Source organism: Cavia porcellus, unplaced genomic scaffold, assembly GCF_034190915.1.
Source record: "Cavia porcellus strain 051 isolate PalLab524CR breed Dunkin Hartley unplaced genomic scaffold, mCavPor4.1 scaffold_7, whole genome shotgun sequence".
NCBI lineage: Eukaryota > Metazoa > Chordata > Mammalia > Rodentia > Caviidae > Cavia > Cavia porcellus.
The window spans coordinates 46,263,288-46,407,466 of NW_026947490.1; the positions used below are offsets into that span (position 1 = coordinate 46,263,288).

The following is a 144,179-nucleotide window of genomic DNA, read 5'->3' on the forward strand; positions in this document are numbered from 1 at the left end:
ACCAATTTCTCAGACACAACTCTGGTCAAGTCTGAAAGATAAATTTTATCTTCTCATCTTTGTTTATACTATAATACTCCGAGTACTCAAGCCTGATGGGTGTTATTGTCTAGTGCAGGACCTTAGGATAATCAGTAATAACATTCCCCCAATTCACCCAGTGGTACCAAACCCTTATACCATGCTCTCTCCTATTCCTCCCTCCACCACTCACTTTACAATCATAGATCTTTAAAATGTCTTTTTTATTCCTTTGTATTTATGCAGACTGACCGAGACACTCTGAGGTCTCAACAACTTACACCTGTTATCTCTTTAGTAAAACCTCTCCTCAGGGACACACAGCACCTCCTTCCTTTCCTATTCATCAATTTCAAGGACATAACCCTGGTCAGGCCTGGCAGGTAGATTTTATATACATGCCCTGCCTCAAATCTCTCAAATATCTTCTCATCTTTGTTTGTACTTTTTCAGGATAGATAAGAGCCTTTTCCACAACCAGGGAGACTGCTAATATACTTATTAAGGTCCTGTTACAGGAAATCATCCCAAGGACTACAACCAAGGTGGAGCGGCCCCGACCTGGGCTTCTTGGAAACCCAAAGAGTAGTCAAAGAGTGGTCTGCCATCCTGGTTTCACATCACTCAAGCCAAGTGCTGCCCTCCCAACCCTGAATCTAACCATCCTGAGTGATCATCTCATCTTCTATCACCCCACCTATCTCCATCCCACCAAGGCCTCACAGCCACAACTCTCAGGATAAGTCATGTTTTGTTATCCAGTTTGGTTCCTAATTCCTTACATTCTATTAATTATCTTTTTTTTAAACCAGGACTCTTAACAGTCCTTCCTAAAGACTCCCACATCATGTGTAAGATCATCTTCATATTGTTCTATGTGACAACTGTCTTAGTTCTCTTTATCCTCAGCTGTTTAGTCAAACATGAGAACCCTAAAGGCCTAGACTGTTATCTACCTTACAGTGACATAGTCAAAGACCTCTCCACTCCTTTTTCTTCCCAGCTCAACTCCTGGACCAGAGTCCAGTCCTACATACCTACATGTTTAACTTTTACCCTTTAAGATGGGGAAATAATCACCTCTCATAACTTTACTCCTCCTAACCCACACTTATTTTTCAGAATTCTACCTCACCATGGTAATGATTCTACTTCACCGTGGTCCTGATAAAATGGCATATTTAAATCAAAGGCAACTTTCCTTCTATTTCACTTGGGTCCTTAAATATGATAGTGACCCTTATCCTCATAACACCTTGTCTCTTTGTTTTTCCAGGCTTATGTGTGGGCATTCACCAATGATGAAGTTGTCCTGGGTAAAACACCTGGCACCAGCTTCTACATGAACATCAACCATCATCCCATCAACCTTCCTAAACCCCAATATGGTGCCTCCTTTCAGTAGGAAATAATAAGAGAGAGAGTTCACCCTTTTCCTAACAATAAAAAGATGAGAATAAAAGGATTTTGCGCTAGATATGATATTACAGCAGTAGAAGGAAGGACCAAGGGATATTTACCTTGAGGTCACTTTCTCTTTCTCCTATGACAACTTCCTTTTTTCCTTTAACCAGTGGTGCGAAAAAAGTCCCAATCAGCATGCTCATGCATCACAGGCCAAATCAGGCCTGCCCTAAGTGTAACCCCCAGTCAGAGGTTATATATGTCCCCATACCTCACATTCTGAACAGAAGAGGCCTGGCTGTCTTTGGTGGTGGGGTGCTTCTCCGTGTCCTTGGAATAAAGGCTACTGTTTCTTTATATATATATTTTTTCTCTTTCCTCACACCAAAATCCCTATCAGTTCTTTTTTCCTTTTGCCAGTAAAGTTAAGTTTTTGGACTAATTTCACTATGATTACAACCTGATTTGCAAAAGACATTTATGCATTTTTCTGCTATTGTAGGTTTCATGAGAAATTGGACGTATAATTGTTGTTATGTTTTTGATGGTGCCACTTATTGGGGACCTCTGCAGTGAGTCCTCAGTCTCCAGCCAACAGTTATGTGTAAGGTAGGAAAAAAGAGATCAAGAGACAAAATAGGGGTGCGAGAAGGGATCTAGTATAACTAGTTTTTCTCAGGGCATAAAAGGCTGCCAGACACCCAGAACCTAGATATTTATTATCTTTGAGTCCAAGAAAATGAATACATGGCAGGGGTTGTTTTTTGGAATAATAATATGGTGACTATAGTGGGGTGGTGACAAGAACAAAGTGTTCTTACAAGGACCAGATGAGACAGAGGAGTAATGAGGAAACTGCTTTTCCCAGATGCCTAATGCTCTCCAGCAGGTCTTCTATCACCCTGTGAGTACATAACAGTCATTAGCCCTAGGGAGTTCAGCTGTGATCTGACAAGAGCAGAGTGTTTCCACATTCTAGTCTGGATCAAGAGCAGGACACGCATTCTAGTCTAGCTCAAGAGCAGGAGAAAATCAAATATGGACATCTATATTCACATTATAATTCATGGTCCCTAATAAATTATATTTAAGTATAAATGATATGTATATGTAATCACAAGTATCTGTTGGCTGTTGTGGAATGGCACAAGAGCATGAGATGATGGTGTGAAGTACAGAACCAATTCTGGAAAGGAAAGTATAGTTGAAGAGGGTGACCAGGCAAGCCTTGGAAATTCCCTGGCAGGCCACACTGGCCTCAGAAATGAGGAATTTTTTTTCTTGGTCCTGGGGATTGAACTCATGACCTTATATTCCTTAGACGGGTGCTTATGCAGCTGAGCCAAATTCCCACTCCCTGAAATATGGATTCTGTACAGGTAACACTGCTCACAGAACTTGCGTCACTCCCTTGTACATGCTCATACATTGTGACAATCATGGCCACATGTTTCTGCTTCAGGTTAAAAAAAAAGAAAAAGAAACAGAGGATATGTGTTGTAGTAAAAACATTAAGTGACCTGGATTCTAGGCTCCATTCCCAGCCTAATTCTTAGTTACTTGGTAACATTTCAAGTTATTTTCTATTAACTTGAATTCTTCTTCTGGAAAGATAGTTAATGTTTGCCACATGATGTGTTCAGCATTGCTTAAGTCTAAAGTCCAGTGATGCATTGTTTTCTTTTTGGAATTTTCCTCTCTGAAAATTAAGTTTGTTTAAAATAAATCTTCAGATTTGGTTTACAGCCTGAAAGTAGAAACTAGCCTTTTCTTATCACAGAGTAAAAATGGCTATTAATTGCAAAAGAAATGAATCACAGTTTTAATTCTTTCTTTTTTTTTTTTTTTTTTTTGCACTGGGAATCAAACTCACAACCTCATGTTTGCCAGACAGGCAATTATGCCGCTGAGCTAAACCCCTGGTCACAGGTATAATTCTTAATCTTATTGTTATCTCCCTTCAAAATGATTAATATTATGGAGTCTAGCAATATTAAATTTAATTTCTTTTTACTTAGGATACATTGAATGTCTAAAAGGAGCATGTAGTTCAGATCCTAGTCTTAAAAGAGACAATTTACATAATAATATATTATCATTTAAAAACCTAAAATTGGATAATTTTTCACATTCATTACTTGGACTTTTAAAAATATTTGTGATTTCCTTCAGTATTGCTAAATTAAGGAGACCCCAAATAATACATGTCACCCTACATAGATTGCATTCACACATTCTCTTTAGCATCAGTTAACAACAAACACCACATCATTAAAAGCACTATAAAACCATTCTAAAAAATAAGAAACACAAAAAACAGTTACGCTATCACTTTAAAATTTTAAAAGGTTGTCTCAAGGGCTTCAATCTCAAAGAAAAAGTCATTTAGTTTGTAGTAGAAATGTCGTCCTGTTTTTTGAGGGAGAGTCCTATAGATCCATGGCTGGTCTGAAGAGACCCTGTAGAGAAGTACCTGACACACTCTAATGTATTTAGACTCCAGGTAAGGTTTGAAGTTTTGAGAAATTATCAGTCAGTTCCTGTTGAGATACACGTCTGCTTTTCTTGTTGGCTTTTGTTCATCTTTCCATTCTTTCCAATTTTTCATGATCTCTTTCCACTCAGATACAAGCAGAAAATTCAAAAGTCTGTTTCTTGGTGTTAGAAAATATGTTTCAGGTGTTGCTTGTTGTTTGCTGTAGGAGGAGAATAAGTGAGGAGAATGATTGAGAGACTTACATTCCCAAGGAAAAATTAAGTGTCTTGAAAACAGAAACTGTGCTTAATTTTTGTATCTTGTTTTGATTACCAGATGAGTTTTACACACCAATGACTCCATCCATGATGGTGGACTGATTACATCAAATTTGAAGTGCAGAAAGAGTTTCTATAGTTCAGTTTAGGCAATCAGTTCACTAAGCATTTCATCTCCCATCTCTTGCTCTTGTCTGTAAGTAAATTCTCCACTCCAGCTACAGGTCTCTTTACTGCAGGATACCTTTTGGAAACTCAGCTTTTCATGGTTAAGAGTCCACCTGTCATAGACCATCGGTCCTCACTTGAACATGTATTCAAATATTCCTTGAAATTTCCCTTTAGATATCTCATTTACTACCTGTGTGATGTTTCTCCAAGAATTCTTCTTGATCGAATGCCGTGGTCAGTGATGTTTCCCCAAATTCTTTCAATATCAGTGAACCACTTCCAAGTCTTCAGTCTGCATAAACATTTGTACATCATTCTATTTTTTGTGTGTTGTTATTTCTTAAATTATATATTCTGTTTCCCATATTAGTAAGGTTCAGGTATGACACATGCATTCCCTGTATTTTACTCAATTTCTCCTAATCTACACATCAGTCCATTTTTCCATATGATATGATTGGTTGTGATTTTTTTAAACAATGGTATACTACATTGACCAACTGAAGAGACAATATTAACACACAATCTCAAGGTTTTCTAAGCATACTTCTAATCCTTTTGGGGGTCCTTTTAACAGCCTCTTTGACCTCCCTGTTGCGAAGGGTATAGATAATAGGGTTGAGAAAAGGAGTAAGAAAAGTGTACACCAAGGATAAAAGCTTGTCTCTGCCCTCAGCACGCACCACAGGTGGCCCCACATACACAATGAAAGCAGAACCAAAGAATAATATTACTACAGTTATATGGGAGGAACATGTAGAGAAGGCCTTAGCACGACTGGTAGCTGATGGCATCTTCAGTATAGATTTCAAGATACCTCCATAGAATCCTAAAATAATAGCAAGGTTGCAACTGTTAATCAAGCCAATCACCACAATATAGATCTGAGCTTGCCAGCCTGTATCTACACAAGCCAACTGCATTAGAGGGGCCAAGTCACAGAAGTAATGGGCTACGTTACAAAGGCAATAGGGCAGAGTGGCAGTGAGAGTGGCTGGCACAAGTGCAGATGAGAATCCAGCCAACCAAGTGGCCCCTGCTAACCATTGCTGTACCTGTGTGCTCATGAGGGCATGGTAGTGGAGTGGGCGACAGATGGCAAGGTAGCGATCCAATGCCATCACACACAACAGAAAACACTCAGCCATGCCCAAAGAATGGAAAACATACAGCTGTGTGAAGCACATGGCTGGAGAGATGGGTGCACTCCCATGGAGTAAGTTCTGTAGTAAAGTGGGAACTGTGGTGCTGATGTACCAGATCTCCAGGAAGGACAGGATGCTAATAAAGAAGTACATGGGTGTGGAGAGTCCAGGATCTGTCTTAACCAAGACAATGATGAACAAGTTTCCTGCAAGGGTGAGGAGGTAAACACACAGGATCCCCAAGAAGGCAAGAGGTCGTAGGGCCTCAGACGTAGTGAAACCTACAAGGATGAAAGTCTGGATCCAGGTGTGATTGGCATAATCCATGATTTTTTTCTGTACTCTTTCCTTCAACTTCCTCTTCTTTAAAATGAAAAGTTTAAGTGTGTGCTTTTAAAGCGCCTTATAATAATGTTAGTTTATGATTCTTTAAATTCTTTTGAAGTCATTTTTCAAGCTAGCCCTGATGTTCTACATCAACTTAGTGACTTTTTTAAATCTGAATCCTAATCTGCCGAACTCAAGAAGGTTCCAGGCCATGTCCTAGTTTTCTTCTCTTCTTTATCACTTCTGCTGATTCTGAATGCAGTAAGTCATTGCAACATCCATGGAATCTCTTCTCCAAGATGCTTGTCTAGCTATATTTCATGTCTCTAGAAATGTGGGTTTTCTCTGGGGCCCCTTTATACATGTTCCCTGGAGTTGTTATGACTTACTGTGAGTATGGGGCCCCTTGGGGCAGGAAGTTGGGGAAAGGGAAATGAAACACATAATGTTCTTTGCATACAATTGTGTTCAGTTTTACAAACCTCACTTTGAGATCTTGATTCTAATAATAGGGATATTGTCTCCTCTGTACTACTAGAAATTTTGCAGTTATCAGGGTCACTTTTTAAAGTGATCTATGATGCACGCATTTAATTCCAGCACCATCAAGACTGAGAAAGCATCATAAGTTTCAGTCCACTCAGTCCAACTCACTGAGACCCTCTCTTAAAATAAGAGACACAGAAGTAGTTATAGATGAAGCTCAGGGATAGACTGACCCTGGTTTCTAAGACAAAAAAGACAATGTAATTTGCATATTCCTCAGCATGCATGTGGAGAATAACACACTGGACATTCCAGAACTAAAGATCATCTTCTTAAACATTCTCTTTTCATGATTTCTCTTTGATTGTTGCTAACTTCGTTGACCACTGAACACCATGCACAAGAGTGCCATCTTTATTCTTCTGCTGACCATTCCTATCTTACATTCCTAGTACCACCCATTTTTATGGTACCCACTGTTGTATTCATTGTTCCAATTTTTCCTAACCAGGCTATATTGCAGTCTACTATGTAAATACTTTAGTGTCAGAGTGGGCAAACTTTTCTGAAAGGAAAAAAAAAACAGTAAACATTTTACACTTTGTGAACCCTATAGTTTCTTTCATAACTACTCAGATGTGCCTTTGTAGAACAAGTGTAGCCACTAATAATAGGTAAGGAAATGGATGTGGCTGCATTCTTATAGAAATATATTTACAAAAATAGAAGACAGATACTTTATGTTTTCATATTTTTATTTAAATTAAGCATATTTTAACCAGCACAATAAGATAAAATCTGTGCACATTAGCAGTTACATATGTAATAAATATACATACATAATGTGTTACACTTTGTATACTATACACATATAGGTATATAGATACCATATTCATGTATAATAACCCATCAGACCCAGACTGCTAATTCTATTTGATTCATGAGCTGTAGTTGGATCCTGAACTGTAGTTTAGCAGCCCTATTGCATGCTTACAAACACAGTTTGAGAAAATTTCTTTCATCTCCATCTTACTGTTTGAGAATCATTCTTTTCAACATGAGCCCTGAAAAGATTTCTCTGTGCCATAAAATGTTAATCCATACAAAACTCCTAAGTGCATAAAGAGAAAATATATATTCTTGTTCAAATCTTCTTTTCTTTGGTTTTCAAGGTACTTGATAAATGAGTGCTTTTAGAGCCCTTTATTGTGATCACCTTGGCAAAATAAAGTATAATTGAAAGAATAGCTTAAAGTACACTTAATTTTTTCAAAAGATTTTGCACTTTTCTTGGTCACTGCTACTAGAAGAAGCATATGATGTACTAGTATAAGACAATTTAAACTGGACAGTTATGCACACTGACCATATTGAAATGAAGGTATTAGATAAGTCTAATGCTGCCTCTGCTTGGCAGTCTGTCCTGCCCACAGAATTCATCCATTTTGTTTCCATGTATTAAAGGTAAAATATTCAGGACAATCTTGCTCTTAATTTTATATGAATATCAAATGAAAACTGTGATGCTTATCCTAGGGTGTAAAATGTCATTTAATACACTTTAGACTGTCATAAAGCATGCTCATTATGAAAGATTAAGAATGGTTCAAAATTGCATTTGTGGTTAATCATTTCAGAGGTATCAAAAAATAGCTGTCTTTGTTGAAATGATACATTTTTGAAACAGATTTTATTTTCTAAATTGAGATTTACATCTTAGTTTTCTCCCTTCTTGATAAAGTTTCTAACAGTCTTGAAAGAAATAATAATGCTTTTGTATTTTTTTAAACAGAACTTACTATTGAACCTTTTATAAACCATAGGAGTTTACTCAGGAATTGTATCTTTAAGTTTTTATATGTATCTGACAGCCTCACACATGGCTCATTTTGGTCTGTTTCTGAAAGACCATTAAAAATGGTTCACAATCCAAATAATGTTTTGCCATACTAACAAAGTTCAGTTCAAAATATCTTCAAATGCTGTCACCTATACAGGTCACTAATTATAAATAAAATTATCTTATAAGTTTGGTCATCACCACCATATGCCACATTTTTTTTTCTTCTTGAATATAAAGAATATGTTGTACTTAAGAAAAAAAGTAGTCAAATTTACATTAATACCACTCTTGAATTTTCTATCAGGCTTTATTTCATCAATAAATTCATTTAGAGAAATGAGATTATTTTCTGATATTTGTTTTTCCATGTGTTAGTATCTATTCCATGTCTAACTAACCATTTATAAATTTTATATAATATTAAACAGAAATTTATAAGAATTTCCAAGAAAGTCTTAAACATAGGTTGTTAAGTCACATAGATACATAATTAGACAGTTAATAGATAATAAACACTATCACTTTAATTACTTTTTCTGATTGTGACTACTGCAAAATTATACAGTTAAGTTTGTTATTTTTTGAGTTGCTTCATTTCATCTATGTTGATTCCAATAATTTATTTGTAGTTATTTATACTTCAACATAGATACGATCATCTGTACATGATTGAGATTTTTCTCTTTTCAATATTTATATTTTTAAATTGTGCACTCTTTTAACTGATTTGCTACGCTAGCAGTGTTTCTGTGCAATATTTTATAGATGTTATCCTTGCCACTAATTTTATGATGTTCTTGATCTTAAAGAAAACATTTTCGTGCTTCTCTCTGACATTTAAGGATTAAAGATGTGATTTATCAGAATAAGGAAGTTTATTTTTATTTGTAATTTAATTTTCTTACTTTGAAGTTATGAATCATTATTGAATGTCTTCTTGTTCCCACATTGAATTAAGTATGTACACTTTTTAATGTTAGCATGATAAAATGTATTGCTTTTTAAATATTTGAATCTGTCTTATATTCTTGATAAATCAAATTCAGTCACAATCATTTCATAGAAGTTTCAAAGAAACTACTGCATTAGGGTTAAAGTTGCAATATATGGTGGGAAAATTTTGTATATTTCTTAAAGAATGTGGTTACACATTAATTCCTTTTTCATATGACTAGCTTGCTTTAGACTCAGTTTTAGGCTAGTTTCCTAAAATGAATGTTAGTCTCTATTTCCAGTGTTTGTATTCCTCAAAGAATTTTTGGGATCTAGGAACTATTTTCTTCAATATTGGGTAGAACTCACTTTTGTAAACAATATAGGCCTGACACTACCTAGTAACATAATTAGCTTCTAATTCTATATTATTAAGATTTTGTGTTTTTCTCATTAATATTACTAATTGACAACTGTCAATTTCTCTGTAAATGAGTCTTGTCAATTTAAAGTTTGAATCCATTAGCATTCTATGATAATAAAATAACTTTTAAATTTCAAACTTTACTTTGCCTGTGGTTATAAAAATCCTTTATCCATACTCTTTAAATACATTTCATTCCACTCTCCATTCTATTTTTATTAGTCTTGCTAGGAATTTGTTTTAGTTTTTTCCTAAAAAATCAAGATTTGAAAACACTGAATAGACAGACATGTTAAATTTGCAGTTTACTTATTCAGTACATAAAAGATTGTTACTTTTTGAAGCACCAATGTATGTAAGATTAATAATTCTCTTCATTTTGTTGATATTTGCTTTATGGTCCAGTACTTAATTCAACTTGTGCTTGAAAATGACGTATATTCTATGTAACTTCCAGTAGGTGGGTCTTGTTAATTATTGTTCTCAAATCTTTCTTAGGTTTACTTATGATTTGTGTCCCTGGTAGTTTATTTACTCTGTGGAGGTATTTCAAGCATCTTACTCTGAGAGCAGGCACATTTATTACTCAGCTTTCATTTGTTGGGAAAAATGTTTAACATACTCAACACAATGGAAGAAAGATTTATTTTTTTGTTTTCTGAGTTTCAGTTTATTTTTACTGTTTTCAAGTAGAATCGTCATAGCAGAGGAAGATAGAAGCTTCCCACTTTATGGCATTCAACATGCAGAGACCAAGCGAAGAGTGTCCAAAATCAAGTACTTGGAAGTACATATGCCCTTCCAAGACACGTTCTCCAATGTGGAGCCACCATGTGATGTATCACTGTATTAATGAACGCATCAGGGGAATAATGCACTTCAATTTAAACCAGAACATTCCACTCTTGCTTCCAGAGTCTCATGTTCACCTTGAAATGCCAAATGCATTACGTCAATTTCCCAGTGTCCCCAAACTCAAACACTTCTAGTATTGCTCAAGTACTCAATCTCAAAGTCTTGATGGAGATTTAAGACAAAATTTTGGGTATGAACCACTCCAAAAACAAAGACAGCTTACATAATACATAGACAAAATGCCAGAGGGTAAAGATTCCCATCCCGCCCCCCAAAAAAAAGAGGAGTAGGGAAACAGAAAGGAATCAGGCAAAAGCAAGACTGAAATTTTCCAGGGCAAACTCAACTCAATGCCCAGCATCCAGGATACCCACTGGCATAATGTGAGGTTCTAAGGGTTTGGACAGCCCTATCTACATAGACTTATCAGTTATAGCCATTTGTCCTTTCTACTGGACTGAGTCTGATCAATGCAGCTTTCATTGGAATACCCATGGCTTCTCTAACTTCCTAGAGTTTCCACTGTATCTTGAACTTCCCTCTCCACAGTTCCTCACATGCCCTGTCAGAGATTCCCAGCAAAGTATTTAGCTCATGACATATTTCCAGGTCTTTCTCTGAAATCTGGGTGAAAGGCTCTAAGAACTAGTAATTCATGCTTTCTGGGTGTCTACTAACCCAGCATCATTTCTCTGAAATGAAAGATTCTTGTGTCTGCATCTCATCATTTTCTGCATCTTCCTTGGGGCACCTTTCTTCTCATTCCAATGCAAAATCTTGGTTTCTTTTTACATGCCACTAATCTCTTCAGCATCTTTACCAAGTTGTAGTCTCAGCTGTAAACCCTTGTTTTGTTTACTGCCCAGACTGCAAGCTTTTAATAGCTTTCTGTTTGGTTTTTAGTTTTTGGTTGGTTTTTAGTTTTCTGTCTTTAAACCTGACAAAATGCAGCCAGTATAACCTATGCTGCACACTGAATGTTGTGCTGCTTTGAAATTACCTCCATCTGATTAATTAGTCCATCATCGTTACATTCAATCTCTTTCAAAATCTTAAGATATGGGCAAAGTTTAGGCAAGTTTTTGCCAGAATATGACATCAGTGGTCTCTCACCTAATTCCCAATAGAGTCCTGCTTTCCATCTGAAACCTTATGTGCACTGTATTTGCTGTGCCAATTCTGAGTAATGTTCTGATCTGAATGCATTCCAGACTTTCCTCTTAATATCTACTTACATCATCCTCGACTCTCACTAGCATAATTTTTCAGACTTTTCCAAACTCTCCCTGAGTATTTTCTGTACTACATGGTCAAGCATATTCACAGAAAACAAACAAAGAAAAATTTACACTTTTCTTGTACTAATCTTCTCAGATAGCTTTCCAACTCTGGAACAAATTCTTGATACAGAGAACTCAAAGGAAGAAGGATTTAGTTTGGTTATGAATTTAGAGGTTTTAGTCTTTGGTTTGCTGACTCAAGGCAGAAACATTATTTAAGATGGGAGTGTCAGAGAAACGCTGCTGCTTTCATGACATTCAGAAAGCAGAGAACAAGAAGAGAGACAGAGACAAAAGATAGCGTGGGGCTGGAACAGGATAAGTCCATCAAAGGCAAAACTCAGAGCTTTGCTTCCTCCAGTTCTCTCTAAAAGCTCATCATGCTGGTAGGGTAACCTAATTGTGACTTTAGTGCCCTCAGCACACAAACCATTGGGACATACTACGTATTGAAACTGTAAGAGTGCCCTGTAGAGCCGAGGACAGAGCTGGGTTCTCTAAATCCTCCTTAAGCAACCGGCCAGTTAGGTCATTAGTTCTGTTTTCAATTTGTATCCAGATCATTTGGAGGCCTATTGCAACACTGATTACTGAATCCAGCCTTAGTATTGTCTCATTTAACTGATCTAGGTTACACATTCTCACTGAATGATAATATTTATTTATGATTAAGATATACGTAACAGGATACATGTGATATATTTATTTCACAACAAATCAAGGTCCCTATGTTTACAAGAAACTTAAAAGGATTTTTCAACTTTCTTAAAAAGTGAGTCAAAGAATTATATCACTGGTCTATAAAACAGTGGCTCTATTTTTAGATTCTTGTGACTGTAGATAAGAAATTACTCTGCAGCTCAGTAAGTCACAATTAAAAAGATTTCTTCTTGCTAGCCTGAATTAAGTGAAACATGTGACCTAACTCTTGCATTCATATATGTTTTAAAAACTCCACTAATGGCAGCAATTCTAGGGAGAGTAAGAGTTCTCAGCTTGATCAAACCCTCTGGATTTTAAAGATGACGCCCTTCTTTCTTCTTTCTCAGTAGAGTTAAATATTTTGGATTGGGGTCAGTTTATTTACTAGCTAATTTGAGAAATATATTTTTCCAGCTTTCTTCTATGAAAGATTTAATAAGATAATGGATTCACATAAAATATTCTGAAGAAGATCTTATAGTTCTATGCCTGTGGTCTGAAAATGCTCTTCAGAAAATTACTAAACAGCTGAGAATGCAAGTTCATAGGCTCCAGTGATTTTTTCAGGATAGTATCATAGCTTCTGTGAGACTTACTTCTGTTTTTCTGTTCCCTTTCTTTCAATCCGCAGATTCATCCTCCCTTATCATCATATATTCTTATTTTAGATATACATGCAAATTTTAAAAAGCCTTTTCCTTAGTGTTAGACAGGAGTGTTTCAGGTGTTACTTGTTTTTTTGAAGTAGAAGAAAAGAATAAGGAAGAAAATGAGAGGTTGAGGAAATTTAACTGCCCCTCCAAATCCTTTAAACTTCTTGAAAATAGAAAAATATACTATTTTACATATCTTGTCTTTGTTACAAAAGATAATTTTACACAACAAAGACTCCAGTGACAGGTGAATAACTGATTGCTTCAAATTTAAAATGGAAGATTTGTTTCAATGAATCTTGACCATCAGTTCATTGAGTGCTTTTGCCTCTGATCATCTGATCTTCCCTGTTAGAACGCATTCCACCTGAAAATAGCCTTCTATTGAAGAATCACTCATGGATATTCAGATGCTTTCTCTTATTTATTTTCTTTGCATGGATGGCTAGTGCACACTGGAACATTACCTAAAGTGTACTTGCAGCTTTTTTTAGGTATCTTGTTAACACTTTGTGCACCTTTTTCCAAGTATCCAGTCTTAATCACAACACCATATCACTCTCATCTCTTTAAGTTCTCTCAACAAAATTCAATCATCATTCATTTTAAATCTATAGAAAAATTACCATTTCAATTTGTTTATTTTATTTCTTATGTTATAAATTCCTTTTCTGGTATTAGTCTGTTCCTGGTTCTGTATTTCTTTCTATTACATTTCCCAGATTATGCTAATCCAAGAATCTATCCATTGTATACTATAGTTCTGACAAGATATGACTTATCAATAAGTTAATTAGTTGATTTTCCTGACTAACAAAATGAATTCTACAGTAACCAAGTAGATGAATCATGATCCCTATAGAGCCTCAAGTTTAAGCAAACCCTTAATCCTTCTGGAAATCCTTTTAAAACCCCCTTCACTTCCTTGTTATGAAAGGTATAATTAATAGGATTGGGAAAAGGAGTAGAGAAAGAATCCACCAAATAGATAACTTGTCTTTGCCTTCAGCATGTACCGCAGGTGGCCCCACATACAAAATCCAGGCAGAACCAAATAATAATGTGGCTATGATTAAATGACAGGAGCAGGTATATGACATGACTGGCAGCCAAAGGCAGCTTCAGCAAGGCTTTTAAAATACTTCCATAGAATCCTAAAATGATAACTAGAATGCATGTGTTGACCAAATCAACCACCATATTAAAGACTGGAACACACCAGTCTGTGTCCACAAAAGACAAATGCATTAGAGGGACCAGGTCACGGAAGTACTGGGCTACTTGTCTCAAGCAGTATGGCAGAGTGGCAGTGAGGGTGGGTGACATAACTGCAGCTGAGAAGCCAGCAACCAAGTGGCCCCTATTAACCATTTCTGTACCTGTCTGCTCATGAGTACATGGTAGTGGAGTGGGAAATAAATGGCTAGATAGAGGTCCTGTGCCAGATACACAAGAAGATGCGCTCAGTTGTACCCAATAAATAGAATACATACAGCTATGTGAAGCACATGGCTGAAGAGACTGGTGAACTCCCATGGAGTAAGGTGTGCAGCAGTATGGGCACAATGATGCTGATGTACCAGAGCTCCAGGAAGGACAGGACACTGATAAAGAAGTACATGGGTATGGAGAGTCCAGAATCTGCCTTAACCAGGGCAATGATGAACATGTTTGTTTCTGAATTTCTTCAGAACCAAAGAATTCAAAAGCAAATTTTTAGATTATAAAATAAAATCTCCTCACAATTTTTTTTATTTTTAAAAATGCAAAACAGCAAAAAATTAGAATTAAAAAAAAACAGTAGGAAATCGACACTACTTAATATATTTCATATACATATCTTATAAGCAGTTGTTCAGTTTACAAGACCTAGGCATAAAAAAATGATCAATCAATGACAACACAAGCTATTCTTTTTGATGAACTCACAGAGAATTAGTAGTATAGCTATCTGTCTTTCACACATATACATACATACAGTTATATGTGTATACCTGCATACACATAATGTTTTCCTTTCTTCCATTTCTCATTTCCCCTACCCCAGTTGTTCTTTCTTTTTGAGTAATGGGAAAATGATAGAAATCTTGAATGAACAATTTAGGAAAGAATGCAATGCATGAAACAAATTCAAAGACATATCCAGGAAAGGAAAAAATCCATTGAAAGCTGATGAAACCATTTGAATGAAGCGGAAGACAGACTTCAGACCTCAAAGACAAGATTGCAGCTAGTGATCATGAAAGGAAATAACTTAAAAATAACAAGGGAGCATGAAATAACTCAACAGCTTCAAGACAATGCAAGGAGAAGCAATGTAAGACTAACAGACTTCACATTTTAAAAGGACTAAATACTGAAAAAGAAATGATTTTCCTCATAATGTTCTGTTGCTGACAAAGCAGGAGGAGGGTGGAGATTTTACCTTACAGACCAGCACTTGTCTTACTGCTTAGCAGCAGTCTTGGTCCCAGAATTTTCTTTCATACTTTCTTCCAAGAAAAAAAGAGACTCGCTGAAGCCCATGTTGTGTGGATAACAAAGTGCTATAATATATTAAAGAAAATATTAGTTAGTAATTGAGTTTGCAAAATATTTTACAAGTAATACACAATGAACGTTAAATCTATATCTCTCCTCTTTACCTAATTGAGTACCTTCTTACCTAAAATGTAGAACTTTAATTGAACTTTTACAAAATACCATGTAATTCTCTCTGTGAAATTCTAAAGTAATTGAAAGATATTTATCAGATTACTGTGAAGATGATTGGTCTACATTGGTGATTCTAGAGTTTTACTTCCATGGCCTAATAGACCACAGTCAGGAAGTTTAGATGCCATCTCTACTTCTTTGCTTCATTCATTCTCATCACTTCTGCATTGCCCCTACCCATTACATGAGTGATAATAATAGAACTTGTTGGAGTCTCCATGGCCTCCTTTGTTCCCCAAACACTTCTGTAGTTATGTTTCATGTTCCAGAACTATGGGTCTCTCAGGGCTCCATGCTCCCTGGAGTTGTAAAAACCACTTCTCAGTATGAGTCCTTTTGGGGCAGAAAGATGGCACAGAAAAGTAAATTGGATATCTTACTTTGCAAATCACTTTTCTTGACTCTGTAAACCTCATTTTTGAATTCCAGAATTTAATCCCAGGAAAATTGCCTCCTCTGGACCATGATAAACTTTGCAATTGTCATAGGGCTTTCCATTAAAAAGACAAACCACCTTGTATATCTACATGCATGCATACAAAATAAACTCTTAGGCACACAAGAAATGAACATCTTTCAAAAAATGCTCTTTGCATGGAGATTTCTCATCCATCAATACTAACCTTGTTGGTCATGAGCACATTTCATAAGGGTAGCATTATTATTTTTCTACTGATCATCATTCATTTGCCTACCACTACTGTCTCTATAATATCCTCTGTTATTTATTTATTATTTGTTCCAATCATTGGTTATTATATATCTAAAGCCTGGTTCTCTGCACAGTGTTCCAATTTTTCATAAGAAAGATTCTTATCGGGGCTGGGGATTTAGCTCAGCGGCATAAGCACCTGCATTACAAGCAGGTAGTCGTGAGTTCAATCCCCGGTACCGATAAAAATGAAAAAAAAAAAGACAAAAAAAAAAAAAAAAAGAAAGATTCTTATCAATTGCCATCAGTGTGATTTTTATGACACACATCCTCACGAGAGTATCTTTTTAATGATCACATTTATTTAGATCAAAACCATCAATATTTTAATGAACGTTCTGATGTTTGTGTCTGAGCTTCATCTCAGCTCCATATTGTCTCTGAGTATGCACTTGGGTGACTACGGAATCCAGAGAAACCAAACAATGAGAGCATTCATCTACTGGGAGTAAAGTATTTTAATCATTCCTAGGTTCAAATGTACCTTTATTTTCAGAGACAGAAACAGGAATATGGAGGACAAGGAGATAACTATAAAATTTTAACAAGCAGATCATTTTATGTGAAAAGAATACATTGAAGATTCTGAGTTTAAATTGGAAAGTCTGTGATAAGTGAAAATTTTTGAGCCAGAAGAAAATAAAGTGATGATGTAAGTTTGGATTGGGAAGTCTGGAGTATTTGGAAAACCTGAAAGTCTTATTCAGTCTTACCTAACATTTAACCAACACCTTACTTCCTTCAGAAACCTGCCTATTCTCTGATACACGTATTTGTAAATGCCCTTCCTTCTATCACAACAACTCTCACATTCCCAAACACCGTGACACTCCTTGTTTTCATCTTTATTTTAGGATCTTCATAGATCTGAACGTCTACATTCCTTTTTTCCCCCTTTGTGTCCTATTTATTTCACTCAGCATTATATTTTCCAAATGAATCCATTTTTGTACCTCAAATTTATTCTTTTTTATAATCATTATGTATAGATACCATATTTTCTTTATCCATTCATTTCTTTTTTGGCTTCCTCATTGTATGATTCTGCTTCATGTCATTTTAATTTTTTCTGCATGTTTTTTGGTGTCAGACTTCAAAATAGACTTTCAGCAATATTTGTGTCTCAGTGGCATACTATTAACTGTGTTGCTTATAATGCCCATGTACTGTCTCCCTCAGCAGTCTGCTAGTCTGACATAAATTCCTGAGCACAGTATCTTGGACATCTTCTAGAATCAGTTGATGCAGAACAATTACTAAGGAATTTAGACTTTGAAGTAAGATGTGAGTATTGTCCAGAGAACCCTCTCTTCCTTCTTGTGTCACTGCCTCTTGAGAGGAGAATATTTACTTAGCATTTACTACTTGAGGATGGAATAAGAAAAAAAAAAAAAAAACACGTTCAGAAAAATTCTGCCAGTAGCAAGTAAATAATGATTTGGAAAAAAAAGATTACATCTAAAATTACCTATGTTTGGGAGCCTACCTCAGTGGCACAGCACCTACTTGGCAAGTGCAAGGTCCTGAGTTTGATTCTGAGTTCCATAAATAAATATATAAATAATTACCCATTTTGAAAATTTTAGAGAATGAAAAGAAGGATTCAGGGGCTGGGGATTTAGCTCAGGGGCATAAGCGCCTGCCTGACAAGCATGAGGTCATGAGTTCAATTCTCGGTACTAAAAAACAAAACAAAAATGAAAAACCAAAGAAGGATTCAGCATATTAAAAAATTCACAGTATTGTCACTAAGATTTGAGACAATAGCATGTGTTGTTTAGAAAATGGAAATAAATAGGTGAATAACTTTTACAGTTGTGAGATTAAAAGTAATGTTAAACTTTTAGTCTTGTAAACATTCCTAATTGTGCTGTATGTATATGTAAAGTATTACTTTTGAAAAAGTAAAATGCCCACTACTTCCCTTGCTGCTTGCAGAACTCAAGCTTTATTTAATTTTTAAAAATTTAATTTATTTTTTTATTTTGTTGGTACATTTTAGATGCATATAATGATAACATTAATCATAGGAAATTTATGCCTGTATATGATGTATCTTATTTTTGTCACATTTCTTTCTTCTCCATTCAATCCTTCTTTCCTTCATTTACAAAATTTTGTTTCCATTTTTCCTTTTATTCTCTACTTTTCCTTGTCCCTGCTTTTCTTTCCCTTCTCCCTGCCTTAGTTCCGCTTCCCATTTGAACATATTCTTCCCATTTCCCAATGTCTATTATGCATTTTATCCTCATTTACACTTTTGATTTTTCACACCAGAGGAACAATGAGGTGTTCAAATACACAGTTCAATTTGTTTCGCTTAGGAATATGCTCTTAGGATGCATCCATTTAGCCAGAAATGTCTCAGGCTTATCCATGTTTACAACAGAGTAGGAACCCATTATATGCAAAAATCATACCTTCAAAAAGAAAAAAAAAATAAAGAAGTAAAAAAAAAACACACATCTTTATCAATTCATTGATGGGTATTTGTGTTGTCTGCAAGACTTAGCTATTATAAACTGTGCCATTCTAAATATGAGTGTGTATATATAGCTGTGGTATGGTGCTTTTAATTTACTTGGGAAGACAACAGACTGAATTGAATGGAACCACTAGTTGTAGGTTTTGAGGAATCTCCACACTGATTTCCACAGTGGTTGCACCACATCAACAGTAGAGGGTTCCTTTTTCCCCACAGCCCTGCTAGCATTTGCTATTGGTTGATTTAATTATTTATTTATTTTTCATTTTTATGTTTTTGGAGACAGGGTCTTGTTTTATAGTCGAAATTGGGCTTGATCCATTATGGAGCCCAGGTTGGCCTTGAACTCACAGCAAACCTCCTACCTCACCCTTCTGAGTGCTAGGGTTACAGATATAAACCACTGCACCTGGATATTGGATGATTTCTTACTAATAGCCATTCTTTCTGGAGTGAGATGGAATCTCAGTGTTGTTTTAATTTACAGCATTTGAATGACCAGTGACACTGATCATTTTTTCATATATTTATTTGCAATTTCTACTCCCCATCTGAGGAGTGTCTAATCATTTTGGATGTCCATTTTTTGACTGGGTCTTTAAATTTAGGGATCTTATTTTTTCTTAATTCTTTATATATTCTAGATATTAAATATTAGTTGTTTGTCTAGCGAACAGCTGGTAATTTTTTTCCTACATTGCAGGTGGTCTCTTTACTCTGTTGGTGGTGTCTTTTGCCATGCAAAAGCTTTCTAATAAGACGAGATCACAGTTGTTGATTCTTTGTGATATTTCCCAAGCAATAAGGGTTTATTCACTAATCATCTCTGATATTAATTTTGAGAATGTTCTGTGACCTAAGGACAAGATGCCCCATTTATAAACTGTAGATAGCAATAATACCTCCCTATAAGATTAGAGACTGCAAGAGACTTCGCTATGATCCCTAATAAGTATATTTGAAGAAGCATAATTTTGAAGAAGTAATTGAAAAACAAAAAGAGTCAACTGGAGTTTGTTGTAAACTTTTATAAAAACAAAAGTAGTTTGGAATATTAACCAGAATTTCAGCTCTTTCATAGAAAACATATAAAATTCAAGTCACACATAAATAAAAGACTTAAAGTCAGCAAGTATGGACTTCATACTTTTTGCCTAAAGTGAATGCACATATTTCTACATGCATACCTTTGGTAATATAATCTCCTTGTCAGAGAGCAAAGCAAGGGCTATTGGTAGCACAGTCAGAAGCCATCTATCCATTACTGGACCTGAGGAGGTAGCACTGCAGTCTCCTTCAGCATGGGTGAATAGTTATTCAAACCTCAATGTGTGCAGATGTAATTGCACCAAATCTAAGCCACTTCCTAAGCCTTTCCTCAAGAATCCAATGGTTCTTAAGCTTTGAAACTTGTTACCTACTATGTGTACATAGTAGTGATGTGAACTTCCATAAATAAGACAACACATAATGCCACTAAATCAGTGGGGGAAAAGGCAAACAAAACACCAAGCATTTCCAATAGTACCAATGTCCAGTGTTTTTTTTGTTGTTGTTGTTGTTGTTGTTGTTGTTGTTGTTTTTCCCTACATTTAGCATTAGCTTACGATGGTAGTAATGGGGTTATGACCATACTTAAAAAAAAAAAAAAAAAAAAAGAGGACACATTCCTTGCAACTTTAACTGGGAAAGGAGGATATGTATTAATTTTCTAGAACATTCCATATCAAAATACAACAGATTTAATGGCTTAAACAATAGAAATTTATTTGCTCACAGTTCTAGAGAGGTCCAAATTCAAGGTTATACCTGAGGCCCCTTTGCTGGGCTTTCTCATTACAGCCTTCTGTGGTCTTTTCTCCCTACACTTAAGCCCATGTCCTATACATTTTTAAGAATTAAATTTATTGCTACATTTTAGTTATACAAAACGATCATATTCATCATAGGGAATTTGTATTCATACATGACAGTAAAACACTATTTTAAAATGTGATTTAATGGTTAGAAAAAATAAAGCCATCTATAATTAAAATACTATGAATTAAAAATAAAGCCATCTATAATTAAAATACTACAGTTTTATAATAGTTATTTATTCATTTACTTAATACAAGTTCTAAATGTCTATTTTTCTCCATACCTTATTGTAGATAGTTGGATGAAATGGATAAAATACTGATTTTTTCTTTAAGATATTTACTCTGCAAAGGGAGAGGGGAGATTCACAAATGCAAATAATATAAAATATATGCTTATTTCAATTTAAAGGAAAATTTTACCTCAAATATAATAAGATAGATTTGAATTATAAAATTAGAGGAATAATTAATGTCTCAGATTTCACATTTACAAATATTTAAGAGTTTATGAAAAACTATTGAAGTTGTTGTAAAGAAATATATTTTCATTCCTTGTTGGTGGGAGAGTTAAATAATATAATTACTTCTGAAGAAAACTCAGGAATATTTACTAAAGTCATGTGTACTATGACCCAGGATTCTCACTTGCAGAAATTTGTATGTAATATTCAGAAAAGGATGCATATACATGGTTATTCATTGCAATGATAGTTTAACAATTAAAACCTAGAAACAATGGGTTCCTTTCACAGAATACTGGTGAAATTAAAGATGCCTGGAATACTACAGAGCTATTATTTTAAAATGAGTGCATATTCTCCATAAAAACATGGATCTTTAACACTTATTATTAGGAAAAGGAAACAGAGGACAGAATAAAGTAAATGGTATGGGACCTTATGCATAAGAATGGGAGGTAAAAATATTGGTCTTTTCTGAATTTTACAAAGCAAACATATTCATACAAGAAGACAATTGAAGGTCATCAGAGGTTGGTAAGTAATACACAGGATCTTATAGGTCAGAGTTAGAGAAAGACTTTTTTATAAATTATTTTGCACTGCATTAAGTTTTGGGCCCTTAAGGGAAATTATTCATTCACAAAAATAAAATTATATTTTATATAAAAAATCTAAGTGCAGTGGTATGTTGTGATCATTAAGTCATTATTTAAGTTTGCCCTATTCCACTAACACCACAGGTGGGTGTTTTGTTTGTTTTTTGTTTTTAAACAGCACCTCCTCTGGCTTTCTTACTTAATTGTGTTTGGGATAAAAATTAAACGTGCCGCATGATAGAATGTTAGCCTTAACGCTCATGCAAAGTAAGTGGTGTGATTGTGTGGCCCTTTAGCCCTTGATTCTTATTATCTGTGTCCAGATGTAAATCAGTGTCCAGATGTAAATATGAGAGTTACCTTGGCTTTTCACCCCAACATTTCACACACTAAGTACTACTCACCTAGTCATAGCACTTACAAGAACTGTTGATATTTATAGGGCACAGTGAGGTGAACAGAAAGGGTGCTTTCTGCCAGAGACCTTCCTAGGACTGGACTCTAGTGAACTTTAGCTGGCCATTCATATGGTAAGTCTTCCACCACAAGAACTCCGGAACTCCGCATACATGCTAGTTGTATATGCTGAGAAGCTCTGTGCTAAGGATGACATAAACTAAATTGTAAATGGAGAAATAAGCAGATTTTAAAAGAGAAAAATTATAGAATGAAATGAGAGGATAGCTTGGAGTTATGAGTGGATGGGTGAAAATAGTTTTCTTTGGTGGAGTTACAGGAGAATTTAATATCTACAATACTCATTTGACTCTTAAGAATTTGTTCATTTATTCAAGTATACATGAATACCAGCTGTTGTGCCAGGAATCAATGGTGCAGTCCATAGCGCTTTGAGTTGGTATCCTGCTATTTATGTCTTTACAACCAGAGTAAATGTCTGAACCTACAGAGTATAGTCCCAAAAGAATTCATTAATAGAGCTACTAATTAATGTGATACAAATCTTTTTCCTGGGGAGGGTGCAGATATCAGAAATCAAACTCAGGGTCTCACATTTGTCAGACAGACACTGCACCAATGAACTAAATCCCTCATCCACAAACCTTTAAAGATAAGCTGTTTCCTGACATGCATTAAGGCTGCTACCAGAGGAAACCACAGAGTTCCTGTCATGCCCTACAAAACATGGGTGGTCTGAGTGAAATGAAGTGGAAAGGAAAACTTAAAGCAGTTAGAAAGCAATAGAAGGCCAGCAGAATGAAGGATTACACCCAGCATTCAGCAAAATACCATAGACTTCATAACAGCACAGATACTCCTCAGTTTACGGGAAGAGGACTTGGTCACTTAGCTCCTAAAGAGATGGATGTTAGTAAGTTTACTAACTATGTGCATATTGCAATGTGAGAAAGTTATAAAAGCATGCATTCTCAAGGAAATAAATCCTCGCTTCAGAAATGTATGTAGAAGAAAACATAATTTTGAAGCAAAAATCTTTGACTTTTCCATAACATTTAAAGCCCTCTTTGTTGCTCATTTTACAGATCTGAAAAACTGAGACACAGAGACATTATGTGTATTGCATAAGGCCAAGTAGAAATTAAACAATAGAATTCATGTTTGGACTCAAGCAGGACAAATGCAATGTATCTTCTCTAGCCATGGCACTCCCTGTCTATGAGAAATTATATTTGTTTGGGGACACTTTGTGTGTTTAAGGTCATATAAATTTTGAATTTTTTGTTGTAGGTCTATTTGTTCTTGGTACTGGAGATCAAACTCATGACCGTGAGCTTGTCAAGGAGGCATTTGTGCTGCTGAGCTAAACCCCCAGCCCTGTTGTAGATCTTTTTAAGGAGACCAAAATAGAAGACAGAAGGAAGGTACAATTTTTTTACTGAAGTTCATATAGACAAAAAAAAAAAAAAAGACATCATTCTCAACCAACATTTTTCTAATTGTAATAAATACTCAAATATGGAAAGCTGAAGGAGATGTGTTCTAGGGTATGTTTAGAAAATACAGTTCTATCTCTGCTTTGAGTTTCAGTCTCTTTTCTACTCTATATGTACGAACCCTATACACAAAATTTTTAAGCTTTGTGTTTATTTGCTGGTTTCCGTGAAATACGGCTTCAAATTCTGTTTCTAGTTGGCTTACATGTTACAGAAAAAAAAAAGAACTCAGACAATATTTTCATCTCCAATACCATACTCTTGTCCAATAAGATGATAAGTTCTCATCTCTAGTTTCTACCTACCTGCCCAGAGAATTCTGTCCTCTACTAAGCTGCCTTTGGTCACATAATTATGCAGCATCGGAGGACTCCAACTTGAAAGTTCTCTCTCCTTTCTCACTACTCTGAAATGTCACACTGTCTATAATTTTAGTCTGGCTTGATTTTGAAACCAATCTTGTTATACCCTCTTTTTAAACTTCCTCTAAAATTCTTTCTTAACTAACATACCAGCTACTAGCCTTAGTTACTCTTCTTTCTTTCACAGTTGCACTTCCTCTTCCAAATCAACTGAAATACTTCCTGTGATCTTGTTTCTTCTACCTTGTAACATTTTGTTCCCAGTACTTTGGGGATATAACTCTTCAACCTACATGTTTCATTTGAATGTTTGCAACATATTTAACTAATAATCTGATAGATTATTTTATGGATTCTTACTTTGATTCTGACCAGATGAATGCCCAAAGAGCTGATTCTTGCAGTTACTCAGAATATGAATTACACCAAAAGAGATTCTAAGAGTCCCACCCAAAGTGTCCTAATTCTGTCAGTGGCCCTCCTCACAGCCTCCTTCACTTCCTTGTTGCGTAGAGTATAGATGATAGGATTGAGAAATGGAGTAAGGAGGGCATACACTAAAGCAATAAGCTTGTCAGTGCCCTCAGGTCGGCTCCCTGGTGAACTCACATATACAGTGAAGGCAGAACCATAGAAGAGTGCCACTACAGTCATGTGGGAAGAGCAGGTGGAAAAGGCCTTAGCACGACTGGTAGCGGAGGGCAGTTTTAGCACTGTTCTCAGGATGCCTCCATAGAGTCCCAGAATAAGCACAAAGTTACATCCAGTAGCCACCCCAATCACTGCCCCATGGACTTGAGCGAGCCAGCCTGGGTCCTCACAGGCCAACTGCATTAGGGGTGCCAGGTCACAGAAATAATGAGCTACTTCCTTCAAGCAATAGGGCAGAATGGCAGTGAGAGTGGCTGGCACAACTGCACCTGAGAAGCCAGCCACCCAAGTAGCCCCTGCTAACCATTGCTGTACCTGTGTGCTCATGAGGGCATGGTAGTGGAGTGGGCGACAGATGGCAAGGTAGCGATCCAACGCCATCACACACAGCAGGTAGCATTCAGTCATGCCCAAAGAGTGGAAAACATACAGCTGTGTGAAGCATATGGCTGAAGAGATGGGTACACTCCCATGGAGTAAGGTGTGCAGCAGGGTGGGCACCGTGGTGCTGACGCACCAGAGCTCCAGGAAGGACAGGACACTGATAAAGAAGTACATGGGTGTGGAGAGTCCGGCATCTGTCTTAATCAGGACAATGATGAACAAGTTTCCTGCAAGGGTGAGGAGGTAAACACACAGGATCCCCAAGAATGCAAGAGGTCGTAGGGCCTCAGAGGTATTAAAACCTGCAAGGATGAAAGTCTGGATCCAGGTGTGGTTGACATGAGCCATAATTCCTAGCAAGGAGAGGAAAAGGCAAAAACAGTGATTTCAGGATTCTTTATTTAGAAAATTTTATCAGTGCCATTGGCCCCAAATGTGAGCACTGAAAAAACTTAAACATCGTCTAATAAACTCATCTGCTTACAATGGAGGAAATACAGCCCCAAAGCAAAAAAAAAAAAAAAAAAAAATTGGTTGTCTCACATTACAGTGTCTGTGAGTGACTGGTTCAGACCTAGAAAGGAGAGTTCCTCATCCCAGTTTATCCTTTTTATAATACTCAGCTTTAGAAATTCAAGCAGCTTCATTTCCTTCCTACGTCACTATCATAAAAGGAGAGAGGGAAAATTTCTATACCTCTCCCTCATATATTTCCCAGCAAATCTGTCTATGCTAAAGAAAAAAAAAAGTCACCTAAATGCCATCACTGAGGCCTCTCTCAGGAAGCCTATTTCTGAGTGTACAGATTATATTGGTAAGAATTAGAAAATGAAGATACAGAAAATGAAAGTATAAGAGCTTTGAGAGTGAACCCTAAATTCTTAGGTTCATAATACTTGATCATTACCCAACAGCCACACAGTGTGTTCTAAAATAATGGACCAATGATTCTCAAAGGGAAAATTGTGGATTAGAATTCTTGGGCACTTTTTTTTTTTCAAAATCAAGGGTGAGCCTTGTGATCTTGCTCTGAAACTAATAAGCAATCTACACTGGACTGAGCAACTTCTCACTTACCCTCAGCTTCCTCTTTCCTCACATAAAAAATGATTGCAGCAGTTGTTTTTCAAAACTCTTGCAGCACCAATAAGCTCTAGTTCCCCCAAAGTAATTAAAAGTGATTATGGGTTTTGGAGGAACATCAACACAAACGTCTTCTGAGTTCCCCTGTGATTCCCTAGGAGAACTCATCAGTAAAGGTCAAAGCTTCTCCTAGTTTTCTTCTTCAGGTATTCTCAGCTCTTCTGCACCATCTTTGCCCATGACCTGAGCACATGATCACACCAGAACTTTAACATCTTTCTTTGTATAGCTTTTACCCCTGCTTATTTATATCCAGCATTCCTGAAAATGCTAGTCTCCTTGAGCCTCCTTATTGTATACCCTAGATCTGTTGAGTGTGACTCGCTCTCAGTATGGGTCCCTCTGGGGCAGGGGCACAGGCAAGTGAAATAAACTGGCTCAGTTTCTCACATGACTGCACCACCCTACAAACATGGGCTGATGGCTCCATCCTGAAGTGCATGTTTTGGAAATAAGACAGTAAAGAATGATACAAATATAAGTAAATAAAGCAGGACTTCAAAAATTCCATTGCTAATATTGAACGAGGCTGTGTTATTGGAAAGAAAGAGATGAATAATTGTTTTAAAATAATGGTTTACATGCTGAAACTTTTTATCTAATATCCTATATTATGGACATATTTAGTTGCAACATCATTGCCTAGGAAAAAATGAGTTAAAATTTAGAAAAGGTGATATAAAATGCAACTAAAATAGTGTGAAAAGAAACATCACAGCGATTCTGTAACTTACTAATTATATCTATGGAACACTCTTTTTCCCAGACGGTATATCAGAGAATGTATAAAGTACAGAAAACATAGCCCCTTTCTTAAAGATACTTAATTTTAAAAGAAAGAGATAGACCCCAAAATAGGATAGGCATTTATTAAACAATAAAGGCCTGTAAAAATGTGAAAATATATTGGAAGAGGTGGAGAAATGAAGAGAAAAAAGAGAAAGGGTATGACAAAAGGAATTAAGATGCACCAACTTCACACAAGGGATATAAACATTATATATTGCAAACATGCACAAAAAAGGAGTTAAAATATGTTGTGTATATGTGCCAGTTCTCCACAAGAAATACAAATATTATGTACTACAAACATGCACTAATAAACAAAAGATATTCAACCTAACTCAAAATAAGGTACACACAATTGTGAAACTTTTATTTTTCATATTGACACAGAAACAGAAATTTTATAACATACTTGAGTAAAGAATCTGCAAAGAAACATTTTCACTAATTGCTTATAAGAATACACAATAACATGCTTAGGGTGAAAAGATAGCAATAGTCATGCATATTGCACTTTAATTTGGAGTTAGCACTGTAATTTTATTCATAATACCAAAAGAATGGAAGCAACTCAGGAACTCCACAATAGGAGACTGATTAAACAAGCAATGGAATATTAGAGAACTTGTTTTCAAACTGAGGAGACACATTCTGTGATGATAAGAAAAATATTCAAGAGGGCACATGAAACTATTCATTTGCTTTTATATAAAGATACACTGAAGAGCTGTTGGAAACGCTAAGGAAGACTGGGATTGCAAGAGATGGGAATGGACAAATGAGAACTGGAAAAACACTATTTCATACAAATTATTTTGATTTTTTAATAATGTAAGTGTAAAAAATAATAACCCAAGTATAAGTGGCAGTTGTGGACTGGAAGCGGAAGCAAGAATTCAACCGGTGCCACCCTGTTAGCAAGAAGCAGCCATGCTGGCCAGAGAATAAGAAAGCCAAGCAGCTCCCTCCTGTGAGCCAACCCGCACAAGGACCGGGAGACCAGAGGAGTCCCCAACCCGAAAGTAACTGGCTGAGTCCGAGGAGCACAGGCTGACATGAAAGGAAGTGAAGTAAAACACAGCTTAATGCTTGAACTTTTTGATTGACTTTGCAGGCCTGGTGAGTAGTCTGAGCATCTATTTAGAGGATAGCAATATGTAATATAGCAACTGTGGGGGATTTCCTTCTGCCTTGTCTTTGAAACACAATATTGTTCTCATTGTTTTGTTTTATTCTGTTGTATTCCTTTTAAAATGATTTAAAAATAATAGAAGAATATTATCTATTTAAACAATTTTAATTTTAAACATACATATTAACACAATGACATAGAGTGATCATATATCCTGGTTTGATTAAGAGAATTTTGATCAATATCTGTTGTCCCAAGATAACTATTAATGTTTCCCATTTCATTCTCGAAAATACTTGGATTTCAAATGGGTAACAAACTACATGAATATTCTAAATAAAAGAATGTTTTCTTTGATGCTTGGGCAGTTTATTGTCGATGTCGCTCCCGGCCGGCAGGAAAGACACACGACAAGGTCTGGCGGTGGTCAGGCTTTTCTTTATTCTCTCCTTATACAGTCTGCCCCGAAGCCTCTACCGTCCGCTCCCCACAGCTCCTTCCGTGCTTCAGTCTGCCCCGAAGCCTCTACCGTCCGCTCCCCGCGGCTCCTTCCGTGCTTCAGTCTGCCCCGAAGCCTCTACCGGTCCGCTCCCCGCGGCTCCTTCCGTGCTTCAGTCTCCCCCGAAGCCTCTACCGGTCCGCTCCCCGCGGCTCCTTCCGTGCTTCAGTCTCTCTCTCGGGGGTGGAGGCACTGGCTATATATAGGATTAATAGCTAGGCAGACTACCCTGTGAGGCGGGAACTTAGTGGGGTGATAAGAAACAGGTGCCACACAGGCGGGCTCGATGAGAGGGGTAATCTAGCTCAGGCTTTTGTACTTTCCCACAGGCCTCGCAATCACCGCGTCTGATGACTTGACAGTGCCACGGCTCCCAACATCTCCCCCTATTTTATTTTAAATGATGGCTACGCGCATCGCAGCCCGTCCTGGATAGAGTGCAGAGGCCTATGCCCCGAACTGAGGCCCACCGTAGGCCCTTAGCGTAGACCCTGGTCGGCCGTCCCAGGGTCCACCAAGGCCCTGAGGCCCTCGTCCTTTTTTCTAGGGCCAGGAATGAACCGGACGGAACCTGGTTGCACATAGGCATGCACTCATTTCTCTCCACGAATCCCCTCGGAGAGAAATTTATCTAACAATCCAGCGGCTTTCGAGCGGAACGGGGTAGGGCCTGGCTTAGGTTGAGTCGTGCTGGGGAGGCACGCTCTTACCCGTCATTGACTCACCCACCCTGCTACATGTTGTTGTCTAGGGAGGAGAATGTGGGAAGCCTGTCACTTTTAAACGCGGTCGTAGGCCATGCGAGCGAGCCATGCGTATACAAGGGTAGCACATAGGGGAGCAAGCCGTTCCAGGCCCCCAAAAAGGGATTGTCCTGCAGTTCTTTTAGGGCTCATCTTGTTGTTGGGTCTGCGGTTGGCCTCTGGTGGAACAGGCCTGATCTTCAGTCGAGGGACTTGTCGTGTCAACCTCTCTGGGACCCACATTGGTTCTCGTCCCGATTCCTGCGGAAAGACACAAACCGCGCCTCGGCTTCCTCTTTTGTATCTCTGCCCTCCTTGACGGACCCTTCTCGGGAGCTTCCTCACTGTGCCTGTTCAAACACCTCGCGTACTTCTACAAGTTCTTGAGAGCTCCCCCCGTAACTACCCTCACTCTTTAGGCACGTGTGTATCATTTCCCACAATGGACGAGCAGAGACTGAAGCTCTACCCTCCCGTTCTGCTAGGGAAAGGTCTCTGCCCAACTTTTCCCAGGAGGGCAGGTTTACATGCCCTGTAGGCAGAAACCAGGGAGCAAAGCTGTCAATCTCTGCAAGGAAATTTTCTAAAGTCTTACGCCCCACCTTGAGGTCCTTGGACTTTAGGAGTCTCCGAAGGACCAACACCAAGGCTGTGTATCTTTACTTGGCATGTTTCCCATTTTTAATATATCTTCTGTTATTTTTACTTCTATGTTTATGTTTTACACTCTTTTATTACCTTAAGTTCTGGTGTTATGTTTCATACTCACCGCGTGAGGCCCAAGAAACCCGCCACTTACGCGTGAGGTTGAGAGGAGTCTACAAACCCTGTAGGTGCGCGCCACCCAGGGCCCAGGCTTATCCTCTACTCACCTGTCCTGCAGCTGCAGCACTGTGTAGGAGAATGCAGTCCACCGCCGCGTCTCGGGGTTGATCAATCCCCGTGCGGGCCACCAAATGTCGATGTCGCTCCCGGCCGGCAGGAAAGACACACGACAAGGTCTGGCGGTGGTCAGGCTTTTCTTTATTCTCTCCTTATACAGTCTGCCCCGAAGCCTCTACCGTCCGCTCCCCACAGCTCCTTCCGTGCTTCAGTCTGCCCCGAAGCCTCTACCGGTCCGCTCCCCACGGCTCCTTCCGTGCTTCAGTCTGCCCCGAAGCCTCTACCGGTCCGCTCCCCACAGCTCCTTCCGTGCTTCAGTCTGCCCCGAAGCCTCTACCGGTCCGCTCCCCGCGGCTCCTTCCGTGCTTCAGTCTCCCCCGAAGCCTCTACCGGTCCGCTCCCCGCGGCTCCTTCCGTGCTTCAGTCTCTCTCTCGGGGGTGGAGGCACTGGCTATATATAGGATTAATAGCTAGGCAGACTACCCTGTGAGGCGGGAACTTAGTGGGGTGATAAGAAACAGGTGCCACACAGGCGGGCTCGATGAGAGGGGTAATCTAGCTCAGGCTTTTGTACTTTCCCACAGGCCTCGCAATCACCGCGTCTGATGACTTGACAGTGCCACGGCTCCCAACAGTTTATGATCTAAAGTGTATGTGTGTGCATATTTAATGATAATTCCATACACATGTTATTTGTATGTATATAAATTCTCCTCTTCAGAAGTGATAAAACTGATGTCAGTATAGAAGAGAAGATCAAAAACTTAGCCTGGAGGTATCCACCCTATCTTCATCCATCTAGGCTGTTAAAACAACCATAAACACGTTGAATACCAAAAAAATGTATTTCTCATATTTTTGGAATCTGTGAAGTGTAAGATCAAGTATAAGATCAAGATCAAGTAGATCAAGTGTCTGCTGAGGTTTTGCTTTCTGGTTCACAGAAAGCCATCTTTTTATTATAAACTTTGCAATTTCCTTTTAGTGTATTATAGCCATTCAAAAGGGCTGTGTCCCAATGACCTAATCACCTCCCAAACCTCTGCCTCCAAATGCCATCATATCTAAGAATGGATTTCAACAAATGAAGTTCAAGGTGATAAAGACCAGGTGGAGAGCACACCCCAATGTGACACACTGACACACTGCTTCTCATTTCTCTTCATCATAGCAAATAAAATGAACTGATTATATCTGTATGATGCATCATGATTAGCAGAAGGACCACTTGGTGACAAACGTTCCCTGCCTAAAGGCCACAGTTTCCTCAAGCTCTCCAGTCATTCAAAGGGAAAAACATGAGAGGAGGAGCTGGGCAGATCTGGGGTGCCCTCACCGGCCTCTCAGCGTGTCTGGAGGACTCTGGATATCTCCGCCCAGACTGTTGGAGTCCCCCCAGGCTTCCAGGTGCAGTGAAGGGGAGAGGTGGGTTTCAGGCTTCCACATCAGCCTCCCCATTCCGGTTACACTTGGAGAACTGCTGAGCTCCGGACGGGTGGGCGGGCCCACACTATCAGCCTAGCCCAGCCTGTTTTGCTGCTGCGCCTGGCCATCAGTGTACAAAGGAGGAGCTGGGCAGATCTGGGGTGCCTGCATCGGCCTCTCCATGTGTCTGGAGGACTGTGGATATCTCTGCAAGCAGGGAGGGTCCACAGGTTCCTGAGGCACCACGGCCTGTGGTGAGTACCCTAACCCGCCTGCGATTGAAGAACTGTGGAGCTTCCAAGGGGCAGGTGGGCACACAGTGTCCCTGAGGCCCAGCTTGTCTGGAACTGCGGAGTTCTGAGCAGGCAGAGAAGGGCCACTGGTTCTGTAGGCCCAATGGCTTGGGGTAGCGCGGTGCCAGAGTCTCAGTAGCTCCAAACATAGAAGGGGATTTTCAACAGATCCTGAGGAAGCTTTCAAATAACACTTGAAACACAGAAATATAGGAAAATGACAAAACGAAAGACCAAATTACAACCTCAAACCTCCAGCCCACCTCAAGAAACCCTAGGAGCGATGTATATAGAAGAAAATATATCCCATCCACCTCATATATCAGACACAATAGCTACTGAAATTGAAAAGCAACTCCAGGAAGCTTTAAAGAAATTCAAACTTGAAATAATCTCCCAGATAAAAGAAGAAATGATAAAAGAAATGAAAGAGATTCTAAATACATCTAAAGAAAACACAGATAAAAAATTGGAGGAACTAAACAAAAAGATAGAATCCCTAGATGAGCAATATAAGAAACAAACAGAATACATAATGCAGATGCACAGAGATATACAGGAAATAAAAAAACTCCACTGAAAGTTGTAAAAACCACCTTAATGAAAGTGAAGATAGAATTTCAGACCTTGAAGACAAGATTGCAGCTAGTGAACAGGAAAGGACAGATCTTTTGAAAATAACAAGGAATCAGAAAACAACAATTCAACAACTGCAAGACGATGCAAAGAAGAATAACATAAGAATGATAGGGATTAATGAAAGAGAGGGAGACAACATGAAGGATGCCAGGAGGATATTTAGAGAAGTAATAGCTGAAAATTTCCCAAGCATGAGATCAGAAACTGACATCAGGATCAGTGAAGCATATAGAACTCCAAATAGTCATAACCAAAATAAAACTACACCCAAACATATAATAATCACCATCCCAGAAATCCAACACAAGAATAGATTATTAAAAGCTGTTAGAGAGAAAAGACAGATGACTTATAAAGGAAAACCTATCAGAATCACAGCATACTTCTCAGCACAAACGATAAAGTCAAGAAGAGCATGGAGTGAAGTATTCCAGATCCTAAAGCAAAATGATTTCCAACCCAGACTGATATATCCTGCAAAATTATCATTCAAAATAGATGGTGAAATACGATACTTCCATGACAAAGAACAGCTGAAGAACTTCATGAACACCAAATCAACCCTGCATAAATATTGAAAGACAGTTTAGATACACAAAGGAAAAAACCACTAAGCAAAGCAAATAATTAAACAGAACAGAGAGATAAAGATGCAACAGCAGAGAGATAAGATTCCTACAATTAACCAGCATTTAACAGTAATAACCATTAATGTAAATGGTCTCAATGCACCAATCAAAAGAAACAGACTAGCAGAATGGATCAAGAAACAAAATCCAACCATATGCTGTTTACAGGAAACCCATCTAACCCAGAAGGATACTCACAGACTGAAAGTCAAAGGATGGAAAACAATTCTTCATGCAGCAGGAATCCAAAAAAAGGCAGGAGTAGCCATTCTGTTTGCAGACAACGTGAACTTTAAACCAACAATGACCATAAAGGACAAAGAAGGTCACTACATACTCTTTAGGGGAAAACTCCAAGAGGAAGAGATAACTATCTTAAATATATACGCACCAAACTCCAGAGCACCCAGTTATATAAAACAATTATTAACAGAAATGAAAACTCAAATTATCAGTAACACAATTGTAACAGGAGACCTTAATACACCACTGACACCAAGGGACAGATCAACCAGACACAAAATGACCAAAGAAATAACAGAACTGAATCACACCTGTGAACAAATGGGTTTGATAGACATATACAGAATGTTCCACCCAACAACATCAGAATACACATTCTTCTCAGCAGTACATGGATCATTTTCTAAAATAGACCATATATTAGCTCACAGAACATATTTAAGCAAATGCAAAAGAGTTGAAATAATCCCTTGCATATTATCGGATCATAGCACTCTGAAATTAGAAATTAATGATAAAAGATACTGCAAAAATTCCGCAAACCCATGGAAACTGAATAACACACTCTTGAGCAATCAGTGGGTCACAGAAGAAATTAAAGAAGAAATTAAACAATACCTAAAAGAAAATGAAAATGCAGATACAACTTACCAGAATCTGTGGGATGCAATGAAAGCCGTCCTGAGAGGAAAATTTATTGCACTGAGTTCCCACATCAGGAAAACAGAATGAATACAAATAAATAACTTGATGCTACACCTCAAACAGCTAGAAAAAGAAGAGCAAGTCAAGCCCAAAGCCAAAAGAAGAGAGGAAATTATAAAAATCAGAGCAGAAATCAATGCAATAGAGACTAAGAAAACAATCCAAAGAATCAACGAATCAAAGAGTTGGCTCTTTGAAAGAATAAATAAAATCGATAAGCCCCTAGCCAACCTTATTAAAAAAAAGGGTAGAAAAAGCTCAAATTCATGCAATAAGAAATGAAAAAGGAGAAATCACTACAGACCCAATAGAAATACAGAGGATCATCAACACCTATTTCGAAAACCTCTACTCTCAAAAGTTTGATAACACAGAAGAAATAGACAGATTCTTAGAAGCATATGAAGTACCAAAGCTAGATCAAGAGGATGTAAAACTGTTGAATAACCCAATCTCTGTTACTGAAATTGAAAATGTAATTAAGTCCTTACCCACCAAGAAGAGCCCAGGCCCAGATGGACTCACTGCAGAGTTCTACAAGAAATACAAAGAAGACCTAATGCCGACACTCCTCAAACTATTCAATGAAATTGAAAGGGAAGCAATCCTTCCTAAATCATTCTTGGAAGCAAATATTACTCTAGTACCAAAACCTGAGAAAGACCCAACTATAAAAGAGAACTATAGACCGATCTCCCTAATGAACACAGATGCAAAAATCCTCAATAAAATATTGGCAAATAGGATGCAGCAAGTCATCAAAAAGATTATACACCATGAATAAGTGGGATTCATCCCAGTAATGCAAGGATGGTTCAACATATGCAAATCAATAAATGTAATCCACCATATCAATAAAGCCAAAAATAAGAATCACGTGATCATTTCTATAGATGCAGAAAAAGCCTTCGATAAGGTCCAACACTTATTAATGATAATAACTTTACAGAAAATTGGAATAAATGGTCTTTACCTCAATATAATAAAGGCCATTTATGACAAACCAACAGCCAGCATCATACTAAATGGCCAAAAATTGAAAGCCTTTACTTTAAAATCGGGTACAAGACAAGGATGTCCTTTATCAGCACTCCTATTTAATATAGTACTGGAAGTACTAGCCAGAGCAATTAGGCAAGAAAGAGAAATAAAAGGGGTAAAGATAGGAAAAGAAGAAGTTAAATTATCATTGTTTGCAGATGACATGATACTCTACATAGAAGACCCCCTAACCTCCATTGAAAGACCCTTAGATACAATAAATAAATTCAGTAATGTGGCTGGATACAAAATCAATACTCAGAAATCAATAGCATTCCTATACACAAACAACAAAATTACAGAGAGGGAAATAAGAGAAACTGGACTATTCACATTAGCAAGCAAAAAAATGAAATATTTAGGAATTACTTTTATGAAAGAAGTGAAAGACTTATACAGTGAAAATTATAATACACTGAAAAAGGAAATTGAAGATGATCTCAGAAAATGGAAAGACATCCCTTGCTCATGGATAGGAAGAACAAACATTGTGAAGATGGCCATTCTCCCAAAACTCTTATACAGATTCAATGCAATCCCAATAGAAATACCATCAACATACCTTATAGATCTAGAGAAATCACTCCTAAATTTCATCTGGAACCAGAAGAGACCTAGAATCGCAAAGGCAATTCTAAGCAGCAAAGACAAAGCAGGAGGCATCACAATCCCTGACTTGAAGTTATACTACAAAGCAACAGTAGTAAAATCAACATGGTATTGGAATCAAAACAGAGCCGAAGATCAGTGGAATAGATTAGAAGATACAACCACAGCTACGAACACACTCAACCACCTTATCTTTGATAAAGGAGCCAAGCAGGTTCACTGGAAGAACGACAGTCTCTTTAATAAATGGTGCTGGAAAAACTGGCTCTCCATTTGCTGAAAACTAAAGCTAGACCCATGTCTATCACCATGTACTAAATTAAAATCTAAATGGGTCAAAGATCTGAATATTAAAACAGAAACACTAAATCTATTGGAAGACAAATTAGGTAGAAACCTTGGAGACATAGGAGCAGGTAAAGAATTCATGAACAGGACTCAAACCGCACGGGAAATACTTCCCAGAATCAATAACTGGGACCACTTCTTATTAAAAAGTTTTTGCATGTCAAAAGAAATCTCCAGCATAGTGAAAAGAAAACCCACAAACTGGGAAAAGATTTTAGTGAACTCTCTCTCAGACAAGGGCCTCTTGTCTAAAACATATAAAGAATTAAAGAAACTCAGACCTCCAAAATTCAAAGATCCAATCCAAAAATGGGCATCTGAGATGAATACACACTTCTCAGATGAAGAAATGCAAATGGCAAATAAATACATGAAAAAATGCTCATCATCATTGGTCATTAGATAAATGCAAATTAAAACCACACTGAGATACCATCTCACTCCTGAAAGAATGGCCAGGATCAAGAAAACCAACAACAAATGCTGGAGAGGCTGTGGGGAAAAAAGGAACTCTCCTGCACGGCTGGTGGGAGTGTAGACTGGTACAGCCTTTGTGGAGGTCTGTCTGGAGATTTCTCAAAAAGTTGGGATTGGAAATCCCATTTATTCCAGCTATTCCACTTCTAGGCATATTCCCAGAAGTATTGAAAGCATCATACCACAGTGATATATGCGCACCTATGTTTATAGCAGCACAATATGTAATCGCCAGATCTTGGAAACAACCCAAGTGTCCATCAACTGAGGAATGGATAAAAAAGTTGTGGTATTTCTATACAATGGAGTATTACTCAGCTATTAAGAAGGATCACCTTGAGATATTTATCAATAAATGGGCGCAGCTTGAGACCATACTCATAAGTGAAATAAATCAATCTCGCATGTGTGAATACCGAATAGTTTCCCTAATGTAAGTAATGATTCAAATATATAAAAATATGTGGTAATCATGATTCCCCATTAGGTGGCCTTGAAGCCTTATAAAGTCTTCACTCATTAATTAGTAAGGCTTTATTCTGGGCTTCTTGATATGGAAATATTTGAAGCTATAGTATATGAAGTTTTATTCAAATATTTCAAGGAAAAAGACATACACTATGGTAACTACTATTAAGTCGGGTTATATGGTGGTGAAGTACTAGGTTGCTGAAACAGTCATGCTTTGACCTCTATTGTTATATTGTTATGTCCTGTTTTATCTCAATCTCCCCCTTTTTCTCTAAAAAAAATTATTTAGTCATTTCTTATGTTTGTCTTAATTAAAGAAAAAATTTAAAAAATTAGGATATATAAATAGTAACTCTTTTTGATTTCCTATTAACTTGTTTTGAAGTTCTGTAATACTCCCACGATCTTGTTTTGACTGATTAGACTCTGTTCCATTCTGTATGATAGTATCAAGTTTGAAGATATAGGCAACTACTTTGAAGGCAACAAGATTCACTAAGATACCCATTCTGGCTTGACTATTGTCTTCTTTGGAAGTCCTGTAATGTTTTCAATGCCTAAGTTTTATTGGTCTTGTTCTCTACTGTTTTGTCCAACTTTATAATATCTAATGAGATAGACAATTCTTTTTAAGGAAACAAGAGACAATGTTGAAAACCATTGTTGATAAACTTGTACTCTGTTCTACACCATGTGCTATGTCTATCCTTGGTTTTGACTGATAGCTTTGTTTTGCCATATTTGACTTTATTCTCTCCTCCCCAAAAAAAGTAATAAGCACTAAGGAGTAATAAAATCCAAAATGTGTAAATTTTGTTGTAAAAAAGAGAGGGAAAAAAAAGAAAGAAAAAAAAAGAAAAAGAGCTCTAACGGATATAACAGCAAATGTGTTTAGGGGTATTAAATAGCTGACTATATCAATGTTTTTGGATCATTGAACACAGCTGTTTTCAGTCTCCCTGTTTGAATGTCCACCTTGTATTCTTTGATACTGTGATTTGAGCAACTATTTTCAGGATGATAATATGTAATCTATTAACAGGTGATTTCTTACTGTTATTTTTTTTTTTTGTAGTTCTGTATTACGTGTACCCTTACACCACTTTGTTTTGTTTTGTGTTTTTCTCTTTTTCCTCTTAAATTAAAAAAAAAGGGGGGGGGAACATATGGAGATCAATGGCTCAGCATATCTGATACCTATATGGGCTGGGAAGCTCTGCCTAAGAAGGAATTCTGGACAGTTTTCAAAGAATAAAAGATTGTGACATTAAAAAGAGATGAGTAAAAATAGATAAATTAAAATTAAACTAGTGGCCTAAGAAATGTGCAGGAATCCTAGTGGGATTACAAGAAGAGTTCTTAACCTCTTCAACCTCCTTTGACCCAGAAGTCCATTCATCCATGAAGAGATGAGTACTCTGGGTGCTGTAAGAGAGATGAATAACAAGAATATGTTATTTTGAGTTATTGGATGATGATTTGTTTCACCACACAACATAGCCATAACAGCCATTTCCAGTGATTGTTTAGATTACCACGAGGGGATGTTCTGTTCAAGTTGCATTTTGTTATTCCTATAATCAATAAAGACAGGTTGAAATAACTCCAAAATAGGTAGACAAAATGGTATGAAAAGAATAGAAAGCCAAATGCTACACATTAATGAATAATATCAATTACACTAAGTCAGGAGAAACACAGAATATTCTAGGCTGACTTTATTTATTTATTTACTCATTCATTTTAAATTTAATTTTGTTTTTGGTTGGTTTTTTTGACACATAGTCTTATTATGTAATTCAAGGTGACTTTAAAAATTTGAGTACAAAGGATAAACTTTATTTGAATCATTACCAGTTCTACTGACCCTCATGTGACAAAATTAGGAGATGCATTTGTAAGTATGAATTCTTGCAGAAATTTATATGGAAAACTTTCAAGTTACATCAATTTCACATGGAATGTTTGTTTTAAATGTACAAACACTCTATCCTTTATAAGAATTATCTGATAAGGATCTTATTGTGTCTTTGTTTCACAAATGAGAAAACCCAGAAAGAGCAAGAGTAGGTGAATGATATAAGAACTTACAGCAAGAAAGTGATAAAGACTGCTGAGAGCTAGTAAGACCCAAATTTTGTTTTCCAAGCTTTATGTTGCCTTGTAGCTCATGTGAAAAACTGACTCCTTTAGGATTCATTCTAGGCTTTGGAAACAGTGTCAGGCTCTTTGTATGCTTTGTTGTTTTAATCTCTGTAAGACTAAGCAGTTCACTATAAAGTTTTAAGTATAAGAAAACAACAAAGTGTAGTTAAGTTTTTGCCCAGGATCATTTAATCAAAAAGTGGCAAAATTTAAATTTAGACCAACATATTCCTTATGTTTAGGACATACAGGTTTCATTTATCTTGGCCTAGTTCATGGCCTGATCCCTTTAAGAGCTCCTGCAATCAAATTTCCCTAAAAGACTGCGTAGTTCTGTGTTGCCAGTCACTCATTTTGCCAACAGAATGAAGCTGACAATACACCATTAAGGTCATCCAGCCAACTGGAGCGAATATAAGGTTGAATTCATGTCTCTCTACAGCAAGTATACAAGCATTTTTATATTTATTATTTACAAATCGAGCAGGCCTTATCTAGGAAAGGAGGTACAACTATTATGAAGACATGAATAAGCCTTAGAAGTTACAAAGGCTTGAAGAAGGCATAAAGATTTAAAAGAACAAGAAAAATATAAATATTTCAAGGAAATAAAGACTATAAAAATATCAAACCAGTTGACAGCTACTTTCATTACCCAGAAATGTGGAGGCAAAAATTGATGATAGAGAAAATACATCTTTTACAAAGACAATTTTACAGAGTGTTGAAGACCCACAGTTACTTGTCTTTGCCAAATTCTAGTCTGTCTTAATCACAAATGAACTCTGCATCTTTCTGTTCATTCATAAGAAAAAACTGCGAGGATAGTTCTCAGTAGCATAACTAGTGGGGTAACTAGTAAAGAAAGAAGGACACAGGTAATGGCTAGGGCTTTACATTCTCAGTAATGCTTTCCATCTCTATCTATATTCTGCTTTGCACTTTCCTGATTTTTATATTATGCTTTTAATGATGTTTGTTAGTCCAAATACATGGGATCAGGTGATTTCCAGGATGTCTTCTTTTATCTTTCTCCAAGATACTGGATTTTGATTCTTGCTAGAGGTATGCAGCAAGAGCTGAACCACTGTGAAATAAGACAGAATATTCATGATCCCAAGAGACTTATCTACCTGTGATAGCCATAGATGTTCATGCATTTTGAAAACAAAATGCAATCTAGTAACCTCACAGAACAGTCAAGAGGATCAGGATTTCATCCTGTGGCTTGGTATATAAAGGTTAAGAACAAAGAATGGAGAAATTGAAACATGTTCTAAGAATGCTTGTTACAGTGACAATTTTTCTCTTTCTGGTGTGTTTAACTGAGAAACTAGGTACTGCAAGAGACTAAGAATAGGTCCTTTATTGTATCCAGGTATCAGATGTCAGAGAAGGTAACATCAGAATGATGAAGGGGATCTGATTAAGTCTCTCTTCCATTTTCCCTATCATTTTCACCACCGATGCTGGACTAACGATTGAACTCATCCAACTTTCCTATATTCCTTTTCCATGGTGTCCTTCTCCCATGAATTTTCCTAATGAAAGGAAAATTAAAATTTTAAATTAAAACCTGCCAAGACCAAGTGGACATGACCAAACCAATATGATAATAAAACATTCCTTCCTTTGTGTAAGCTTGTCTAACAGGTGGCCTTAAAATGTAACTTGAAATGTTCCTTTGTGTAATCCTTGTTTTTACTGCCTTTGTATAACTGATGACCTTGCAATGTAACTTAAAATGTAGCAGGGCATTTTTTCCTTTTTATAATCCAAGCTGTGTATGTCTGATGGCCTTACAATGTAACCTGATATTTTTAAACTTCTTTAGTAATCCAAGATATCACCCAACATTCTAATTATAATGTGTCAGATCTACTTTCATATCTCCACACTTGCCTTCCCCATGATAATCCTGACATCCTGCCAAGCAGTTCTGACTCACTGCGGGGAAATCCGAGTCAAGCCCACCAATGTGATATACTGCCTTCTAAACCTCCTCAATTCCATTTCTTTCCAGTGTCTGGTCTGTTTTCTATAACATTGTATAATCTAGACATGAACAGTAGATCCATCATTTTGTCTGTGGTCCAAGGCTAGTCACGTAGCTTTTTTTGAGTCTCATTTTCTTTATTCATATAGTCACTGTTTGGGGTATTCAATAAATAGTGACCCTATTATTATAAAATCATTGGTGAAAAATATATAGGTACAGGATTAAATTTCTACTGGGAAGTCTGAACAGATGGAAAGATTGGACAGTTTTGAGTGTCACTGCACTGACCCTAACTCAGAAAGGCTAGAAAGATCCTCTCCTGTGTAGTCAGTCTCTGTTCCAGATAAGTCAGTAGAGTCTCAGGCTTGTGTTTTAAAACTGGAGACAGTAGCACTCACCATGTATCTTGCATCAGTGGTGGGGCATCTCTGAAATATAATAGTGCATAGTGAATATCAGAGAGTTGTAACAATGGATAAGGTCTGTAGAAATTCTAGACATGGGGAGGAGAGACCAGAAGCATAGTCACCTCTGCCCAAAAGCCCTACAGCAGACAATGAACCAGGAAATCTTTGAGCAGTGTGTGCAAAACAAGTCTTAACTAGTTCCTCCTTCTCCTATCTCAAGCAACTGCACTGAGCTTTTCTATTATAAGTCAGATCTGCAATATTAGAGCTGTCATACACAGTCTGTTTAGAGGACGTGACTACGGGGTGTATCAGAGGGAAACATAAGAGCCAGCTTAGGAAATTCTCTCACAAAACTTTTCTGCTGAGCAACTCAGGGGAGCAGAGTAAAGTGCCAACCACTTTGCTAATAAGAAGCCAAACAAGTTGTTTAATTAAGCTGGAAAAACCAGAAAGAGAGACAAGGGAGTCGTTCCCAAGGGGGAGCTTAGGTCTGCTTCCTGACACACAGTTTCAACTTCAATAATTATCAGCATTATCTCTTCAAGCCAATCCCTACATAGTTATGGAGGAGGGAGCTTTGGGGACCCCTAGTTTTCTCCTCTTCAATTAATGCTAATTGGGAACATGGGGACGCAAGCCAAGATGTCAAAGAAGCTGCTCTGGAAATAGTGATTAGAAGAGTCGGTTTCCCAGATCTGATCAGGAGACGTTTGCCTGAATCCCATGTTCATTTTGCACATTAACAGAAGGCTCTGTGGGGTGTACTAGCTGGGACTCAGGAGGCCACAGCTTTATTCTAAGCTCCTCTACTAATCACTCAGGTACAAAATGGGTCATAGCCACTAACCTCAACTTTTTAATATGTAAAATAAGAGTCTAATTTCCCTAACTCCCTCTGGCCTCATTTGGAACACAGTAAATAATACCTACTTCTAAGATTGTAAAGAGAATTTAGCACAGCTTTAATTTAGTATATCACAGGTGCTAAAACAGTAAAAACTACCTTTATGGACTGCTATTTTTCTTAGTATCATAGGCATATGTAGTATCTTAAAAAACACAAATAGATTATTCTAAAATTTTTAAGAGTATTAGGTCCCGGAAGTTTTTTTTACAAAGACTTTCCCCATCTTTTCTCCTTTTATCATGCCTACATCTTGCAATCTAAACAACTACTTTGAAGATGACAATATATATTAACTAGTGTTAATTCCCTATTATTATTTTGTCTCAAAATTCTTTATTGTTTTTACTTTTTTATGTTTTTTTAAAAGAGATAAAATCCAAAATAGTTTTCAGAGTCTTATTGCCCTTTAAGAAATTCAAAGATACAGTCTAAAAATAGGCAGCAGAGATGAATACACACTCCTCAGATGAAGAACTAGAAATGGCAAATAAATATATGAAAAAATGTTCAACATCATTTGTTATTTGAGAAATGCAAATTAAAATAACACTAAGATTTTAAGCCTGTTTTTATTTTTCTCTCTTTTCATTCCATTGGTACATCTCCTAAAATAATTATATATATATATATATATATATATATATATATATATATTAGGTTATTAAATATTTCTCTCAATTTCTTTTTTTGAAGCTAGTAAGTTGTGTGTTATCTGTTGGAATGCCAGCAGAAAATATTTTTCCATATGAACTGATTTTAAGAAAAAGGAATGGAGCAATGTGAATCAAAGTTTCTTTTGTTTCCTTTATCCTCTACCCCAGTCTGTGAATTGAAGCATTCTGTGAATTTCCTATTCTTTTACTCTATCTTTTAGGAACATCTCAGTGAGTCCATGAAAACAGCAGCCTGGAGTCCGTAAGAGAGCTATGAACACTCCAATCTTGTTTTGTGCTCTCCACTGTCTTTAAGCCAAAAGCACTGTTTAAGAGAATAGGCTTATCAGGAACCTCTTATCAGATAAGTGCTCTTCCACTACTTGCAAGGTTCCTATACTTTCATGATATAAAACACAGCCCTTTTACTTTTATTTATGAAAAATGCAGAAAAACTTGACTTCAGCCATTCATATAACCCAGCCTCTTCAATATAAATTAGAACACTTAAGTGTCATTCTCCTTTCCCTATATTTGGGGAGTGATTTATATATTCATAATGACCTTCTAATTCATATCAAGCCCTGATGTGTCAACTCTCAATGACAGGGTTATGACTTAGGTAGTATTTAAACCAAAAGCAATTTGTAGCAGACCTTCCCCTATTCAGGAGCACTGATGCTTTGAGCTGCTGTATATTTATGTCCCACTATTGGCAGTAACAGATGCCTCTTTGGAGATCTCCTGTCACTGTTACTCTGTGAGCAAACAAAAACAAATGATTGAGTAATTCACCCTTTCCTTTTTGATGCTTTCCCATCCTTCAAGATGTGGTTAAGTCTCACGAATAAAAAAGTTGTAATATCAGATCTTTCAGGTATGGGCAAGTTATAAGTGAATGTAAAAAATCAGCTATCACTGTTTTCAGGACAATAAATTGTTTACAAGAAAGAAACAGCTTAGTTTCTATGGCTCAGGGCACCAAAAGCTAAGAACATTTATCGGAGGAATCTCAGAACTGTTTTGTAACTTGTCTCTCTAGAGGGCAGCAAAGTGTGAAGAAGCCAATACATGTACATTTTTAATTAGTCAAAAAGTATTTTTCAATATTCTTTCAAAATACTGCATTTTCTCAGCCTTATACAAGATGATAGCATACTAAAATTTAGTCTTTAGACAGTTTTCCTGGACTTATATCTCTATTTGTAGCAAACAATTATTCATATATTTCTGGAAAAACAATGTCTTGAGGACTAGATTTCTGTAGAAGACCTTCCAGTAAGATGATACCTCTGAAGATTTCTGTAGAGAAAGATGTGAATGCCCCACTTGTAACTATGAGATCACAAGGCAGCTTGCTCTGACAAAGCCCAAACCCTGCCCAACCAATGAATCAGATTTGAGTCCTTCAATAAAGGAATTAAGAAAATATCTTAGTGTCACTAGGAAGCTAGATCATAACACAGGAAGGAGCAGGCAAAGCTAATCCCTAGTTCCTTTTGACTGCAATGAAAGACTGCAGATAAGAAACAATGGGCAATCATACAGAGATATGTAGTGTCTTTGAAACCCTTACATTTTCAAACTGACAGAGAGAGTGTACCTTCATGTGTGAAGGTGGGCAAGTGCCAACATGGCAATTGCACTGAATGAGAATTCAGGTTTCTTTTACATGATTAAATGGGTCTTCAGGACTACCTTTTCCCTCCCCCAAGGTCACTGTTCTTGCATAGAGAAAATGGGCTGGGTTAACCAATTTCAGAGGCAAAATTTATGCTTTTGCCTAAGTTAGAATGTTTCCACTTAGTTTATTTTGAGCCTTTAAAATGTTTTCAAAACTTCACCCATAGTCTGGACCTTGTGAGCACACTCAGAGGAAGTAGTATTTTCTTAGGCTAAAATTTGAAACCATAAGCTTGTTTGGATTTTGTCTATAGTTAATAACTAAGAAAACGAAGTTAATAAGACAAAATCATAGTTTTGCTTTTCATATAGCCCTCAGATGCCTGCTTCCCGACTAAGTCTAACTTTTGCATAACATTCAGATTTTACAGATTCATTAAAAATACACCCTGACATGAGGCAGAAGTAAGCCAAAATTTAACTGGTACCAAAAAGGAATTATTGTGACCAGTTAATGAGAAAGTCATTGCAGGCCATAAATGCATCCAATTACAGAGCTTCAAAGTCAAAGGCAAAAACAATACTAAATAGAGTATAACACACATCAAGTCATAGTTAGATATTTAAAACCTCTAATTCAATATTGACACAGAGAACAAGAAAAAGAGAGAACTGAAAAAATCTTCACACCATTTTTAACGGGTTGAAAATAGCTGGGGACTACATGTTCTCTAAAAGCACACAAAGAAGCTCATCAAAGTGAAATATGTACAGAGACTTAGTGAAACTTTCAGTAAAGTTTATACCTGAAATTTCAGCATACATGGCACCACCGCATGACTAAATCGGGCTCAAGATCAAATATAATGAAAACCCTCAAATCTCTTGATGTCATAGAACACATTTGAAAATAAAGTGCTAAAAATACATATCAATAAATATTGAGACAACAAATACACATTCAATAAAACTTAGAAAACATAGTAAAAGACCAAATCTGTTGAGTTAGGAAGTTAAGACGGGCAAACAACTGGGCAAAATCTCTCCTGGAGATCCGGGGCACATGTGCACAACACATGAGCCAAGACGACTCTTCAATTCCTAAGCACTATACACAGAATCAGTTAGAAAAATATTATTTTCAATTCTTCATTTCCATCTGGCAAGTTGAGCAAGTCTTCTACATGGCAGTTTAAATTTGGTGCCTCATCAAGTGAGTTTCTGATTTGTATGATTTGTGCCTGATCTGCATGAAGGAGAAGCCAATCTAGAAATTCCAGATATCAAATCCCTCCTTCCTTTATCTTTGTGGCCATGGAAAGTCTATTCACAGGCCCACTTTCATTCTGAAGAGTGTATTTCTTTTCCATCTTCAATAAGTATACAGACTACTACCTATTTTGTGTGTCTTCTCCAATTCTTTGTTCATGACACAAAACTCCTGGAGAGAATTTCCCAGTGCCCTTCATCTGATAACACCTACAGGAGAAAGTAATTCTTTGTTTATGCTAAAAAAGAAAAGACTGTATTTGATGCAAGTTTACATCTTTATATTAGAAAACAGAGACCAATGTAAACAATACATAGTACATTCAAATAAAACTATCAATATATAAGGATATATATACACAATATCAGACAAAATAATAAAGAAAATAAATATATTCAGAGTTGGTTTTTGTAAAATATTAATTGAGGTGCCTTAATGAATACTGTGTATCAGTTTAAGCAGCTGAGACTCATGCTGATAAATTTTGTTATGAGCTTTATACAGAGCAGGTGTAAAAGAGTTTTGTTTAGATGATCCCCACACTCTCTCTTCTTCCATTTCTTTTGTCTGACACTACATGTTTTAGTCATTCTTCTCACTGGAACAAAACACCTGACACCCACAATTTAAGAAAGACATTTTTGTTTCTGCTCACAGTTTCAGCACAGTTGACCAGCTCCAAGGAAGAAACAGAACAGCAGAGGGGCATGATAGAGAAAAAAGTGTTCAACCCGTGGCTGTCAAAGGAAGACAGAAACCAGAGGAGCCAGGGATAGATATGCACCCTTCCCAGTCCTGCCCTTGGGCACCCATCTCCCAGTAGTCTCCACTTCCTAACAGCTCATCCAGTCATGAATTCATAAGTGGGTGAATCCACAAATGAATATACTGCCTGCATGATACAATCAAGTTTCACAAATGTTGGATATTCTCTCACCTAAAATGGTTTTTCAAAAGAAAAGATACTAGTGGCCAAGTGTTTGTGCTAAGATATTGAAAAAAACGAAACTGTTGTTTCTCTAGCTCAGGAAAATGAAACTCAAAAGCAGTGAAGGGAGGAGTCTGACACTGCTTCCCTTTTCTCCTGTGCGGAGAACTGTGAGACATACAGCACTGCTCAAGTTTAAGTGACTCTATCCTGTGTTCTTTTATTTTGTTATCTTTGGAAATATTCCATTTTCTTAGCATTTCAGGTTACTAGAGCATTCTACTTTTTGCTATCTGTGAGTTTTACTGTTTCATCTTTCTCCTCAAGCAACATTAGCATTGCTTCCTACTCTGCTGAAGATCTCAAGAACTGGGATACTATCAGAGCAATTTCCAAAGAGGTGAGTACTAACAGTGCTTTCTATAGAGAAGATCCAGTCCTTGCAATCCAGGTCAAGAGAAAAGTGGTAATCCATAGGAGTCCAGCTGATATCAGCTGCATTCAGAAAAACAGATAAAATACATAGCTTTATTGTTGAGCAACTGAGCCTTGGGTAAAGGAAAGTGCATTCTAGCTACTTAAGATTGTAAATCAATTTTCCAAGTGTGGGTTGGCACAAGTTGATATTAAGAAGATCTTGACTATCTTGGCTGGGAAATGGTGGCTTTGGTGAAGGGATGTGTACAAGACAAAAAAGCCACATTATAAAGTATCATGAAACAAAATTAGGTAAAAAACATACATTGACATAAACTGCATTGTATGATATCATTCCATTTTTATCAGATATGAGAACAAACACACACATAATAGAAAATCTTCAGTTTCAAGTGCATAATATGTAAATATTTTCATAAGAATACTTACTTTTACTTTAGCTGTACTCTACACCAGATAGAGGTTACACGTAAGTCACATTTGGACAATCAGAAAATGGTTTTTACAATCTATGATAATATAGATGTCTTTTTAAGATTCTGTTTTATGCATTAAGAAATATACACAGAGAAGCTGGGTTAACAATATCACTTTCATTTTTATCTATAAAATATCATATAGCTTTCCATAATGATTTTATTTTTATTTATAAAATATCATACTGCTTTCCATAATGATTGTACCAATTTAACTCCCACTTCAAAATATAAGATTTTTCTTTTATTAACATTCTCGCTAGGATTTATCTTTCAAACTTTTGCTATCCTACCCAATAGCTATCCTAACAAGTGTGAAGTGATATCTCACTGTGACTTTGATATATTTGATAATCTTGATGTTTGTATATATTATTGCCCATTTGTATGTCTTTTCAAAAACGACTTTCAAATCATTTATAAATATAGATTAAGTTGGCTTCTTTATTTCACGGCTATTGAGCTGCCTGATTTCCTACTATGTTTTGGATATTGACTCCCTTTTGGAGTCACAAAAACATTCTTCCATTTGGTAAGATAGTATATCTTTTCATTTTGTTTATTCCCTTTTTTGATGTGCAAAAAATGCTTCATTTAATGTAATCTCACTTATTATTTGTTTTTCTTGCTTGTGGCTTTGGTGTTAAATATGAAACAATATTTCTGAGACCAGTGTCAAGGATCCCCACCCTTCCATTTTCCTCTAGCAGTTTGACAATTTCAGGTGTAGTGTTTATATTGAATATTCTTGGAATAATTTTGTTTATATTAGGAAAAAAAGCAAAATTTAATTCCTTTTTTTAACATGTGACTGTCTAACTTCTTTAACACCATTTATTGACATGTCTATCCTTTTCTTTTTGTTTATTCTGGTTGATTTTATTTAAAATTAGCCCACGTATTTGTGGGCTTATCTCTGTGTCTTCTGTTATGTCCTGTTGGTTCCCAGATTATGTCTGTTTTATTCCAAGATTACTTTTCTACATTTGGAGAAATAACATGAGAGTAGTTTGATAAATATTTCACTAAATTTGTAGATAACATTCCTTAATATGTTTCTGTTGATAATATATTCTGCTCTAAGCCATGAATATATATTTCCACTTACTTGAAATTAAAATTTCTTTCACCAGTACTTTATAGTTTTCAGAGAACAGATCTGTTATCTCTTAAAAACCCAACATTCATGATTAAGTTTGTTTCTAATTTTTTTTTATTTTTGATGTTATTAAAAACACAATTGCTTTCTTCTATTCTTGTCAGCGTAAGGTAATTTATTGACAAATGCAACCTTTTGTTGATTTTCTAACCTATAAATTTAATTCATTCATTTATTCTAGCAGCTTTTTGAAGTTTCCCATGCTTTCTACATATAAGATCATGCCATCGTCTTTTCAAATTTATGTACATATTATTCCCTTTCCTTGTTAATTTATCTGTTTAAGACTTTTAGCAATATGTTGAAACAAAGTGGTTTTGCAGACATTCTTGTCTTGTTCCTCATCTTACAGGAAAAGCTTGCAACTTGGCACTGTTGAACTGGATGTAGGATTGTAAAATATAGATTTTATTCTGATAGACATATTCCTTTTGTACTTAATTTTTGAGATAATTTTATCATGAAAAAATGTTGAATTTTATATAACTTTTCTGCATCTGTTGAGATGATCATGTTATTGTCCTTCATTTTGTTAATTTAGTATACCACATTTATTGTTTTGTATGTATTGACCTATACTTAAATCACATGATTCATGGGATATACTTTTCATGAACTGTTGAACTTATTTTGATAGTGTTTTGTTGGGCATTTTTACAACTGTGTCCATCAAAGATACTGGCCTATTGTTTTCTATTATTGTAGTGATTTCGCATGACTATGATATTTAGGGTGATTTTGATCTTGTAAACTTTGTTTAAAAGTGTTTCAACTTTTTAAAAATTTTTGGAAGAATTTTAGAAGGGTTGGCATTAATTTATTTTAAAATATTATGTATAATTCATGAGTGAAGTCATTAAGGGCAGGATTTACTATAATGAGAGACTTTTTCAAACTAATTTAATAACAATCGTTATTCATCTTTTCAGATTTTCTATTTCATCAGTATTTACTCTTCGTAATATGATTCTACATTTTCAAAGTTGTTCAACTTTTGGAAGTATAATTTTATTGTAGTTCACTATTGCTCTTTGAACCGTATCACATTTAATTTTTCATCCCTTCCTTCTTAATATTGTTTGACTTTTTACTTCTTTTCTTAGTCTAGCTAATATTTTGTCATTGAATACTAGAAGTTATTCCACTTGTCAAGCAATAGCATTGTACCCATCAAATTTGGTTGTTTCATGAAGGCTGTTTGTTCTCAAGCTCTATTTTTCAAGAAGTTCAGTAAGCATAGTCAATACAGACATGAAAAGGGAAGCTGCCCTCTATAGCTCTGGAGTTTGTGCGTGAGAATTGAGAGGTAAATCAGAAACACAATATTGAAGTTAGTCATGGTAGGCTAAAGAATATTTTCCCTAAATAAGATACAGAACTAGTCGATGGTTTCCAGTAGACTAGAAATATGAATTGGAGAAATCAATTGAAAGCAACTTGATAGAAAATTAAGCCATGAAGGCGGAAAATGGAGCAACTAGCTTAAATATAGTAATCAGTAAATTATTTTAAATATAAAATCAATAATTTATATGTTTTGCCCTTGGGAATAGGTCAGAGTCCCAAAAAGGAACAGTGATAGTTCTACTGAGCATATAAGGAAGTAAGTTCGTTGCCCAGCACAAAGTTAAGCAGATTATTACAGAAAAGCTAAGTTGCCAAAGGTCAGTATCCCAACATGGAACTACAATGCTATGGCAGAAAATTATTCATGTAGAAGCTAAAAAGCCAGAGCCCATTTTGTACACAGGCAAAGAAAACATAGTGAATGTGGGAAGCTTTGATCCAACATATGGATATCCAGGAAAAGAAGGGTCCATACCAAAATGCAAAGAAGAAAAGTCAAGGGCATGTCTTTCAGTACTTTGACGTGGGTCATTCTTTCACACAGCCATACCTTGTTTTGTAAAACTTTCTATATTTACGAGTAACACTGCATGCTAATTATCTCTTTCAGGGTCACTCTTACCTTGAAAAATGGTGAATAAATACAAACAAATTGTTCTGCTGAAAGGACTAGAGCCTATCAGTGATTATCATTTTTCCATACTTAAGTCCTTACTGGCTTCTGAATTAAAACTGACACAAAAAATGAAAGAGAAATACAACAAAATCCAAATTGCTGACCTGATGGAAGTGGTGTTCAAGAATGATGCTGGAGTGCGCAAACTCATAGACTTGCTTAAAGAAATACCAGAACTTCAAAAAATTACTGAAGATCTTAAAAAAGAAATAGCAAGAGGTAATGGGGAAAAGAGCTTTCTCTCTCTCTCTCTCTCTCTCTGTCTCTCTCTCTGTCTCTCTCTCTCTCTCTCTCTCTCTCTCTCTCTCTCTCTCTCTCTCTCTCATTCTGTGCTACCTTATCTGCAACCTCTACACATTGAATAAAACCCACGTTGGTCATGGTTTATCCATTTCATTCTCAATGTATGCCTCAGTAGCCATGGTGATGTGCACATTACATGACGATCAACTGAGAACTTTGAATATTTCCTTTCCACTACATTGCTATATTTTATGTTTGAGCTTTGGATAAAATAAATTGAATAATGGATAGGTTTTGAATACTATAGACAGGTTAGAAAATAACGTATAACACTATAAAAAGCATGGTTTAGATTTTAATTATATCTATTAACCAGTTGTTTTACTTCTTCTATTAAGACTACATTATCATCATTACCATCTCTAGTAACAAAGATAGGACAGTTCTTCATAGTAAAGCATTCTCAGAAGACAGGAAGAACATCTTGTTTTTGTAAATATACTGAGATTTCTCAAAGCGGGATTTAAAAAACTCAAATTCCATAATCATCACACCTTCCTTAGCAATCATATTATGTTTCCTTTTACTGCTCTCTGTAACTTCAGTGCATTATGCAGAAAACATCAGGTCAACAGCATGAAACCCTTAGACTTTAAAAAAGAAATGATAGGTGAACTGGACTGAGAAAAGTTTGACTGCGGTACATGGGATTCAGAGGTTGGGGACACCTTTCTCACTTCATATGGGACAAGAAAGAAAAGCACTGAGGAATATGTGAGTGTGAGTCTCTTTGCAGCCAGGTCAAGCTACTGTGGTCAGGTATATGTGGCCCTAGATCCCTAAGCAAAAACCAGGGTGAATAATAGCGAAAGTGTCTTTGCTATTCTAAACCACTTGCTCTGGGTTCATGATGTGTTCTTTTTTATATATTTGTTGTGAGGAGAAGTGAGTCCACTTTACCAAAGGGGAAAACTGCAGTGAAAGCTAAGAAGCAAAAAGAGGCAGCTCCCACTACACAGACATCAACACCAAGCAACACGGTGGAAGAGACTCATAACACTCAGGTGAGCTGGGAGAGGAAGCTTGGAGGGCTTGTGGGCCTGAAGCCCATGGAAGAATCTCTAAACTAGCTCTTCCCCTCAGATCTTCTTCAGGTAGTTACTTGACATTAGTTTCCCATCAGGTTTTATATTTACTAGACTGCATAATAATTGATTATATGGCATAAAAATCTTTTCATTCCTAATATACAAATGTATTCATTAGAATTGGTTAGAAAAATATTTTCCATGTTTGTAAAATCTTGGTTTTTCTAGTTCCAAATCAGTCACATTCCACCATAAAGGCAGTTAGAGGAAACACGTATATCAATTTGTCTCTCCCTTTGCTTACTGGCCCCATGTGTGTCCCTATCATATATTTGGCCAGGCAATGGGCAACACTTCCTCAGGTTCTAAGAGAAACATTTTTAGACATAATATACTGGCTACCCAATAACGAATACTGTGTTCTGAAAACTGAACTAATTTCAGAAACGAAAAAACACAAACAAAGAAAATCCTGCTAGGAAAAAGAACAAGGTCTGTGAGGAGCAGGCTCAACCTGCCCACCCAGTGGAAGCTGACACATCCACCGCTGCAGGCCTCTGTTTACCTCCTGTGGTTCCATCATCCACCCTGTTTGGAGCTTCCGTCCCTGAGGTATGTACTGCTGGGTCTGCCCTTCCTGCCTTTTATTCAGCCCAAATACAGGAATCAGACCTTGAAATTCTGATCTCATCTCCTACTAGAAAAAGAACCCCTACAGTTAGTGAATTAATCAAATTAGACATATGTAATTATTACATACAATGTTGGAGTATATAGAGACACATATAGTGTATGCATTCATGTATACACTATATGTGTGTAAACATATATACAGTAGATAGATAATAGAGATAATTCACTACTTTGTAGCCTATCACTTCTACAGAAATGCTTAATGAAAAATTATTCTTTCTGACTGCAGGAAGTTCTCTGTCCTATGCTGACTCCAGATATATCAATATGCTTACAGCAGTAGGTTCATTTCCTCCTTCTCCAATCTCTGTCCCATCTCCTCCTTTAGTTAGTAAATCTGTGAAATTCCCTGAGCACAGCTCATGCCTCCTTCTTCTTCAGGATTTTTACACACCATATAGTTCTTCCCCCTGGAAATGCCTTGAGTACCACTATCCACTTTTACTACTGATATCCAGTATTGATGAGTCCCAAAATTGATAACTTGTACTCAGGAAATTCTGAGGACATTCCCACAAGGTAAAACATTCCTACAAGGTAAAACATTTGTTGTGTTCACTTTATATAGGTAGGATCTTATACCGTCTTACTTCTGTGACAATACAGTTAATGTTATCTCCTTATTTGACTGTATGTTGTAAGATTATGACTAACCCCAGAGCTCTGCATGATGCCTGGAAGTACCGAGTATGAATCAGCACAGCTGATGAACACTGGGAGTTCATCATCTAATCCAGCCAAGAGAGGGATGATCTCTTGTGAGATGTGAAAAGTGTAAAAAAGATAAACTAGTTCAATAGGTTGGAAGTCAAGGAAGTTGGAAATAAAAATTCCAGGCAGAGAGATCTTACACTGAGACTTGGAGTTACAAGAAAACATAATACAACTTATATTTATGTGTTAATTCTTATTAGACTATATTACCTTCAAACTGGATGTGTCGGCTTTTCATAATATCAGGAATAACTGTCATTTTAGTAACATATGAAAAATTTAATGATTATTATTCTAAAGGAGGGAGTATTTTTTTCCTGAGTACATACTGAGGAAAATATTATGGATCATGGAAAGAAAATTCACAACTCGAACTGTCAACATGCTCTCTCTTTCTCCTTCTCTCTCTATATTTTTCTATGAAGTAATGCACAATTCTTGTAGTACTTGAAAAAATGATTTCTATCTATTAGTCAAATTAAAATGAAAACATAAGTGATTTTCAATTACCCAAAACACTGCCAATCAAATATTACCATTTTCTTACATATATTCTCCTAGTATTTTTCATTTGTACTCCCTGTACAGTATCCTACAATGATTGCTGCTTTATTGCTTGTTGTATCTATTTAACATATCAAACTACCTTTCTAAATCCATAAGAAAATAATGACTAGTCAATGCTAAAATCTATAACTAGAGAAGAATTTTTTAAAATATTTCTATATAGAATGACACACTACTGTCAAAATTTTGATGTCTCCTCACTGAACACATTTGTCCCCTGAAACTTCTTTTACTCCTTCAGAGTAGTCAAATGATTGATTTTGTGCATATCCTGTGACTTTTCTGTCAATTTGAATCTTCCTGTTACTAATGCTTTTCTTACATAGGACTTAACACTACCAACTATATTGCTTTACAAAAACTATTCCTGGCAATAATTAATTGATTGCATTCATGAAAAATCAGATCCTAGTAAAACTCAATCACTGCAAGCTCTGACTATACACAAAGTGCCATGACAGGCACTTCCTAATATGGAGACAGCTACCGCTGTATCAATTCATTAGCCTTTTGTTTCAGTCATGGCAATCCCTCACTAGCCTAGCCTATCCCTAAATATCCATGATCAATGTTGGGCCCAGTATAGTGATTGAGATTGCTGTCTGTAAAAGTAGCTATGTATTTCCTGCTAATCATGTGAATTTATTTTTCTATGTCTGTCCAACTCAGGAAACACCGGCCCAGTCACAAGCAGGTGACAAAAGAAATGTTCTCCGCAAAGGTCCCCTGATAGTGATGGTGCTGAAGACATCAGATGCATTTGAGTATGAGTCCTCAGAAGGGAAGAACAAAATGTTTCATGCTCTCGTGGTCACTGAGACAGGCTTTTTCCAAGTGAAAGTTTTAGACATCAATCTGAAAAATCAGTTTACAAATAATAAGGTCATTGCTATTTCTAATTACTTTGAATGTCTTGGAGTCCTGGAGATAAAGGAAGCATCATCTGTGTCTGAAGCTGTTACTCAAATGCTTCAGGTCCCAAGCAGAGTTATAAAACGAGCAAATGAAACACCAAAGATTGATGATATACGCAGGGGAGGATCAGGAACAAGCGTGTATGGGTTGTTCACATTAAAAAAGGTAATTTCTTATAATTGTCTTTTCCTTTTCTCCACTAACATCTGGAATTAAATTTCTTAACTTGTCAAACTCTGCCTATCTGATTGAATGTTAAAAATCAAGACACCATTCTTGACTACAGATAGCAGTAAAATCTTCCTACATATTATAAAATAGTAGCAGATAACATTCTATTGCCCAAGATTCCTCTAAGAAAATTCCTTGGAAAATCGTACCTAAGAAACATTCTTATTTCCCTAGTTATGATTTTCCATTTTCAGCCACAATAACAATTATACAGAACATAGATGAATACTTAGTTAAATAATCATGCTTCATTGAGTTTCACTGTAGTCATCTATGTAAATCTGCTTGCTTCCTTTTTTCCTTTTTGTTTCTTCTCTCCTTTCTTTTTACCTTCCTTCTTTCCTTCTTTCCTTCCTTCCTTCCTTCCTTTCTCTCTTCTTTCTTCCTTCAAGTGGATTGCCCTAACAAAAACTGAAGTCTAGTTGTCACATGTATTTGGAGTAATAATGGATTGGCTGTTATTCTCATGAATACAAAAACATTCAGTGGTATCAAAATGAAGGCCATTCAGTTAGTAGAGCTAACCACTTAATGTTGTCATTTATATCTAATTATTCATAAAGAGTTTATAGAGAAAGTGAGAATTATTGTATGGAATTATATTTGGAACACATAGTAATTTAAGAACATCACTTAAAAATATACAAGAGACATTAATATATCAATGCTGAATGCTGAGCATCTTACCAGCAATCTGTGAGTCTGAGGCAGGGTAACCATGCAGTCAAATCCAAGGTAAGCAATTTAGTGAGTTAGAAAGACCCATTCTCAAGATGAAAAATTTAATTAAGAGGTGGACATGTTTTTAGTGTCAAAGCCCTGTGTTCAATATGCAACACCATAAAAAAGCTCAAATTCAGTATATTATAATGATGCATTCAAAAGTATAAAAGTTAATTAACAACTATGAACTCAGCTAACATCTTATATGCTTGACTGCTTTAGAAGTCTATACACCTGCCTCCCGAATAAACCCTCAGTTTTGTGTGCATTACATTAGTCTACACTCTTTAAGAGATTAAGTTTATAAAGGCAGTGGTTAAATCCTTGAGGCACAATTTAAGTAGAACTCTACAGAGTATGACTAGAGAGACATAGGTTAGCTTGGATAAGATATTGGAAAAAAGTAAGTAAGGGAAAAATGTTAGTAAAAGAATTCTGAGCTATTAGATGACATTATTATATATATTCCTTGTAATCTATTAAATGAGTATGTAGTGGGAGCACATGTGCATTCACTTCTATGTAAACAAAATAGCCAAAGAAGACACCTAAGACATGATTCTTCTGATTCCCGGTGATATAAAAGGGAGTCAAAGCTGCACTTGAAGAGCAAACAGTAAAATACATACATAAATAAATAAATAAAAATGAAGAAAACATTGTTTTAGAATTGCTAGGCTGAAAATACCTAGAATGAGAAAAGTAAAATTTAGAACAGTAAAAGTAAAGTTATTTGGGAAAATTTAGCCAAAGCTATGTGTGTGTGTGTGTGTGTGTGTGTGTGTGCGTGTGCGTGTGCGCGTTCGCACGCACATGTGTGTATCTATATCTATATCTAATCTATATGCCTTCAATAGATTTCTTATATTTGGCATTAACTTTGTTATAAAAAGTTTTTCTCAAATATATGGCAACTACTCTGTTTATCAGAAACTGAATGTTAATTTTATTTATTTATTTGCAGAAAACAGTGAATAAGAAGAACACAATCTATGAGATAGAGGATAACACAGGACAGATCAGTGTGATAGGCAGTGGGAAGTGGCATGATTTAAAATGTGAGGAGGGAGATAAACTTCGACTTTACTGCTTTCAACTGAGGAGAATTGACAAGCAACCGAAGCTGGTGTGCGGCAATCACAGCTACATCAAGGTACTAGATAGAGAAAATTCAGTTCGCCAAAAAAAAGCAGCAGAACATTGTCTACAGAATAAAAATATGTTCAGGTTGAATTTGAGCCATTGAAGCTTATTCAGGAGCTATCTACACATCAACATGGAGATATATAGATTCAGGACAAAAAAAGTAATTTTGTGCTACAGATGCATATGTTCGTAGGGTTATAGATACCTGTTAAAGTTATACATTTGGATGGTATTATTGAAAAGAAATATGATAATAATAATAATGATATAATAGAAAACATTGAATATTCGCTCTGGGTTAGAATTTAAAAGAATGATCCTTATAATAATTATTTTTATTACATAGATACAGATACTGACACTCAAAAATTACAAGTAATATGGTCTAACTCACATATCCAATAAATAGTAGAGCTCAAGTCTAGCTAGGCTGTCTGCCATCAGAATGCAGATTCTTAGGCAAGGTGAATGAGACTATAAAACAGAGAAGATAGAATTATGAGACTAAATTTAGGAGTGGCTCAATATTGAGATACTATACATGAAAATTTAAAAAGAAGATAAAAGTAAAATGGAAAATATCATGATTGGCATTAAAAATAAGTTCAAAGAAAAGAGGGTCAACTTAGCTCGTGCTAAACACAAGGCATGAAGGACATTTCAGGTTCTTGGAATAATTGCATAGTGAATAATTGCACAGAAGTGAAATGTGCATTCTCAAGGAAAGACAAGATTGACTACACAATATCACGTTACTTGTTTCGTGAGCAAAGAAACCGTTTCCCACACATGGACTCATGAGGATATATAGGTTTCCTGACAAAAATAACCAAAAATACATTTAGGTTGCCTTTGCTTTTTGGTTTGTTCTCACCACACTTGGAGAACCCCTGCCCTTTTCAAATATGCACACCCAGACTACACATGAGAAAATATCTCTAAAGTCTCCAGATGATGGAGGAAAAATGACTCAAAATAAAAGAATCCAATACAGGAGATGAGTCCTGGCTAGGTGGACAGTATTTTAGAAGGAACACATGTGGCCAAGAAGAGAAACAGACAATAAGAGAAATATAAATACAGCGTTGTCTCTTTCGATTACCAAGCTCTCACTGTGTCTTTTTTATTTCTCCTTCAAGGTCATCAAAAGCACAAGAAGCAAGAAGAAACCAGTCAATGTTGACTTAAACCTGGAAGTTAAAGTAAATAACTGCCACTAATTAATTAAGTGCCTTTAACAGTAACATGATTAATTTTAAGAATTTGTTTTAAACCTTAGCTTTATAAGTGTTCGATAAAGAATTTTTTTTTCAAGTTTTGTTTTTTTCTGCAGTATATGCAGAATGTGCATGATAGGCAAATGCCCTCGTGCTGAAATCCATCCCCAGTCCCAAGACATTTTATAACTAACTTGTGGAAGTGTCTTTCCATTTTTTTTTTAAAAAGTTCTTGTTATTCTCTTTCTTTTGGCTAGAAATATTACATTTTGCATTATAATATCCATAATGTAAAAAAGATAAATTTTACTTTTTTAAAGTGTTTCAATTCTCTAAATCAGACAAACGTATAAATATCATATTTCTCCTTAGTGTAAGAAGTTGAAAAAGTAAATTACACCCAAATGTACAGTAGGTATTGTGAAATAAGAAGAAACTACTTAAAAAGAAAGACTACTAGACATGGGGGAAAGGAGAAAAGAAGGAAGGGAAAAGGAAAAATATATACTAATGATTTCCATTAGTTCATTGAAAGGAAAAATTTGTGTTTATAATGTTGATCAATTTGTCATGCCTATACCTGATATTATAGGCAAGTACTCTGAAGAAAACAATGCACAATGTACTAACCATTGTTACTCTCCTACTATCTAGTTTTGAAATGTTGTGTCATTGTTTTTATTGTTTTATCTCTTTAAAATACAAAAAAAAAAAAAAAAAAAGCATTTCCAACACAGTAAGCCACTTAAAATTTCTATTGACCTCACCAAATGTGAAACCACCTCCATAGTGTCTGCTACTGTTCTCAGATAACTGGTTTTAATGTTACCCTGCAGCAGATAATCAAAGACTCCACTGTTCCTGGAAAAACTGAAAAGAAAAAGTAAACACATTAGGAACACTAACTTTCATTTTAACCCACTCAACTGAAATTATGGTTAATTCAGTTAAAGAAAGATACTCAATAAAATATCTGAAATATTGAATAATAAAGTAATTCATTTCTCAAAAGTGCCAGATATATCTCTTTACCTCAGCACTGAGTTGCCTTATGGTGGTTGATTTGTGTACTGTAGGCGTGAGACTCTGCCCAATTTAAAATCCTCTCCTGAAATTCTGAAATAATGGAGTTCAACAAATGCAGTTGTTCCAAGCAAAGGTCTTTCATACCTCATTTCTACATCCATGAGTCACCTCACGGCCTCCTAGTACTCAAGATGAAGAACTTCTAGCCTGGACTTGTTCAGATCAGGAAAGTTCTTGAGGTGCATCCATTAGTTACCTAATTCACCCTTGCGCAGAATAGCACTGATGTGTTGGAAATTGCTTTGTGATTTGAGACTTCCAAAATGTTCCTGTTGGTTAGGATTAGAAGCAGCCAATATTATTGCCTAAATTTCTTTTCGATTTACTCTATTAGCTAAGTAATACCATGTCAAACCCTTTTTTCCCCAAGTCCCCTAGTTAAGGTGCTCTTTGAGCATAGACATTGGTACTAAGATGACGCTCACTACACTGTGACTGTGTACTGCCTTAAGTGTGCTTGTGCTTTATTGTTTTCTGTCTACGTAGAAGCAAAGCCTGAAGTATGAACCCGCTGAAGAAAATGGTTACCAATCAGGTCCCAAAGAAGTGATGGTGTTGCAAGTGACAGAACCATTTATCTATATGATAACAGAAAGTGAGCATAGGATGATTCACGCTACAGTGGCTACTGAAAACGCATTTTTCCGAGTGAAGGTTTTTGACATGAAACTTAAGGACAAGTTCATCCCCAAAAATATCATTGCCATATCCAATTATGTTGGTCGAAATGGTTTCCTGGAGATAAACAAATTCTCAAGTGTGTCTAATGTGAGTGCTAATCGAAAGATGAACATCATCCCTGCTCTGATTCAGCAAGCCAAAGCAACTCCTAAAATCAGCCAGCTTGGCTCACAAAGTGAAGGAAAATATGTGAATGGGATATTTCTGGTGTGTAAGGTAAGCCACAGCATTAATTTGTAAAATTTTCCTGAAATCCCAGATTTTAAAGTTGTAACCATAACTGCACTTTGGACAATCCACTCAACTCAGGAAATGCTTTCTTCTCAGGGACAGGTAAGTGGAGTCTCCTCATTTCAGACTGCACAATAGTTAGACTCTTAGCTTCCTCTTCTATAAGCATCAAAAAAATAAATTTAAGAATGAGATTTACCAAGAAACCATAATAGTTTGTCAACTATACTAATCAATTCATAATTACCTTGATAGAGCAGAGGGCATAGCCTCATCTGTCTTTGTGACAAGTGATCTGTGAGTGAGGCATTGCCTTCCAGTGCTGGGCTCTTGTTGGAACAGCCAGGAAAAGAAATCAAATTATTACTCTGTCCTAGGAAACAACTGCATCCAAAAGTAAGCCCAGATTCTGATCACTTGCACTCTAAGGTGGTCTCACTTCTTCCCATTCATTACTTTTCAACAAGAAATTGTTGAGCAACTGATTTCTGACCTAAGTAATAAGAGACATAGAAATTTAAGGCTGGCAAACCAGGCTTGGCAAATTTTCCACAGTGGGCATGCAGAGCCTTTTCTGTTAGCTTGTGACCCAAATTGCCTCAAGATCATGCCACCAGTCAAGCATTAGTTCCTGTGTTAGCACTTAGTGAAAAATAAGTGGGTTTTGGGATGCAGTTTTGGCAATCTCTAAACCAAAACTACTAAATAAATGTACTATATATCTCAATTTATATATATAAGGACTACAAATTGAAAAGAACTTTGGAGAACTCTAGGGCTTAAACTTTGTCTTTCCATATCCTGTAAATGGTGTGCTTAACTGTCTGTTCAAAGTACTATTTCATACACAATATATTGCCTTTGGGGTGGTTTCTTACTTTTACCTGTATTACTTTCTATATCTTCTATTTAAATGATTACATGTACATATTAAATTGATAAGTGAGATAAAAATCAAAATGGTAGGTGATACTGATTTAGTATTTTAACAGATTCAAGAAGAGTGACTAAATGAAAATTATAGAGGAAATAATTGAGATAACATAACTGTTTCATGAAAATTAGCAATAGTCTGAGTCCCTAGTGTGGTGAAAATGGTATTCCATCTTTCTTCTCATGGAGATATCAATCTATAAGCCTGTCTAACCAATCAGATTTCTTTCTTGAGTCCTAAAGAAATCTCAGATATGCTGATGTGGAAGCATTACAAATTATAAAGATAATTCCTCCAGAAAAGTTGAGAAGGTGATAAAGAGTTTAGGTAAGGAGAGGCTCAGGAAGGTTTCAAAATAAAGGATTTCTTTATTCATTTTGGTATTTCTAATCTTGAATGTGCATTTCTGTTTACCTTGTTGGAAATTAGCATTTCCACTAACAGTATATATCTCTCATAGAAGTGAAAATGTCTTATACATTTCTCAGTAGATATATGTTAATGTTCTTTTTCAGAAACAGGTGAGATCAGAATGTGTTTATTATGACATACAAGATAATACAGGAACAATGAAGGTAGTGATCTATGGACGCCTGACCCTTATTCCGTGTGAAGAAGGTGATAAACTTAATCTCACTTGCTTTCAAGTGGCCTCAACTATGGATGGCTGTGAGCTGAGATCTGTACTGCATAGCCACCTCAAGGTCAGCATTTTAGAGGAACAGAACTCTTCCAAGTGGAAACTCACATCTTTTATACTGTGCTTTAGAAAACTAGACTGCTGTCCTTACACACAGTTCAACGTGATGCAGCAAATTAATTTGCCTATTCTTCTATATAAACCAACTTCCTTTCCTACTTCTTTTTAAGAAGGGTATTTAAATCATAATGAACAAAACTTCAGACAGTCAAAGCTGTTTATCCTATTCTAAATATTAATCTGTCAAAGCAGAAAGATAACAATATGGATTTGCATTTAATTCAGAAATATTTATTGATATTGACTCTTTTTTTCCCAATTGACTAAAGATTTGAACACCATTGATCTGAAGGTCATCATCTATAAGTCAGGGAAAATATTTTCTGCTACAGATGTTCATCAATAGTGTTTATAATAAATCCAAATTAACAAGGATGCTCTAAACATATTAGAACACAAAGGAACCTGCCTTCAGAGAAATACTACAGGACAAAACCCAGAATATATGTCATACTAATATAAATGTTCATGTGGATTCACAGAATACTAAAAACAGCTAAAGCTGGAATGAAAATCAAACAGATCAAATGTCAATGGTAACCTATTCAGGAACACAAATGCACCTGCTTCCAGATTTCAACAGTTCTGGTTTTAACCCTAGTAAAATCTTTCAAATTTTCCCTCACAGCAGATATAGTGGGAAGTGCTTTTGTATGTTTCACCCACACTCCTGCCCAGTGGGAATGCTCCACCCAGCTTTTGCCATTTTGTCTACCCCAGTCCTTCTCTTCTTCTCTTCTCTCCTGCTCCTCCTCTTGTGCTCCTGCTGGATTAGCGTAATTAGCACATTTCATAGCCCCAAGCTAGGGCTAGGGTGTGACTGGAAGGACAAGTATTAATGAAAGAATACATAGGGAGAAAGGCAAGAAAAGAAATGTGGTATATGACTGTGTAAGGTAAATGTCAGCATTACTTCGTAAAATTTCTTCCACAATACCAGATTTTGACAGAAGAGAAAATGTGTGACCAGCTATAACTCAACTGACATATCTTTATCAATCTCTTTTTAAGGTCATCAAAAGCAGGAAAAACAAGACGAAGCCACTTAATTGTGATTCAAATATGGAAACTTTATTGGAGTGCTAAAAACCTGTATGCCACTGATAATGATGTTGATGAAGATAAGATCCATGTTTAGGAAGAAAATATAAAAGATCAAAGTTTTAGAAGAAAATACATATAAAAACCTGCTCTTAGCTGGTCATGATGCTGCATATCTAAAACCCCAGCATTTTGAGAAGCTGAACAGAAAGATCAAAATTTCAAGTCCAACAGAGCAATTTAAAGACTTAGCAAGATCCTATCTCAAAAAGAGAATTTGTAAGGGGTGAGTGCAAAGAGCCTGATTTCAATCCTGAGTACCAAATCCAAAAACAAATAAACAAAAAGTAAACACCAAACATATAATTAGAAACAAAAGAACATAATAAAACAAAAACCAAACAAAAAATAGCCATAAGAAATAGATACTTAGGGATGCTTTTTACCATATTCATTATGCACTTTTCTGTATTTTCTAAATTTTATATTTTGAATTTTGCTTTTATAGCTTAAAAATAATAAACCTCTATTTCTGAAGCTGTTTTTCTCCAGGAGTATCTGTATTCTGTATCTCTTTTGCTTTTCAGCAATTAACTTATGGCCTATAATATCAGGGTGGGGATCCAAGACAAAAACCAATATTTTAGTTTATACTTTGAGTGTGATCTATAGGTACTAGGCCTGGTAAGGCATAAATCACCTGTGTAGGGTTCAGAGTAACCACACTAAGAGCAAGTGGGGGCTGAAATCCAGTATGAGCTTCAAATGCCAAGACCTGTGCCCTGGGATCATTAATTAGGCCAGGACAAATTATCTTTTTCAGAATTTTTCTCCTACAGGGGATAGAATAATATGTACTTTATCTGAATAAATGAATGGCTTATGATGACTTCTGCAGGTGTACTAAGATTTTGAGAGAAATTCTGGCCCTGTCTGATGTCAAATTTCTGATTCTTTTTATTTACTAAAACACTTGTGGCTCCTTAATAGCTCTCTTTCCTCTATGACTAGATCTCACATTCCATACTGATGTAGGGGAATGAAACTCCCAACTGTTATAACGTGGGCCCCAGTATAAAGTCCAAGGAAACAAGAGTCCAAAACTTAAGTAGCAAAGGCTTTATTGAGCCAGTCCTGGTGGCACAGTCTCTCCTGGATCGACCCAAAGACTGCGTGCCCAAGACTTGGGAAAGGGGTTTTTAAAAGTAAGGGAAAGTGGGGGGAAACCTGCAAGGCCATTAAACCTGTTGACCTGCATCTGGAAACTGTATTGCTGTCCACTTAGCTCTGACAGTCTCGGGAGTTCCTGGTGTTGCTCAAATTACTCCCATCCTGCAGACTGACATTATCTCAGAGTGGCACGTCTGCAGCAATATTTGGAGAAGAAAGTGGAGAGTTAATTATCTCAGGACAGCTTGTCTTCGCTAGTGAGTGTGAAGGGGTCACGAGTTATGAGATGCTGGAACTTAAGTTTTACAAAGATCTGATATCTAATTCATTAGATACATACAGAACAAAAGGAAAGCACCGATCGGGGTTTGGGCCATGATATTACCCGGTAATTTCTCTTAAGCTAAGCAGTTCTTAAAATAGGGGCCGGCTCATTTTATGACAGATCATCACCGGGTCAGGGAGAGGTCACCAGCAACCCAAATTCTTTATGGCCCAGATAGGTGGGTTAGGGGAGGCAATAAGGCGCGCTACAGAACAGGAAAATGACGGGGTGTCTATCTTGTGGGAAAAGTAACTAAGGCTAGGCAAAAAGGTTAAATTCATACTCAAATCTCCCTGCATATAAACAAGTTACTTCAAACAATGTGTAAATTAGTGGGCCTTCTAGTCTTCTTTAGTTCTTTAGCGAAGAATAGAGGCGCCTAACCGTGATTAACAACCCTTGTTAGCTTGTTTTAGCACCACTCTTCTTGTTTGTAGAGGGCCGCTCTGGTTAACATCTCAATTAAGTGAAATTCTTGCAATTCTTTACAGGGAAGAGTATTGCTCAACATATCAATTGGGTCACTTAACATATCAGTTAGGGAAAAAAAAAACATTTAGCAAGCCACGGTACAGATTTACTATAATACACAAAATGATGAAGCTACTTTCTTAGAGTACAACACCAACATACTATGTCTGCTACGAGTTCGTGTTCTCTAAAACTGAAGAATGAATTTTAGAAACAACGGAGGTTATGAACAGAATATATTTATTGAGAGAAAGAAATCTGTCTGAGAGAGAAACAGAAAGGGTCCCAAGTGGGTTGCCATGGACACTGTCTTTTCTAGGGACTTTTATAGAGAAAAATCATGAGGGTAGATGGGTCAAAGGTGGGGAGAAATGGAAATTTGCAAGGTGGGCATAAGGCGGGTCAGAACTGTGGTCAACCTTTAAGATTGATTGCTCAGGTAAAATTGATTAAATTAAGAGCAGATGGGGGAGCAAGTCATGTAGTAAATGGGATTGCTTAACAACAGTGACTCTTCCTGTTGGGGGTGATAGATGCTGACTCCTGATTCCCTCAGGGTGATAGAAAACTCTTTGGACTACAGATCCTTAGGATGTGGTTGTATTTGCTTTGTCTTTTGTCTTGAAATTTGCCCCACAGCAGGAGGTGATTTTCTATTCCAAAGCTCGAAGGTATCTGAACTTTTGCTCTGCTCCTTTGAGGGCCCTGCCTTGTCTGAGTGCCTATAATATTTCTAACTAACTCAGCTGCCTGTAACAATATGTTTGGATCCATCAGAAATCTACCCTAGGCACATCCGCTTTAGTTCAAGACTGAAGTTCATTTTCAATAACAGAAGCGGGTATGTTGAATTAAAATTTACTGTTATATTTACTGATCACATCTTTGACATCTGGTGTTTTGCAGTTATTGATGTCACTCAGTCTTCACATTATTTTCAAAAGTTTGATAGCTGCTTTTTTCCCTCTTTTACTCTCTACTAGGGGTGGAAAAAGCAACACAAATGTAAAATCACTTTCATAATGATATGTATTTGGTAAACTAGTATTTGATTTAGAATATATGCTATTTCATTTTGAGGTAGATGTTTTAGAGGGCAGAGTATGAAGTTGAGTTCAAACGTTTGAGAAACAAAATAGAGGATTTTCAGCCCACTGCAGGGCCCAAGGGAGACTTTGTGGGAGAGGCCCCCTTGTTAAACACAGCAGCCACAACAGTAGACAGCGTTGAGCACAGCAGAGTCCAAGATCCCAAAATCACAAGAGCTTCTTGCATTTGTATAATTGTCATAGAGGTTGTTATCATATATTTACATTCTTACACAGTGCCATAACCAGTGCATGTGTGTTTACTGTCCTAAGTCATGGCTGCAAAAATTGCATGCTTCTATAGGCCTACACTAAACAAGAGGGGTCACATCCTCAGGTATCCTTAGATTAGATCCTTCTGAGCTGTGAAATAGTCTGAATGGTTACCCACAGAATTTCAGTGCTATAAAACACCAATGAAGCCAAGCATGCAAGGAACATCAATACATTGCCTCCTTTGAAATTTTGTGTCTTAAACTGGGTTATGGCCCAAAGGAACAGCACCTGTCCTCCAGTTCAGATAATCTATTCTTAGTTTCTTTCAAGCTGTTATGCCAGCTTTCAATAAAGTTTTTAGTTTCCTGGTAATCTCTTTGAACTTGCTTCATGTATTCTATGTTTTCTCTATTTTCTCCATCAAATAATCCCCCCCATTTTTTTTTGTTCTTTCATTCTACCATTTTATTTTCTTGGGAGGTGCTTAGCATTTGTTTAACTATTCTACTTATATCTTGATGTACTTGGTTAAATACTTCACTTTTGAACTTGTCTATGAGGTCCCTAAGATTATATCTATTGGTGCTGTGCCTGATATGGCATGTTTTCTACCCTCATTCTCCTTTGCACTTACCTTTCCTGGATCAGTGTTCTCAGGATAGGGGACCAAGGGCCCTTTTTTATTGCTTCCTCTTCTCATATTTTTGTTCCTTCCATACAGGCATATATATAGGAGGCCCAGTTTCTTTCTTTGTCAGTTTCAGTTTGTCTGAAGTGTGCTAACTAGGTGGTCCTGCCCCCTGCAGTGTACTAGGAGGTACAGACCCTACAGCCTATGCTGGGCCCACCCCTCGAGATCAACCTACTGAAGCCTTCACAGCATTAGATTGCACTGCCAGGTGCAGGATCTTGGTTTGGGCTAGCTTGTTGAGCCTCGGTGTATGGCATCACCCAGGTCAAGCACTCTCCACCAATTGAGAGGGGAATATGTGACTGAAGTCACTGCAGTGACCTGTTCCAGCCAGTCTGCCCAGTCTCAGAATGTCCTCTGTAGGAGCCTCTTTTAACTATGGGAGGGTTCCTGTCCCTCTCATGCACTGTAGGTCAATGCAGGTTCCTCTCACCCACTGCAGGTCAGTGTAAGGCTCCTCGCCAGTTCTGCTCCCAATTCAGTTCGCCAATTCCCATTCTCAGAGCGTTTGCGTCACCGGTGAGTTGCAACTAGCAGGCTATCCCAGCTGTGCCAATTCAGGTGTAGCAGCCACAGAATATTCAAGCTGTGAGTTTTTTGGATGTTCCAATCATAGCACGAAGATTGCATTTCCAATTGGTTTCTCTCAGCTTAGTTCGTTCCTGGGTTGGCAGGGTATATCTTGCTCTGCTTAGGACTTCCCACACTGCACCATTCCTGGAATTTAAGCTGGCTGTCTCAGAGAGCCACTGTAGCTGCTGTTATCTATCTACCATCTTTTCTTGGTTCTCCCTATTTCAGAGAAATTTTTAAAAACTAAGCCAAATAAGTGTTAAATACCACAATTCTGTATTCCAATTGAATATAGTCTGTGTTCACTCTGCAATAAAATGTACACAATGAAATTTTTTTTTTAAAATCTAGTTTGTTTGACAGTTGATTTTGTCATTCAAAATTTTTAAAAATGTTAACCCATAATCTTGTTTGGATAGTTGCTGTCAAGAAGTCTGCTGTAACTTTGAATTCACATGTATCCACATGAATTTTTTCAAATTTGGCTGTCTTCAAAATTTTTGCTTTGTTGATGGAATCATTTCAAACAAAAACGTCCTGCACAGTCATGAAAATGACCAACAGTTGGAACAAACAACTGACATAATGACAAAAAAATTTATCAGTTACTTATTGGACTGAGGATGAATATGCAGACTATATAAAGAAGTTAAAAAAAAATAGAGTCCCCAAAGTAAAAGACTTAATTTAAAAAGTACAACTGAAATCAATAGACATTTCTCAGAAGAATTTATCAATGCTCAGTAAATAAATTAAAAAATGTTCAACATCTCTGGTCACTAGACATGCAAATTAAAACATCATTAAGGTGCCATATTACTCTAGAAAGAATCAATATCGTTAAGAAATCAAATAATGAATACATAAATATATATATATATTTGTGTGTATGTATATATACAGAAAGAGAGAGACAAAGACAGAAACAGAGAGAGAGAGAAAGAGAGAGAGAAAATGCCACTGATCAGTCACCACTCCTCTGACTCCTTTGTTTAAAATGAGCATGTCTTTGTGAAGCATACTTTCCTTCTCATATTATCTCTTTCCATTGGCCCATGTACATATGGGATCACTCTCCTGCGGCATACATGCTCTCAAATATATTTCAGATATTGTATGTAGACCCTTCAAAATGGGCTTCCATTTGCTATATTACAGTCAATATAAATGCATTTATAGATGTTCCCTGCCCTTGATGACACAAGGATAAAAAATGGAATGAACTAATGCTGCCAGAATAGGTATTTTTTATTATTGAGAAGCCTAAAGAATCTATTGTCTTCCATATACCACAAGGAGAAAAAAATTCCCCTTTCTAGTTGTGAATTTCCTGAACTTTCTCCAGCATGGTGAAACCACAGCACTCAATGGCTGAAGCACTCAGGTATAGACTGAAAGACCATATGACAGAAATTGATCTTATTAAACAAATATGCAAGAAAGTAAAACATAAGGAGATTTTTTTAGCATGATGAGGTATTATTTTCTGTTATTTTCTTCAAAAATGTAATAGCTTGATGTTTTATGTTCTATTTTGAGTTATACTTTTATAAGGAGCTAAATATGATACAAAAATTTTATATAAATACAAATTTTCTCAGCAAAATACATTAAAAAGATTGTCTTTGTACTTCTCTGAGAATAAAATTTCTATTTTTATGAGTAAGTCAATTTCTAGATTCTTTATTCTGTTCCAATAATCTGAATCTCTATTTTTATATTCAACATTTGAGTGTCCAAATACAATGTTCAGAATCATATACAAAATGTAATAAATGATGTATTAATATTTCTAAACTTTATTGAATATATAAAATTGCATTTTATATTTCATAAGTATACCACTGATAAAATCACAATGTCAAATCTGATTATGGTTATGTTATGGTTATGATTACTTAGCAAAAGATATAGAAGAGCACTACAAAATTATTATAAAGCTTTAATGAAAGACTTCCAAAAACCTGGAGGGGAATATATGTAAATTTTTATTTGAAGAAAATAATATGAATAGACAATGCCTTTCACATTAATCTATAAAGGGTGTGCAGAGTCTTCAAATTATAATTATATCAAGTATTTGAATATCAGAATGCATGAGAAAATGAAGACTTAGCTATTTATCTGTAATTTTGCTTTTATCAAACAAATTTAAAAGTTTACTTTCTACTATGTGATGTCTGTTTACTTAAAAATGTTTTAAATACCCAAATAAAACATACCCCACATCTCTTTGGTTACGTTAGGACCTCAAGAGCAAACACAAAGTAGAGAAAGGTGTTACTCTATCTTAGATTAAAAACCTATTACTGGCAAGCATTTTACAACTAATACACTACTTTCTTGTGGAGTCTGGAAAATAGAAAAGAAAGGAACCATCAAAGAGTATGATAATTTCTATCTCTAAGTGGTTCCACAAGTTGGAACCACTACTACACTTCATTTTCCTGATTACTACATTTTAAATTAAGTGGAATGACTTATTTAAAGCCAGTAAAAGGCAATATTATTAGAAGGCCTGACTCAGTCTTCTCAGTCTATCTTTCTGTCTTCCACCAACTCACTTCTCGTTTTTCAGAATGTGAAATAATATTCTGAAGTCAAAACAAAACAGATGACTGACTCTTCTTCAAAAGCTATCAAGTCCCAAGAATCTAACCTTGTTACAACTTTGTATTAATTAAGTATTTTCTTTGCCAAACAATTGATCTTTCATCACCAAGACTATCTGTATGGCTTCCTACCTCACTCTATTTAGGTCTCTGCTCAATTGTCTCCTGTTATACTCAAACTTTGTTAACAGTGTGGACTGTAAATAAGCAAAGGGTTCCATTATTCCAGTACCATACAGGGTTAGCATTTTTCATAGCACATGTCTACTTGGCAATTTAGTATCTATGTTTTTGCTATTTCTTTAACCTTTCCTTTTTTAATATGTATTTGAATTACATACTAATTACATTCCACATGGGAAATCACCTGTCTCTGATAAAATAGAAGGGCTTTAATAATAAGAATTGTGTTTATCTCTTTCTAATATAGTACATGGCAAAAGTAGATATTCTATAAACCTTTAAGTAAATACTTGTTGAATTAACGATGTTGATTTGCTTTTCTAAACAATCAGCTCTGGGTGTTAGTGTTTACTAAATTCCATTGGTTCATTTAGTTTGCTTAATGAGGGCCAGTTTCTTGAGCATCCATAAATCAAATGTTCTCATTTTATGTTCTTAAAAGCAACTGTCTCAGTCAGAAACAGCATAGACAAAAATTCGAACAAAGCACTTCAGTCAAATCAATACCACACTTGCAGACTAATTTTTAGAAAAATTAAGGTTTAGACAACTTTTAAAATTCAGAATGTGCATGAACCTGTTATTCCAGCACTTGGAAGGCTGAGGCAGAAGGATCCTGTGAGATCAAAGTCCTACAAAGTGCATTCAAGGCTAGCCTGCACTAAATAAGTAGACTTTATATCAAAAAAAATTTTTTTGAAAGACTGATAGTGAATCATCAACACAAATGAAGGTAGACATGGTCACATTTTACAACAAAATGAAAGCTGAACTACATGTTGTTAGTGGGTTATGCAGTAACAACATTGTCTTTCAAAACACAAAACATTGGCCAACAGCTGTGTTTTACATGATCCTACATATGTCAGGCATATATGATATCATAATTTACAAAAATAAAAAACAAGAGCAAAATACAGAAAGATTTCTTAGAGAATTAGGACTGGAATTGATAAAAACATTGATTGAAACAGAGAAAAATCTGTATCTGGTCAAAAAATTCTGCAGAAGTTTCTAGAACAGAGGAGTGAAACATGTAAGAACCTTCTGAACAAAAAAATGTTGATATTAGGGCCTGGGATTTAGCTCAGTGGCATGAGAGCCTGCCTTGCATGTGCAAGGTAACAAGTTTGATCCCTGGTACCAAAACCAAACCAAAACAAAACAAATGTTGATATTTATTATAAACATAATACACATTTAAAATGTAACATTTTATTTTATCAATATTTTATTTTCTGCTTAAGTACGCATTATATAATACAACAAGAACTCCCGAAAAAAAAACAATAGAACTCCATAGATATCAAATGTGTCCTACAAAGGGCACAGGAGAGAAAATTACATTTGCTGTGACTCTAAGTGGTCTCTGTGTGGAATATGTTGTTTTCATGTGTAAAGATGGCTGCACCCAAATGAAATAAGAATTATTTTTTGTAGTGTTATCTGCATAAACAATGTAGATCATATAGAAATATATTATGCTATTTTTTACATTTTGTAAACAATTGATGTAAAAAATCCGATGCCTGTTATACTCAATGCATTTTAAAAATTAACATTTTATTTTTGTTGATATTTTATTTTCCCATTAATTTCATATTATATAATATAATAAAACTCAAGAAATTAAAATAAATAATTTATTATTAAAACATATAAAGTATAAACTATTGGTATTATATACCCATCTTATTTTCCTTTTTTAGGAAATTGAACCAGAAGACCCCTAGGATTAAAGCAGTAAAGAAAAGTTATTAGCCTCCCATAATTGGCTAGGAAAAAAGAGTAAATTAGAATCATTTGCTTCATGGACTCTAAACCTTGTTATACACCTATAATTCCTGATTGTATTTCCTTTTTGACAACTCATGACCCTGATATTTCAAAAATCCAAGGATTATTTGAATGGGGATGAGTCTTTTCCCTTGAACCAAACATTCTCAGGTCCTTAATCTAAAACTTAAAAGAAAATAAAATTCAAGTATCACTGCTCTGTCTCATTTTTTCTCAATGTGCCAATGTGAAAAATCATGCACAACTAATAGAAAATATAAATTCCAGTTTTTCCATTTGTCCAGTAAATCTGAATAAATTATAGATTTCACTCATTCGACAAACCTCAAAACAAAATGTTTATGATGACTTCACTATTGTATTTGCAAGAGTAAGAAATCCATCTTTGCTTCTAGAGTGCATAATATAAAGGAAAATGTTACAATTAAAAAGTCGACTCTTGAAATAAATGGAATTGTGAATATGTTAAGGATCCTCAGTAAATGATTCCTGGGGAATTATCTATCAGATGAAATCAGCAAATAGATAGTATAAATAGTGGCTATAAATATAAAAAGAAATACATGTTATGATGGAATGAATTTGTCCTCTCCAAAGCTAATATTAGACTTTAATCTATAAAGCAGTGGTGCAGGGAAGAAGGGCCTAATGGGACATATTGAGATTGTGAGGCCTCTACCCTCCACCGAACCAGTGACACTATTAAAAGGGAAGTTGGGAGTGCATTTTCTCCTTTTTTCACTCTCCCATGTGAGGATGGAGGAAGAAAATCCCATGAAATGTCAGTCAACATCTCACTCGCAGGCTTACCACCTTACTAGTTTTAATAAATACATTTCTGTTCCTTATAAATTCCATAGTTTCTGATATTCTGCTTCAGTAGCACAATGCAGACTAAGAGAGTGGGAAAGTGTGCCTTGTTTATAATAGTGAGGGTCAGCTAAGTATGGCTGGAATGAACCAGGAACTTCTTTTACTCAAGTATCATGTTATGCAAAAATGATGAATGATGTATCTTTCTCCTTTTTTTCAGTGTCCAAGTGTACACAGGCACCCTTCCCTACAACCCAATACTACCTGTACACAAGTTTCCCCTGAGTAAATCATTGACTGTTTACCAAGCTGGAGCAGTCTGCCTCTTGCCTTGATCTGAACTTTCTGTGTGATGAGACAGATCACTAACTGTTTAGTCATGCCTTAAAAGTCAGGAATAATGTTTGTTTGCAGATATTCCATTACTTCATCTGCCAAAACCTGCAAAAATCCATTTGTTTTTAATTGTTCATGGGGAAAAATAACATATGTTGTATGATGGAATTCTAACTAAAGGCATAAAACTTTAATGTACTACAGTTGTTCCTTAATCATATAAAATGATTAAGGGTAATGAAAATATCTGCAATCATGATCATTCCTGCCATACATTCTTTATTTTCTCACTCCCATTTGGAACACGCTGACCTCCTTTTGACTACCCTAATATCTCTCTCTCTCTCTCTCTCTCTCTCTCTCTCTCTCTCTCTCTCTGTCTCTCTCTCTCTGTCTCTTTCTGTCTCTGTCTCTCTCTGTCTCTCACTTTAAGACCTGCTCAACATATCCACAGAAACTGCATCTTAAATATAGTCTCCTTCACAAAACAAAATAAAACACCTAGAGGTGTTTGAGATCATCACTACAGATTTTTCTTTGATATAATTATGGAGGATTTAAAATCCAGAATTCAACCTTCACTTGTATCAGACTATCTTGGACTAAGATAGTCATCATTCTTCTTCCAGGTAGATGGCCTCAGTTCATTTGTCTGCACTCCATGTTCCTGGGGACCCTGCTACCAGGCCTGGGATCATACTGCTTTCAGATCACCTGATGAGCTACCACACAACCACCCACAAGTTTGTTCTGTTTGTTAGCATATGAGAGTTACCCTGATCCAGAAAGCATTTACCATCCACAGAAAAAGAAAACAAAAAACCTGTAGAACACCAGTTACATGTGGTCAAAACTATCACCAGAAATTTAGTAATCTTCCAATTTTTTTTCAAAGCTATCGTGTTATTTTGTATTTCTCTATAAGCAAAACAAGAGACTGAGTAATTGTGAACTTAATCCTTGTAATATTTCAGTCGAGTAGTAGTGAAGAGGATAGCTAGGGCCACAGTTGCTTTGATTTTGTTGGTAGAACTACATGCTTGGAATGACATTATGTTCCGGCAATCCCCATGAAGGTGCAGTATTATGAGCAGCAGGAGTGCATGAGTCACCTAGTAGTTAACAAATAGCAATTTCCTAGCAAACCCTCCCCCATCCAGGAAATACATTCTGGGAGTGTTAGGAATGGAAATCCTCCTGCCACTGATACTCTGTGAGCAAGTGGAAGAAGAAGCTGGAAGTAGATGATTTGTAAGTACCTCCTCATTTAGCACTGAATATTCACGGTCTCAAGTTTTATATAGTTTCCTAAGAACCGGTGAGCAGGGCTGTTGGATGTGAAAATGTTTTCATTTGCTGAGATTCTGGTGAAAAAAAAAAATTAAATATAGCAGTCGTAACTTGTCATGATCACTGAGAAGTTACAGGAAGGAAACTGCAGCTTCTCTGGTAGAGGAAACCGAAAGTAAGAGCAAGCACGGGAGGAGCCTCACACTCTGTCCCTGGGCTTCTGCAGCAGAACCAACAGCACTCCTGAAATTATTGTATGACTCTGACCGCTATCATTTTAATTTGTTAAAATCAGAAATGCTTTGCTGGCTTAACATTTCAGAAGATTACAACATCTTGCTGCACAGTTTCCCAGACTTCTACTGATTTACCTTCCTCCACAAGCATAACAACCACTGCTTCCTGCATTGCTAAAATCTCAAGATCTGGATTCCTGTTGAAGAGATTTCCAAGAAGTAAGTCCTCTTGGTAGTTTTCTGTTTGTTTGTTTAATATTTCTCCTAGAAATTCACAAAATAACCAAAGTAAATCAGTGTTGTTCTTTCTGGAGTGCAGTTGACCGTAGTAGATTTAGTGCTAAGTGCATTTAGATCTGCTGTAATGACTGGATTCTGACCTTTTGTCTAGGGAAATAATAGATATGTTTATTCTTACAAACTGAGTCCTGAGAAACATATTTTGATGATTGCAGATTATGAAATAAATTAGCTGAAAAAGAATTTCATGTGTAATTGAATATAAAGTTAGACTGCAAATGTTGATGCCATAATTTTACAATATAATAAATCCTGTTAAGTTTATTTTTTATGACTCACATTTTCTAAATCTTTATAGTGGTTTTTAATCTTGTTCATTTAGCAATTGACAAATATACTAAAGTTGATATTTAGAAGAGATCTTTGATTTCTTGGCTATAGAATTCATGGAAATTATAATATAGTAATCTTATAAGAAATATAGCAATATGATAGTGGCAGGGAAAACAGTATGAAATGACATCAGGTAAAAAGCACATGTGCACAAAATCTTTCCCATATACTATATTTGTATTTTGGAGAACAGAAACCAGTGGACTGTTTCTGTTTGCACTGGGTAGAATAATTGTGATACACTACTGCTCTAGTAGTGTGAACTATTTGAGAGCCCCAGCTATTCAAAAAGTTGCTGTCTCAATATTTTTTAAGTACATCTCACTTTTTATCAGCCCCTACATCAAGTAATGCAGGCAATACTTTAGTCTCCTGGGAATAGGTTATGTAATTCTTAAAGGTGATTAATTTTTGCCCCTGAGGGAGCAAGAAGTAGCTGAGAAGTAAGGAGATCAGTTAGGAACATTTCTATTACCTACTTGAAAATTTTAAAAGACCTTCTCTAGAGCCTGTTGCAGTGTTTCACATGTAATTGAATAGAAAGTTAGATTGTGAATGTTGATTTCTTAATTTTAAAATATGATAAATCCTGTTAAGTGATTTTTACCTTGTTCAATTAGCAATTGACAAAGTTACTGCAATATCTACTGTAAAATGGAGGATTTTTTCTTGTACTTCTTTCCAGTCTCTTGTACTTTTTTCCAATTGATTTTCAATTGACTTAATTTTGGCCTGCAGGATTCTCAGCTTATTATTCTTTTGTTCAGTGTTACTTCCAATCAGTATTTTTGTGGGTATTGGTAGGATTTTCGGCATGATTAGAGAGACTATAAAGTAAAATGACTTTTATTTAAGGACACGGAACCTCCACAACCTCTGGGGCCTGGCTTTCTCTGTGGGATGCGTGGAGTGGTGGGCATACATATAGCTTTGGTCCGGGGTGGTACGTAAATGTGGCATCGCTGATGCACGAGTAGCTGATTGGAACTCTTTTTGTGCCACAGGTAAGTTGCCTAGGGGCAGGGAAAATGACCTCAAGGTAAACATCCCTTGGTCCCGCCTTCCTTTGCTGTAATGTCCTACCTAGGGCAAAACTTTCAGGTATGTTTTCCTTTCGCAACTACCAAAGCCTTTAGTATCAGATAATAGATTTCTATGGGGTTTTTTTTGGTTGTTGTTTAAATAAATTTTTACCTAGATCTAAAGTTTTGTTCTGGAATTATTTTTCGTACATGACATGTTAAGAGCAACTCTTTTACACATGTAGCATAGATATAATTAGAAATTTGGAGTCTGAATATTGCAGAAGCCTACTTAATGAATATGTTCTAAGTACTGTGCTACTAGAAATTCCACTGGCATCTGCATCAAAATCAATAATGTTTCAACAACAAAATTTTAGAAGTTCTCACTGAAACAAAATGAACAAAGCTTATACATAGCCTTCCCTCATCTCACATCTGCTTATATTTAACAAATACATTGTTTTGACACAATCACCACTCAAGAATTTAGATTTTTAAAATATTTTGGCTTTGCAATAAACACAGCGTTTTTGGAGCAGTTGTATATCAAAATTATTTCACCCAGTTGCAATCTGTTTTGCTGTTGAGAGTGAGTTTCCAATATTATTCTTGAATCTCTGTAAGTGGTCTGCTTTTTCTTTATGGAGACTTATATAGTATGTGTTTTGCACTTAATTCTCTTCCATTTTACTTTCTACAATGTGTCTTTGTACGAATTGACCCTCATTAGACAGGGCTTTTCAATCTAATGGTTTCCTTGCTCCCTTAAGAAGGAAGTGATTAACAACTTCAGGAATTTGAACATTTGAATTATACAAAAGATACACAAACATATGTCTCCTTAACCAAAAGGATTTATAAATTTATCAAAAAATTGGAATCCTTACCATGTGCAGAGTGTCATGAAGAAAATGTACTAGTGCTAAAGAGGTTGAGAGGCACAACTGTAAGTCTATTTTATGATTCTGAAAGTTTCCAGAAGATAAAACCAGAGTTAAATCTTAATGGTTGAATAAGAGCAATACGAGCAATTGGAATATTCCAATACGAGTATTGGAATATTTTTCCAGGAAAAGCAAAGGGAACTATCAATGACATAAAATATGACAAAGAAAGGTGTATTGTTTACTTCTAAAGAATATGATGTAAGGATTAGAAAAAACTTAGATCTAATTGTAGTCCTCTGCTTGCTGGCTGCTGCCATCACAAGGCTTGCTTCCTGAGGGGAGCAGGGAGGGCAGAGAGACATAGCCAGATAAGCCCCATGCACCTGCATGCCAACACTGGAGATGCTTGCTTCCTTTGGGCATCCAGTACCCATCAGAAGAATCTGAAAATCACACTCTCGTGTGCCTGCTGCCATTGGGTAAGTCCCAGTGTATATATATGCAGGCTGAGAGAAGAAGCAGTCCCCACCACAACTCACCCCAGACCACTGGGAGAGCCACAGTGTAGCTGCGTATGTCTGGAGAAGTCTTCCCCATGCCCAGCTACCTCACTGGAAACCTGGGGTGAGAAAAACCCAGTTTCCTGGCCCATTCCCCTACACCATTGAAGAACAGCAAACATGGGTGGTGCCTGGGACTCCACAACTGGCATGTTGAGAGGAACCCATGATAATGTCAAGAAAAGGAGCAAAAAGCAAACTCACACCTCCAGCTCGCACAGAACAAGTCTGAGAGATACAGTCATGGAAGAAAACAGAAGTCATACATGTAAAATCTGAGAGGATAGCAACTAAAGTAAAGAGACAACTTCATGAGATTATAAAAGTAATCAGATCAGAAATAAATTCTCAGTAAAAGAAGATATCATGCTGGGGATTTAGCTCAGCAGTGTAAGTGGCTGCCTTGCAAGTGTGCAGTCATGAGTTCAATCCCCGGTACAAAAACAAACAAACAAAAAAAAAGATACCACAAACATAATGAAAGAATTGCTGAGCACATCTAAAGAAGACATGGGTAAAAAAGAGAAGCATATGAAAATGATGGGAACCTTGAATGAGCAATATAAGAAGCATTTACTGTGCATGAAGCAGATTCAAAGAGATATCTAGGAAATTAAAAGTCAATTGAAAGCTGGCCAAAGGGCTTGAAAGAGGCGGAAGATAGACTTTCAAACCTTAAAGACAAGATTGCGGCTAATGATCATGAAAGGAAAGATCTCTTAATAAAAATAATAACAAGGAACCAGGAAATAACAATTCAACAGCTGCAAAGTAATGCAAAGAAAAATAATTTAAGAGTGATAAGAAAAAACAGCATTCAAACACAAATGAAATAAAAAACTAATTTACAGAAGTAATAGCAGAAAACTTCCCACATATGGGGAAAGGATCTGGCATGCAGAAAAGTGAGGTATATAGAACTCCAGTTAGCCATAATGAAAGTAAATCTACATCCAGACATATAATAAACATTTCAGAAATTCAATACAAGAACAAAATATTAAAAGCTGTTAAAGAAAAAAAACACACCACCTCTAAAGCAAAACCAATCAGAATCACAGCAGACTTGGCAACAAAAACCATTAAGTCAAGAACTGGAGTGAAATAGTTCAAATCCTGAAAGAAAACTACTTTCAACTCAGATGGATATACCCTACAAACCTATCTTTTGAAATTGATGGAAAAATAACATGCTTCCATTATAAAGAACAACTGAAGGAATCCATGCCCACCAAACCAACCTTACAGAGAGTGCTGAAGGAAATCCTAGAGAGAGATAAAGATAGCCACAGTTCTGGAACAGCAGCAGAGGAAGATGGTCAGACAGGACCTCAACTCACCAATAAAGAGAAACACAGGGAGAGTGGGTCAAGAAATAAGATACATCAATGTATTGTATAAAAGAAACACATTTAACTTGAATGGAAATTTATGGACTGAGCATCAAAGGAGAGAAAACAATGGTTACACATGACAGGAGATCAGAAAAAATCAAAGATAAATTGCCTTTCAGCTGCAGAAAATAAGACAGATACATTGGAAAGCTATCCAGATATAAAGTAGGACAATCTTGAGTCTCCTGTAGGTAAATGGACGCAACTGGAGATCCTGTTCAGGTGCAAAACAATTTGAACTTATGCAGGTGAACACTGAGTTATCTCCCTAGAATAAAACTGAAGAAATAAGTGGGATTTAAATAGCACAATAGATATTAGGAAAGAGATGGGGGAGAAAAGGCCTAGAAGGGGAAGGTGTTAACCACTGTTAGTTTTTTACGGTCTCATTTTGAACTTTTGTATAATTTTCATAATTTTGTAAGGTTTGGTTTTCTGTCTTGTATTGTTGGAATTTACTGTAACTTATTGTATGAACAGCTATCTTCAAAACAATGGAATGTAATGTGATAACCATTGTTTGTTTCCTACTATCTTGTTTTGAACGCCTATAATGCTTTCATTCTCTTATTTTGACTGATTTTAGTCTGTTTTGTATTGTTTGATTTTATTATGAGTGAAGGTATGGACATCTACCTTGAAGAACACAAGAGACATTATGGTAGACAATATTGACTTCCTATTGGCTTGTTTTGCAGTCCTATAATGACTTTATTCTTTCATATTGAATGGTTTTATTCTATTTTGTTTTGCTAAATTTTATTGTGTGTGAAGTTATGCACATCTGTTTCAAAGAAAACAAGAGACATTATGTTTCCTGTTCTTATACTGAAATAATGTAATGCTTTCAATTTTTGTTTTCATTGGTTTTGTTCTGTTTTTTTTTTTGTTGTTGTTGTTGTTGCTGTTTGATTTTATTGTGTGGTATAAACAGCTATTTTGAAAAAAACGAGAGACATTACAGTAGCCATTGTTGATTTTCTTTTGTCTTGTTTTGAGGTCCTGTGTTTCTTTCATTGTTCTTTTCTGGTTTGCTTTGTTCTCTTTTGTTGTGTTTTACTCTCTTGAAAATAAAATTAATTTTTTATAAATTTAGGAAATAAAAAGATGAAGTAAGCTGACTTGTTTAAGACATTTTAAAGAGAAACCAGAATTATTTTGTTATTTTTGTTTTTATAAGAAATGAGAGACTTGTTGAACAATTTCAGCAAGATTTTACCATGACATACAGACAGAAAATTGACTCTATTTAAAAATCAATTAAGGGAAAACCAAGCAATAAAGTAACTTGAACCAAGAAATACTTTGATCCTGGGCTGGAACACATGTGCACATCAAACTTGTGATGGTGATAGAGGTACTGAGGACATAATCCAGTATCACAGGAGACACAATACTAGTGAAAGTTAATTAATAGAGGGTCAAATGGACAGGATGCAAATACTCAAGAGCATATAGACACACAGGAAGGAGAGGCTCCAGCCAATGTTAGAGGAAATGAAGCCAGGAACCTGGACACTGCATAGCCTGTACTCTAAGCACTGTAAGAGCGGCCTATCTCCAGATTTCCTTCTCTTGCATAAACCAATGACACAATCCATCATTAATAAGGAGCAACTTCTTAAGAGTGTGTAACAGGGCACTTCTGCGTCCATTTTCCATAGAGAAACATCCGGTCATTATGTCCTTCTTTGTTGCACACACACACATGTGATGCAGACAACAGTCTGACATGAATCAGGCACACAGACATGTCTCATTTTTGAAATTGCCCATGTGCATGTATAATGAAACACTGATGCCAGTTTTGTTTTGTAGGTTCACCTGTCATTTGCAAGATGAAAAGTACGTTAAAAGAAATTGTTCTTCTTCAAGGCTTACATCCTATCAGTGACTATCATTTTCGAATGATAAAGTCCTTACTGGCCAGTGAGTTAAAACTGACAGGAAGCCAGTATGAAGAATATGACAAAATTAAAGTTGCTGACATGATGGCAGAAAAGTTTCCAAGCGATGCAGGACTTGGAAAACTGATTTCATTCTTCAGTAAGATACCAGAGCTAGAAAACACTGCTAAACTTCTCAAAAAAGAGAAGGCAAAAGGTAATGTGGTGCACCCTCTGACACACTGTCCAGAGCCCCAGGTTGCTCATGATCAACACTTCCCCACTCTGTTCCTCAGTATCAATACCAATGGTGTTGGCTCAGTTACCAAGAAGTTCAAACTATGGAGAACGCCTCTCCTAAATGTTACAATATATTTGAGAAGAAATTTTTATGGAGGCCACAAAGGAGATAAAAACAAACAGAATGAATTCTCAAGAATTCTAATGCTTCTGATGCACTGGAAAAATTGGAAAATAACAAAATAAAATTTGGGAAAATTATGTGCTTTACACATAGAGACCAATTAATATTCTTCTTTTCCTCAGATATGTATTCCATCATTTATATGTTCTCTGACAGTGGATATGAGATAGTATTTAACATAAGCTTGTGTCTCAGAGATGTCAGTAGTGTCCCTCTTATAAAACCTCTGGGTTTAAAAATATGTTAGATGTCTAATTCCAGTATCTTTACTTTGTCACAGTACAAATGGAAACAAAATTTTTTCTTTGTTTTCTTAATTTGGGTAAGGTCTCCTATAGAATGTGACCTATTCTTAGCATGATGAATACTGTTGATTCTTAAAAAAGGTCTTGAGGTACATGAAATCTACAGGGTGGGAAGGCTGTTCAAATTGCACCTGGGAAAATGAAGAAAGCACTGAGCCTGTGCTTGTACCATAGTTGCCACCACTGTCTGAATCATGATCAGCCCATGAAGTTGAAGTAGAGGAAATTACTTAGACATGGAAGCAGAAACAGAGGAAATAGTACAGACACTACTATGGCCCTCCCTTTAGTTTATTGTATTTACTTTTATAGTATTAGATAAAAAGAAAAAAAATGTACAAGAAAAAACTACAAAGAAAAGAAGCAAGCAGGATACATTCGGTACTGATCAACGTACACTCACCCCAGATGAAGATTACAAAAAAGAATCAGTTTTGGATGTGCCTTTGTCAAAGGTAGGCTGCCTAAGCTCCCATCGTCAAAGCTGCTTCTGTGACTTTCTCACATCTTGCCTTTGGACGTACTTAGTTATGTATTTAGTGAAAATGAGATTCAGAGTAATAAAATCTTTAATTGTTTGCTCATTTTGTTTCAGGACCACAGTGCTGGTTAACTTGTATAGTATAATTCCTCTGATGGAAATATGAAGCCATGATGCCTTGTTTAGTTACATAGTGATACAGCATTCAGTTTAGAGAATGATGCATCAAAGCCTATACAAAGAGACTAAATCCAGACTTGAATCTATGCACAAGTCTCCGCTTTTAAATCACCAAAGAGGGATAAAAGTGTTACATGTATAAAATATTTTTACTCTGTATCAATCAATATGTACTCACTGGGGGACTTCTCACCATGTCTTCAAAGATCGATTGTAAATTCTCAGTGATTCCTAGGATGTAAGTTTAATATAATTAGAATACAGTAATAAATGTTGATTTTCTTGGTATCAAAGATTTATCTAGCAGTAAAAAGCCTTATGTGGTATGATTACAACTCAGCAGTAGAGTCTGTGCTTTACAAGCATGAAGTGCTTTGGGATTTAATCCTCATTAATGAAAAGGAATAATTACTAGGTGCTGGCTCTGTTGGCCAGTGAAAAAATATATCCCTGGGTGCTTAATATAAATCAGGCTTTTGACTTAGGCCCTAGCACCAAAAAGTAATAAAATAAAAATATAATAAAATATCAAGAGAAAAAAGAAATAATTCCTCCTTAAAAAGAAAACCATGTGAGACTACAGGTCACCTCTCCTAAGAAGACAAAGGTAGAAAAGAGAATTCATATCTGTGTCTAGCAACTCTTATCCAAATCTACTTGTTGTTATGTCCTCTTTGTTCTCCTGTGATGTGGCTGCTATGGATGCCGGTAAACTGGGAAGATGAAGGATACATCTAGAATGAATGAGCAAGAGATTGATTGCTCAACACCGCAGAAGAAAAAAAAGGTCAGAGTCGAAGTTAAATCACTTCTCTTGAATGTAGTTTGTAACTCAAAGAGCAAACATTGCTTTGGTTTGACTCAGGCTACATCCTCACCACCATATTTCCTCCAGCAAAGGCCCTCAAAGGTTGAAGACACTGAGTATCGTTTTATCTTTTTGGATCTTGATGAATAGCTATCAAGAACCAGTTTTCTTAATGGTAAATGTTTACTTAGTAAGTTCATAATGACTACTGGCTTTCTGTGGGATTTGCTTACTTTATAACCTGAAAGGATTAGTTCGCTTTAGACTCTGTGTTTGATTGACCTTCTTAAATAAGTGTGCAACACACATAGAACCCAGATTCTTCCCATCTGAAACCAATGATATGCAATGTGAGATTTTAACATATGGTCAATTGATTTGGGGAATTCCAGATGGTTTGGCAGGAGGATAGCAGGGAAAGGTATATGCTTATATCCCAGTATTCTAGAAAACAATCATAAAGATTCTGTGTGAAAAGAAAGAAAAAATTTTCTTCATGTGATTTTTCCGTGCATGAAATCATTATCCAGTGTTAAGGGAAAAAATATGTTTTTGTTCAGAAACAGGAAAATTCAACCAAGGAAAAGGATAAATTGGGAAGAAACACAGTGGATCTGAAAATTGGTGTGTTTCCAGAAACTTCTACTATCGACACAGGTCTGCAGAGACCTCACATTTCTCCACTCAGCTCTTCCATCAGCACCTCAGCCAAGGTATTAGCTTCCTCCTCAGTTTCTCTTTTCTTACTTAACATAATAACAGTGATCATCGAAAACTTCAAAGAGCTGCTCATCTACACCAAATTTTAAAATTTTATTTATTTTATTTAACATTCATTGGATATCTACATTAAGCCTCTGATAGATTTATTGTAATACTTCTGATGTCAAGAAAGTTATTGCCTTGTATTGATTAGAACAAGAGGACAAAAGTGATTGGATGAGTACAAATGAGAATAGATCTGCTCATTTCAACACATTCCAATATTTTTCTCATCCGTTTTCTTTGCTCACTCACCATATTGCAGGTTCCTTTTCCACATTCCCTGCTGTTTCCAGTCAGATGTGGTGACATGTACCCTTGTGTTGTGAATCATTTCTTGGGGTTCACTCCTCATGTGTATACCTTCACCATCAGGCACAAATGTGAATCTCTTCCTGCTGCACTGTTCATTATACCTCTTGCCAAAACGCACTACACATACTCATTGCTTGCTCATGGACCCCTTCATGGTTGCTTTTAACCCTTTGTCAGCTGTAGTACATGAATTTGTGTTTCCTCTGGACTAGACAGTGGGCTCAAATACGGGTACAATATAAAGCAAACAGAAAGAAGAGAAAGGGAATGCACAGGATAGGTTCAAGTTCACTCTGCCATTTCTGTCTAGACATGACTCATCTAAAATTTGCACTGAAAAATAAGAGCCTGATTTCTGATATTAATAGACAACTCGAAGAATAGGAAAAAAATTCATGTCAATATTCTCATATGCAGTGTTTCTTCGAAGCCTAAAGCCTCCGTGTAACTCAAAGGACACTTTTAATCATCAATCATTCACTCAACAATGGAAGACAGAATTTCTGCATACAAGTTTTCACAACTTATATTTTTTGTTTTTCACAAGAGATCCAATAACCCATAACTCCTTGTGAAACCTTTATGCAAAAGAGGTAGCAAACTATTTCTGCTCACTTCTTGTCTGGAGTGGCCAAGGATCCAGGAAACATTGAAACCTCAGGCCCACGTTCTCTCTGTTACTACAATGGCATATGGATATCCAAGGGCAACTGTATATTTTGTTTGTATACATGCTTGAAAGTGGCACTTCCTAAACTCCTAGATGCTCAAATATATATGATGATATCTTGTCTGATAAATAAAAATCATTCTGCTCTTCTCAAATATACTAGATCATAGTATCCAAGGATGGCTGGCTCATCTTTCTTGGTCTCTCACCTTTGACCACCCCATTTCTCATTTGAAATTCTGCCTCTTCTATAAGAGTCCTACAAAAGCAGTGTCCCTTATCAACCTATGTCCCATAGACTGGGTGAGGAAGAAAGCCTTACAGTATATATTGTGAGATTTCCCAACTATTTGCTCTGGCCTATTCATTCTTTTCATTTCTAGAGTCTAACCAAAACTCAGGCCATTGTTATGTTTGGTTTATATTTTATATTTCCTGTGAAGTAGAAAACATAATACAGCCATGATTCATGAAAAAGCTGAGGAAATCAATGAATTCACTTTAGAGGAAACGAATAACACAATCAATTGCCATTTTAAAATATCATCCAGTCAAATAGTATAAAGTAGTTTAAGCATCAGATCCTACTAGTGAAAATAAACTATTCGAGTTGATTGATTTTGAAACAAGCAAGACTCCCATTATACAGAATTGTCATCAACACGCTACACAAAACACATGACATATTTGTGCAGGTCACAAATATGTGACCTGTGTGGTCTATGCAGCAAAATAAACCTCTGCATAGGCCAGAAGATCATAATATTCGGTTGATATTTGTATGTATTGAGGAGAGTCTGCATTTTTCATTTACATTATCACAATAGTTCTGTAGAATCTCATCACGATGCTTTTGTTATTCCTATTTCACATGTGAGGAAACTGAAGTCCACAGACTAATCATTTTTCCACGGTCTCAAATGTAGTGGATATAAAAGTCAGAATACCAGTTCAACATTAGTGAATTCTAAAACTTATGAATTTAATAGGATATATCAACTAGCCAATTAGAGGAATGATGGTACAATGCCTGTAACAAAATTTATTTCTAATTTATGGATAGTGTTATTTTCTGGTTTTTTCTTCATAGCTGGGTTCTCCAAGCCTTCCAACATGAATGAGGTCCCAAGGATGGTTAGAGGGTTCTAAAGAACAATCTACCACACCTGAGGCAAGAATTTCATACAGCGCCATCATCCACAAAACTTATCAACAGATGACTCCTTATGAGCTAGATGAATGAATATTGTACGTGGCAAGAACAATGGGAAATTGATATTGGATGTTGACTCTGAAAATGGGCATCCATTAGTTATATTGTCAATACTTAGTATAAATGCATTTACAGAGGTTCTCCAATCTTGCTCACACAGTGATAAAAATGTACTTGGAATCTTCTAATGCTATTAGAATGGATGCTTTTACTGTTGTAAAACCAAAGAATCTATGGTCTAATGCATACTGCCAAGAGAGCAGAATCCTGCCTTTTTTTTTTTTTTTTTTTTTTTGTCTTTTTTGTTTTTACCGGTACCAGAGATCGAACTCCCGACTGCCTGCTTGCAAGGCAGGCACTTGTGCCGCTGAGCTAAATCCCCAGCCCCAATCCTGCCTTTTGAAATGGGAATTTCTGGAAATTTCTTCAGCATGGTGGAAACATAGCACACTATGGAAGGAGCACTAGGGTTTCTTGACATGAACATGGGATAGAAGCTGACTTTTATAGACTAATATACAAAGTATAAAAGAGGTAGTTAATAAATTTATATAAGTATAGGGAAAGTTTTTCTGTTACCTCATATATAGTTTAGTACTATTTTCTATCAAAAAAATCCTCTTAGTTTGAAGTTGACATAAGCCCCTTTACAACTCAGGTAGGTCTACAGTCTATAGCACTAATAGAATTCCACTTATCTGAGTTTTCAACTATTGCAGAATAAAGTTTATAGTCTTGAATAAGGTCATAGCTATAGAGGTATTGGATCTGTGGTATAGAGTATGTGGAATTGTTTAGAAATTTGTAGCAAAATGATCTTGTGGATTATATATGTTTCCAAAATAAATGAGAGAGAAAGAGAGAGAGAGAGACAAGAAAAGAAAAAGAGAAAAAGTAAAAGAAAGAGAGATGAGACAGTGACAAATGCTATAATTCATCTGATATTGAAAAGCATTATATTAGTAAAACGACAAAAAGCATTTTGCGTCAGAAAACACAGGAAGTCATTATCAGAACCAATGGCTTCAAAAGGAGGAAACTCTCACAGAATCTGATAAGCTCTAGATCCTTGAACAGCCAGCTTGTGCTCACTGAAAGCTGTCCTCAGAGCTTCAGAAACCTTTACCAATACAGTCAGGCAGTTCCTTAACCAAGACAAAAGCTTTCTATTCCCATTTTTTGTCTTCCCTACAACACAATTGAAAAGAACAATAGAAATCTCCACAGGGTTTTTAATTGTGTGCTATGGTACAAATTGTTGCCTTAATCAAATAGCTTATTCATATCCTAAAAGATCCTCCTAGATCATAAGCCAAAGCTATTTCAAAGGTATCTGTTCATGAAATTACAACTGACCTCATGTGAATTAGCATCCTGTGTTGATGTAAGTCTACAGGCTATGGGGAGGAAACCAAAAAAGATCATTGGGTATAAAAAGGTACTTATCTTTTGTCTTCCAGTTTCTTTTAAATTTTTTACTTTTTGCTCTTTTATCAAAAAACAGGGTATAGTTTCTGCATCCATGGTCCCAGTCACATGAGGTATTTTTATATTTCCTTTCCTTAGTATCGCATTGCTCTTCTGGACAAATTTTCACTGATACTTTTCTTTCAGAACAGGATAGATACTCCCAGTATTTGCCTCCACCGATCCTTTTATTATTCCTTTGCAGTATTAATGACAATTATAATAAGTTTATATCTTTCTTCCCTGAAAATTGAATCCTTTATTATGCAGATAGAAGTATGCTGTCCCAGGGAAGGACAGGACAGGGTTGGAGAATGAGCTCACGCTTGTGTGAGTCAACTCTTACTCCAGTTTGCTTGTAGTTCTCCCTGCTATGACAAGTGTTGCCCTACAGCCCGCGGCTAGGAAGATTATATCAGAATAGGCATTAAGGATTTCCCCTGAAGCAATTCAGTCATGGGAGATGATAACATTTCAATCATTATTCTTCAGTATGGTTTCCCCCGCAGGATCCAAGCTGCCCACCCCAACACTGCTTCACAGAGAGTAACTGAGGTCAGGCTTCATGAACTTAGGTTTTCTCAAACTTTAAAAAATTTTTTTCAAAACTTTCTTCTATTAATTCCGTAATCCACCCCCCCCCACCCATAGTTTCTCCTGATTTTTTGCAAGCAGAGCTACTTGTACATATCTGCTTCCATTTAGGGTTTAGTGGCTTTGGATAAAGCCCATGTCTTGTCCCTGTAATCTCAGGACATTCTCTCTCTGCCGTGGCAGTGAAATACTGTGCATGTAGATCTCAATCTAGCTCCACATTTTCCATGAATACTTATGAATACTGCTTCTGTTTCATACTTATGAGTAACACTTCCTAAGACTTTGCTCCCTACATAAGCAACATGATCATTTCTATCCCTAGAGAAATTATTCTACTGTTTTGAAATCTCTTTGGATCACAGAAACCCAGGATGGTGTTTATTTGCCTTCTCAGCCCTATAAACCTAAATATACCATGCAGTGAAGTCTTCTTTGGGGTTCAGTCAACTTCACATAAGTCCTGCAAAGAATATGTCTGACAACTTCTAGTGTATGCAACAGTATTTTAATACTCATTGTGTATGCAGGAGTATTTTGATTTAATTTGATATAATTTATTTCAAAAATTTTCTCTAATGTATGTCTTTTTGGTTTATAGTATAATTCAACAAAAAACTATTGGCTTTGATTCCTCCATATGTGTGTGCCTGAAGCAAATAGCATTGGAGAAAATATGATTTCCAAGTAGGATGGGATAGTCAAGATTTACTTAGAGAAAAATAACTCCTAAAACTTAACAAATATTCAAGAAAATATTATAATTTTGTCATCTAAACCCTGCTGTTATGATGATAGTTTAAATGTTAACATGTATTTAAAATATACAGCTCAAATCAATATGGGGGGTGAAATTTCATTGTTATACATGGCAGATTCAGAAAGACTTCTTCTGTGTGTTTCATTTATAACATCCACATGGCATTTCTATCAAGAGAATCATACAATATGAAAAGACATCAGAGTAAATATGAGTCTCTAATAGATGTTACAAAAATGACAAAAAATATTTTTTCAGTTAGCATTTATTATATCCTGAACTCCAAAAACCTATATATATATATATATATATATATATATATATATATATTCCAATTTAGTTTTTATAAAATCATAAGAAAATGTTAATGATGTTCCTATTCCATATATGACCAAACCAGAATGCATAGAGATAAAAACATTTAACAAATTCATACAATTACTGGATATTAGAACCAGAATTTCAATCCACCTATAGTGAAAAGCTAACAGTACAATTGGTTGAATCCAAAGTAGGTATACAAATTCTGAATTCCATGGAATTAATTTCTAAATGATTTTGAATAGACAGAGTTATACCTTGATACCTTGGAGTGCATGGAGATCTCCAAGTGAGGCACTGTAATAGTTGACATTTTAAATGAGTAGACCACTGAATGCCAAAACTGGAAATTCCGAAGGCAAGTGGGATAAATGTCATGAATATTTAATAGTCTTTCAACAATATAATTGAAGATAGTTAAGGTATGTGATTTCAGAAATACTCCCCAGTGTTTACTTGGAAAATGTAATGAAAGGTAATGCTTTTGGTAGGAATTTAAATTCTTGTGAAGTCTCCAAAATGTTGAAAAATTCTGGTAGCTTTAGCAACTCCACAGAAACAGGTGAGGAAGTGTGGATTTGTGGGACATTTCCTGCTATGTTTATGATCAGAGTACCAAAGGATAGAGACTTAGACCACACTCTGCATTAAACACACAGAGTAGGGACAGCTTTGTTCATTTTCTTGGTTGAAAAGACTGAATCAAGAGATGGCTCTGACTGTGACTAACTTTGCTGAAATTCATGCTTTCTCCAAAATAATACCAAGAATATGACCTGATCAAATGGTCTTGTCCAATTGGTGCAAAATGAGAGCCAGTATTCAATTGCAGGCCAAGGAAATTTCAAGCATTTAAGTTTTTGGTGTTGAGAATGTGGACTAGAAATCCTGATTGAGACAGAAGGAACATAGGTAATGGAGCTATCTAAGTATATGCTGTTTAAGCCAATATATGCTATTCCTCCTGCCACTCAGGAGGAAGTAGGCAGAGTGCAGTTTTTAATTTAAAAAGGAAAGATATATTCAAGAGATTTTCTAAAACAACCAAAAACAATAAAAACTTATTTTTCTTTAGGAAGAGAAAAACACAATCACCAAAAGAGATAACTCCACTGAGACATTAGAGATTAAAGGATCAACAAACATCATACCTCATCCTGGGAGCTGTCTCCAGAACCCTTCAAAGTCTTCAGTCACATCACTCAGCAGTCTGCATATTTCTCAGATGCAGCCAACTCCATGCAACAGTCAGCAGTCTCCTCAGATGCTTACAACCACACTATTCACCACTGAGAAGTCTCCACACACTTCATCCAAAGGTGTCCAGGCATCTCAGTTACATCCAAAAATACCGTCTTGCAGTCTTCAGACTCCTGAGATGATTGCAACACCCTGCAGCGGTGTCCAGACTTCTCAGAAGCCTCCAGTAGCATCCAGCAGTCTACAGACTCCTCAGAAGCCTCCGACTATACCATCCAGCAGCCTGCAAACACCTGTGAGGCCTCCACAAACACCATCCAGCAGTCTCCAGATTTCGCAAATGCCTCCAGTAGGATCCAGCAGTCTACAAACTCCTCAGAAGCCTCCAACAGCACCATCCAGTAGCCTGCAAACACCTGTGAGGCCTCCACAAACACCAAGCAGTAGTCTCTATAATTTGCAAATGCCTCCAGTAGCATCCAGCAGTCTACAAACTCCTCAGAAGCCTCTGACAATACCATCTAGCAGCCTGCAAACCCCCTTGAAGCCAACAAAAGCACCATCCAGCAGTCTCCAGACTCCTCAGAGTCTTCTAGCAACATCCAGCAGTCTCCAGACTCCACAGATGACTCCAGCCACAACATCCAAAAGTTTCTTAAACATGGTGAAGTTTCTGTCCCCATGATATATTGCCAGAAATTAAATAGCTTTCAAGGTTTTTTTCTCAATAATCCCTTATAATATCTGATGATTTACTTCATCAAATCATAATGAGATAATACTCTACATTTGAATTTTAACTCTTTATGTCCTTCACATTAGGATTATATATGACTCTGAATACCAATAATGTCTTGTTCATAAAAGATATTATTAGTCAGCCATGTGTTTAACTTTTTTTAAGTGTTAAATTTCATTTTTGTTTCAATATACCACAAAAGTATTACCTTCGGGTAAAATAGTTTGGCAAATAAGAGAGCCACCCATAATTTATGACTGATTATTTTCTTTTAGTTTTCTGTTACACAAATATCATTTACAAAATTGACAATAAGTAGGTAGCTAGATAAAACCTTCAGTTAAATTACGTGTATGAATCTCTCCCCTGAAACACCAAAATTCAGCAATATTTTTATCTTTTTATATGTTACATCAAAGCAAAGAGTAAACTTTTATTTCATTTTGAATAACATTACATGTATTTTTCTAGGCTCTTAAAAATCACTTATGATATCTTGACCTGCAATTCAACCATCAATAGAATTCAATAGAAATTAATTCTATTCAATAGAAATAAAATAGTTTAATTGCATGTAAAAGTTGCATTATTCAATACATAATACAAATAAGTATATTAATTGATACAGATTTAGATTCTCTATGCCTTCAATGAATATAAAAAATACGTATACCTTGAATCTTCTTTTGTCATTCATAGATAGTTATAATTTCTTCCCTAAATCTCAGGATGTAATGTCACTATTGTGGGATTCTCTGTTATTGGTTAAATTGTATAGAGAATGAACTTTCCTGGTGTGAGGAAGCATTCGACCCTGTGGAGGACCACCCAGAGTTAAGCCCCCTCATTCACATTGCAAGGTCTTCATGAGTTTTCAGCTTGGAATCACAGTGAGCATTGCTGGCCTATGGAGGCAGCGAGCCTGCCTTCATTCACTGGTTTCCAGGACTCCCACTTCCTCTTCTAGATCATCAGCCTCTTGCCAAACACTAGATTCTGTCCTGAAACTCTAAAATGGTACAGACATCTGCAAAGACAGGTGTTCAAAGCAAAGGTCCTTAAGGCCTAACTTCCATACCTATAATACTCCTCAATGCCTTCTCTTAATCAAGCTGAGAGCTTCTAGCCAGGACCCATCGAGTTCAGGACAGTTCTTGAGTTCTTCTAACAGCTGCCATACTAACCCTTATGAAAAAGAGCATTAATTTCTTGGAAGAGCTATATCTTTTAAAATGTTCCTTTTCATTTAGCATTAGAACAAGCTTCTATTACTCTCTAACATTTTTTTCATTTCCTCTATAAACTAAGTAATACCATGTGAGACAGTTTCCGTGAGTCCCCTAGTTAATGTGTTCTTTGAGCTCAGACATTGATACCGAGATGGCTCTTACTATACTGTGACTGTGTACTGCCTTAATTAATTGTGCTCATGTGTTATTGTTTACTGTCCAAGTAGATGTCAAGCCCAAAGTATGAACCTGCTGAAGAAAATGGTTACCAAGCGGGTCCTAAAGAAGTGATGGTGTTGAAAGTGACAGAACCATTTACCTATATGGTAACAGAAAGTGAACATAGGATGATTCACGCCACAGTGGCTACTGAAAACGCATTCTTCCGAGTGAAGGTTTTTGACATGAAATTTAAGGACAAGTTCATCCCCAAAAATATCATTGCCATATCCAATTATATTGGTCGAGATGGGTTCCTGGAGGTACACCAGGCCTCAAGTGTGTCTAACGTGAGTGCTGATCGAACAATGAACATCTCTCCTACTCTGATTAAGCATGCCAAAGCAACTCCTAAAATCAACCAGATTGGCCCACAAAGTGAAGGAAAATATGTAAATGGGATATTTCAAGTGTGTAAGGTAAGCCATAGCATTAATTTGTAAAATTTCTTCTGCAGTTCCAGATTTTAGCATTTCATCCTGCCAGCTACACTTTGGACAATCCACTGAACTCAGGAAACAAGCTCTCTTGTCAGGGTCATATGAGTGGAGTCTACTTGCTTCAGACCGTAGGATATTTAGGCTCCTAACATTTCTCTGCTGTAGGTATAACCATGAAAATTTAAGAACAAGGTTTTTCAAGAAACCTTAGTAGTTTATGTGGATCCACTATCTAGATCAATTCATAGTCATCCTGACGGAGGTTCGCACCTAGCCTCTTCGGTATCTATGACAACAGAATAGTGAATAAGGGTTGCTACCAATCAATGGGCTCTTGTAACAGCAGAATAAGTAATCAAATTATTACTCTGTAATAGAAAACAACTGTGTCCAACAGTAAGCCTGGATTCTGATCATTTGTGCTGTAAGCTGGTCTCACTTCTTCCCTTTCATTACTTTTCAACAAGAAATTGAACAACTGATTTCTGATCTAAATAATAAGAGAAATAGAAGATGAAGAGACTAGAGCAGGACTGGCAAACCTATGCAAAAATTCCACAGCAGGCACACAGGTCCCTCTTGTTCAGCTCATGAGCAAATTTGCCTCAACATCATCCCAACAACCAGGTATTCTGATTTAATTGCATTGTTGGCAGTTGGTGATAATTAAGTGGATTTGGGGTTGCAATTTGAGTAGCTTTTAAAAGATTTGCCATTAGTGTACTAGAGAAATGTACTACATGCCTCAGTTTATATACAAGAATTGTAAATTGCAAAGAAGTTTTTAGAACTAAAAAGGCCTTAGGTTGTGTTTTTTTTTTTTGTAACCTCTATGCTTAACTGTTTATTCAAAGTATTATCTCACACACCATACATCATCTTTTGTGGTGGTTTCTAACTTTTACCTAAATTATTACCTATGAGTTCTATTTAAATGACTATATGAGCATATTAAATTAGTAAAATAAGTGAGATAAAAATCAAAACAACAGGACAGGTGATATTGATTTAGTATTTGAACAGATTCAAGAAGAGTGACTAAATATAGCAGACAGAAGAAATTATAATTGAAATAGAATAACCCACTTCACAAAAATTAGTGGTAGTCTTTCTCAGTCTGCAGTAAGGTTCATATGGTCTTTCATCTTTAGTCTCATGGAGATATCAATCAGTAACCCATTAAATGAATGAGATTTCTCGCTAGAGTTATGAAATCTCAGGTATGCTGATATGCAATCAGTACAAATTAGAAAGATAATTCTTCTAGAAAAGTTGGATAGATGAAGACATTAAGTAAGGAGTGGCTCAGGAAGTTTTAAAAAGAAAGGATTTTCAGAACAAAATACCTTATGCAATCTGGTATCTCAAATATTGAACTCAGACTTCTGTTGACCTCGTTAGAAATCAGCATTTTCACTAACACTCTGTATTTCCTATACAGTGAAAATTTATGATACATTTCTTATCAGATATTTGCTGATACTATTTTTCAGAAAACAGTGAAGTCAAAATGCATTTTTTATGAAATACAAGATAATACAGGAAAGATGGAAGTAGTGGTAAATGGACAACTGGCCAATATCCACTGTGAAGAAGGAGATAAACTTAACCTCAGTTGCTTTAAAGTGGTCTTAAGTGAAGACAGCTATAAGCTGACATCTATACTTTATAGTCACCTCAAGGTAAGTGTTTTATGGGAGCACCATTCTTCCAAGTGGAAACAGTTATTTTATACTGTGCTTTAGAAAACTAGACTGCTGCCTTTAAACAAATTTTTACCTGGTGAAGAAAATTGACTTGCCTATTCTTATATGTAAACTAACTTCCCTTTCATCTTCTTTTTATAAGGGTATTTAAATTATACTGACAAAATTCAGACATTCAAATCTTTTTACCCTAAACTAAATAATTACTATCAAAGTAGAAAGATAATTTAACAAGAATTATTGGGTTTAATTAACAAAGATTGGTCTATATTCTCAGTCTATTTTTTTTTTACAGTTGACTAAAGATTTGAAGACCAGGAATTTCAGGGTCACAATCTACAAAATAGGGGAACTATTTGCTACCACAAGGTTCATAAGCAGAGCTCATATCAAACATTAATTAGCAAAGATTCTCTTGAAAATCAGAACACAATGGAAAGATGCCTTTAGAGAAATACTGCAGAATAAAGGCCACAGTGTATGTCATACTGATATAAACTTTCATGTGGCTTCATAGAACCCTAAAACCAGCTAAGAGTGGAATGAAAATTAAATACAAATGAAATGTAGCTGTTATGCTGTCTAGGAACACACACATGCACCTGCTTCTAGATTTCTCCAGCTCTAGTTTTAACCCTAGTATAATCTTCCAAACTTTCCCTCACAGCAGATACAGCAGAAAGCACATTGGATGCACCACACACTCTCCTACCCAGTGATAGTGCTCCACCCAGTTCTTGCCATTTAGGCTACACCAGTCCCTCTCCTCCTCTAGTCTGTCCTGCTACTTCTCCTGTGCTCCTGATGGATACAAATATTTAGCACACTTCACGATTCCAATCACCTTGGAGGTGTGACTCCAAAGACAGGTATTCATGAAAGGATACACAGGGAGAAAGGCAAGGAAAGAGATGTGGTTCATAGTTGTGGAAATTGAGTCTCAGAATTATTTTGTAAAATTTCTTCCACAACACCAGATTTTGACAGAAGGGAGAAATGTGTAAGCAGCTGTATCTCAACTGATCTGTTTTTATCATGCTCTTCTTTAAGGTCATCAAAACCTGGAAAAACAAGATGTAACTGCTCAATTCTGATTCAAATGTGGAAACCTTACTGGAGACCTAAAAACCTGGATGCCACCAGTAGTGATGCTGACAGAGATAAAATCCAAGTTTAGGAAGAAGATATAGAAGATCAAAGTTTAAGAAAAAATACCTAAAACTCAGCTCTTAGCTGGTCAAGGTAGTTCATACCTAAAATACTAGCACCAGAAGATGAAACAGAAGGATCAAAATTTTAAGCCCAGTGCTGGGGATTTAGCTCAACAGCATAAGCACCTGCCTTGCAAGCATGGGGTCATGAGTTTGATCCCCAGAGCCAAAAAAAAAAAAAAAATAGATTAAGCCCAGTGTGAATAATTTAGAGACTTTGCAATATCCTATCTCAAAAAAAATTTTTGAAGGGTCACTGCAATATCCTGGTTTTGATCACCACCACCAAAACGAATAAACAAAAAAAGCAAACACCCAAAATATGATTAAAAACAAAAGAACAAAACAAAACAAAATGAAAAACAAAAAACATAAAAGAGCTGTAAAATAGATATTTTGAGATTTTTTACAATATTCATTTTGCATCTTTTGCATTTTCTACATTCCATATTTTTACTCTATAGCTTTTACAATCTTAAAATAATAAACATCTATTTCTAAAATGTTTTTTCTCCAGTAGTGTATGTACTCTGTATTTCATTTGCTTTTCAGGAAATAGTATATAGCCTGTATCAGGATGGGGAATCAAGACTAAAACCAATATTACAATTTATTCTTTGATTGTGGTCTGTAAGCATCAAGCCTGGTGAGGCATAAACAAGCTGTGTATTGTTCAGAGGAATCATGCTAAGAGCAGGTGGGGGCTGAAATCCAGCGGAGCTTCAAATGCCAAGACCTGTGTCCTTGAAGAGTTAACTAGGTCAGGACAAAATTATCTTCTCAGAATTTTTCCATTATGGAAGGCACATAATGCCAAATGAGTGCCTTACGATGACTTCTATGGATGAACTAATATGTCAGGAGAAATTATGGCCCTGTCTGATGCCAAATATCACTCAAACACCACTGCCTCCTCAGTAGCTCTCCCACCTCTATTGCTAGATCTCACTTTCCACACATTGGATCCATCAGGAATCTGTCCCGGGCACAACTGCTTTAGGTCAAGACTGAAGTTTGCTTTTAATAACAGAAGTATATATGTAGTATTAAAATTTACTGTTATATCTACAGATCATATGTTTGATATCTGATATTTTGCGATGTTTATGTCACTCGATCTTCACACTAGTTCTAAAAGTTTGATTGCTATTTTTTTTCCTTTTTACTCTGTAATAGGGGAAAAATCCCACAAAATTAAAATCACTTTCTTAGTGATATGTATCTGGTATATTAGACCTTGATTTAGAATCTAGGTTATTTCAAATTGAAGTATATGTTTCAGAAGGAAGAGTGTGAAGTTGAGGTGAAAACTGAGGAACACAATAAAAGGTTTGTCAGCTCATTGTGGGGACCAAGGGAGACATTGTGGATGAAATCCCCAGATCAAAGATGTCTGCCACAGCACTAGACAGCATAGAACACAGCAGGGTGCAGGATTCCAGGATGGCAAGAGTCACATGTTTGTTTTATAATTCTTACACAGGTTGTTATCACATATTTACATTCTTACTCAATACCACAACCAATGCACATATGTTTATCTGTGCTAAGCCATGGTTACATAACTGTACACCTCCCTAGGCCTGCACTCAACAAGCGGGGTCGCTTCCTCAGGTATTCTTAGTTCCAACCGAGCTTCAGACTAGTCTGAATGGTTACCCACAGAATTTTAACGCTGTAAAAGCCAATGCTTTAATGCCCATATTTTCTAAGAAAAAAGCACTAATGTTCTACCATTATATTTTGGAGCCAAACATGCAAAGAATAGCAATACATTACTTCCCTTAAAATTTTATGTCTTTTATTATAGTAGGCTTAGAGGCTACATAGGCTAACTATACATCTTCTACCCTATTATTTGATACTATTCTAATAATGTATATATTTTCTAGTTATATCTACTTATACATTCAAAGTTATGTACATAGATAACTGTACATGTAAATACATTACATAATAATATTTGTTTTTATAGATTGCTTTGGTTATTTGGGGAACCACATTCTGAAGGAAATATAAAAGTGATAAAATCTAGTTTCCTCATCTGTACTGAAAAAAACGAAATGCAGTGATCAAAATCACAGCATTGCTTCCCTAGCTAGGAATACACTCCACCGTGAAATTTCAGACTGTAACAACTTCCTCTAAATTCAAATTTGACTTTTAGATACCAAGGAGAAAGTTCATTTTAATACATACATTCTGTTTATACATTCTGTTTATCTTGAGTCAAACTAGTGCTTCATATAACTTCAGATAAAATTTATGTAATTAATTCTTGAAAATGCAAATGATGCTTATTAAGAGTTAGATTATAGTCACTGAATTGATTTGCCGGGCGGTTTTGCTTTCCTGATCAAGCTGATTCTCATTTGAAATTGTAAGATCAACATTTCTCTAAATGATATAAGCAAGAAACTACATTCTCCTCCAACACAAAATCTCCCTTTTGATTTTGTTTTCCCTTAAATAGTTTTATCCTCCAATTCCACAACCTCCCTCTGCTTTACATTCTTGTGCTCTAAGCCTTTCCAGAGCTCCTCACTGGCATCAACATAGTGTAACTAAGAAGCTAGGGCTGCATAGAATTTGAAATATTGAACCGAACAGAATGTCAGGACACTTCACAGAGACGTTAATTGGGCAGAGATCTTTGTAACTAATGGTTTTGAAGAATGAAAAGAGTGAAGAAACCTTTGCAAAGATCTCTGAAATAACAGACTATGACACTAATTAGAAAAAGCACACACAACTGCTTGACATAGTTTCTTCAATTGCTCAAGCAAGGATAACAACAGAATCAATATAATATTAATTGCTGAACCATCACTATTATGTCATTTCTGTTATTAGATGAAGCACTAACCATCAGCTACCCTCTATGAACAATTAAGATAGTCATTGTAAGCATTTTTTGTCATTTATATTTCTTATGTAACAATGTATCTTAGAAACCTTTATCAGTCAGACTGTGTAAAAGTAACATATCTCAAAAAGATTTTAATGAAAATTTAGGATTTGTTTAACTCTTATTTTAATTAATTAATGCTTGCAAGCCAAGGTGTCTAGGTTAAATTTCTAAAAATAGAATTTCTAACTCAAAGAATATAAACATAAAAGTGTGTTCATATATATGTCCCAACTAAATCTTGTGGGCATTGTTTTTAATAAGTGCACCAACATCACATTAACAAACACTGGAAATTATTAACCTCATGAGTAAGAATTTTGCAATTTTAAAGTCCTCAAATGAGTCTTAATGGGTCTTCTCTAAAATTTTATTTTATTTATTATTATCAAAGGGTACTTATTTCAGAGAAACGTTTTAAAAACAAAATGCAATAAGTATTAAAAATATCACGGTTGTAACTTGAATATATTCTGTTTATTACTCAGTAAAATGCCCACAATGAAATTCCTTAAAATGAGTGGAAGTTTTTGGAATTTTTACAGAGGCATATAGTCTTGTTACCACCACATAAATCAATGTATAGGATAGTTTAGCCTAATAACAGGTAATATTTTCCCTGTCTGTGTGTCTTCTGTAGTTTATTCCTTTTAATTGTTCAGTAAATTTTAGTCACATGGATATACCAAAGTTAATCATTGCTCAGATGAACATGGCTTGCTTAAAGTTTTGTATAATTACAAATAAAACATCTCTAAATATCCACATACAGGTTTTGTGTGAAATTGCACTATTACTTCAGGTATATAAAAAAGTTGGAGTGAAATTTCTGGGTCAAATGACAAGTGTATGTTTAACTTGATAATAAATTGCTTCACTGTGGAGGATTGAATAATGCTTTTCCTTTCCTGTAACAAGTGATAGTTTCTGTTCCTTTTCATTCCCCTTAGAATTTAACATTGTAGGGCCTGGCAGATAGCTCAGTGGCACAAGTGTCTGTCTGGCAAACGCAAGGTCTTGAGTTTGATTCCCCGTACAAATAAATAAATGAAAGTATTTAATATTGTAGAGGTATATTAACCAAACCCTAAATCTATGGCTAGTCTTTCAGTCCTCTTATGGTAGTTTTTGAAGATATTTTGCATTTTTGTAAAGTTCAAGTTTCCTAAATATACCTTTAAATTGTAGTTTTGGTATCACATATAACAAACTTTTGCTTAAATCAAGATCCCAGGTATTTTGTATTGCGTTCTCTGGAAATATTTTTGTTTTAGATTTTTGCATTTAGTTAAAGTCCTTTCTGAGTTAGTTTTCTATTAGGAGTATAGTGTAGATAAGTTTGATTATTTTAACATGAATATAAAATTATTTCTATATTATTTGTAAAAAAATCCTTCTTTATAGTTCTGTATTTGTGCTCTTGTAAAAAAATCAGCAGCTTGCATATGTGTAAGACTATTTTGTTTTCTGTTACTCTATATACATAGTCTTTCTTCAAAACCACAAAGCCATTTTGTTATCTACATTTCTTTCAAAAATATTTTCCCTAATCATTTACCAGGGCATCACAATATATATCTATATTTTTACAGAATCCAGTTTGGAATAACAAGCTGCATCACATGTTGAATAAAGTCCTTGTGACAGTGTACTTCTCATTCTTACTTTTTATATTTGATGCTACTTCTGCCCTGGCTTTTACTTTTAAATATTCCATCAATATGCAATATCTTGCTAATATATTTGATGGCATTGGCAAACTATGAGTTATGGTCAAGTTTTCTCTTTTTGTAGAGTATACTTGCTTGCTTTCCAACACAGTTCAAGATAAAAATGGTTTTTATATTTTTTAAATATTTAGAAAAATATAAAGTGTAATATTGTGTGAAATCTGAACATTATATTAACTTAAAATTTTAAGGTATATAAAAATGTTTCATTGGGATGCACACATTCTCACTCATTTATATACTGTCCACGGCAATTGTAACCAATAGAGATCTCAGCAGTTACAGTTAAAACCATATGTCCTCCCCAGCTGAGTATCTGCATTGGCATTGGCCATGCCCTGCTTTAGATTATCCATTTATGTCTTGATTTTGATTATTGGTTTTCTTCTGGGAGCTTAAATATAAGGATAAAAAATAAATTTTTACATTTACTTAAATGATTTTTTGGTGTACTTTACGTAGATAAAAGTTTCTTTTGGTATCATACTTATTTGTCTAAAACACTTACTATAACTTTTAATTCACTTCCATGATAAGTAAATGATCTATTTTTGTTTCTATGAAAATCTTTTTACTTCTCTTCCATGTTTGAATACCTTTGATGGTTATTAAAATTCTAATTTAACAGTTGTTTTTTTTTCATTTAGAATTTTTAAACATGTTAACCCATACTCTTCTCAGTTGGATGTATTCTGACAAGTCTGCTCTGATATTTATATCTCCGTGTATCTATATGCATCTTTTCAAATTTCAAGACCTTTGCTTTGTTTCTGGAATCATTTCAAATTAAAAAGATTCTGCAAAATAATGGAAATAACCAATAGATGGAATAATAAACATCTCTGGTCACCGGAGAAATGCAAATTCAAACAAAATTAAGATACTCTATTACTCCATACAGAATTGGTATCATCAAGAAATCAAATTAACAAATGCAGCTGAATCTGGAGAGGGAAACAAAGCTTTCTACACTGTTGTTGGGAATATAATCTACTGCAGCCTCTAAGGAAATCAGAGTGGTGATTCCTCAAAAAACTAAAGATCCAAATTCTATTTAACCCAGCTAATCCCAATCTAGACATTTTCCCGAAGGAGTTCAAGGCAATGAATTATAGTGCTACATGCATATCCACATTTGCAGAGGCACAATTCGTAAGAGGTAAATCCTGGAAGCAGCCTACATGGCCACCAACAGAGGAATTGATAAAATAATGTATTTACACATAGTGTAGTACTATTCTGTTCAAAGAAGACACAGTGGAACCATTTGTAGGAAAGTTGATACATTTTAAGAAAACTACATTAAGTGAATTTAAATGGATACACAAGCTTAAATATTGTATGGTTTCTCTTATATGAGAAACCTAAACTATAAAGAAGATAAAATAGAAGATACGTAATAGGGATGAAGGAGAGATCTTTCGCGATCAGAAAGGGACCAAAAGATAGAGGGAAAGGAAGGTGATAAAGGAACAACTGAGATGTGCTAAATACACTTCCCATGAGGAATGTACTGCAAACACATAAAAATAAAAAGCAAAAACTGAAAAAAATTTGTCTTTGCTTTTTAGACATTTGAATATTATATATTTCAGTGTTTACACATAGCTAATTGTTACTATATCTCATCATCTTGATTTTGATTTCTCTTTTGATATACATTTAAAATCTATGTGTCTCACAACTTTTGTTGTAAACCAGAGACTTCCTGGAAACAAGCATGGGCAGTCCTTCACTGTGGGCTCACTGGGATGCTGAGTCAGGAGTGAGTCTGTGTTTGTGATTTCTTGTTAGCTACTCTTACTGCTGTGTCTGGGTGCTAATGTCTGCTTCAGCATCAGATTAGGTCTTCCCTTTACATCCAAACCTAAGAAAATTAATTCTGGAGCAGAGGAGTGAATTGAGGAGTGAAACATTGCAAGAACCTTAGAACAAAAAAGTAAGACCCGCAAGATGTCCATTATATCTTACAAAAAGAAGACAAGAATACTATTCCACAGGGGCTCTCACTCAGAGATACTTGTGTATGGAACATGCTGTTTTCACATGTGAAGACTATTTGACATGTCAGAATTGAAGTAAAGATTTATTTTTTGTAGAGTTTTGCTTGTATTTTAATTGTAATTCATAGAAGTATTTATTACTGTTGCCTTTTAGATTTTGTAAACACTTGATCTAGAAAATGTTGATATTTATTATAAATATAATACATATTAAAATGTAATATTTTATTTTCTGGTTAAGTAAACATTAAGAACCTCCTAACAAAACAATAAGAGCCCCAAGATGTCAAATGTATCCTACAAAAAGCACAGGGCAGGAAAATACATGTGCTATCAGTGTAAGTGATTCTTATATGTGGAAGATGTTGTTTTAATGTGTAAAGATGGCCACACCCTAATTAAATAAGAAATATATTTTTGTACTGTTATTTTCCTATTTGCTGCAGTTTATATAGGTAATTATTATGTTCTTATTTTTTAGATTTTGTAAACAAATAGTGTTGAAAATGTTGATATCTGTTATACTCCATACCTTTGAAAAATTTAAAGTTTTATTTTATTGATATCTTATTTTCCCATTAAGTTCTTATTGTATAGTATAATAAAATTAAAATAAATAATTCATTAATAAAAAATGTTACAATATATAAATTTTGGTGTTATACATCCTCCTGATTCTCATTTTGTAGGAAATTTAACCTGATGGATCCCAAGTTTTACACAATAAGGAAAGTTATTAGCCATCTCTACTTGGCTATGAAGAAAGACCAAATTAGTATCATCTGCTGTATTTTTTTATTTATTTTTTCCTTTTTATTGGTACTGGGGATCGAACTCACGACTGCCTGCTTGCAAGGCAGGCACTTATGCCGCTGAGCTAAATCCCCAGTCCCCAAATTAGTATCATTTGCTTCACTGACTCTAGACCTTGTTATAGACCCATAACTTCTGAGTTTTTTTTTTCCATTCTGACACTCATGCCCTTATATTTCAAACATCCCAGAACACAGGGACACATATTTGAGTGGGATGAGTCCTTCCCCTTGGACCAAGATTCTCAGGTCCTTAATCTAAAACTTAAAAGAAAATACAATTCAAATACTGCTTGACCATCACTTTCAGTCATTTCTTTCTCAATATACTAATGTGAAAAATTAGGCAAAACTATATGAAAATATAAATTCCAATTTTTCCGTTTTTGCTCAATAAATTTAAATAAATTATAGATTTCACTCGTTCCACAAAGCCTCAAAACAAGATGTTGAGCATGACTTCACTATTATATTTGCAAGAATAAAAAACCCATCTTTGATTAGGGTGCATAATATAAAGGAAAATAACAAGATCAAAAATTGACATCTTGAAATAAATGAAATTATGAATCTGGTAAGGATCCTAAGTAAAGGATTTTTGGGAAATTATTTATCTTAGGTGAAATTAGCAAATAGATAATGGAAATAGTAGAGATAAAGACAGAAAGAAATACATGATATTGGTGAATGAGTCTATGCTTTCCAAAGTTCATATTAGATCTTAATCCCTAAAGCAATGATGTAGAAAGGAAGGACTTAACGGGACATATTGAAGTCATGAAGCTTCTAGCTCACAATGAACCAGTGACACAATAAAGACAGAAGTTGGGAGTGTGTTTACTCCTTTTTGATCTCTTCCATGTGAAGATGGAGGAATAAGTTCCCATGTAATGTCAGCATCTCACTCTCAGACTTAACAGATTCTAGTCATTTGACATCTAAGTATGTATTCTCTATAAAATTCTGTTATTCTAATAAAGTAGCACACCGTGATTAAGACAGCAGGAAAGTATGCCTTGTCTATAACACTGAAGGTCAAGTAAATTTGGCTGGAATGAACTAGGAATTTCATTCACACATGTGTCATGCTATGCAAATGAGATGAATGATGTATCTTTCTCTTTCTCTAACAGTGTCCAAGTACAGACAGGCATATACTGCAAGCACTGTGCACTCCCTCTCCTCATTACAACCCAATATTCCCTGTACGTAAGTTTTCCCAGATTAAATCTTGAAACATTCCTCAAGCTGGAGTGGTGTCCCTCCTGATTTGATCTGAGCATTCTGCGTGATGAGACAGATCACTAATTGTTTAATAATGCCTTAAAAGTCAGGAATAATGTTAGTTTCTAGGCGTTTCATCTCTTCATCTTCTAAAATGTTTACAAAATGAATTATTCTTAATTGTTCATGGGAAAATAATAATGTGTGTTGTATGTTGGAATTCTAACTAAAGCCATAAAGCTTTAATGTACTATAATGATTCCTTAATCATATGAAATGACTAAGGGCAATGAAAATGCAACCATGATCATTCCTAACATTCACCCTCTATTTTCAGAGCTCTCATGAAACAATCTGGTCTCCTTCTAACCACCCTAATCTTTCTGTCTCTTTGTCTCTGTCTCTCTCTCTCTGTCTCTGTATCTCTCTCTCTATTACCTTAAGACCAGCTCAACATATACACAGAAACTGCAACCTATATACAATCTCCTTCACCAAAGGACACAAAAACCGTAAACACTCAAAGGTGTTTGCGACCCTTGCTACAGATTTTCCTTCATTTTTCTTTGATATACGTTCAGAGGGCTTAAAATTCACAATTCAGCCTTCCTTTTTATCAGACTATCTTGAATTAACGTACTCCACATTCTTCTTCCAGGTAGATGGCCTCAGTTCATTTGTCTGCACTCCATGTTCCTGGGGACCCTGCTACCAGGCCTGGGATCATGTTGCTTTCAGATCACCTGGTGAGTTACCAGAATCCACCCACAAGTTTGTTCTGTTTGTTAGCATATGAAAGTTGCCCTGCTCCAGAAAGCATCTACCATCCACAGAAAAAAAACAAAAACCTTCAGAACAGAAGCTACATCTGGTCAACAACTCCACCAGAAGTTTAGCAATCTTCCACAATTTTCAAAGCTATCGTGTTATTTTGTATTTCTCCATAAGTAAAATGAGAGACTGAGTAATTGTGAACTTAATCCTTGTAATAATTCAGTCTAGTAGTAGTGAAGAGGATAGCTAGAGCCACAGTTGCTCTGATTTTGTTGGTAGAACTACATGCTTGGAATGACATTATGTTCCGGCAATCCCCATGATGATGCACTATTATGAGCAGCTGGAGTGAATGAGTCATGTAGTAGTTAACAAATAGCGATTTCCTAGCAAACCCTTCCCCATCCAGGAAATGTATTCTGCTAATGTTAGCAATAGAAATCCTCCTGCTGCGGACTCTGTGAGCAAGCCAGAAGAAGAAGCTGTAAGTAGATACTTATCTGAAAAGTACCTCCTCATTTTAGAATTTAGATTCAGTGTCAAGTTTTAGATAGGTTCCTAAGAACCCCTAAGCAAGGCTGTTGGATATAAAAATTCTTTCATCTGTTGTGATTCTTGTGAAAAAAAAAAAAAGGTAAACATAAGAGTTCTAACTTGTCATGATCACAGAGATGTTACAAGTAAACTGCAGTTTCTCTGATAGAGAAAATTGAAAGTTAAGAGCAAGGATGGGAGGAGCCTCACCCTCTGTCCCTGGGCTTCTGCAGTGTGAGTCACACAGCACTCCTGAGATTGTTGGATGACACAGACCACTATCATTTCTCCTTGTTACAATCAGAAATACTTTATTTGCTTAACATTTCAGAAAATTACAACATCTTGCTGCTCAGTTTCCCAAAGTTTCACTGATTAACCTTCCTCTTCAAGCATAACCTCTACTGCTTCCTGCATTGCTAAAATCTCAAGATCCGGGTTCCTGCTGAAAATATTTCTAAGAAGGTACGTCTTCTTGGTTGTTTGTTTGTTTGTTTGTTTGTTTGTTTTAGATTTCTCCTAGAAACTCACAAAATAACCAAAGTAAATCAGTGTTGGTCTTTCTGGGGTGCAATTGACGGTAGTAGAGTTAGTGCTAGCTGCATTTAAATTAGCTGTGATGACTGGATTCTGATCTTTTATTTAGGGAAATAATAGGTATGTTTGTACTTACAAAACTGAGTCCTAAGCCACATATTTTATGATCGCTGATTATGAAATAAATGATCTGAGAATTGTGTAATTGAATAGAAAGTTAGATTGCAAATGTTATTTAATAATTTTACAATAAGTTTATTTTTTATTGTTCACATTTTCTAAATCCTTATAGTGGCTTTTTTCTTGTTCATTTAACAATTGATCAAGATACTAAAGTTGATATTTACAAGAGATCTTTGATTTCTTGGTTATGGAATTCATAGAAATTATAGTAATTTTTAAGAAATATAGCAACATGATAGTGGCAGGGAAAACATCATGAAGTGACATCAGGTAAAAAAGCACATGTATACATAAAGTTTCCCTTATACTGATATTCACATTTTAGAAAACAGAAACCAGTGGACACGGTAGTGTGAACTATTTGAGAGCCACAGCTATTCAAATAGTTGCTGTCTCAATATTTTTTAAGTACACTTCACTTTTTATTTATCACCTCGTGTATCAAGTAATAAAGGCAATACTTTAGTCTCCTTGGAATAGATTATGAAATTCTTAAAGGTGATTAATTTTTGCCCCTGAGGAAACAAGAAGTAGCTGAGAAGTAGGGAGATCAGTTAGGAACATTTCTATTACCTACTTTAAATTTTTAAAAGACCTTCTCTAGGGCCTGTTGCAGTGTTTGGTGTGTAATAGAATAGAAAGTTAGATTGTGAATGTTGACTTCTTAATTTTACAATATGATAAATCCTGTTAAGTGATTTTTACCTTGTTCAATTAGCAATTGACAAAGTTACTGCAATATCTACTGTAAAATGGAGGATTTTTTTCTTGTTCGTCTTTCCAATTCAAAAATGTATACGCATTCATCTATATATATACACATATATATATACACACACACACACACACACATGTGTATATATATATATATATATATATATATACACACACACAATTTGTGGCACGCATATTACAGGCATGTAGGTATTTGAGAAATATAATTCATACTATTTATAGAATCATGAAGAAATATAGATTTATACCAAATTGAATATTGTTAATATTATAAAAATCTATGCTTAAGGCTGATGTATCCTCTTAGGAGCTGAACTTTTTGTCATTATGTGGTATCTGATAATGCTTTTAATCTCATCTTACTGCTTTTAACCTTTAAAGCTATGTTAATATATTTAACTAGCTTTCCATTATTACATTTTGCACAGTAATTTGATCTATTTTCAACATTTGGTAAAGTTTTGTTAACAATATATAGGTAGATGTCTTAAAGCAAATTTGATGATTTGTTGTATAACTGACTTGACCCTTAGGTATGTGCCATAATGACATACTTTGTTTTTGCTATCTTTTCTTTAATATTGAATAGCATTTCAGTATTCTCTTCCTTGTATATTTCCTGTTTTTCTTCTCTTTCATCGTAGCCAGTTTTTAAAACCTAAGCACCATCAGTCAATGCTGTTTTCAGATGATTTAATTTTGGCTTGTAGGATTCTCAGCTTTACTTATTATTCTTTGGTTCAATATTATTTCCAATCAGTGTGTGTGTGTGTGTGTGTGTGTGTGTGTGTGTGTGTGTGTTCCCTCTTGAAACTACCAAAGTGTTTAGTATCAGATAATAGGTTTCTATGGGTTTTTTGGTTGTTGTTTAAATACCATTTTAATCTAGCTCTAAAGTTCTTTTCTGGATTTTTTTCACATAAGATATGTTGAGACCATCTATTATGCATGTGTAAAATAAATATATTTGGAAATTTAGAATCTGGATGTTGCAGAAGGCTATTTAATATATTCTAAATACTTTACTACTAGAAATTCCATTGGCATTTGTATGACTATGCCACAGTCAAATTCAATAATATTTCAACTGCAAAATTTAGAAAGCTCTTATTTAAATGAAATGAACAATTATACATAGCCACTCTCATCTCACATCTGATTATATTTAACAAATATGTTGTGTTGTCAGAGTCACCAATCAAGAATTTTTATTTTTAAAACATTTGGTTTTGCAACAAAAACTGGGTTTTGGACAAGTGGTACATAAAAATTACTCCACTTGTTGCAATCTGTTTTGCTGTTGAGAATGATTTTCCAATATGATTCTTAAATCTCTGTAGGTAGTCCACTCTTTATGGAGACTTATATAGTATGTGTTTTGCACTTAATTCTCTTCCATTTCACTCTCTACAATGTGTCTTTGTATGGATGTACCCTCATTAGATGGGACTTTCCAATCTGAGGGTTTCCTTGCTCCCTTAAGAAGGAAGCAATTAACTGCTTCAGGAATTTGAATATTTGAATTATACAAAAGATACACAAACATATGCCTCCTTAACCAAAAGGATTTGTAAATTTTTCAAGAAATCAGAATCCATATCATGCGCTGAGTGTCATGAAGAAAATATACTGGAGTTAAAGAGGTTGTGATGCACAACTGTCAGTCCATTTTAGAACTCTGAAAGCTTCCAGAAGACAAAAACAGAGTTGAACCTAAACAGTTGAATGGGAAGCAATAAGAGCAAGAAATTGCTGGAATATTTTTCCAGGAAAAGCAAAGGGAATTAGCAATGACATAAAATATGACAAAGGACGGTGTGTTGTGTATTTTTAAAGAATACAATGTATTGACTAGAAAAACGTAGATCTAATTGTAGGCCTCTGCTTGCTGGCCACTGCATTTACAAGGCTTGTTTACTGAGGGCAGCCATTATGGGCAGGGAGACCCTGTAGATCTACTTCTGCTTGCCAGCTGCCACCATCACAAAGCTCGCTTCCTGTGGGCAGCCAGTGCAGGCAAGTCCAGGGCAAACAGCTAGTCCAGCGGCTGAAAACTGCTGCCACCATTCTGTTGGCAACCAGAGGGCAACCAGTGTGGGCAAGGATACCAGCCAGGTCTTCCTCACTTGCTGGCCACCGCCATTGGAAGGTTTGCTTCCTGCGGGCAGTCAGCACAGGCAGAGAGATACAGTCAGATAAACCCCATGCACCTGCAAGCCACCACTGGAGACTCTTGTTTCTTTGGGCATCCAGTGCCCACACTAGGAGAATCAGACAAGCACACCGCTGTGTGCCTGCTGCCATTGAGGAAGTCCCAGTGTAGACATGCAGGTTGAGGAAAAAAAGCAGCTTCACCACCTCGTACTCCTGGTCATCGGGGAAGTCCCAGTGTAGCTGCAAAGGTCTGGAGAAGACTTTCCCATGCCTTGCTATCTCCCTGGGAACCTGTGTTCAGAGAAACCCAGGTATCTGGCCTATTCTACTACACTTCTGAAGGTCAGTCACCATAGGAAGTGCATGAGACCTCACCACCAGCTTGTTGGGAGGAACCCAGGAGAATGACAAGACAGTGGAATGATAGGCAATCTTAGACCTCCAACCCACAAAAACGACTCTGGAAGATATAATCATGCAAGGAAATGGAAGGCACACACCTAAATCTCTGAGAGGATACCAACTGAAGTAAAGAAACAACCTCATGAGACTGTGAAAGTAATCACATCAGAAATAATCTCTCAGGTAAAAGGAGAAATCAAAAACAATTAAAGAATTTATGGGCATATCTAAAGAAGACATAGATAAAAATATGAGCATAGGAAAATGGTGGCAATGTTCAATGAACAATATAAGAAGGATTTACAATGCATGAAACAGATTCAAAGAGATATTCAGGAAAAGAAAAAGTCAATCAAAAGCTGGCCAAAGGGCTTGAAAGAGAATAAAGATCAACTTTCAGACCTTGAAGACAGCACTGCAGCTGGCAAACATGAAAGAAAGAGCTCTTAAAAATAGCAAGAAACCAGTAAATAACAATTGAATGGTTGCAAGTTGATACAAAATAATTAAGACTGATAGGCATCAATAAAGAAGCAGGGGCCAAACTGAAAAGAAGTGAAAAGGCTATTTACAGAAGTAATAGCAGAAAACTTCCCACACATGGGAAAAGGATCTGGTATATAGAAAGCAAGGCATATAGAACTCCAATTAGCCATAGCCAATGTAAATCTACACCTAGACATATAATAAACAAGATTTCAGATATTCCTCACAAGAATGCAATATAAAAAGCTGTCAGCGAAAAGAAACAGATCATTAATAACGGAAAACTAGTCAGAATCATGACAGACTTGTCAATACATACCATTGTCAAGAAGAGCTTGAAGTGAAGTGTTTCAAATCCTGAAAGAAAACAACTTACAACCAAGATTGAGGTACTCTACAAAACTTTCAAAATTGTGGAAAAGTAAGATATTTCTATGATAAAGAACAACTGAAGGAATTCATGTCTACCAAACCAATGCTACAAAGTGCTGAATGATAATCTAGAGAGATAGAAAGATGACCATCGGTCCAGGAAGAGCAGCAGAGGAGGATCTCCAAAGAAGACAGGCAATTAAATGAAGGGGAATGTTGGTTGTAACCATTAATACAGATGACTTCAATTCATCAATAAAAAGAAACATAGGGATAGTGTATCAAGAAACAAGATCTATCAATATATTGTATACAGAAACACATTTAACTCAAAAGCAAATTCATAGACTGAAAATCAAGGGAGAGAAAACAATTGCTCCATGTGACAGGAGATCAGTAAAAGAGTAATTTGCCCATCAACTGCAGAATGGATGAGAAAGATATGGTATTTTCACACAATGGAAAGTTACTCAACTATAAAATAGGATAACTTCAAGGCTCCTGTAGGTAAATGGATGCAACTGGAGGTCATGTTCATGTGCAAAACTGTTTGAAACCACATGGGTGAAGACTGAGTTATCTCCCTAGCATAAAAACCTGAAGACGTTAGTAGGACTCAAAGAGCAAAGCAGATATTATGAAAGTGATAGGGGAGGAAATGCCTAAGAGGGAAAATGATAACTGCAGCTAATTTCTAACTGTCTTGTCTTGAACTCATATAATTTTCATAATTTTGTTAGTTTTGTCTTTGTTCTGTTTTATATAGTTAGATTTTACTGTGTCTGATATATGAGCAACTAGTTTGAAGATAACATGATGTATTATGGTAACTATTGTTAGTTTCCTATTATCCTGTTTTGAAGTCCAATAAGGCTTTCATTCTGTTGTTTAGATTGGTTTTATTCTATTTTGTTTTGTTTTTAATACGTATGATGGAATGTGCAGCTATTTTGAAGGAAATGATATATTGTGGTAGCCATAGTTGATTTCCTGTCATCTTGAAGTCCTATGATGCTTTTACTCTTTTGTGTTGCTAGGTTTTATTTCATTGTGTTTTATTTGATTTTATTTTGTGTGATAGTGTGGCTGACTCTTCTTAAGAAAATAAGAGACATTATAGTAGCCATTGTTCATTTCCTGTTATCTTGCTTTAAAGTTCTGTAAGGCTTTAATTCTCCTGTTTTGATTGATTTTAATCTGTTTCCTATGATTTCATTTATTATGTGTGAAGATATGGACAGCTATCTTGAAGAAAACAAGAGATGTTATGATAGACACAGTTGATTTTCTGTTGTCTTATTTTGTTGTCCTGCAATGATTTCATTCTTTTGTTTTGATTGGTTTTATTCTATTTTATATTGTTTAATTTTATTGTGTGTGAAGGTCTGGACAGCTATTTCAAAGAAAATAAGAGGCATTATGGTAGCCATTGTTGACTTCTCTTTGTCGCGTTTTGAGGTCTTGTGTTTCTTACATTGTTCTTTTCTGATTTACTTTATTCTGAATTCTTTTATTTTGTTTTACTCTCAGTAAAATAAAATATTTTTTAATTAGGAAGTAAAAGATGCAAACAAATCAGGTAAGCAGACCTATTGAGACATTTGAAGGAAGATGGGGAGTTTTTGTTGCTTTCATTTTTATAAGAAATGGCGAATTTTTGAAGGATTTCAGCAAGCTTAAAGCATGACTTAATAGACAGGAAACTGACTGTGTCAAAAAATAAAAGGAAAATCAAGCAATATTTAAAGTAGTTTGAACCAAGAAATGTTTTGATCCTGGGCTGGAACACATGTGCACATGAAACATATGATGGTGATGGGGTACTGAAGACATATTCCAATACCACAGGAGAAAAAAGTCAAATGGACAGTATGTATGATGGCAGAATACTCAGGATCATATAGACACACAGGAAGCAGAGGCTCCAGCCAATGTAAAATGGAAGTGAAGCCAGGAACTTTGACACTGCATAGCCTGTACTCTAAGCACTGTAAGAGCAGCCTATCTCCAGACTTCCTTCTCTCACATAAACCAATGACACAGTCCATCATGAATAAGGAGCAACTTCTTAAGAGTGTGTAACAGGGCACTTCTGCATCCATTTTCTATAGATAAATATCCGGTCATTATGTCTTTCTTTGTTGCACACACACATGTGATGCAGACAACACTCTGACATGAATCACGTGCGCAGAGATGTCTCATTTTTGAAATTGCCCATGGCCCTCTATAATGAAACATTGTATGCCAGTTTTGTTTTGTAGGTTCACCTGTTTTTGAAAGATGGAAAGTACATTCAAGGAAATTGTTCTTCTTCAAGGCTTACATCCTATCAGTGATTATCATTTTCGAATGATAAAGTCCTTACTGGCCAGTGAGTTAAAACTGAAAGGAAGCAAGTATGAAGAATATGACAAAATTAAATTTGCTGACATGATGGCAGAAAAGTTTCCAAGTGATGCAGGACTGAGAAAACTGATTTCATTCTTCAGTAAGATACCAGAGCTTGAAGACACTGCTGAACTTCTCAAAAAGCAGAAGGCAAAAGGTAATATGGTACACCCTCTGACACACTGTCCAGAGCCCCAGGTTAGTCATGATCAACGCTTCCCCACTCTATTCCTCAGTATCAATATTAATGGTGTTGGTTCAGTTACCAAGAAGTTCAAAAACAGGGAATTCCTCTCCTATTAAATGTTTCAATATATTTGAGAAGAGATTTTATGGAGGCTACAAAGGAAATGAAAATAAACAGAATGAATTATCAAGAAATCTAATGCTTCTGATGCACTAGAAAAATTGGAAAATAACAAAATAAAATTTGGGGAAATTATCTGCTTTACAATGGATACATTTTAAATGCATAGATTAATATTGCTTTTTTTCAAATATTTGTTCCATCATTAATATCTTCTCTGCAACAGATATGAGATCGTATTTAAACATAAGCTTGTGTCTCAGAGATGTCAATAACCTCTCTCTTATATATCTGGGTTTAAAACAATATGTCAAATGTCTAATTCCAGTATCTTCACTTTCTCACAGCATAAATGGAAACAAAATTTCTTCTTTGTTTTCTCAAATTGGGTAAGGTCTGCTGTAGAAGATGAACTTCTCTTAGCATCATGAAAACTATTGGTTCTTAAAAGGAACATGTAGGATAAGTTACAGAAAATCCATAGGGTGGGAAGACTGTTCAAATTGCACATGGATGTGCACTAAGACACTAAGGTTGTGCTTGTGTCATGATTGCCAATGAAGACTATGTAGAGGAAATGACTTAGACATACACACAGAAACTGAGAGGAAATAGCACAGACACTACTACGGCCCTCCCTTTAGTTTATTGTATTTCCTTTTACAGTATTAGATAAAAAGAAATGTACAGTAAAAGACAAAACTACCAGGAAGAGAAGCAAGCAAGATAAACTCAGTGCTGGTCGATCTACACTCACCACAGATGAAGATTACAAAAGAGAATCAGTTTTGGATGTGCCTTTGTCAAAGGTAGGCTGGCTAAGCTCCCATGGTCAAAACATGCTTACATTACTCTCATGTCTTACGTTTGGATAAACACTTAGTTATGTATTTAGTGAAAATGAAGTTCAGAGTCGGAAAATCCCTAGTTGTTTTTCTCATTTTGTTTCAGGAACCACAGTGCTATTTATCTTGCATAGTATAATTTCCTTCATAATATGAAATCATTACACCTTATTTAATTATGTAGTAACACAGCAGTCCGTTAGGAAAATGACTCACTAAAGCCTATTCAAAGAGATTATAACCAGGCTTGAGCTTTCTAAGCCTCTTTTTTATCACCACAGAAGGATAAAAGTGTAACATGTATAAAATGTTTTTATTCTGTATCAAGCAAAAATATGTCCTCACTGGGTACCTTCTGACCATGTCTTCAGAGGATGGATTGTAACTTCCTGGTGATTTCTAGAATGTAATTTTAGTATAATTAGAATCCAGTAATACATAGTTATTTCTCTTGGTATTTAAGAGTTATCTAACATTAAAACCATTATGAGGTAGGGTTGTAGCTCAGTGGTAAAGCCTTTGCTTTGGAAGCATGCAGCACTTTGGATTTGATCTTTATCAATGAAAAAGAATAATTACCCAGTGCTGGATCTGTTGGCCTTTGGAAAAACATGCATGTTTTGTTATTATAAGTCAAGAATTTGGTTTAATTGCTAGCAACAAAAACTAAAAACATAAAATAACAAGAGAAAAAGAAATAATTCCTTTGGACAAAGAAAACCATGAGAGACTGTAAATACCCTGTGCTAAGCGAAAAAAAGAAAAAGGTAGAAAAGAGAATTCATATCTGTGACCAGCAACTCTCATCCAACTCTCCTTTTTGTTATGTCATTTTTGTTCTCCTGTGATGGCCCCTATGGATGCTTGTAAACTGGGAATATGAAGGATACATCTAGAATGAATGAGCAAGATATTGATTGCCCAACGCTGCAGAAGAAAAAAAAGGTCAGAGCAGAAATTAAATCACATTTCTTGAATGTAGTTTGTAACTCAAGGAGCAAACATTGCTTTGGTTTGACCTAGGCTACATTCTTACTGCCGTATTTCCTCTAGCAAAGGGCCCCAAAGAATGAAGAAATTGAGCATTGTTTTATCTTTTTGGATTGTGATAAACAGCTATCATGAACGAATTTGAAAGGTTTATTTAGTAAGTTCATAATGAGTACTGACTTTCTTTGAGATTTACTTAACTTATAACATGAAATGATTTGTGTATCATAACCTTTGTGTTTGGTCAATCATTGTAAATCAGTATTCACTAGACATAGAACCCAGATTCCTCCAATCTAAAGCCATTGAAATATAATATGAGATCTTAATATATGGACAGTGATTTTTGGAATTCCAGATGGTTTGGGAGGAGGATAGGAGGTAAAGTTATACAATTATCCCTAGTATTCCAGAAAAGAATCATAAAGACCCTGTGCGAAAAGAAAGAAAAAGTATTTTGTGTGTGATGCCAAAATTTTTATCCAGAAATTAAGGAGAATATCTGTTTTCCATCAGAAAAAGGAAAGTTCAACCAAGAAAACAGATGACTTTGGAACAAACATGGAAGATCTGAAAATGGACGTGTTTGCAGAAACTTCTACTCCCACCACAGTTCTGCAGAGCTCTCCCATTCCTTCACCCAGCTCTTCCCTCAGCTCCTCAGCCAAGGTATTAGCTTCCTGTTCCCTTTCTCTTTTCCTCTTTAACATAACAACAGTGATCATTGAAAACTTCAAAGGGCTGCTTATCTAAATCATATTTAAATTTTTATTTTATTTAACATTCATCGGGTATATATGTTAAGCCTCTGATGGATTTAAAGTATGCAATTACCAAATTACTTCTGATATCAAGAAAGTTACTGCCTTGTATTGATTAGAGCAAGAGGGCAAAAGTGATTGGATGAGTACAAATGAGAATAAGTCTGTTCATTTCAACACATTCCAGTACTTTTCTTACCAGTTTTCTTTGCTCACTCACAATATTGCAGGTTCCTTTCCCACATTCCCTGCTGTTTCCATGTCAGATGTGGTGACATGCACTCTTATGGTTGGGAATCATTTCTTGTGGTTCACTTCTCGTTTACATACCTTCAGCATTAGGCACAAATGTGAATCTCTTCTTGCTGCACTGTCCATCACACCTCTTGTGAAAATGCATTACACATATGCATCACTTGCTCGTGGACTCTTTCATGGTTGTTTTTAACCATTTGACAGCTGTAATGCATGAATTTGTGTTTCCTTTGGACTAAACAGTGGGCTCAAACATAGGTACAATGCAAATAAAACAGAAAGAAGAGAAAGCGAATGCACAGGATAGGTTCAAACTCTGATTGCACTCTGCCATTTCTACCTAGACATGACTCATTTTAATTTTGCACTGAAAAGTAAATTGATGATTTCTGATTTAATAAGTAGACAACTTGATGAATAGACAAGAAAAAATCCATAGCAATGTTCTCATATGCAGTGTTTCATTGAAGCCTAAAGCCTGCGTGTAACTCAAAGTACGCCTTTAATCATCATTTCACTCAACAATGGAAGACAGTATTTCTGCATACAAGTTTTCACAACTTGTGATATATTTTTGTTTTTCACAAGGGATCCAGAAACCCATAACTCCTTGTGAAACTTTTATGTGAAAGAGCTAGCAAACTATTTCTGTTTACTTCTTGTGCCAGGTGGCCATGGATCCATGAAATAGTCATTGAAAACTCAAGTCCACTATTTCTCTTTTACTACAGTGGTATATGGATAGCCAAGAACAACTGTATGTTTTGTTTATATATATATATGCTTGAAAGTAGCACTTCCTAAGATCCTAGATGCTCAAATATATGATGATGTCCTGTCTGATAGATAAAAATCATTTTGCTCTTCTCAAATATGCTAGATCATGGGATCCAAGAATGACTCTTCTTCTTTCTTGGTCTCTCACACCTGACCACCTCATTTCTCACTTCAAATTCTGCCTCTTCTAAAAGAGTCCTCCAAAAGCAGTGTTCCTTATTAACCTATGTCCCATAGACTGGGTGAGGAAGAAAGCTTTGCAGTATATATTGTGAGATTTCCCAACTATTTGCTCTGGCCTTTGCATTCTCTTCATTCCTGGAGTCTAACCAAAACTCAGATCAATGTTATGTTTAGTTTATATTTTACATTTCCTTTGAAGTAGAAAACATATACAGCCATGATTCATTAAAAGGCTGAGGAAGTGAATGGATTCATCTTAGAGGGAATGAATAGCACAATCAATTACCATTTTAAAATATCATCCAGTCAAATAGTATGGAGTAGTTTAAACATCAGTCCTTGCTACTATTTAATTTAATTGATTTTGAAACAAGCAAGATGCACTTTAAGTGAGAGTAAATTGCCACAATTGGCAGGAGTGAATGAAAAACTTTCTTTGAGAAAGTTTTTTTGAACTACCATTATAGAGTTGTCATCAAAAGGATACACATAACACATGACATATTTGTGAAACACGGCAGCAAAATAAACCTCTGCATAGGCTAGATCATAATATTCATGTTGGTATTTGTATATATTGAGGAGAGCCTGAATTCTGCATTTTTCATTTAAATTATCACAATAGTTCTGTAGAATCATATCAGGATGCTTTTGTTATTTCTATTTGACATGAGAGGAAATTGAAGTCCACAGACTAATCATTTTTCACAAACATATATAAAAGTCGGACATACCAGTCCAATATTAGTGAATTCTAAAACTTATGAATTTAATGGGATATTTCATCTCCCCAATCAGAATAAATGTGTAACACTATCTTTAAAAGTATTTTTTCTAGTTTATAGGTATATAGTGGTGTTTTTTGGGTTTTTTGTTTCACAGCTGGTTTCTCTAAGCTTTCCAGTATGAATGAAGACCTATGAATGGTTAGAGAGTAGTCTAAAGACTAAGATATCACACACGAGGCAGGAATTTCAAACACAAATCTCATTGACAAATTCATCCACAAATCTTATCAACAGATGACATCTGATGAGTTAGCTGAATGAATGTTGTAAGTGGTAAGAACAATGGGAAATTGATGCTGGATATGGAATCTGAGAAATATGCATCCATTAGTTAAATTGTAAATAGTATAAATGCATTTACAGAGCTTCCCTACCCTTGCTTACACAGCATTAAAAACTTACTTGGAAGCATCTAATGCTCTCAGAACACATGCCTTTTTTGTAAAACCAAAGAATCTGTGGTCTAATGCATGCTACAAGGAGAGCAGAATCCTGTCTTTTTAAATAGGAATTTCAGGAACTTTCTTCAGCATGGCAAAAACATAATACTCACTGGATGGAGCACTAGGGCTTCTTGACCTAAACAACAATGATAGAAACTGACTTTATTAGACTAATATACAAACTAGTAAATGATATAGTTAATATATCTACATTATTTCAGTGAAAGTTTTTCTAAGTTTTACCTATTATGTTACATAGTTTAGTATTTTCTTCCAATTAAACACTCTTAGTTGAAGTTGACATAAGCCCCTTTACAACTCAGAAAGCTCTAGAGTCCATAAGGACTACCTGAATTCCAATTATCTGAGTTTTCAACTTTTACAGAATGAAGTTCATTGTACTGAATAAGGCTATAGCTGTAGAGGTATTGGGTTTATGGCACATGAGTATGTGGAATTGTTTAGAAATTGATAGCGAAATGATCCTGTAATTTATGTGTGTGTGTGTCAAGGAGAGAGATAGAAGGAGAGAGTTACAAATGTAGATATAAACACAGATACAGATAATGAAAAAGAAACAAAGGCAGAAAGAGTAGTGACAAATGCTATAATTCGTCTGATATTAAAAAACATTATATTTGGAGAAAGACAAAAAGCATTTTGCTTTAGAAAAGACAGGAAGTCATCATCAAAACCAATGGCTTTAAAAGCAGGAAACGTGCAAAAATTTGATAAAACCTCTACAACCTTGAACAGCCAGCACATGCTCATTAACAGTTGTCCTCAGAGCTTCAGAAACCTTTACCAACACAGTCAGGCAGTTCCATAACCAATACAAAAGCTCCCTATTTCCATTTTTTGTCTTCCTTACAACACAATTGAAAAGAACACTAGTATCTTCACAGAGTTTTTAATTGTGTGCTATGGTACAAATTGTTTCCTCCATCAAATAGCTCATTCATAGGCCAAAAGATCCTCCTAGATCCTAAGCCATAGCTATTTCAAAGGTATCTGTCCATAACTCCCAACCTCAAGTGAATTATCATCCTATGCTGGTGGAAGAGTACAGGCTGTGGGAATGAAACTATAAAGGATCACTGTATACAAAAGAGATATTTATCTCCTACTTTCCAGTTTCTTTTAAATTCTTTACTTTTTGCTCTTTTACCAGATACCAGCGTATAGTTTCTGCATCCATGATCTGAACCACATGAAATATTTTTATATTTCTTTTCCTCAATGTCAAATTTCCCCATCTGTACACCACACTAATTCTCACTGATACCTTCCTTTCCAAATGAAGTAAATATGCCAAGTGTTTGCCTCCACAGATTCCTTTATTACTTCTTTGCAGTATTTATGACAATTATAATAAGTTTATATCTTTCTTCCCTGAAAAAGGAATCCTTTAGTACCCAGATAAAAGTATGCTGTCCCAGGGAAGGACAAGACAGTGCTGGAGAGTGAGCACACACTTGTGTGTGTCAACTCTTACTCCAGTTTGCTTGTAGTTCCACCCTGCTATGGCAAGTGTTGCCCTACAACCGGGGGCTATGAAGACTATCTGAATAGGCAGAAAGGATTTCCCCTGAAGGGATTCAGTCATAGGAGAGGATAACATTTCAATCATAATTCTCCAGTGTGGTTTCCTTCCCCGGATCCAAGCTGCCCACCCACAGCTCTGCTTCACAGAAAGTAACTGAGGTCAAGCTTTATGAACTCAGGTTTTCTCAGACTAAAATTTTTAAAAATTTTCTGTTATTAGTTCCAATAATCCACCCCCCACCCATAGTTTCTTCTGATTTTTACAAGTAGAGCTACTTGTCCTTGTCTATTACCATTTAGGACTTATTGGCTTTGTACAAAGTCCGTGTCTTGTCAGTGTAATCTCAGGACATTCTCTCTCTGCCGTGGCAGTGACATACTGTGCATATACATCTCAATCTAGCTCCACATTTTCCATGCATATTTATGAATCCTGATTCTATTCCTTACTTATGAGTAACACTTCCTAAGAGTTTGCTTCCCTAAATAAGCAACATGATAATTTCTATTCCTAGAAAAATTATTCTACTGTTCTGAAATCTCCTTGAATCACAGAAACCTAGATATGTCTTCTTCACCCTATACACCTAAATTCACCATGCAGTCAAGTCTTCTTTGGGATTCAGCCAACTTCACGTGAGTCCTGCAAAGAATGTGCCTGACAACTCTTAGTGCATGCAGCAGTATTTTGATAGTCACTATGTATGCAGGAGTATTTTCTCTGCCATAGTTTCTCTGAAACATTTTCTATGATATTATTCCTTTATTGTTTTTGCATTCAAAATCAGGAATAGTCTCTTGCCATTGATTCCTTCATGTATGTGTCCCTGAAGCAAAAGCACAGGAAAAAGTATGGTTTCTAAATAGAATGGAATAATAGAAAATTTAATTAGAGTAAAATAACTACTAAAACTTTACAAATATTCAAGCAAACATTGTGTTTTTGGCATCTAAGCACTGCTATTGTGATGACAGTTTAAGACTTAACATGTTTTTCTTAAAAATACAGCTCAAAAAATATCATAGTTGAAATTTCATTATTATACATGGCAGAATCAGAAAGACTTCTTATATGTTTTTCATTTATCATCTCCATATGACATTTATATGAAGAGAATAATATGTGAAATACATTTTCATCAGAGTAGATATACAAATCCCTAATAGATCTTTGAAAAATGAAAATAAAAATATTTCTGCTCATTGAGCATTTATTTAGTGCTGAGATCTGAAATATTAGGTTATATGAATATACATACACGTATAAATACTCATTTAGTCTTTATAAAATTATAAGTAAATGTTAATGATGGTCCCATTCCATATATGAGAAAAGAAGAATGCACAGAGATCAAAATGTTTCACAGGTCATACACGTACTAGATACTAGAGCCAGAATTTCAGTGCCCCTACAGTGAATCTAAAAGCTAATTGAATGAAAATGATTGAACCCAAAGTAGGTATACAAATGCTGAATCCCATGCAATTCATTTGTGAATAATTTCTAATAGAAGGAGTTATGCCTTGATACTTTGGAGTGCTTGGAGATCTCCAGGTGAGGCACTTTAGTGGCTGACACTTTAAATGAGTAGACCAGTGAATGCCAAACCTGGAAATTCCTGAGACAAGTGGTATAAATGTCATGAATATTCAATAGTATTTAATCAGTGTAACTGAAGACAGTCAAGGTGTGTGATTTCAGAGATACTTCCCAGTGTTACATGGAAAACGTAATGAAAGGTAATGCTTTTAGTAGGATTTTAAATCCTGTGAAGCCTATAAAATCTTGAAAATTTCTCATTGCTTCAGCAACTCCATAAAGAGAGGTGAGGAACTGTGGATTTGAGGGACATTTCCTGCTGTGTTTATGATCAGAGGACCAAAAGGATGGAGACTAAGATTGCCTCTGCATCAAATAGCACAGACTAGGAACAGCTTTGTGCATTTGCTTGGTTGGGAAAACTGAATCAAGAAATGGCCCTGATTGTGATTAGCTTTGCTGCAATTAATGCTTCCTTCAAAATAATCCAAGAAGTTGGCCTAAACAAATGGTCTTGTCCAACTGGTGGAAATTGAGAGCCAGTATTCAATTGCAGGCCAAGGAAATTTCAAGCATTTAAGTTTTTGGTGTTTAGAATGTGCATTAGAAATCCTGATTGAGATAGAAAGAACAAAGTTAATGGAGCTATCTAAGTAAATGCTGTTTAAGTCAATACATGCTATTCCTCCTGCCACTCAGGAGGAAACTGGCAGAGTGCAGTTTTTAATTTAAAAAGGAAGGATATATGCAAGAGATTTTCTAAAACAACCAAAAACAATAAAAGCTTATTTTTCTACAGGAAGAGGAAAACACAATCACCAAAAGAGATAACTCCACTAAGACATTAGAGATTAAAGGATCAACAAACATCATACCTCATACTGGGAGCTGTCTCCAGACCCCTCCAAAGCCTTCAGTCACATCACTCAGCAGTCTGCATATTCCTCAGAGGCAGCCAACTCCCTCCAATAGTCAGCAGTCTCCTCAGATGCTTCCAACCACAGTATTCACCACTGGGAATTCTCCACACACTTCATCCAGAGCAGTCCAGACATCTCAGTTACATCCAAAAACACCATCTTGCAGTCTTCAGACTCATGAGACCATTGTGACACCCCCCAGTGGTGTCCAAATTCTTCTGTTGCCTTCCACAACATCATCCAGCAGTCTCCAGATTCTGCAGATGCCTCCAGTAGCATCCAGCAGTGTACAGACTCCTCAGAAGCCTCCAACAATACCATCCTGCAGCCTGAAAACGTCTCTGAGGCCTCCAAAAATATCATCCAGCAGTCTCCAGATACTGCAGACGCCTGTAGTAGAATCCAGCAATTTGAAAACTCCTCAGAAGTCTCTGACAACATTCAGCAACCTGATAACTCCTCTGAAGTCTTCAAAAGCACCATCCAGCAATCTCCAAATTCCACAGACACCTCCAGTTGCATCCAGCATTCTACAGACTCCTCAGAAGCCTCCACCAACAACATCCAGCAGCCTGCAACCTACTCTGAAGCCTCCAAATGCACCATCCAGCAGTTTCCAGACTCCTCAGATTCTTCTAGCAACATCCAGCAGTCTCCACACGCCTCAGATGATTCCAGCAACAACGTCCAACAGCCTCTTAACCATGGTGAATTTTCTGTTCCTACAATAGAGTGCCTGAAATTGGTAGGGTGTTTGAAGTTTTTCCCAGTAATCCCTTATAATATCTAATGATTTACTTCATCAAATCGTATTGAGATAGTAACTCTAAATTTGAATTTTAACTCTTATTATGCCTTATACATTAAGGTTAATCTGCAACTCTGAGTACCTAATGATGCCTGCTTCAAAAAAAAAAATATTATTAGACAGTCATTTAACTTTAAGTGTTAACTTTCATTTTTGTTTCGATACACCATGAAAGTGATATCTTATTGTAAAATAGTATGGGAAATTAGAGAGCCACACAGAATTTATCACATACTATTTTATTGTCACTTTTGTTACACCAGTATCACTTAGAATGTGGAAAATAAGTGGATACATAGATAAAAGTATTAAGTAAATTAGACTCTATAAATCTCTCCCATCAAACACCTCAATTCATCATGGAGCCTTTTTTTATTTTCTCTATATTATGTAGGAATACTTTTCTTTCATATTGGATATTATTACATGTGGCTACTTATGATATCTTTAATCACTTACGATATCTTGAATTGCAATTCAACCAATCAATAGAGATTAAAATAATTTAATTGCATGTGAAAATTACATTGTTATTCTATACATTATAAAAATAACTATATTAATTGATAAAGATTTTTCTCAGCATTCTCTATGCCGTCAATGAATTTAAAAAATACATGTACTTTGGATCATGTTTTATCATTCATACAGAGAGTTATAATTTCTTTCCTAAGTATCAGGATGTTAATGTCACTATTGTACGATTCTCTGTTATTGGCTAAATTGTACAGAGAATGAACTTTCCTGATGTGACAAAGCATTTGACCCCATGGAGAACTACCCAGAGTTAAGTCCCCTCACTCACATTGCAAGGTCTTCATGAGTTTTCAGCTTGGAATCACAGTGAGCTACGCTGGACTCTGGAGGCAGTGAGCCTGTCTTTATTCACTAGTTTCCAGGATTCCCAAGTTTGCCTCCACACTTTCCTTTCTAGATCATCAGCCTCTTGCCAAACACTAGATTCTCTCCTGAAACTCTAAAGTGTTGCAGGCATCTGCAAAGACAGGTGTTCAAAGCAAAGTTCCTTAAAGCCTAACTTCCATACCTATGATACTCCTCAATGCCTTCTCTTAATCAAGCTGAGAGCTTCTAGCCAGGACCCATCCAGTTCAGGACAGTTCTTGAGTTCTTCTAATAGCTGCCATACTAACTCTTATGAAAAAGAGTATTAATTTCTTGGAAGGGCTATGTCTTTTAAAATGCTCCTGTTCATTAGGATTAGAACAAGCTTCTATTACTCTCTAACATTTTTTTCACTTCCTCTATAAACTAAGTAATATCATGTGGGGCACTCTTTCTCATAGTCCCCTAATTAATGTGTTATTTGAGCTTAGACCTTGATATTGAGATGACTCTCACTATACTGTGACTGTACTGCCTTAATTAATTGTGTTTGTGTGTTCTTGTTTACTGTCCAAGTAGAAGCCAAGCCCAAAGTATGAACCTGCTGAAGAAAATGGTTACCAATCAGGTCCCAAAGAAGTGATGGTGTTGAAAGTGACAGAACCATTTACGTACGTGGTTACACAAAGTGAGCATAGGATGATTCACGCCACAGTGGCTACTGAGAACGCATTTTTCCGAGTGAAGGTTTTTGACATGAAATTTAAGGACAAGTTCATCCCCAAAAATATCATTGCCATATCCAATTATGTTGGTCGAAATGGTTTCCTGGAGATAAACAAATTCTCAAGTGTGTCTAATGTGAGTGCTGATCGAAAGATGAACATCATCCCTGCTCTGATTCAGCAAGCCAAAGCAACTCCTAAAATCAGCCAGCTTGGATCACAAAGTAAAGGAAAATATGTGAATGGGATATTTCTGGTGTGTAAGGTAAGCCACAGCATTAATTTGTAAAATCTTTTTCTGCAATTCCAGATTTTAGAGTTATAACCTGCCAACTACACTTTGGCCAGTTTACTGAACTCAAGAAACACGCTCTCTTGTCCAGGACAGATGAGCAGAGTCTCCCATCTTCTGACTCTGGGATACATAGGTTCTTAACATTCCTCTACTCTAGCTATCACCACACAAATTTAAGAATGAGATTTCCCAAAATCCTTAGTATTTTATCAGCTATGCTGATCAATTCATAGTCATCCTGGTCCAGGATGGTACATAGCATCATCTGTGTTTGTGACAACTGAATTGTGAATGAAGAATTGCACCCTATCAATTGGCTCTGCTTGTAATGTCCAGAATAAGAAATCAAAGTACTAGTCTTTCCTGGAAAAAAAAACTGTGTCCAACAGTAAGCCTTGTACTCTAAGCTGATCTCACATCTTCCCTTTCTTTATTTTTCAACAACAGATTTTTGAGCAACTGATTTCTGCCGTAATAATGAGAAATATAGAAGGAGAAATTAGAGTAGAGGTGGCACACATATAGAAAGCATTCCAAGGCAGGCATGCGGGCCTTCTATCAGCTCATCCACAACGTTGCCTCAGCATCATCTCAGCAACTGAACATTATAGTTTAATTTTTATGTTGGCACTTGGTGAGAAATAAGTGGGTTTTGGGTTTCAGTTTTGACAATCTATAAAAGATTCGCCAACATTGTACTATAGAATTGTACTATATCTCTGAGTTTTAAATAGGGATTATAAATTGCAAAGAAGTGTGCAGAATTCTTAGACTTAGGGTACGTCTTTCTGTCCACATACTCCCAGAAATGGTATGCTTAACTCTCTCAAGTATTATTTCACATACAATTATATTGTGTTTGAGGGTGGTATTTTACTTTCACCCATATTATTTCCCACACATTCTATTTAAATGACTTAATGCACATATTACATTTGTATAGTAAGTGTGATACAAAACAATAGGACAGATGAGCTAGATTTAATATTTGAACAGTTTCCAGAAACATAAATAAATGGAGAAATTAGAAGAAGTTATGTTTGAGAATGTGTAATCCATTTCATGAAAATTTGCAGTAATCATTTCAATTCCCCAGTAAGGTTTAAATGGTCTTCCTTCTTTGTTCTTGTGGAGATATAAATCAATAAACTCAAAAATAATCAGACTTATTTCTAGAGTCCTAAAGAAATCTCAGATATGCTGATTTGGAAGCATTATAAGTTACAAAATAAGTTCCTCTGGGAAAGTTTAGGTGATAAAGACTTTATATAAAGAGAGGCTCAGGCAAGTTTCAAAATAGAGGATTTCCTTATGCATTTTGGTATTTCTAATCTTGAATTTGCAGTTCAGTTTATCTTGTTGGAAAACAGCATTTCCACTCACACTGTCTATTTCTCATAGAAGTGAGAATGTCTTATACATTTCTCAGAAGGTACGTGTTAATATTCTTTTTCAGAAACAAGTGAGACCAGAATGTATTTATTATGAAATACAAGATAATACAGGAAAAATGGAAGTATTTGTACATGGACGCCTGACCCATATTCACTGTGAAGAAGGAGATAAACTTAACCTCACTTGCTTTGAAGTAGCCTCAAGTTGGAATGGCTGGCAGCTGAGATCTGTGCTCCATAGTCACCTCAAGGTAAGCATTTTAAGGAAGCATCATTCTTCCTAATGCAAACTTATATTTTTTTATTATGTGCTTTAGAAAACTAAACTGCTGCCATTATATACAGTTCAACCTGGTAAAGATTATCTTTGCCTGTTCTTGTATGCCAACTAACATTCTTTCCATCTTCTTTTCAATAACAGTATTATAATAATAGTGAACAATAATTCAGAGACATTCAAAACTTTTATCCTAAGCTAAATAATAACTATTTATCAAAACAAAAATATAATTTAATGAGAATTTAGGTTTAATTAAGGAATTTTTTTTTGTATTTTGACTTTATTTTTTCCAGTTGGTTAAAGATTTCAATACCAGGGATCTCAATGTCATCATCTATGAAAAAGGGAAACATTTTTTGTCACAGTTCATCACCAGCGTTCATAACAAATGTAAATTACCAAATATTCTCTAAGAGAATCATAACACAAAGGTACCTGCCTTTAGAGAAATGTTATAGGATAAAACCCACTGTTTATGTCATACTAATATAAACATTCATGTGCATTCATAGAACACTAACAACAGCTAAGAGTGGAATGCAAATCAAGCAGATCAAATGTAATTGTAAATTAATCAGGCATACACAAATGCATTTGTGCCTAGATTTCTCCAGTTCTAGTTTTACCCCTAGTAAAATCTTCCAGATTTGCCACATAGCAGATACAGCAGGAAGTGCTCTTCTATACTTGACTCACACTCCTGCCCGATGAGAATGCTCCACCCAGCTCTTGCCATTTTGGCTACACCAGCCCCTCTCTTCTGTCCTTTGTCCTACTCTACCACCTATGCTCCTGTTTGACAGGAATAATCAACACACTTCTTGGTCCCAAGAATAGGGTGGGTGTGACTCCAAGGACAGGTACTCATGAAAAGATACACAGGGAGAAATGCAAGAAAAGAGATGTGGCCCATAATTGTGGAAGGTAAGTCTCCACAATATTTTGAAAAGCTTCTTCTAAAACCTCAGATTTTGAGAGAATGGGAAAATGTATGAGCAGCTGCATAGCAACTAATCCATCTTTATCAATGTTTTCTTTAAGGTCATCAAAGCCAGGAAAAACAAGATATAGCCACTCGATTCTTATTCAAACGTGAAAACTTTATTGGAGTCCAAAAACCTGGATGCCACTGATAATGATGTTGATGGAGGTACAATCCACATTTAGGAAGAAAATATAGAAGATCCAAGTTTATGAATAAAATACATTTTAAAAATCAGCTCTTGCCTGGTCATGGAGATACATTCCTAAAATCCAAGCACTTTGGGAAGCTGAAGTAGAAAAATTAAAATTTTATCACAGCTTAAGCAATTTAGAGATTTAGTAAGATCCTGTCTCAAAGACTCTGGGTTCAATCCTCACTACCATCGACAAAAACAAATAAACAAAAAAACAAACGACAAAAAAATATGGTCATAAACAAACAAACAACAAAAAAAAAGAACAGAAAAGAACACAATCAAAAAGCAACTTTAAGAAGATTTTTAAAAATACATTTAACTTATTCCTTTTGCATTTTTAGACTCTATATTCCATATTTTGAATCTACAGTTTTTTAAAATTTGAAGAAAATAAACATCTGTTTTTAAAGCCATGCTTCTCCAGGAGTCTCTTTACTCTATATTTCATTTTCTTTTAAGCAAATAGTTATAGCTCACAAATCAAGCTTGGGCACCCAGACTAAAATCAATATTTCACTTTTCACTTTGGGTATGATCTTTAAAGCTTGGACCTTCTGAGACATAAACAAGCTATGTTTTGTTCAGAGAAACCAGGCTAAAAGGCAGGTGGAGCTGAAATCCATTCTGAGTTTCAACTGTCAAGAACAGGGAGGGTTAAATAGGTCAGGACAAAAGATCTTTTCAGAATTTATCTCCTGGAGGTAATGCATTGCCTACTTTTTCTACCAAATGTGTATGAATGTACTTACTAGTTAGAAGACATTCTGATTCTGTCTGGTGTCAGGTATTTGATTCCAGTTATTTACCCTCACACCAGTGACTCTTCAATAGTTCTTTCACCTCTGTTACTGAATTTCACACTGCACATGTTTTGACCCATCAGTACTCTCTCCCAGGTACATTTGGTTTAGGTCAATGCTGAAGCTGATTTTCAATAACAGAAGCAGATATGTTGAATTAAATTATACTGTTATATTTAGTTATCACATATTTGATACCTGGTATTTTACAGTTATTGATGTCACTCATCTTTTACATTAGTTCTAAACACTTGATAGTATTTTTTAACTTTTACCTCTATCATAGGGTTGCAAAAAGAAACACAACAATAAAGTCACTTTTTAAATGATACTTCAGTGGTAAGTTAGAGATTGATTTAGAATCTAAGCTATTCCAATTTGAGGTACATCAAAGGGAAGAGTGTGAAGATGAGGTCAAAATTTTGAGACATAGAATAGAGAAATTCTTAGCCCATCTGATGACTTAAGGGAGATTTTCATACATGATGTCTCCAGGCCAAAGAACACATGTGTTGAGTCCCCAGCACTGAACATGCATTGGTTGTATCCCAGCACACAGTAAAGCTTGAAACGTCACTCCCAGGCATTAAGACCACACCTCGCATCCAAAATCATCGGAAGACACAAGGGAGATATCTGCAAGACTAACTGGGCCTTGCCCAGTGAACTCCTAGCAGCTAGCAGGGGTCTGAATTCAGTCCCAAGCACTGAATGTGCCTGGGTTGAATCCTAGTGCACAGGGAAACCTTGGAACTTCATTTCCAGGGGGTAACACCACATCCCACATACAAAATCACCAGAGGATGCACAGGAAGAACCCACAGGCCTAACTGGGCCATGGTCAGTGAATTCCAAGCAGCCAACAGTTTTCTGTAGTCTGTACCAGGAGCAAAAAGTGGGCCAGGTGATTCCCAGTACATGGGAGAAGCTTGAAACCCAGAAATATGGAAAAATAATAAAACAAAAGAGCAAAATGCAATCTCAAACTTCCAGCCCAATCCAAGAAAGCATAGGAGACACTGACAAAGAAGAAAATATAAGCCATACACTTGAAATTGCTGAAATGGTAACAAAAGAAATAAAGAAACAACTCTGGGAAGCTATAAAGAACTCAGATCAGAAATAGTTTCCCAGGTAAAAGAACAAATGATAAAAGTAATGAAAGAAATGATGAACACTTCTAAAGAATACATAGTTAAAAAATTAGAGTAATAATGCAAAAAGATGGAATCCCTGCATGAACAATATAAGAAAACAGAATACATGAAGTAGATTCAAATATACAGGAAAAAAGTTCTATCAAAAGATGCCAAAACCACCTCAATGAAAGTGGAGATAGAATTTCAGACTTCAAATACAAGATTGCAGCTAGTGAACAGAAAAGAAAGGACTTTTAAAAATAACAAGGAATCAGGAAATAAAAATTCGACACATGCAACGCAATGCAAAGAAAAACAACATAAGGTTGATAGATGTAAACAAAAAAGAAAGTTACAGCACAAATGATATCAAGAGACTACTTACAGAAGTAATAGCTAAAAACTTCCCAAACATAAGAATGGAAGCTGGCATACAGATCAGTGAAGTATATAGAACTCCAAATAGCAAAAATAAAACTACACCCAGACATATAGTAATCACCATCCCAGAAATTCAACATAAGAACAGAATATTAAAAGCTGCTACACTGAAGAGACAGATCATCTATAAAGGAATGCCTATCAGATTCAAAGCAAACTTCTCAAAACAAACAAGGAAGTCAAGAAGAGCATGGAGTCAAGTACTCCAGATCCTAAAGGAAAATGACTTCCAACCCAGACTGATGTATCCTGAAAAACTGTCCTTCAAAATGGATGGAGAAATAAGATACTTCCATAACAAAAAGCTGAAGTATTTCATGACCACCAAACAAATCCTGAAAAGAATACTGAATGACATTCTAGACAGACATAGGGGAAAAAACCACTAAGCAAGGCAAACAATTAAACAGAGTAGAAAGGTAAAGAATCAACAGAAAGATGACATGTCAAAAGTAAACCAATGTATATCACTTATAACCTTTAATGTAAATGTAAATGGTCTCAACTCACCAAATAAAATAAACAGACTGGCATAATGGATCAAGAAACAACATCCAACTGTATGCTGTCTACATGAAACCCATCTAGCCCAAAAGGACACTCATAGACTGAAGGTCAAATGTTGGAAAAATACACTCCGTGCAACAGCAGTCCACAGAGAAAAATTTATTGTGGTGAACTCCCACATCAGCAAAACAGGACAAACACAATAAGAAACCTTATGCTACACCTCAAACATCTAAAAAAGGAAAGCAAGTCAAATACAAAAGGAGGGAAGAAATTATTAAGGTCAGATCAGAAATCAATGCAGTAGACACTAAGAAAACAATACAAAGAACCAATGAATCAAAGAGTTTGTTCTTTGAAAGAATAAATAGAATTGACAGGCCTCTAGCCAACCTTATTTTAAAAAGGAAAGAAAAAACTCAAAGTCATGCAATAAGGAATGAAAAGGATGAAATCACTACAGACCCTATGGAAATACAAAAGATCATCAACACATGAAAACTCTACTCTCATAGGCTTGATAACACAGAAGAAATGGAGAGATTCCTCAAAACATGAATTACCAAAGCTGGGTCAAGAAAATACAAAACTGCCGAATAACCCAGTTTCAGTTAATGAAATTGAAAATGTAATTAAATCCCTACCAACGAAGAAAAACCTGGTTGCAGACAGATTTGCTGTGGAATTCTACAAGAAATTCAGTGAAGATTTAATGCCAATACTACTCAAACTCTTCAATGAAACTGAAAGGGGAACAATTCTCTATAACTCATTCTTGGAAGTAAATAGTATTCTAATGCCGCAACCTGAGACAGGCCCAAGCAAAAACGAAAAACACAGGCCAATCTCCCTAATGAACATACATGCAAAAATTCTCATTATAATATTGGCAAACAGATTGCAGCAAATAATCAAAAAGATGATACACCATGACAAAGTGGGATTCATCCCAGGAATGCAGGGATGGTTCAACATACACAAATCAATAAATGTAATACACCATATCAGTAGAGCTCAAAAAAAGAAACACACGATCATTTCTATAGATGCAGAAAAAGCTTTTGATAAGTGCCAACACTTGATCATGATAAAAGCCTTACAGAAAATTGGAATAGATGGTCTTTAACTCAATCTGATAAAAGCCATCTGTGACAAAGCAACAGCCAGAATCACATTAAATAGCTAAAAACTGAAAGCCTTTACCCGAAAATCAGGAATAAGACAAGGATGTCCATTATTATAACTCCTATTCAATATAGTACTGGAAATACTAGCCAGAGCAATTATACAAGAGAGAAAAATTAAAGAAGTAAGGATATGAAAAATAGAAACTAAATTATCATTATTTGCAGATGACGTGACACTCTACATAGAAAACCCTCAAAACTCCCTTGAAAGGGAGACTTATAATAAATACATTCTGCAAGTTAGTTGGATAAAATGTCAACACTCAAAATCAATAGCATTCATATACACAAACAACAAAATCACTGAGAGAGAAATACAACAAGCCACCTCCTTCGCAATAGCATCCAAAAAAATGAAATACTTAAGAAATAATCTAACAGAAGAAGTAAAAGATCTTTTCACAGAAAATAGTAATACCCTGAAAAATAAATTGAAGAGGGTCTTATAAATTGGAAAGACATTTATTGTTCATAGATAGGAAGAACAAACATTGAGAAAATGGCCATTCTTCCAAAACTGTTACACAGATTTAATGCAATCCCAATCAAAGTGCCACTAGCATACCTCATAGATCTAGAGAAACCACTCTAAAATTCATCTGGAATCAGATGAAACCCAGAATAATAAAGACAATTCTAAGCAACAAAGGCAAGGCAGGAGGCATCACAATTCCTGACCTGAAGTTATACTACAAAGCTACTGTAATAAAATCAGCATGGTACTGGAATAAAAACAGACCTGAAGGTCAGTGGAATAGATTAGAAGATACAAATACAACTACAAACCCACTCATCCACCTTGCCTTTGACAAAGGGGTCAAATATGTTTACTGAAAGAACCATAGTCTCCTTTTTTGTATTTTAATGTGATTAAGACAAGAGGACAGAACAAAGCATATCAGAATAGAACAATGTAAGCAGCACAGTATTTCACCATAAGATGATGAACAGTGGCTACCATAATTTAGTCTTTCTTTGAAATAGTTGAGTATACCATCACATGTAATAGTATTAAGCATAACAAAATAGTATAAAACCACTCAGGAAAATTAAAGTATTACAGGGCATTCAGAACCAAATAACAGAAAATGAACAATGGCTACCATATTATCTTATTTTTCATAAAAATTTTGTTTATACTATCACACATATTAAAATACAATAAGATACAATGTGACAGAACCAATGGAAACAGAACAAAAGCATGGTAGTACTTTAAAGCAAAATGATATTAAATCAGCAATGGCTGTCATGATGTCTTGTTTTCTTCAAAATAGCTGTTCATACTATCACGCATAATAAAATAAAAAAAAACAGAATAAAACCATTCCAACTAATGAATGGCAACATTATAGGCTTCAAAGCAATGTAATGGAGAATCACTTACTTACTCTTAACATTTCTTCACAAGGGAGAGTATACAGTATTTATACATGTGAGACTGATTTATTTTGCTTATGAGAATGGTCTCATGTTGCATCCATTTACTTATAAATATCTCAATGTGATCATTATCACTGAGTAGTACTCCATTGTATAAAAATACTACAACTTTTTTTACCCATTCCTCAGTTGATGGATGCTTAGGTTGTTTCCAAGATCTAGCTACTACAAATTGTGTTGCTGTGAACATGGGTGCACATATATAACTGTGATATGATGTTTTCAGTTCTCCTGGGAATATAATTAGAAGTGTAATAGCTGGCTCAAATGGGACTTCCAATCCCAGCTTTTTGAGGAATCTCCAGACTGATCTCCATAGTGGTTGCACCAATCTACCCTCCCACAAACATGTAACCTCATTGTTGTTTTAATTTTCATTCCTCCAATGACCAATGATGTTGAATATTTTTTTCATGTATTTATTTGCCATTTGTATTTCTTCAACTGAGAACTATGTGTTATTCACCTCAGAAGACCATTTTTGGAATGGGTCTTTGAATTTTGGGGATCTCATGTTTAAAAAATTCTTTGTATGTTCTAGACAGAAGTCCTTGTCTGAGGGACAGTTGAATAAGAATTTTTTCCCAGTATGTGGGTTTTCTTTCACTATGCTAGAAACTTCTTTCAACATGCAAAAACTCTTTCATAAGATGTGATCCCAGTTATGCATTCTGGGAGGTATTTCACTCAATGTTTGATTTTTGCTCAGAAATTCTCCACCTATCCCTATGTCTTCAGGATTTCTACCTACTTTGTCTTCCAACAGATTTAGTGTTTCTGTTTTAATATTTATATATTTGATCCATTTTGACTTTAGTTTAGTACACAGTGATAGGCATGGGTCTAGTTTTAGTTTTCGGCATATGGAGAGCCAAATTTTCCAGCACTATTTGTTAAAGAGGCCATGGTTCTTCAACATACCTCATAGATCTAGAGAAATCACTTCTAAAATTCATCTGGAACAAGAAGAGGCCTAAAATACTAAAGTCAATTCTAAGCAGCAAAAGCAAGGCAGGAGGCATCACAATCCTTGACTTGAAGTTACACTACAAAGCTACTGTAATAAAATCAACATGGTACTGGAATAAAAACATATGTGAAGATCAATGAAATAGATTAAAAGATACAACCACTATAAACACACTCAAACTCCTTATCTTTGATAAAGGGGCCAAACATATTCACTGGAACAACAACAGTCTCTTTAATAAATGGTGCTGCAAAAACTGGCTTTCCATATGCCGAAAACTAAAAATATGCCTCTCACCATGCACTAAACTAAAATCTAAATGGATAAAAGATTTGCATATTAAAACATAAACACTAAATGTTTTGGAAGACAAATTAGGTAAAAATCTTGAAGACACAGGGGTAGGCAGACAATTTATAAACAGGAATCAAACCACACGGGAAATACTTCCCAGAATCAGTAAGTGGGATCACGTCTTATTAAAAAGTTTCTGCATGTCAAAAGAAATCTCCAGCATAGTGAAAATAAAACCCTCAAACTGGGAATAAGTCTTAGTGAACTGTCCCTCAGACAAAGGACTTCTGTTTAAAACATAAAAAGAATTTTTAAAAATCAGATCCCGAAATTCAAATACCCAATCCATAAAATTGGCATCTGAGAGGGATACACAGTTCTCAGATGAAGAAATACAAATGGCAAATAAATACATAAAAAAATGTATATCACCATTAGTCACTAGAGAAATGCAAATTCAAACAACACTGATATTCTATCTCACTCCAGAAAGAATGGCCAGGATTAAGAAAACTACCAACAACAAATGCTCGAGAGGCTTCAGGGAAAAAGGAAACATCTGCACTTGTTGGTGGGAGTATAGACTGGTGCAACCATTGTGGAGGTCAGTCTGGAGATTCCTCAAAACCTGGCATTGGAAATCCCATTCGACCCAGCTATTTCCACCTCTGGTAATATTACCAGAAGGACTGAAAACATTATAGAACAGTGATATATGTGCACCCATGTTTATAGCAGCACTATTTGTAGTAGTCAAATCTTGGAAACAACCTAAGTGTCCATCAGCTGAGGACTGGATAAAAAAAGTTGCAGTATTGTTGTACAATGGAGTACTACTCATTGATAAAGAATGATGACATTGAGGTATTTATAAGTAAATGGATGCAACTTGACACCACACTCAGAAGTCAAATTGACATGTGTAAATACCATATAGCTTATTTAATGTAAGAAATGATAAAATTAAATAAGATACAAAATGTCAATAAATATAGTGAAAGGATAAGAATCTGCTTAAAGGGGAAAAATAATATCTCAGGAAAAATGATGTAAAAGAAAAAACAAGCAAAAAGAAAAAATTTCTAAAATTATATAATGTTGAGTTAAATGATGAGTCAGTAAAATTATTTTCTCAAGAGTTTTTCTTTTCTTATCATGCTGATTCTCATTTAAACTGGTTGAATGATCAGCATTTCTCTAAATGTTATAAACAAAAAATGACATTCTCCCCAAAAAACTTTTCTTTTTTTATTTTGTTTTCTCTTAGCCTCATTCTCCAATTGCACAATGTCTCTCTATTTTAATTTCTTGTGCTATAAGCTATTTCACATCTCCTACTTGATAGCAATATAATGCAATTGAGAAACTAAGGCTGCCATAAGATTTGAAGTGTTGAAACAAAGAGAATGTCAGGAAACCTAACAAAGATGCTAACTGGCCAGAGATGATTTTGCCTACTGATTTTGAGTTATGAAAGATGCAGAGAAATCTTTGTGAATACGTGTAAAATATCATAATGTGCCTTTGATTAGAAAAGGCTCACACATACAACTGCTTGATTCACGTTCTTCAACTGTTAAAATAACAGTAATAACAGAACTAATAATACTAATTGCCAAGTCATAAATGTTATGTTAGATCTGTTCGAAGATAAACCACTATCACCTGTCTATAAACAACCAAAATAGTCATTACAACTCCATTTTGTAATTCACATTTCTTAATTAACAGTATATCTGAGGACTCTGGATATCTCCGCCCAGACTGTTGGAGTCCCCCCAGGCTTCCAGGTGCAGTGAAGGGGAGAGGTGGGTTTGAGGCTTCCACATCAGCCTCCCCATTCCGTTACACTTGGAGAACTGCTGAGCTCCCGACGGGTGGGCTGGCCCACACTATCAGCCGAGCCCAGCCTGTTTTGCGGCCACACCTAGCCATCAGTGTACAGAGGAGGAGTTGGGCAGATCTGGGGTGCCTGCATAGGCCTCTCCGTGTGTCTGGAGGACTGTGGATATCTCTGCAAGCAGGGAGGGTCCACAGGTTCCTGAGGCACCATGGCCTGTGGTGAGTACCCTAACCCGGCTGCGATTGAAGAAGTGTGGAGCTTCCAAGGGACAGGTGGGCGCACAGTGTCCCTGAGGCCCAGCTTGAATGGAACTGCAGAGTTCTGAGCAAGCAGAGGAGGGCCACTGGTTCTGTAGGCCCAATAGCTTGGGGTAGCACGGTGCCAGAGTCTCAGTAGCTCCAAAAATAGAAGGGGATTTTCAACAGATCCTGAGGAAGCTTTCAACTAACACTTGAAACACAGAAATATAGGAAAATGACAAAATGAAAGACCAAATTACAACCTCAAACTTCCAGCCCATCTCAAGAAACCCTAGGAGTAATGTATATAGAAGAAAATATATGCCATCCGCCTCATATATCAGACACAATAGCTACTGAAATTGACAAGCAACTCCAGGAAGCTTTAAAGAAATTCAGACTCAAAATAATCTCCCAGATAAAAGAAGAAATGATAAAAGAAATGAAAGAGATTCTAAATATATCTAAAGAAAACACAGATAAAAAATTGGAGGAAATAAACCAAAAGATAGAATCCCTAGACGAGCAATATAAGAAACAAAGAGAATACATAATGCAGATGCACAGGGATATACAGGAAATAAAAAATTCCACTGAAAGTTGTAAAAACTGCCTTAATAAAAGTGAAGATAGAATTTCAGACCTTGAAGACAGGATTGCAGCTAGTGAACAGGCAAGGAAAGATCTTTCAAAAATAACAAGGAATCAGGAAACAACAATTCAACAACTGCAAGATGATGCAAAGAAGAATAACATAAGAATGATAGGGATTAATGAAAGAGAGGGAGACAACATGAAGGATGTCAGGAGGATATTTAGAGAAGTAATAGCTGAAAATTTCCCAAGCATGAGATCAAAAACTGACATCAGGATCAGTGAAGCATATAGAACTCCAAATAGTCATAACCAAAATAAAACTACACCCAGACATATAATAATCACCATCCCAGAAATCCAACACAAGAATAGATTATTAAAAGCTGTCAGAGAGAAAAGACAGATCACTTATAAAGGAAAACCTATCAGAATCACAGCAGACTTCTCAGCACAAACAATAAAGTCAAGAAGAGCATGGAGTGAAATATTCCAGATCCTAAAGCAAAATGATTTCCAACCAAGATTGATATATCCTGCAAAACTATCATTCAAAATAGATGGTGAAATACGATACTTCCATGACAAAGAACAGCTGAAGAACTTCATGAACACCAAGCCAACCCTGCAAAATGTATTGAGAGACAGTTTAGATACACAAAGGAAAAAACCACTAAGCAAAGCAAATAATTAAACAGAACAGAAAGATAAAGATGCAACAGCAGAGAGATAACATTCCTACAATTAACCAGCATTTAACAGTAATAACCATTAATGTAAATGGTCTCAATGCACCAATCAAAAGAAACAGACTAGCAGAATGGATCAAGAAACAAAATCCAACCATATGCTGTTTACAGGAAACCCATCTAACCCAGAAGGATACTCACAGACTGAAAGTCAAAGGATGGAAAACAATTCTTCATGCAGCAGGAATCCAAAAAAAGGCAGAAGTAGCCATTCTGTTTGGAGACAATGTGAACTTTAAACCAACAATGACCATAAAGGACAAAGAAGGTCACTACATACTCGTAAGGGGAAAACTCCAAGAGGAAGAGATAACTATCTTAAATATATATGCACCAAACTCCAGAGCACCCAGTTATATAGAACAATTATTAACAGAAATGAAAACTCAAATTATCAGTAACACAACTGTAACAGGAGACCTTAATACACCACTGACATCAAAAGACAGATCAAACAGACAGAAAATGAGCAAAGAAATAACAGAACTAAATCACACCTGTGAACAAATGGATTTGATAGACATATACAGAATGTTCCACCCAACAACATCAGAATACACATTCTTCTCAGCAGTACATGGATCATTTTCTAAACTAGACCATATATTAGCTCACAAAACATATTTAAGCAAATGCAAGAGAGTTGCAATCATCCCTTGCATATTATCAGATCATAGCGCTCTAAAATTAGAAATTAATGATAAAAGATACTGCAAAAATCCCAGAAACACATGGAAACTGAATAACACACTCTTGAGCAATCAGTGGGTCACAGAAGAAATTAAACAATACCTAAAAGAAAATGAAAATGCAGATACAACTTACCGGAATCTGTGGGATGCAATGAAAGCTGTTCTGAGAGGAAAATTTATTGCACTGAGTTCCCACATCAGGAAAACAGAACGAATACAAATAAATAACTTGATGCTACACCTCAAACAGCTAGAAAAAGAAGAGCAAGTCAAGCCCAAAGCCAAAAGAAGAGAGGAAATCATAAAAATCAGAGCAGAAATCAATGCAATAGAGACTAAGAAAACAATCCAAAGAATCAACGAATCAAAGAGTTGGTTCTTTGAAAGATTAAATAGAATCGATAAGCCCCTAGCCAACCTTATTTAAAAAAAGGAAGAAAAAGCTCAAATTCATGCAATAAGAAATGAAAAAGGAGAAATCACCACAGACCCAATAGAAATACAGAGGATCATCAACACCTATTTCGAAAACCTCTACTCTCAAAAGTTTGACAACACAGAAGAAATAGACAGATTCTTAGAAGCATATGAAGTACCAAAGCTAGATCAAGAGGATGTAACACTGTTGAATAACCCAATCTCTGCTAATGAAATTGAAAATGTAATTAAGTCCTTACCCACCAAGAAGAGCCCAGGCCCAGATGGATTCACTGCAGAATTCTACAAGAAATACAAAGAAGACCTAATGCCGACACTCCTCAAACTATTCAATGAAATTCAAAGGGAAGCAATCCTTCCCAAGTCATTCCTGGAAGCAAATATAACTCTAGTACCAAAACCTGAGAAAGACCCAACTATAAAAGAGAACTATAGACCGATCTCCCTAATGAACACAGATGCGAAAATCCTCAATAAAATATTGGCAAATAGGATCCAGCAAATCATCAAGAAGATTATACACCATGACCAAGTGGGATTCATCCCAGGAATGCAAGGATGGTTCAACATACACAAATCAATAAATGTAATCCACCATATCAATAAAGCCAAAAATAAGAATCACATGATCATTTCTATAGATGCAGAAAAAGCCTTTGATAAGGTCCAACACTTATTCATGATAAGAACTTTACAGAAAATTGGAATAGATAGCTTTACCTCAATATAATATAGGCCATTTATGACAAACCAACAGCCAGCATCATACTAAATGGCCAAAAATTGAAAGCCTTTACTTTAAAATCGGGCACAAGACAAGGATGTCCTTTATCACCACTCCTATTTAATATAGTACTGGAAGTACTAGCCAGAGCAATTAAGCAAGAAAGAGAAATAAAAGGGGTAAAGATAGGAAAAGAAGAAGTTAAATTATCATTGTTTGCAGATGACATGATACTCTACATAGAAGACCCCCTAAACTCCATTGAAAGACTCTTAGATGCAATAAATAAATTCAGTAATGTGGCAGGATACAAAATCAGTACTCAGAAATCAATAGCATTCCTATACACGAACAACAAAATCACAGAGAGCGAAATAAGAGAAACTGGACTATTCACATTAGCAAGCAAAAAAATGAAATATTTAGGAATTACTCTTACGAAAGAAGTGAAAGACTTATACAGTGAAAATTATAATACACTGAAAAAGGAAATTGAAGATGATCTCAGAAAATGGAAAGACATCCCTTGCTCATGGATAGGAAGAACAAACATTGTGAAAATGGCCATTCTCCCAAAACTGTTATACAGATTCAATGCAATCCCAATAGAAATAGCATCAACATACCTTATAGATCTAGAGAAATCACTTCTAAATTTCATCTGGAACCAGAAGAGACCTAGAGTCCCAAAGGCAATTCTAAGCAGCAAAGTCAAAGCAGGAGGCATCACAATGCCTGACTTGAAGTTATACTACAAAGCAACAGTAGTAAAATCAACATGGTATTGGAATCAAAACAGAGCTGAAGATCAATGGAATAGATTAGAAGATACAACCACAACTACAAACACACTCAACAACCTTATCTTTGATAAAGGAGCCAAGCAGGTTCACTGGAAGAACGACAGTCTCTTTAATAAATGGTGCTGGAAAAACTGGCTCTCCATTTGCCAAAAACTAAAGCTAGACCCATGTCTATCACCATGTACTAAATTAAAATCTAAATGGGTCAAACATCTGAATATTAAAACAGAAACACTAAATCTATTGGAAGACAAATTAGGTAGAAACCTTGGAGACATAGGAGTAGGTAAAGAATTTATGAACAGGACTCAAACTGCACGGGAAATACTTCCCAGAATCAATAACTGGGACCACTTCTTATTAAAAAGTTTCTGCATGTCAAAAGAAATCTCCAGCATAGTGAAAAGAAAACCCACAAACTGGGAAAAAATTTTAGTGAACTCTCTCTCAGACAAGGGACTCTTGTCTAAAACATATAAAGAATTAAAGATACTCAGACCTCCGAAATTCAAAGATCCAATCCAAAAATGGGCATCTGAGTTGAATATGCAATTCTCAGATGAAGAAATGCAAATGGCAAATAAATACATGAAAAAATGCTCATCATCATTGGTCATTAGAGAAATGCAAATTAAAACCACACTGAGATACCATCTCACTCCTGAAACAATGGCCAGGATCAAGAAAACCAACAACAAATGCTGGAGAGGCTGTGGGGGAAAAGGAACTCTCCTGCACTGCTGGTGGGCGTGTAGACTGGTACAGCCTTTGTGGAGATCTGTCTGGAGATTTCTCAAAAAGTTGGGATTGGAAATCCCATTTATTACAGCTATTCCACTTCTAGGCATATTCCCAGAAGAACTGAAAGCATCATACCACAGTGATATATATGCACCTATGTTTATAGCAGCACAATTTGTAATCACCAGATCTTGGAAACAACCCAAGTGTCCATCAACTGAGGAATGGATAAAAAAGTTGTGGTATTTCTATACAATGGAGTATTATTCAGCTGTAAAGAAGGATCACATTGAGATATTTATCAATAAATGGGTGCAGCTTGAGACCATACTCATAAGTGAAATAAATCAATCTCACATGTGTGAATACCGAATTGTTTCCCTACTGTAAGCAGTGATTCAAATATATAAAAATATGTGGTAATCATGATTCCCCATTAGGTGGCCTTGAAGCCTTATAAAGTTTTCACTCATTAATTAGAAAAAAAAACAGTATATCTTCAAAATCTTTATCAGAACATGTAAATCTGGTTTATACGTCTAAAATATTTTAATGAAAACTTATCAGTTATTTAACTATTATTTTAATATTGATTCCTTAGTTGTGCTATATTATTTAAAAATATTTCAAAATTAGAAACAATTTAAGAAACAAAGTTCAAGAGTCTGAGCCACAGTCTCTGTCATAGAGCATTTACCTCACCTGGGTGGGGTTCAGTATTCTGTACCAAAAAATAGCCAAAAAAAAATATTTAGTCAATGAATTCATTAATTAATGATCATGTCATAAGTCAGTGTCTAGGTAAAATATAAAAATATAGTTTCTAAGTCAAAGAATAGAAAAATAACTATAAATTCACATAGATGTCTCAGCTAATTCTTAGGGGCATTTGTTTTATTAAGGGCTTCATCACCACATTCACAAACACTGGCAATTATTAACTTCATGGATAAGAAACATGCAATTTAAAATCCATGAGTTAGGTCTTCTTTAAAGTTTCATTTTATTTTGGATAAACAAGAGAATTATTTCAGAGAAATTTTGTAAACGCAAAATAAAGGAAGTATTAACAATACCACAACTCTGTGTTCCAACTTGAATACATTCTGTTTGTCACAGCATAAAATGTATACAATGAAATTCAGGAAAATTGATAGGTGCTTCGATGAGGTTTTTATAAATGCATATATTACCACTTAAATGAAAATAAGAATAGCCCAACCTAATAACAGTTAAAAATTCATCCATGCATTTTTGTTTTCTGTTGTTTATTCTTTTTAATTGTTGAGTAAAGTTCAGTTGTATGGACAAACCAAAATTAATCACTGTCCAGCTGAGGGCAAATGTTTCTTTAAAAAGTTTTGAACAGTTACAAATAAAACATCCATAAATATCCACATACAGCTTTTTAAGTGTTTACACTATTGTTTCAGATATATAAAACATTTAGACTGAAATTGCTGTGTTATATGATAAGTATATGTTTAAATGCATAAGAAATTGCTTAAGTATGGATGATTGTGACATTCTTTACTTCCCATAGCAGTGACAGTTTCAGTTCCTCTTCATTCTTCTTAGAATTTAGCCATGTAGAGGCATATTAACTTTTTATCCCTTTCGCAAACTATTGTATAGTTTCACATTCCTGCCACCCAGGATTATGTAAAACCTTAGCGGCATCCTGTTCTTCTCAGTGCTTGGTAAAATTAATTTAA

General features: G+C 35.8%; 4 protein-coding genes and 1 pseudogene across 4 annotated transcripts; 2 read left to right on the forward strand and 3 right to left on the reverse strand.

Moving 5' to 3' along the window:
- Positions 1-4,877: 4,877 nt before the first annotated feature.
- On the reverse strand, positions 4,878-5,822 carry LOC100716809 (olfactory receptor 6N1-like). The gene has a single exon (XM_003466660.1). The coding sequence runs from the start codon at positions 5,820-5,822 to the stop codon at positions 4,878-4,880; it is 945 nt and encodes a 314-aa protein (XP_003466708.1).
- Positions 5,823-13,854: 8,032 nt separating this feature from the next.
- On the reverse strand, positions 13,855-14,667 carry LOC100717082 (olfactory receptor 2AP1-like; annotated as a pseudogene).
- Positions 14,668-24,524: 9,857 nt separating this feature from the next.
- Positions 24,525-25,879, reverse strand: LOC100717355 (olfactory receptor 6N1-like). The gene has a single exon (XM_003466661.2). It carries the CDS (start codon positions 25,485-25,487, stop codon positions 24,525-24,527), a length of 963 nt encoding a protein of 320 aa, XP_003466709.1. The 5' UTR covers positions 25,488-25,879.
- Positions 25,880-47,279: 21,400 nt separating this feature from the next.
- Positions 47,280-97,238, forward strand: LOC100717636 (gamma-interferon-inducible protein 16). Its single transcript, XM_063254059.1, has 19 exons — positions 47,280-47,539; positions 51,170-51,453; positions 52,414-52,542; positions 53,011-53,178; positions 55,210-55,620; positions 57,374-57,562; positions 58,695-58,757; positions 60,345-60,755; positions 62,220-62,408; positions 67,879-67,985; positions 75,362-75,525; positions 81,624-81,908; positions 82,733-82,875; positions 83,803-83,868; positions 84,450-84,602; positions 91,067-91,855; positions 93,387-93,797; positions 95,312-95,500; positions 96,575-97,238. Exons 2-19 carry the CDS (start codon positions 51,190-51,192, stop codon positions 96,602-96,604), a joined length of 4,161 nt encoding a protein of 1,386 aa, XP_063110129.1. The 5' UTR covers positions 47,280-47,539; positions 51,170-51,189; the 3' UTR covers positions 96,605-97,238.
- A 9,567-nt stretch (positions 97,239-106,805) lies between these two features.
- On the forward strand, positions 106,806-129,273 carry Ifi16 (interferon gamma inducible protein 16). The gene is made up of 9 exons (XM_063253479.1): positions 106,806-107,185; positions 113,841-114,137; positions 114,954-115,096; positions 116,018-116,077; positions 116,639-116,791; positions 123,214-124,041; positions 125,565-125,975; positions 127,462-127,650; positions 128,721-129,273. The coding sequence occupies exons 2-9, from the start codon at positions 113,873-113,875 to the stop codon at positions 128,748-128,750; spliced, it is 2,079 nt and encodes a 692-aa protein (XP_063109549.1). The 5' UTR covers positions 106,806-107,185; positions 113,841-113,872; the 3' UTR covers positions 128,751-129,273.
- The last annotated feature ends 14,906 nt before the right edge of the window (positions 129,274-144,179 follow it).

What these genes read in the sequence shown, in the direction of transcription:
- LOC100716809 (XM_003466660.1), bottom strand. Translation starts at nt 5,822, where the DNA reads ATGGATTATGCCAATCACACCTGGATCCAGACTTTCATCCTTGTAGGT.
- LOC100717355 (XM_003466661.2), bottom strand. Translation starts at nt 25,487, where the DNA reads ATGGCTCATGTCAACCACACCTGGATCCAGACTTTCATCCTTGCAGGT.
- LOC100717636 (XM_063254059.1), top strand. Translation starts at nt 51,190, where the DNA reads ATGGTGAATAAATACAAACAAATTGTTCTGCTGAAAGGACTAGAGCCT. An exon ending in TTGGAGCTTCCGTCCCTGAG is followed by an intron (nt 53,179 to 55,209) that starts GTATGTACTGCT and finishes TGTCCAACTCAG; the next exon opens with GAAACACCGGCCCAGTCACA. An exon ending in GGATATTTCTGGTGTGTAAG is followed by an intron (nt 60,756 to 62,219) that starts GTAAGCCACAGC and finishes GTTCTTTTTCAG; the next exon opens with AAACAGGTGAGATCAGAATG.
- Ifi16 (XM_063253479.1), top strand. Translation starts at nt 113,873, where the DNA reads ATGGAAAGTACATTCAAGGAAATTGTTCTTCTTCAAGGCTTACATCCT. An exon ending in CAAAAAGCAGAAGGCAAAAG is followed by an intron (nt 114,138 to 114,953) that starts GTAATATGGTAC and finishes TTCCTTTTACAG; the next exon opens with TATTAGATAAAAAGAAATGT. An exon ending in TGGATGTGCCTTTGTCAAAG is followed by an intron (nt 115,097 to 116,017) that starts GTAGGCTGGCTA and finishes GGGAATATGAAG; the next exon opens with GATACATCTAGAATGAATGA.